The sequence below is a fragment of the Carcharodon carcharias genome, chromosome 11 (genome assembly GCF_017639515.1).
Source record: "Carcharodon carcharias isolate sCarCar2 chromosome 11, sCarCar2.pri, whole genome shotgun sequence".
NCBI lineage: Eukaryota > Metazoa > Chordata > Chondrichthyes > Lamniformes > Lamnidae > Carcharodon > Carcharodon carcharias.
Window position 1 is genome coordinate 76,200,378 of NC_054477.1, and position 144,179 is coordinate 76,344,556.

At 43.3% G+C, this 144,179-nt stretch overlaps 1 protein-coding gene across 3 annotated transcripts; it reads left to right on the plus strand.

Moving 5' to 3' along the window:
* Positions 1-13,328: 13,328 nt before the first annotated feature.
* Positions 13,329-58,811, plus strand: lonrf2 (LON peptidase N-terminal domain and ring finger 2). 3 transcript variants are annotated; one of them, XM_041199056.1, is made up of 12 exons: positions 13,329-14,211; positions 26,715-26,833; positions 26,964-27,086; positions 27,443-27,604; positions 28,179-28,386; positions 28,997-29,096; positions 33,918-34,032; positions 34,845-34,966; positions 39,723-39,881; positions 48,953-49,115; positions 51,853-52,002; positions 55,201-58,811. In XM_041199056.1, exons 1-12 carry the CDS (start codon positions 13,503-13,505, stop codon positions 55,372-55,374), a joined length of 2,304 nt encoding a protein of 767 aa, XP_041054990.1. In that variant the 5' UTR covers positions 13,329-13,502; the 3' UTR covers positions 55,375-58,811. The 3 variants fall into 3 exon arrangements, with proteins under 3 accessions (XP_041054990.1, XP_041054992.1, XP_041054991.1); XM_041199058.1 differs by lacking the exon at positions 39,723-39,881; XM_041199057.1 differs by lacking the exon at positions 26,964-27,086.
* Positions 58,812-144,179: the final 85,368 nt, after the last annotated feature.

A 144,179-nucleotide genomic window follows, 5' to 3' on the forward strand; every position in this document is an offset into this window, starting at 1 on the left:
GATTTTTCACATCTCATTTGTGATTTTGAAGCTGTTTTTAATTGAGTCTGGATCTCAGCATAATTATTTTAATTAAATAAAATACATCATCATTCCAACCTCACATATTATCTTATTTCTTTTCTGTGGCAATTCTACAAGTACAGTATTAGGAATCATCAAGTTAAACAAATTATTGCTTCACATCTGGGACATCTTAGAACCATAGAAAGGTTACACACAGGAAGAGGCCATTCAGCCCATTGTGTCTGCACCAGCCGAAAATAAAAAATAAAAAATTAGCTGCCCATTCTAATCCCACCTTCTAGCACCTGGTCCATAGCCTTGCCGGTTATAGCTCTTTAGGTACAGATCCAAGTACCTTTCAAATGAGTTGCGGCTTCCACGACCAAACAAGACAGTGAATTCCAAATGCCCATCACTCTCCGGGTAAAGAGATTTTTCCTCATGTCCCATCTAATCCTTCTATCCTTCTACCAATCATCTTAAATCTGTGCCCCCGAGTAATTGACCTCTCCATTAGGGGAAACAGGGCATCCCTGTCTACTCTGTCGAGGCCCCTCAGCTTGTACACCTCAATCAGGTCACCCCTCAGCCTCCTCAGTGTTAAGGAAAACAACCCCAGCTTATCCAATCTTCACTCATAGTTGCAATTTTCGAGCCCAGGCAACATTCTTGTGAATCTTCTCTGCACTCTCTCCAGAGCTATTATGTCCTTTCTGTAATGTGCTGACCAGAACTATACACAAAATTCCAGCTGTTGCTTATCCAGCATTTTATACAGTTCCATCATTACATCCCTGTCTTTGTATTCTATACCTCGTCAATAAAAGAAAGCATTTCATATGCTTTCTTTACCACCTTATCCACCTGCCTTGCCATCTTCAGGGGTCTGCGAACATGCTTCCTCTACCTCTCCCAATATCCTCCCATTTATTGTGTGTTCCCTAGATTTCTTTGCTCTCCCCCCAAATGCATTACCTCACACTTCTCTGGACTGAATTTCATCTGCTGCTTTTCTGTTCACTCAACCAAACCATTGATATCAACCTGGAGACAACAGCTATCCTTTTCTCTATCAATTACATGGCCAATATCTGTGTCATCTGCAGATTTCCTAAAAATGCCACCCATATTTAAGTCTAAATCATTAATCTATGCAATGAGCTGCAAGGGACCCAACACTGAGCCCTGTAGAACACCACTGGAAACTGTTTTCCATTTGCAAAAACATCCATCAACCATTACCCTTTGTTTCCTGTCGCTAAGCCAATTTTGGATTCAACCTGCCACCTTTCCCTGTATCCCACGGGATCTCACTTTTCTGACGAGTCTGCCAAGTGGGACCTTGTCAAATGCCTTACTAAAATCCATGTAGACAACATCCACTGCACTACCCTCATCAATCCCCCTTGTTACTTCCTCAAAAAATTTGACTAAATTAGTAAGACACAATCTTCCCCTAACAAAACCATGCTGATTATCCCTGATGAATCCATTCCTTTCTAAGTGACAGTTTATCCTCAAAATTGATTCTAATAATTTGCCCACTACCGAAGTCAGACTGACTGGCCTATAATTATTTGGCCTATCCCTCTCATCCTTTTTAAATAATGGTACACTATTTGCAGACCTCCAATCATCTGGTACTTCACCTGTATCTAGTGAGGATTGGAAAATGCTCCTCAGAGCATCCACTATTATGTCCCTGGTTTCCTTTAACAACCTGGGATGCAATCCATCTGGCCCTGGTGATTTATCCACCTTCAAGATGTCAGTCCCTTCAGTACATCCCCTCTCACTATGATTATTGTATCTAATATTTCACACTCCTCCTCTTTAACTAGAATGTCTGCATCATGTCTCTCCTTAGTGAAGACAGAGACCAAGTACTCAAGGTGAAACCTGCCCACATTTTCAGTATCAGTGCACAATTTACTATGTACATCTCTGGTAGGACCTACCCTTTCCTTAGTTATTCTCCTGCTCTTAATGTATTGGTAAATGTCGTTGGGTTTTCTTTGATTTTCCCTGCCAATATTTTTTCTCTCTTTGCTTTCCTAATTACATTTTTTACTTCATCCCTGTACTTGCTATGCTCCTCTAGGCTTTCGACAGTATTCATTTCTTGTGACAGTCATAAGCTTTCTTTTTCTGCTTTATCTTACCTTGAATGCTTCTACATAACCAGGGGGCTTTAGATTTGACAGCACCGCTCTTTTTCTTTGTGGAGACATGTCTAAACTGTACCCATAGAATCTTGGTTTTGAATGCCTCCCACTGGCCTGTCACTGATTTCCTTTCAAGTAGCTGTAACTTTTGCCAACTCTCAGCCTCTCAGGTTCGTAAAATTTGTCTTTCCCCAATTTCGAAACTTTACTCCTTTTCTATCTTTCTCCTTTTCCATAATTATGTTAAATCTAACTGCATTACGGTCACTATCTCCAAAATGGTCACCTACTGCTACTTTATCCACTTGCCCAGCTTTATTTCCTAAGACTAAATCTAGAATCACACTCCCTCTTATTGGGCTTGTTACATACACGCTAAAAAAGTTCTCTTGAATGCAGTTCAAGAATCTTGTGCCCTCTGTGCCTATTACACTGTGTGTATTCCAGCTGATATTAGGGTAATTAAAGTCCCCAACTATTATTGCCCTATTGTCTTTGCATCCATAAATGCGCCTATATATTTGCTCTTCTATCTCCCTCTCCCTATTTGGGCATCTATAGTACATTCCTAGTAGTGTGGCTGCCCCCACTTTTTATTTCTGAGCTCAACCCATGTAGCCTCATTTGTTGATTTAGTATATGATCCCTCCTCACTGCTGTAATTGATTCTTTTACCGATAATTCTACACTCCGACCTTTTTTAGCCCCCTTTCTATCCTGCTTGAAAACCCTATATCGAGGGATGTTGAGCTACCATTTTTGCCCCTCTTTAAGCCAAGTTTCTGTTATAGCAATGATATTTTGTTGCCATGTGCCTATCAGTGCCCTTAGCTCATTGACTTTGTTTGCTATACTCCTTGCATTTAAATAAATACCTTTTTAACATTGCCAAGCTCCTGTACTGTAACCCTCTTAACATTTGCACTTTGTCTTTCAGAGTCACTTGCTAATTTTCTGTCTCCCGCTCCCTGCACTGAATTTATCCTGTCTGAATCTGTCCTCAGATTCCCATCCCCCTGCCAATCTAGTTTAAAAAAAGAAATCTTCACATGAACCCGGCAAGGGTCAAATGGCTTCCTTCTGATTTGTATCATACTTTGATAAGAGGCTTCATTCTAATAACTTATTTGTTATATATTACTTATATCGGTACAAACGCTAAGTAAATACAACTTTAACTGAGATTTCTCAGAAGCAAACAGCTCTAAATTTTTATGCCTCAAGTTTTTGAGCAATGAGAAATGGAAGAATTTAAGATTTGGTTGGTTCTTGTTCTGTACTGTCAGGTTCCAACCCATCTTCCAAATGATCATAATGATCAATTTTGACAACCTCCAGTGCCAGTGAAAATCCTTCTTTTCTTGCAAAACATTGTAAAATTGAAACATGGGTTGAAAAGCTAAAATTACAAATTCCACTGTTCATCACTCTATGGCTTTTCTCAGCTTCAAATATTTACCTAATTTTCCTTGAAAAGGAGGCTGTCTGCCTCAACATTTCCTATGGAAGAACTTTCTGTGTTCCTCTGTGTTGATAAGTTTCTCCTAGCAATTTTAAATGGATAATCCTTCATTGCTGATTCCCCAACCAGAGGAAATAGAGGTAGTAGTGTCTGTCCAAATTTATTTAAATGAGGCCCTGCTGTTAAGATTGGCAAGGTCTCCACATCCTCAGCCTTCAGCGTTCTTCAACCACCAGCATGCTCCTTCCCACCACGTATGCTCCATTCTTGTTATACGTCTCAGGTCTAACCTACTGACTGTCTAGCAATTTAAACTTTTATAGAACCCTAATCAGACCATTGACTAGGCTCTTGCAAAAGGCAGGAAGGGGTCCTGGTTAACATTCAATAGTCACAGCAAGATCACATCTTAAGCCATGACTCAACTTAACTGTACATCAGCAGAGGTCCGTACTGCCAGCTGCCCATTCAAGGTAAGAGGCGCTGACTGCCTAGAGTAAGTATTTAAGATTAATTCCTTACAGAACTCCTCATGGGCTAGGAGCAGCAGAAGTGCCTCCTCCCAGGCTTCATAAGGAATCTTTCAGCCTCCTCAGCTCTTATTACAGCCGTGATCTTTTGACTTCCCTTCATCATGCAATCATAGCCCTGATCATTTGGTTGCCGCTTACCCAGTCCTGTTCATGGCTCTGATCTTTTGGTTCCCTGTTTCCCATTGCATCCTGAAACTATCCCTAACTACTGATTGCCCAGGCTATAGCCTCCTTCCACTAGATTCTGCTATCATGCAGCAGCCAGGCAGTCATTCTGGTTGACTGTCAGGCAGCGTCTGCCCAAAATTATTCAAATGAGGTCCTGCTGTTAAAATTGGCAACCCAGAAGGAAAAAACAGTAAAACATGGAAACAAGAATACTGCTCTGAGCTGGTCTTGTATAACTTAAAATGGAACACCAGTAAAAGCTGGAAACTAAGAGTACTGGTCCAAACTGTTTTTCCCTTGTGGGAAGGCCTACATACCTCCGGACTTGCAAAGTTATTTTCCCAAGGTCAGGCTTCTATGTACCCTCTCTGCCTCTCCATTAGGATCAGATCCTAAAGGTCCATTAACTTAGATTGAAACTGGGTGGGATAAGTAGCATCTGTGGAGAGAAAAAGAGTTAAATTTCAGGTCGATGATCTCTGGTGAAAGGTCATTGACCTGAAACGTTAACTCTGTCATTCTCTACAGATACTGCCTGACCTACTGAGTATTTCCAGCATTTTCTGTTTTTATTTCAGATTTCCAGCATCTGCAGCATGAGATCTTTGTGGATAGCATGTACAGTGAGGTGGTCACACTGCAGGTAAAGAATGCTCAGGCAGAAAGGGAATTGATGACCGCCAGACAGAGTAAAAGCACTAGGCAGATAGTGCAGGACTCCCCTGGTTCCACCTCCCTCTCCAACAGATTTTCCGTTTTGGATACTGCTGGGGGAGATGGTTTCTCAGGAGAATGCAGCAAGAGCCAAGTCCGTGGTACCACAAGTGGCTCAACTGCACAGGGGAGGAAAGAAAGACTGGGAGGCCATAGTGAAAGGGAATTCTAACATAAGAGGAATGGATAGACATTTCGGCAGCCGCCGACATGAGACCAGGCTGGTATGTTGCCTCCCTGGTGCCAGGGTCAGAGATGTCACTGAGCGGCTGCAGGACATTTGAAGGGGGAGGGTGACTAGTCAGAGGTCATGGTCCATAATGGTACCAATGACATAGGTAAGAAGAGCTCCTGAAAGCAGAATATAGGGAGGTTGAGGTCCTGAAAGCAGAATATAGGGAGCTAGGGAATAAATTAAAAAGCAGGACCTCAAAGATAGTAATCTCAGGATTACTCCCAGTGCCTCATGCTAGCGAGATCAGGAATAGGAGAATAGACCATATGAATGTTTAGGTGGAAAGATGGTGTAGGAGGGAGCGATTTAGGTTCCTGAGGCATTGGGACCGATTCTGGGGAAGGTGGGGCCTGTACAAGCTGGATGGATTGCACCCCAGCAGGACCGGGACCAATATCCTAGCAGGGTGATTTGCTAGTACTGTGGGGGAGGGTTTAAACTAGGTTGGCAGGGGTATAGGAACCTCAGCAGGGAGACACGAGTGGGAAACAAAGATAGGAATGAAAGACTGAAAAGTAGAAAGCAAAAGTGGAAGGTAGAGGAAATAAGGGCTGGCAGCAAATAGGGTCATAGTATAAAAAGATGTGTAAAAATGTTTAAAGGACAAGTTTAAAGGCATTGTATCTGAATGCACAAAGCATTTGCAGTAAGGTAGATGAATCAACAGCCCAAATAAATATGAATGGGTGTGATATGATTGCCATTACGGAGACATGGCTACAGGATGACCAAGGCTGGGAACTGAATATCCAAGGGTACTCAATATTTAGGACAGACAGACAAAAAGGAAAAGGAGGTGGTGAGGCGTTGTTAGTTAAGGATGAAATCAGTGTGATAGTGAGAGGGAATATTGGCTCAATCAGTCCGGATGGAGCTAAGAAGCAACAAGGGGCTGAAAACATTAGTGGGAGTTGCTTATAAGCCTCCAAACAGTAGTGATAAGGTAGGGGATGGATTTAAACAGGAAACTAGACTAGTGGGGTACCAAGGGGATCAGTGTTTGGGCCTCAGCTATTCACAATAAATGTCAATGATTTGGGTGAGGGAACAAAATGTAATATTTCCAAGTTTGCTGATGACATGAAATTTGTTGGGAATGTGAACAATGAGGAGGGTCTAGAACAAGGGGTCACAGTCTCAGGATACAGGGTAGACCATTTAGGACTGAGATGAGGAGAAACTTCTTCACTCAGAGGGTGGTGAACCTATGGAATTCTCTACCACAGAAGACTGTAGAGACCAAGTTACTGAATATATTTAAGAAGGAAATAGATAGATTTCTGGACTTTAAAGGCATCAAGGGGACTGGGGAGAGCACGGGAGTACAGCAATGAGAGAGAGGATCAGCCATAATCATATTGAATGTCAGAGCAGGTTTCAGGGGCCAAGTGGCCTACTCTTACTCCTATTTTCCATGTTTGCTTTTGAAACTGTCACTGTATCTGTTATGGGCATGTAATCCTTGCTGCCTGTTTTTTCACCCTGCACTCTATTCAGGTGATACGTTACATCCAGTGATATAGATGAAAATCTACCTCACTTGTTTCCCCATTTAATTCATCAAAGACCTCTGTGGTTTTAAAACCCTATGTTAAATCTTCTTTTAGCATTCTCTTCTCATAGCTATGGTTTCCTGTCCCTGGCATCATACTGGTGAACGTGTGCAATACCTTCTCTCTAGCTTTAATGCTCTTTCTATCATGGTTTACCTACAATTGCTTTACAATTACCACAATTGCAATATACATTTATATAGCACCTTTAATGTGGAAAAGATCATGGAGGCAGAAGGAAAATAAAAAGGGCACAAGGAACCAGATATTAGGAGGGGTTGCTAAATGCTCGATCGAAGAAGTGGATTTTGAAGAGGGTCATAAAACATTCATTTTCACAGTAGGATAGCACTGGTGTTTATATTATTATATTAAGGAAGAAACGTTAGTGTCACATTAAAATGTTGTTATACTTTATTCAGCATGTACCCTTTCATATGAGGACCTCATGATGTTTCTCCTTCAGAGATATATGATGTTTAATATCATGAGTTTATGGGACACTGGCTGTTTATTCACAGATTGAGATGTGGGCCTCTGTGTGTTGACTGAGGAAGAACATTGTGAGGTCTTAGATGTAACAATATGTGTCATCCATGGAAAGCAGGTAAAACTGTTGATTTTATTTCACTTAATGGTGACCAGCTGGTTGGAATAGGGTCATTATGAAGTGGTCCCTTACCTCCCATGCATTAACATGCATGGTTCATAGATCAGCAGCAGCCTGCTGATTGGAACCCCTTTCATGTCACTCTCTAGTTCCCCATCCTCCATGTCAGATGAGGCTTCTGCTTCCTCTTCTTCCTCTGTGCTGATGTTGTCACCTTTCTGCCTGGCAATGTTATGCAGTGCACAGCACACAATGACAATCTGTGACATCTTTATTGGGTCATACTGGAGAGCACCCCCAGAACGATCGAGACAGTGGTAGCAAATCTTCAGCAGACTGATGGTTTGCTCTATGATGTTCCTTGTTGTGCTGTGACTGTCATTGAACCTCTCTTCTGCCTCACTGCGAGGATTTCCGATGGCCATCATCAGCCATGTGCGAAGAGGGTAGCCCTTGTCACCTAGAATCCATCCCTTGATTTGTGGCCCTGGCACAAACAAGTACAGCATCTGCGAGTGTCGAAACACATAGGCATTTTGGCTGCTGATGGAATAGCGAGCTCGCAAGTGCATGATTCATTTCTTGTGGTCACAAGTTAAATGAATAGAATCTGTTTCCATTAATAAATGCAGCTGGCTGCTCAGTTGGTGCCTTAGATTGTTGGATTTTAGTGTACGGTCATAAATCAAACTAAGGAAGCTAAGATTGTACTCATTTAAGAAATTGAAGAGTTTCAGAAATTTAATGATTTGTAAGATGTATATGTGTGGATTAGGTAGAAGTTAGCATTTTAAAAGATCAGAACTCTAGAATAATATATTCTTTAAAACTACAGCATTTCACAATACATATGTGAAAAATCAATGTGGGGCGCAGTAGAGGAAGATGGGGATAGGGGAGTTGAAGAAAGAGGTTGACTGAAAGTTTGGTTAGAGGGAGGGGCCTTGAGAAGGCTTTTATTGCTGGAGATTGTAAGTTTTAAAGGGGAATTTCAAATTAACTGTAAATTAGTTAAATTTAGTTGTGCGTACCTAATTATTAAGTTCCAAATCAATACCCTAAAATGCTTAAGCTCAGGTAAGACTCAACCGTAAGGAAAGACAGGACTCTGGAATAACAAATAATATCAAAGTTTATTTTAAAAAGTTAAAAAAGGTATACTTATCAAAATACACAACAGTCTTTTATGCCTCGATTGGATTATCAATCCAGGTAGAAGTATTAATCAAACTCAGGTTCCCTCATTGACAGCAATTTCCCCAGTATGACTATAGTCCCCCTCTCTCGTGACTGACAGTAAAGATGTTTCTCAAAACGCCCGTTTTTAACCCTTGAATTAACCTTAGCTCATCTTGAATCAAGTCTGTTGTTGCTAGTCAATTGTTGTTACTGTTAATTTCATTGGGTTTAGCCATTTGCACAAATTGCTCTGCTGAGCAGAACAATGCGACTGTTCATAATGTTTCCCTTATCTGAATTTATATAAATTCCTATTCATTACCACGCACCTGTTCCAGGTTTCTAAGGACAAAATGGAGATTCGTGCTCAGTGGTATGTATGATTGCTTCCTTTCCCACACACAAAGCTGAAAGCAGTACTTTAGAAAACAGGTAATGACTTAAGTTCCAAATATTATTATCCAGCCTTAATAACTACCTGATTAATTACTTATTCTTCAATTATATCATTGAAGCCACTACTTATTCAGTCATCTGCTCCTAACAGGCTACTAATTGTACAGTAATTCTTGATTAGCATGTGGGTGTGGTTCTGCAGGTTGCGTAGTTAGAGATTACAAAATGGCTTCTTTGGCCCAAAGTTAGTACAAAATGGTGTCTTGACCTTGTTAGCTTACTACAGTAAATGTAATGTGAAAACTTCTTATGAATGGTCAAGTTAAACTAAAATCTACCACCTAGGCCTTATTACATCTCCCTGGATTGAAGGTGAAATATATTGCCAATATTATTGATCCCGCACTACTTATTTGATCCTTTAAAACATTTTTTTTATTCATTCACAGGATGTGGGCTTCGCTGGCTGGGTCAGCATTTATTGCCTATCCTTAGTTGCCATTGAGAAGGTGGTGGTGCGCTGCCTTCTTGAACCGCTGCAGTCCTTGTGATGTAGGTACACCCACAGTGCTGTTAGGAAGGGAGTTCCAGGATTTTGACCCAGGATGGCGAGTTACTTGGAGGGGAACCTCCAGGTGATGGCATTCCCATCAATCTGCTGCCCTTGTCCTTCTAGGTGGTAGTGGTCATGGGTTTGGAAGGTGCTATCTAAGGAGCCTTGGTGAATCTTGCAGTGCATCTTGTAGATGGTAGACACTGCTGCTACTGTGCATCGGTGGTGGAGGGAGTGAATGTTTGTGGATGTAGTGCTAATCAAGCGGGCTGCTTTGTCCTGGACGGTGTCCAGCTTCTTTAGTGTTGTGGGAGCTGCACTCATCTAGGCAAGTGGGAAGTATTCCATCACACTCCTGACTTGTGCCTTGTAGATGGTGGACAGGCTTTGGAGAATCAGGAGGTGAGTTACTTGTCGCAGGATTCCAAGCCTCTGACCTGCTCTTGCAGCCACAGTACTTATATGGCTAGTCCAGTTCAGTTTCTGGTCAATGGTAACCCCCATAATGTTGATAGTGGGGGATTCAGTGATGGTAATGCCATTGAACATCAAGGGGCAATGGTTGGATACTCTCTTGTTGGAGCTGGTCATTGCAGACACTTGAGTGGTGCGAATGCTACTTGCCACTTGTCAACCCAAGCCTGGATATTGTCCAGGTCTTGCTGCATTTGGACATGGACTGCCTCAGTATCTGAGGAGTCGCGAATGGTGCTGAACATTGTGCAATCATCAGCGAACATCCCCACTTCTGACCTTAAGATGGAAGGAAGGTCATTGATGAAGCAGCTGAAGATGGTTGAGCCGAGGACACTACTCTGAGGATCTCCTGCAGTGATGTCCTGGAGCTGAGATGACTGACCTCCAACAACCACAATCATCTTCATTTGTGATAGGTATGACTCCAGCCAGCAAAGAGTTTTCCCTCTGATTCCCATTGACTCCAGTTTTGCTAGGGCTCCTTGATGTCATGCTCAGTCAAATGCTACCTTCATGTCAAGGGCAGTCACTCTCACCTCACCTCGGGAGTTCAGCTCTATTGTGCATGTTTGAACCAAGGCTGTAATGAGGTCAGGAGCTGAGTGGCACTGGCAGAACGCAAACTGGGCATCAGTAAGCAGGTTATTGCTGAGTAAGTTCTGCTTGATAGCACTGTTGATGACCCTTTCCATTATTTACTGATGATGCAGAGTAGACTGATGCCGCGGTAATTGGCCGGGTTGGATTTGTCCTTTTTGTGTACAGGACATACGTGGGCAATTTTCCACATAGCCAGGTAGATGCCAGTGTTGTAGCTGTACTGGAACAGTTTAGCTAGGGGTGCAGCAAGTTCTGGAGCACAAGTCTTCAGTACTACTGCCGGAATATTGTTAGGGCCCATAGCCTTTGCAGTATCCAGTGCCTTCAGCTGTTTCTTGATATCACGTGAAGTGAATCAAATTGGCTGAAGACTGGCATCTGTGATGCTGGGGACCTCTGGAGGAGGCTGAGATGGATCATCCACTCGGCACTTCTGGCTGAAGATTGTTGCGAATGCTTCAGCCTGATCTTTTGCACTGCTGTGCTGGGCTCCTCCATCATTGAGGATGGGGATTTTTGTGGAGTCTCCTCCTCCAGTGAGTTGTTTAATTATCCCCACCAATGGTGGTGGCCGCATCCCTGATCACATTCTCCAGGAAAACCTTCAGCACCCCGTGAGTTTCCTCATAGATCAAACCCGAGATCCGCTTGACACCGCCACAGTGAGCCAGGTGGCGGATAGCTGGTTTGGTGATGTCCTGGATATTATCATGAAGCACTTTGCGGTGCCGCTTTGCTCCGCCATTACCCAGTCCTTTGCCTCCTTTCCCTCTGCCAGACATGATGATTCTTCACTCCAATCACTGCTATCCCATTTAGCATAGTGACACAACACGATGGAGGGTATCCTCAATGTGAAGACAGGACTTCGTCTCCACAATGACTTTGCAGTAGTCCATCCTACTGATAATGTCATGGTCAGATGCATTTGCGGCATGCAGATTGGTGAGGATGAGGTCAAGTATGTTTTTCCCCCTTGTTGGTTCCCTCACAACCTGTCACAGACCCAGTCTAGCAGCTACGTCATTTAGGACTTGGCCTGCTCGGTCAGTAGTGGTGCTACCGAGCCACTCTTGGTGATGGACATTGAAGTCCCCCATACAGAATACATTCTGCGCCCTTGCCACCCTCAGTGCTTCCTCCAAATGATGTTCAACATGGAGGAGCACTGATTCAGTGATCATTGATTTTGAGGCAACTTTTGAGTCAGCTCAAGTCAGATGTGCATTTTGCAGCCTTCTAGTGAAGACCCTCAAGTAACAAATGATGAAAAAGATGATGATTATGGCTATCAATTTCACCAATACAAAAATAGTTGAAATAGTTTTTCAGTAAGTTTTTCAGCTTACATCAACAATAGTCTGCCACCAGTGGCTTTTCTCATTTCCTAGTTCCTTTATCCTTTTTTCATGTTCCACATTATCTTGTTGCATCTTAACTGCATGTTTTTTTGAAAGCCTCTATTCTTTTAATTATAGTCCTTAAAATCAGGGACAATGGGGTGTGTAGTGGCCTAGCTGGATTATGGCCTTAAATGCTTGTTTCTGCATTCCAAAATTGATTCTGGTTTCAGTAAAATTGTGAGGGGGTACTGGAAATACGAATTCATCCCCGATTTAAGGCACTCGAGTGAGTTTAAAACAAATAGCAGTGCAAGTGGACAAGGCTATTGAGGGATTTATAAGCCAGAAAAAGGAAATCTAAATTAAATGCGAAATATAACCAACTAAATGAGATTTTAGAAGAAACTTTAAGAAGGCTGCCAACTGATATTATTTATTTATTTTATAACCTAATTTAGTGAATGCTAAGTACCTAGTTTTCAAAAAATATACATTATTATGGGTGAAGAAGTCCAGTGATGCTGGATTCAATTGTCAATACCCTAACAAACAACACATTCCTTTGTCTGTTCACAATAGGCAGAGTACTGATTGTACTCAATCAGCCTATCCTTGAAAAACTCAGAACATAATGTCTAACATTAGATGTGATTCCATGAATGGACAGCACTTGCTGAGTGTGCTAAGAATTACACTAACAACCAAGTCAAGATTATCTATGGGCTACATAGAATTAATGTTTCCGTTAACGGCCTGAAACTAACTCTCTTCCTCTCTCGGCAGATGTTGCCTGACTTGCCGTGAATTTACGGCATTTTTTGTTTTTCATTTCAGATTTCCAACATCGGCAGTATTTTGCTTTTCGATTAGTATTATAAATGTAGAATTATAGTATCATTTCCTTTTGTTGGAAGTTTATTTTATGGTTATTTTATTTATTGTGCCCATTTAAAAGAAAAGGGGGAGTGGGCACACGTACATCTGTTTCACTGTTACTAACACTGGGGCAACCCAGTGCAGCCTTTTACCAAGTTGTTCGGAAAGGCGGCTGTTGGTTGACCTGTTCCGCGTTTCCAGCTTTTTGTGTTTTCATTTCAGATTTCCAGCCCTATTCCATTTCCTGGGAAGGAATACCAGTTATTTAGTCGTTTTGTCTATAATTTGGAGAGAAAAAATGCCGTATAAAGCTGACCCTTTATCTCATGAATAAATCCGATCGAAACTAAATGTTCTAATTTTAAAGCCGCAGGGCTATCAGCTCCGTGTATTTACACAACAGCTGCTCGGCCTCACACGGTTATATAATGTCCTGGAGGCGGGCGGGCGGGAGGCCCAATGACTGGGTGAGGGGGCGGAGACCGGAGTCAGAAGCCCAGGCGGCGGAGGAAGGGAGCGGGCGGCTGTTATCGCCTGGCAGTGGCGACTCGGGGCGCCGGCTTTCGGCTCTGTCCTCTCTCTCCCCCCCCCCTCCCCCCAACTTGTCGGCTGGGTCTCGGAGGTTCTGGGTGATGGAGGCTCCGGCCGCTCGTACCGAAATGCTGGAGCTGGCGGATGAGGCTTTCCGGGCGATGAACTACGAGCTGGCGGCCGATATTTACGAGTGCCAGCTGCTGGAGCTGGGCCCCCAGCGGCCTCTCTACCTGAGCAAGGCCGACGCTCTGGCCCGTTGTGGCCGCTTCACTGAGGCCTTCGAGGCCTACCAGAGCGCCGCGGATCTGGATCGACTCAGGCCCGAGAACCTGCAGCATCTGCTGGACTGCATCGCCGCCAATATCCGCGTCAAAGAGGCGCTGTCGAGGCCGCAGCCTCCCTGCCGGCTCCGGGCCGGGGCCCCAGCTGAGAGCCCCGGGGACCACGCCGGGACTGGCTCTGGGGAGGAGGCGCCCTCGGACCCGCTGAGGTGCCAAGTCTGCCTGGAGCTGCTCTTCGAGCCCGTGTCGCTGCCGTGCGGACACACTTTCTGCCGGAGATGCGTGGAGGAGGAGACGGTGACCGAGTGCCAACTCTGCCAGCTGCCGGTGTCCGTGCGCCCTAGGGCCAGGAGCGGGGCCTCCCCCGAGTCCAGTTTCAGGCTCAATGTGGTTCTGTGCAACTTGCTGGAAAAGTGGTTCCCGTCCGAGTGCCGCTCCCGGCGGCTGCAGCTGGAGGCGGCTGGGCTGGTCAGGAGCGGGGATTACTCTGCTGCTCTGGGGCTCTGTGAGCAGGCTCTGTCTCTGGGTAAGGCACGGGGAAGGATGACTGTCTTTTCCTCTGCTGAGGGCAGATTACATAAAAATGTTTTGTAGGGCTTGTTCCGGATCTGGAGTATGGCAGCTAAAACCCGAGTGACCTACTTGTTTCATTTACGTAACTGGCTGAAATAGCAACAGCAGCAACTTGTATTTAGATCGTGTATTTAAGGTAGTGACCACGCCCACAGGAGCGTTAGAAAGCAAACTTTGACACCAAAACACATAAGGAGCTATTCGGGCAGATGGCCAGAGCTTGGTCAGGGAGCATCTTAAGAGGGGAAAGGGAGATTGACGGAGGGAATTCCAGAGCTGGGGGCCTTGGTACAGACACCTTGATTGAATTCGGGAAAGCTCAAGGTCAGAATGAGACCAGAAAAGATATCTCAGAAGGAGATGAAACTCGTGTATAAATATAGGAGCTGAAATTAAATATGTAGCTTAAATCATTTTTTTAGTGAAATGTTTCTTCTTGAACTTTTGCATGAATAAATAGTAACTGGGTTTTTTAAATTTTTGTGGACCCTCTTTGGTGAGATCTGAAGATGAACCAACTGAACCCAAGTAGTTAATCTACAGTGAAATATAATTCTGTACTGAGCATCATTTAATTTGTGCCCCTGTTATTGGAAATTTTTAGTTAACACAAAGATTGAAGTAATATAAGGTAATGCATTCTCAAATGATTTTTTTTTACTGGATTTGACTGAATTTGGTAGGAGCATTTTTAAAAAATAGGCACAATTATGACATCTCTAGCTAGTAAAAGAGTTGGTGTCTTCTAGATGTACCTGGTATTTGAATACCAACCATGGTGAATTTTATTTTCTTACAAGGATATAAATGGGATTAATGGCAATATTTTGTTTTGCTTTTGGAAGCAGTGCACTTGCAGAATAATCTTATTCTGATGACACTTGTAACAGGTGCATTATTTCTGTAATTACTAAGATGTTTTGAACAAAATAAATTATCGGAACCAGAAGTAAGTCATTTAGCTCCTTGGGCCTGTTGTGCCAGTCAGTTAGTTTATGGCTGATGTGTATCTTAACTCCATTTATCTTCCATAACTTTGAATATCCTTGCCTATCAATTTCAGCTTTGAAATGTTCAATTTACCTATCTTGGCCCAGCTTTTGGGGTTGGGAAATTTCTCTGCTCTTCACTTTGTGTCCAAGGTGGATGACCTCCACTTGGCCAAAGTAAACTCTGTCTGCCACAGTTTTGCAGCAGACTTTATCAATATTCCTTTGAAACTTTGTGCTCTAACCTATATTGTTTACTCTAGTACTCTGTTGTCGGCAAACTTAGATAAATGGATCACTAGTCGTTCTTCCAAGGAATATCAAAAAGCTGAAGTCCTCGTAAAGATTGGGGAGGAAAGAATGGATAAAATTAGCCAATTTGCATGCATACCCATTATACACTGACTCCTATTTCCCAACCAATACCTTGTCCAAGCCAATAGGTTGCTCTTAATTTCATGCTCATTTTTGTTTAATCTCTTAAGTGAAGTCTTGTTGGAATGCCTTCTGGAAGTCCATATTAAATAATGTCTATAGACAATATCTACAATGTTAAATTGTGACTTGTGCAATGATTAGAAAATGTTATGGGCAAAGAAATAGACAAGTTGCAAAAAATGTTTTGGATTGGGGAGAGCGGATTTTAGTAAAATAAGGCAGGATCTGGCCAAGGTAGACTCAGAACAGCTATTTGTGAGGAAATCTACAGAAGAGCAGTGGGGGGCGTTCAAAAAGGAAATGGGGAGGGTACAGGCTCAACATGTTCCCTCTAGGGTGCTTAGAAGGAGTAACAAGCCCAAAGAACCATGGATGACCAGAGATCTTCAGGATACGATGAGAAGGAAAAGAGAGGCTTTTAGCAGGTACAAGGGGAACAAATCAGCGGCATTAGTGGAGTACAGACAGTGCAGGGTGGAGCTTAAAAAAGCAGTTAGAGAATAGAGGGGGTATGAGAAAGCTCTGGCTGGTAAAAGTAGGGAAAATCCCAAGATATTCTATAAGAAGATAACCAGGGAAAGAGTAGAGCCCATTCGGGACCAAAGGGGCAATCTATAGGTGGAGCCAGATGACACTGGTAGAGTGTTGAATGAATACTTCACATCCGTGTTCACCCAAGAGAATGAGGATGTAGGTATGGAACGCGAGGAGAGGGACTGTGAGGTTCTTGAGCAAATTGATATAGGGAGTGACAAGGTATTGGATGTGTTGGCAGGCTTAAAAGTGGACAGACCCAGGCCCAGGCCCAGATCCAGGCCCAGACTGCTGAGGGAGGCAAGTGAGGAGATCGCAGGGGCTGTGGCCCAAATTTTTAATCCCCCTCTGGCCAAGGGGGAGGTGCCAGAGGATTGGAGAACAACTAATGTTCCGCTATTTAAGAAGTGTTCTAGAGAAGCCAGGGAACTGTAGACCAGTGAGTCTCACTTCGGTCGTAGGGAAACTATTGTAGAAAATTCTGAAGGAGAGAATCTTATCTCCACTTGGAGAGGCAAGGTTTGATCAGGGATAGTCAGCATGGCTTTGTCAGAGGGAGTTCATGCCTAACAAATTTGATTGAATTTTTTGAGGAGGTGACCAGGTGTGTAGAAGAGGGTAGTGCAATTGATGTAGTTTAAATGGATTTCAGCAAAGCCTTTGACAAGGTCCCACATGGGAGATTTATAAAAAAGGCAAATGCACATGGGATACAGGGTATTTTGATAAGGTGGATTCAAAATTGGCTTAACTGTAGGAGACAGAGGGTGACGACAGAAGGCTGCTTTAGTGACTGGAAACCAGTGTCCAGTGGCGTACCACAGAGATCTGTGCTGGGTCCCCTATTATTTGTCATTTATATAAACGACATAGATGATAATGTGGGGGGTAGGATTAGTAAGTTTGCAGATGACACAAAGATTGGCTGGATGGTCAGTAGTGAGGCTGAGTGTATTGGGCTACAGGAAGATATAGACGGGATGGTCAAATGGGCAGATAAGTGGCAGATGGAATTTAACCCTTTAAAGTGTGAGGTGATACAATTTGAAAGGAGTAATTTGACAAGGAAGTATTCAATGAATGGCATGATACTAGGAAGTTCTGAGGAACAAAGAGACCTTGGCGTGTGTGTCCATAGATCTCTGAAGGCAGAGGGGCTTATTAGTGGGGTGGTGAAAAAGGCATATGGGGCACTTGCCTTTATCAACTGAGGCATAGATTACGAAAGGAGGGAGGTCATATTGGAGTTGTATAGAATCTTGGTGAGGCCACAGCTGGAGTACTGTGTGCAGTTCTGGTCGCCACATTATAGAAAGGATGTGATTGCATTGGAGGGGTTGCACAGGAGATTCACCAGGATGTTTCCTGGGATGAAACATTTAAGTTACAAAGAGAGGTTGAATAGACTTGGGTTGTTTTTGTTGGAGCAGAAAAGACTGAGGGGCGACCTGATTGAGGTGTACAAGATTGTGAGGGGCATGGACAGGGTGGATAGGGAGCAGCTGTTCCCCTTAGTTGAAGGGTCAGTCACGAGTGGGCATAAGCTCAAGGTGAGGGGCAGGAGGTTTCGTGGGGATGTGAGGAAAAACATTTTTACCCAGAGGGTGATGACAGTCTGTAATGCGCTGCATGGGAGGGTGGTGGAGGCGGGTTGCCTCACATTCTTTAAAAAGTACCTGGGCAAGCACTTAGCATGTCATAACATTCAAGGCTGTGGGCCAAGTGCTGGTAAATGGGATTAGGTAGGTAGGTCAGGTGTTTCTCATGTGTCGGTGCAGACTCGATGGGCCGTAGGACTTCTTTTGCACTGTGATTCTGTATATGCTTATCCTGGAGGGTTTTTTTAAAAATAGAATTTAAAACTATGTAGTGGGAATAAGAATTCATCAGTGAAGGTATTTAAATGTATGTTATCTTAGCTTGAGTAGGAATTTCACTTATTAACCAAAGCCAGATTTTATTTGCAAGTGACCAATGCTAGAGCAAGAACTATACCCTTCCATGGTGCTGGTGACCCCTCAGTTCCCTAAGTTTTTAGATAACTTCTAATGTACTTTTCAGCCTTTTCTCAGCCTTTTTTCATGTGAATAAACATCACGACGTTCCCAAGGATGGCACTTCCTGTTTCTGAAAGTTTCCATTAGGACTCGAAGGAAAACTGCTATGTTGCACCAGACACCTTTTTTGACATAGGAAAAGAGATTGTTAAGTCATAGTTTAAAAAGAGCAAAGAGTTCTCAGTACTCAGCTTGGTATGTTCTGTTGCAAAGATACAAAAATCTGGTTTTCATTAGAGCAGGAGGGGCTAGCCTGCAAAGGGAAATGTAAAATAAAAGCAAATGTTACTGATAAATTCTGCTAAACTTAACAAATATGAAAGGCTATACCTGGGATTTACCGCCCTGTTTGTGGTTGGCGTCATAGCGGGTGTGAGCGGAAGATATTGGGCGATTGCAAAAAAAAAAACGGTTTCACGTTTCGTTAAAGCAGTTTGCGATCATCCACTCCATCTATCCATCATTGATGGGCCATGTCTCCTGCCCTTCATATCAGGAAGCTAATTTCAATACATTAGAATCTCATTATGAGCCCTGCTTGCCAGAATCATCCGCTCCCCCATGCTAGACCACGAGCTCACAAGTATTTCAACTGTACATAAATGACGTGCACCTGGTGACCTGCACTTCGCTTAGGACTTTGAGGTTTGTTTGCCTATCTTGATTCGGGCAGCACTCATGGTCATCGGCGCCAGGCTTCACAGGCAGCGCCATACCGCTTTTAGGAGGTGGGGTGCTCATGGGCAAGTCTCTAGCCACCAGACCAGTGGTAAGATGGGGGTGGCTTTGCAATGGCTGCAGCGCTAGGTCTTGTTCTTGGAATGGGGAGAAGTGACCAAGGGCAAGGGAAGGGACCGCAGGGTGAGGGCTATACTGGGGGAAAGGAAGGGGGTATTTCAGGATGTGTGGGACAAGTGCAAGTGGCCTCAAGATGGTGAGGGCTAAAGAAGCAGTCTCTAGAGGAGGTGAGCGTGTGTGTGAGAGTGAATGGTGATGTTCCATGAGATGCCAGTGTATGTGTGGTGGGCTTGAGTGTGTGAGTTTAGAGTAATGAGATGGTTGACTAATCCTGGCAGCACTGATGTGATCATTCACCCTCTTTCTGCACTGGGTAGCCAATCTCTTCACGTAGCATTAGCACTGACCACCACAGCCTCCCAAGCTGGAGTGGTACAATTGCTGGACCTCCTGCCAGAATGGGCGTAGAGCACATCATGGTGGACCTCCAAAGTATTCCAGTGACTGGTCACTGAGCTCTTCTTGGCTTTCAAGGTCATGTCTTCACTGGGCTGAAAGCATTGAGAACCCTGTGTGGCTGCAATTTAGATATGGCACCCGGAGTGAGGTAATACCATGGCGGGTGATTCAGAGGCTGTCTGCCAAAGATAAGGAGTTTGCAGTGGCTGCATAATTAATCAGATGAGTAGTGGATGATATCTGTCATGCAGCTGGAGGGTAAAATGTATTTTTTTCACACCTGCCACCACACTAGGTGTTATTCGGGGAAAATTCTGGTTTATGTTAGTGAAGACTGAATGGTCGTCTTCAAGTTAGAATATTAACTTTTGCATAACACCTAATCTTTTTCTTTCCCTTGTGACATTTAGGCTGGTGTGACATGGTATTCAAGTCTGTGTCCAATTACTGACCTTCCAATCGAATGCATTTTCCCTTGTGGGCTTAGCGCATGTGTTTTCTGTTAAGTTTGAGTTTGTTTTTGTGAATTCTATATACTAAATAGAAGCTACATGATCAGTGGAGCAAAGATTATTTCACAAGGAAGTGAAGGATTGAGTGCATTTTAAGAAGTGGATTAGTGAGAAAAGCTTTCTTCCATAGACTTGACTGTGATTAAGTTTAGAAGTTTTAACTCAGCTGAACACGGTCAACCATGTTCTGTTAAAATGTTTGGAAGAGATGAAAATTAGTCAGTTGAATGGGAATTTGTTTGAGTGTGTTTCATTATATAGTGAACGTTTAAAAGTTCCTTCAGCCAAACTCTTTATCCCTATATCTCTCACAGATGTGAGACTGCTACAAGTAAGTCAAAAACTGTCGCGTTGAATGGTTAAAATGCAATTGAACAAAATGTGTTATTTGCCTAAACAAAAACAGAATTACCTGGAAAAACTCAGCAGGTCTGGCAGCATCGGCGGAGAAGAAAAGAGTTGACGTTTCGAGTCCTCATGACCCTTCGACAGAACTTGAGTTCGAGTCCAGGAAAGAGCTGAAATATAAGCTGGTTTAAGGTGTGTGTGTGGGGGGCGGAGAGATAGAGAGACAGAGAGGTGGAGGGGGTTGGTGTGGTTGTAGCGACAAACAAGCAGTGATAGAAGCAGATCATCAAAAGATGTCAACAACAATAGTACAATAGAACACATAGGTGATTGTTGACATCTTTTGATGATCTGCTTCTATCACTGCTTGTTTGTCGCTACAACCACACCAACCCCCTCCACCTCTCTGTCTCTCTATCTCTCCGCCCCCCACACACACACCTTAAACCAGCTTATATTTCAGCTCTTTCCTGGACTCGAACTCAAGTTCTGTCGAAGGGTCATGAGGACTCGAAACGTCAACTCTTTTCTTCTCCGCCGATGCTGCCAGACCTGCTGAGTTTTTCCAGGTAATTCTGTTTTTGTTTTGGATTTCCAGCATCCGCAGTTTTTTTGTTTTTATCTGTGTTATTTGCCTCCCTTGCTTATAAGGTGTTTGGTTTATTATATCCATCTGAGCAGACTGATGCAGTCTTTGTTTAATATTTATCAAAAGATAGCACCACCTACAGTACCGCACTTACACAGTATTGCACTGAATTGCCAGCCTGGATTGTGTGCCCTGGGGTCTGTAGTGGAGCTTGAATCCATGACCATCTGACTAAGCCAAGGCTATTAATCCTGCAGAAGATTTTTCAAATACATTGACCGTTTATATTTTAAGCTCCATAGCGTCTCCATATTGTGTCAATATCTGTGCAAAGTTCAGAGTGATTAGCCTGAAATTTTTAGCTATGATAAAGGTGTAGTTACTTGTGTAATAGCATAGCTAAAATGAGCGACCCATCATTGCAAAGACTGAAACGTAACACGTCCATAGCTCTGCAGATAATTGCCTATTGATGAACTGCCTGGGCTGTCGGGCTTATTTAGATTAATAGGGCCTACCATTTATTTATTTTAAGGAATTTCAACCTTCGTAGGCTGCTGCTACTGCTTGAATTCTCTGTCTGAAGACAGGTCGGACCCACAGCGCTGCAGCATCCGCCACTAGTAGGGCAAGGAGGCAGGTTCGGATCTCCCCCACCCAGAATTGCTGTCGAACTCCGGGCTGTTGGCATCTGTCTGATCCACACTGCTGTCCGACCAACTGAGCCATCCGGTCCCACCAAAGTGTCAGAGTTGCTGTGGCAGCATATACTTTTACATGTGTGCTGTGGATAGAGCAATGGATGGTGAAGGCAGGGGCTCCAATTTCTTTCCATCACATGACTGACTGGGGAAATCTCCTGTTCTTACTGCCTGCCATTGGCATAAGTTGGAAGGATTTACAAGTTGATACTTGACCTGTTTGGCTGTTATGAAATCACCTTCCTTGGTTATCAAGTCCTGGACTGCAAGGCAGGGATGCCATCCACTGCACCACAAGACATTTTGTAGGCTAAAACTGCTTTTAGGTTAAACAAGTGAGATGCAGAAGCTGCAGGTTCCCAGTGTGTGGGCCTCATATATTGATGGCAAACCAGAATAGCTTTGCTGGATTGGCTATGGATGACTACTGAAGACCTTTTTTAATTGAGGTAAAAACTTGCCACCTTTGAAGTCAGCCATGAGAATTTGGCAACTTTACACAGATTATTGTTGTCTGTGTAAAGTTGAGAACAGGTAACTCCCATTTTAGCACAGTAATAGTCGAACAGGATTTTGTGATTTGGATGTTGGGGGGGGGGGGCAGATTTGTCTCCCACTCAATTCTAAGGGATTTGGTCATTTTAATTTCTAATGAAAAAAATCCCCAAACAGTATCCTAGCAAAATACAGTGAATGCTGGAAATCTGAAATAAAAACAGTGCAGGAAATACTCAGCAGGTCTGGCATCATTTGTTGGGGAATCAATTAAATGTTTCAGCTCAATACCTTTCATCAGTACTCTAAAGCTATGAACCTAATGTATTCCATGATCAAGTTTAAGCCAACCCCACTGTCAAAAGTTCAGGCTCACCCTAGAGTGCAAAGTTAACTCCAGCTTTTATTTCTGTTTCTGACTGGTTACCTGAGGTACTCTCCTCTGCTCCTTCCACTCCTGCCCACCACTTCTGCATATTGACCTACATTGCCACCTGGTCCACCAGTGTTCATCCTGTGACTTATCCTTCCCTGTCTGCAATCACCTGCAGCCCTACAATCCTCCCAAAAACTTTTTTTTTCAACCCTGACCACTTAGGCATCCCATCCACTTTTGGCGCCTTGCCATCCAGGCCATGCTCCGGAATTGCCTCCTTTAAAACCTATCTCAGTGCATTTAACATGGGAAAATGTCCCATGTTCATGTGAATTGCTGTTGTTAAACATTGACTCTCGAGTATAACATAGAAAATAATGGAAATGCTCAGCTGGTCTGGCAGTATCTGCGGAGAGAGAAACAGACTTAACATTTCAGATCTGTTCCTTAGACCTGAAGCGCCAGGCAGTGGAAGAGCTGCCCAGTGTAGGCTATTAGCTACAAGAAGGAAATTTTAATTGTAATTAAAAAATGGAGTGGCCATTGTCACTAAATGCAACCAATTTAAAAATTGATATGTTGCACATTCTCTAAATTTAATAATAGGGCTTTTTGGCATGTAAATATCAAGTGATAGGTGCTGTCCTGCAGATTGTATTTTAATGAATGTTTATAAAGTTCTGTAATTTTTCCTTTTTTGATTTGTCTTGGTCTGGCTGCAGAGCAGTTTGAGAGTATCCTGTGCTTGTTCTGAACATAGTGACATTAGTCGTCTCAATTTCTCTGCTCCTCTCACCCATTCTAATCTCTCTCTCTCTGAACTTACTGCACTCCATTCTCTCAGGTCCAACCCTGACGTCATCAAACCCGCTGACAAGGGTGGTCCTGTTTTAGTCTGGCGCACTGACCTCTACCTCGCAGAGGCTGAGCGTCAACTCGCAGACACTTCCTCCTACCTCTCCCTGGACCATGACCCCACCACTGAACATCAGGCCATTGTTTCCAGGACTGTCACTGACCTCATCTCCTCTGGGGATCTTCCTCCCACAGCTTCCAACCTGATAGTCACCCAACCTCGGACGGCCCGCTTCTACCTCCTACCCAAAATCCTGGTAGACCGATTGTCTCAGCTTGCTCCTGCCCCACGGAACTCATTTCTCATTATTTTGACTCCCTTCTCTCTCCCCTTGTCCAGTCCCTTCCCACCTACATCCGTGATTCCTCTGACACCTTACGTCACATCAACAATTTCCAGTTCCCTGGCCCCAACCGCTTCCTCTTCACCATGGACGTCCAATCCCTCTACACCTCCATCCCCCACCAGGATGGTCTGAGGGCCCTTAGCTTCTTCCTTGAACAGAGGCCCGAACAATCCCCATCCACCACTACTCTCCTCCGTCTGGCTGAACGTGACCTCACACTGAACAATTTCTCCTTCAACTCCTCTCACTTCCTCCAAATAAAAGGTGTGGCTATGGGTACCCGCATGGGCCCCAGCTATGCCTGTCTCTTTATGGGGTATGTGGAACATTCCTTGTTCCAGTCCTACTCCGGCCCCCTCCCACAACTCTTTCTCCAGTACATTGATGATTACTTCGGTGCTGCTTCATGCTCTCGTCGAGACTTGGAAAAATTAATTAATTTTGCTTCCAATCTCCACCCCTCCATCATTTTCATGTGGTCCATCTCTGACACTTCCCTTCCCTTCCTTGACCTCTCTGTCTCAATTTCTGGTGATAGACTGTCCACCAATATCCATTACAAGCCTACTGACTCCAGCTCCTCACACCCCGCTCTCTGTAAGGACTCCATCCCATTCTTTCAGTTCCTTCGCCTCCATCGCATCTGTTCCGATGATGCTACCTTCAAAAACAGTTCCTCTGACGTGTCCTCCTTCTTCCTTAACCGAGGTTTTCCACCCATGGTCGTTGACAGGGCCCTCAACCATATCCGGCCCATCTCCCGTGCATCCGCCCTTACGCCTTCTCCTCCCTCCCAGAAATATGATAGGGTCCCCCTTGTCCTCACTTATCACCCCACCAGCCTCCACATTCAAAGGATCATCCTCCGCCATTTCTGCCAACTCCAGCATGATGCCACCACCAAACACATCTTCCCTTCACCCCCGCCTGTCGGCATTCCGTAGAGATCGTTCCCTCCGGGACACCCTGGTCCACTCCTCCATCACCCCCTACTCCTCAACCCCCACCTATGGCAGCTCCCCATGCCCACGCAAAAGATGTAACACCTGCCCCTTCACTTCCTCTCTCCTCACTGTCCAAGGGCCCAAACACTCCTTTCAAGTGAAGCAGCATTTCACTTGCATTTCCCCCAACTTAGTCTACTGTATTCGTTGTTCCCAATGCGGTCTCCTCTACATTGGAGAGACCAAATGTAAACTGGGCGACCGCTTTGCAGAACACCTGCGGTCTGTCCGCAAGAATGACCCAAACCTCCCTGTCACTTGCCATTTTAACACTCCACCCTGCTCTCTTGCCCACATGTCTGTCCTTGGCTTGCTGCATTGTTCCAGTGAAGCCCAACGCAAACTGGAGGAACAGCACCTCCTCTTCCGACTAGGCACTTTACAGCCTTCCAGACTGAATATTGAATTCAACAACTTTAGGTCTTGAGCTCCCTCCTCCATCCCCACCCCCTTTCTGTTTCTTCCCCCTTCCTTTTGTGTTTTTTTTCCAATAATTTATATAGATTTTTCTTTTCCCACCTATTTTCATTATTTTTTAATCTTTTATGCTCCCTCCACCCCCACTAGAGCTATACCTGGAGTGCCCTACCATCCATTCTTAATTAGCACATTCGTTTAGGTAATATCACCAACTTCAACACCTCTGTGTTCTTTTGTTCTTTTGTCTGACATCTTTTGATGATCTGCTCCTATCCTAACAACCTCCACTTCTCCCCCCCACCCCACCTTAAACCAGCTTATATTTCCCTCTCCTTGTAAAGAAAGATCAGTTCTGTTGAAGGGTCATGAGGACTCGAAATGTCAACTCTTTTCTTCTCTGCCGATGCTGCCAGACCTGCTGAGTTTGTCCAGGTAATTCTGTTTTTGTTTATAGTTAATTTAATCCTGTTCTGTTGAAGAGTCATGTGGACTCGAAACGTTAACTGCTCCTCTCCACAGATGCTGCCAGACCTGCTGAGTTTTTCTAGGTATTTTTGTTTTTGTTTTGGATTTCCAGCATCTGCAGTTTTTTGCTTTTAATTTAATCCTGATTGTGTTTAATCAGCTTTCCAGGAAATATGCTTTATTTCAGTTTAACTGGATGATAACCTACTTGTAAGTATTTGTGCAACAGACCATTTTAAACACGTATTTATAAAGAGCTGACCAACATTTTGCACAAAAAGCACCAAAAGTCGTATTTTTTAAAAAAATGTAGCACTGTTGTTTAGATGCCCAAATTGATGACATTTAGTTGTAATACGTCAGATGTTCTACACATTTGGAAGTGCATGGTTATGATTCCGTGCATTAGAATCCTGTGCTTGAAATTTGGGAACTTTGTGAGTTGACAATGCTATAGTTTTACAACTTTAAATAACATGGTGGGTTTCTGTTTTCTGATTACTTCTGAAGATAATTTTACTTTATTAAACCTTAATCTGCATGCAGTTTTTAATCCTGAGCGCCAGCTTTTGCAATTTGGTAGCACAGGCTACGGCACTTTCTCCCCAGCAGACAGTTCTGCTTAACACGTATATTTACTGAAATTCACACCTCCAATTGTTACAGTCATGAATATATTTAGTAATTTTTTTTTTGTTCTCAGCATTTACTTGCCAGGCTTTTGAGGGATGGTGGGGCAGAGTTGGTTTCATTAGTTTTCTGCAATTAGTCATATCTTGAATTGTAGTAATACAAGAACCTGGTAGTTTGGACTGTCCTGGCTAGAAGAAGATGCATATTTCCTCCATTCCAAGTAGAATGTATAGGGCTTTTTAATAATGTGGAAAATAACTAACTAGTTGTTGCTATTTATGGAAAAAGTAGAGCTTATTCAAAAACTGGTGGTTGGACTTGAGGGAGACTCTACAGTTGTCTGCATTAATACAAATCAAAATCTTTTGAATATACACAAACCTGTTGCCAGCTGTCTGATGTACAAGTCAAATTCTTAAATGCTACTGAAAAAATGATATAGTCAACCATATTTAATTTGATATTAAAACATTTTATCCTTAATATATTTCTTCAGTACCCCATGACTACATGATGAGGTGTTACCGTGCCGAGCTATATATAACTACAGGAAAATACAAGGAAGCACTTTGTGATGGAGATGTAGCATGTACACTTAAACCACTAAAGACAAAGGTAACACATTACATCATAGAAGTTTCTTTTTTTTGGTTTGGCTTAGAAATTTCTGTATCTTTTAAATGACACAATTGACCCTGCTCTCACTGATCGTTCAGTTATTTGTTTGTACCTGCTTTCCTGATAGGGGCATTTTTGGAAAGCTCAAGCTCTTGTTAAAATGGGTAGAACTGAAGAAGCTTTAAAGGAGTATTTATACTGCATAGCTTTAAGACCAGACTGGAATTCCATAAAACTAGAAGCACAAAAGGTAATTTATGTTAATTCCTTTATTCTCCTGACTATTTGAGCTGTTCAACCAAATAAATTCCTAGTGAGGCACAGGTGTGCTGACTTGCACCTGTGCTGCTCACTGGTCAACTGACATTAAACACAAATCGCAACAAAAGTAGAATGAGACTGAAAGTGATCTCTCTTTTTCACTTGGAAAGGAAATAAGTTTGCCATATGGCCCATCTAACTACTTGGCTAAGTATTGCTCATTCACTCATATATGAGAGTTGGTCAGTGTGATTGGCAGCCCAAATGTTTTCAAAATGTTTGACTTTTTATTGTGTACCCTTATGGGATGATCGAATAAGATATTGACTTTCATTTCTGTCATAGATCTTATGTGATATGTTTTCACCTGTTTTGGAGAATATGCCGGATTCTCTACCAACCAGCATGCGATCGCAATCATCTTGCATAAGACCTAAACCTACTTTTCTTAGCACTTTTAGTTCTGCACCAGTTGCCAGAGACTGTACAGTTGCTGGACCTTCTGAGGTATATGTTCTAACTTTTGAAAGTGTCTACAAACATTAAATATATTTTAGTGCAAACAGGAAACTGGTTAAGTTCAGACTCAACAAATAGCATGTTGTATTCTATTTTCTTCATTAATGCCTAGAGAACTTCATTGTGATTATCTGTTTTATCCTGGACCAAATCCAAGTTTAGATTGGATGGGTTAAGTCTAGTTAGTCCCACTTGACAATTTGAAATAGTTAACTGTAATAAATGATAGGTAATGTAAGGTATTGCTCTTTAGAAAGGGTTGACCCAAATGGAACATGTGGTTTGCTGTACAAGTGGCAAGCTGATTAAAATCAACCTGATTTTAGCCTCTAGATGCTTGTAGACGGAGTGGAGATGAAACTAATGTATCTGCAGGAAATTTTGGTTTGAGTACAGTAATTTGGTGCCTTATACATCAATGACTTAGATTTGTAGGAAGGAATCTTAAACTGTAATGTCAACTAAACTTTTATCTATGTTCTTAAAAACATGTAAATGTATATCCACATGAATTTGGCTTTCAAATTGTGATGTACCTTGCATTTTTTTTTCTCCCGGCTAGGTATTTTCCAAAATGAACAAAATTTCAACACAAGAGCCAAATGCATCAAGTCAAATATTGAAAAAATCCAAGGCTACACCAGGTGAAACCTCTGTGCCAGCTGAAGCAGTTCCACCTAGTTTCACTAACGGCAGCCAAAAGAGAAAGCTATCGCATGAGACAGATATCTGTCAGAGCTTCAAAACACCCAGCAAAATGGCTAAAAAAGGTTTGATTTTTTTTTTGGAGTGTTTCCCTGACTTAGTCATTTTTATACTTGGACTCTCATTTTTGCGCCGCAGATAAAACAGTGGTGGGTGGAAATTTGCAAGTGTATTCAGTGGATTTGTGGAGTGTTTACAATGTAGATAGAAAACTGCCATGTGGTCAAATAGTTCAAATGAGGTGTTGCAAATTTATATGGGCCTTTTTCATTAAAATTGAGTGTGTTGGAATTTACAATGGCAAAAATTGACTGAGATAAACGTGGCACATTCAAATGATTCAGACATAAGGTGCATACAGACGATGGGCCAAATGGCCACCCCCTGTGCTCCAATTCTATGATTGCTGTAACTCCTGTTGTCGACCAGAAGGCATCAGGATCGGTTGCACATGTGCCATCAGCTGCACTGCAGGCCATGTGCATGTGCACAGCATCCCTGATGCCTTCCTGGTCAGCAGTAGGAGTTAGTGTTCTAAAATATTTATTGATCATTTCATCTTTCAATTTCCCAATATGAAATGAATATGTGCTAAAAGTGAGACCATTAGAAGGGAGCTACAAATTTCATTTGGTGTATTTACAGTAGCTTTAAAAAGATTACCTTTTTTTTTAGATGAATTTGTACCCTTGCCATTTGACAATTTCAAAGCGTCGAGAGAGATTCCCAGTGAACTTGTGGATCCATCCGATTTTGAATGCTCACTTTGTATGAGGTATTTCAGTTTTAAGTTTTTTTTACAAATATTAGTACAATAAATTGCTTAGAAATTAGCCTTGTACACTGCATAAAATGTTGAATTCATAATTTGATTTTAAATCAATGGGACCTTTTTGTATAGACTATCTTCGTGACATAGTACTAGGATATATTCTATAACAAATAGCAGAAGGCCATTAAGTGTTTTTTAGACTTTAAGAGCTAGGAGTAGAGCATATTTTAAAATTAGCAATGGAAAATTAATTTTTAGAACCCATGTGTTTAAAGGCTGCTTTTAATAGTAGCATAGAATGTTAAAGTTAAATGAGAGTAACATTTCAGTTGAGTGAGGAGAGATGATCTTCAAATGCAAATTAGTTCCTGAGAAATGAAATATCCAGTAAAAGCCACCTGCTGGAGATTTAGTATATTCAGACAGGAGACAATCTGCTATAGTGCATTCAGCTGATTGAGCCTTCGGTTGGCTGTCAAACAAAGCAAGGAGCAGCAGCATCTTGGGCTGAATGTTGAACCGAATACCATGAATACATTTAAAAAAAAACCGGTGTTGTGATTTTGAAATAACAGTATGAAAATGTTGCGGGTCTGTCAGTATATGTAAAGATTACAAAAAAAAGGCAGGTTAATATTTCACGTAGGTTAAGGTTTATTGTTAGAACTGTCAGTTCTGATGGAATCAATCTATATCAAATACAACCTGTGCTTTTCCATTTATAAACTTTTACATGGGCAAATTAAACCAAAATTTATGTGGATTTTCCCATTGGTGAGTGATGTTGAGATTGCATATGAATCTCATTAGCATTTTAAAAATTCATTTATGGGATGTGGGTGTCACTGGCTAGGCCAGCATTTATTGCCCATCCCTAATTGCCCTCGAGAAGGTGGCGGTGAGCTGCTGCCTTGAACCGCTGCAGTCCCTGTGGTGTAGGTACACCCACAGTGATGTTAGGGAGGGAGTAAAACGAGAAATCAGAATAAACATTCAAAGTTTGGAAAGCACACATCTGATGCCATAATCTCTTAGTCCCTTTTTAGAAAGGAAAATTAAATTTGAAGCAATCAAATTACTATTTGTATACACTGGTGTTTAAGAAAATGCAATCAGAAATTTTTTGGCACACCTTATAGTGGACATGGTTAATGTTTTCTAAATACATCACTAGAGAGGAAATAATGCAATGTATCATTTGATTCAGACTTCTTGGTTTGTTCTGAGGAAGCTACTAATTTGGATGTGTACTGGTTCTCCAACTATATATTATTGCAACCAACTTCTCAAATCCTTAATAAATGAACCAATTGTTTGTGTGTTTGGTGCATTGATGCTTATCTTAAAAGTAAGCACAAGAGAAGAAAAATACATTTTGTAATTTTTAATCTGAGTTCTGATGCAGATGATACATTTTCAGATAATGTATTTTGGGCTTCAGTGAGGAGAAAAAACTGTAAAAGGCTAGAAATATGACCTTGTGCCAAAAAAAATTGGGTGTAAATTTGCAGACCATTCAGAGCTGCCATAAACTTAGATTTGTGTTAGCTTCCCTTTTGCATGGGGTTGAGCTACCAAAATGAATGGTAGAGGTTTCACTGAATTAATGTAAAATATCAAGAAATAAAATGTATAAGTGGGTGTGTTACTTATTCCCAAATTTCCTTAATTTGTTACCCTGAAAATCTGCATTGCACGGTACACATGTTGGTTTGGGATACCAGGTCATTGCTGTTGTGTATTTGTAGCCTTTTTTTAATACCACTTAAAAGTTCAGTATCAAATGGAACTTGTTTACTTATGTATTGAGGAGGGAACAAAGCCATTGTCCAAAACAAAAACAGAAACAGAAATACCTGGAAAAACTCAGCAGGTCTGGCAGCATCGGCGGGGAAGAGTGCAGTTGTCGTTTTGAATCCTTGTGACCCTTCAGCAGAAGGCCATTGTCCATATGTGCTTGCTGTCATCTTCAGCTGATTTAGTCAGAGGAAGTTAAATAATTACTAATCTCTGCTGCTATGGAAGAAATGTGCAACAAATTTGTCAAATGTATCTGACTCAAAGTTGTGTATATGGGGAAGTTATAAAGTTATCAGCTGTAGAATTTGACTCATTTGGATTTCAGCAAAAAAAAATCTGCTGTTTCCTGAAGGTGAGTTTCTGCATTCCAAAATAATTCAATTTGAATCTGATCAGGGGAGGTCACTCCCGATTTCTTGTCCTGTGACCCCAAGAGCCTTTTTATAACCAGCAGCAAGAGTATTTGAATCATGACTTCCCACTCTGTTTTAGCTTCCAAAGTGTCAAAGCAATGGAGTTCTGCTTCCACATCTTTACTATTCATTAACTGAGATTTTTGAGAGGGACCATCCATAGGCACCAGTGTTTGACTAATTTCCATGTGGAAGTCTAGTCACCAGCTACTGCTCCACCTCCTTTTCCTAGCAAGTCCTTGAATGTGCTGTCACCTCTCAAATTGATGTCCATCTTTCTCCAAATTCATGTTAGAATCTCTCCAACCAGGTTTCCACCTCCTCCATCGTGCTAAAATGACTACGATAAAGGTAAACAATCCCTGGTCCTTCTCTATTTGTCTGCATCCTTTGACCCAGTTGACCAGAAAAATCTCCTCCTCCTCCATTATCTGACCCAGAGGGACTGCACTTGCCTGGTTCTATTCTCATTCAGTTGCAGCTGGAAAATCACCTGAAGTGACTTCTGTTTCTGCTGCTGTGCTGTTAACTCTGGTGCTCCCAAGGATCTATCCTCAAACCTCCTCCAATTTTTCATTAACGTGTCTCTTGATAACGTTATTTGAAAATGCATCTGTTTCCACATGTATGCTGCTGATATGCAGTTCTACCTTGCCTCCAGTTCTTTTCTTCTCTCCACTGTCTCTAAGCTGTCAAACTGCTTATCTGACATCCAGTATAAGCAGAAATTTCCTCCCAACTAAATATTGGGAAGATGGAACCCATTGTCTTTGGTCCCTGTCACAAAATCCATTTCCTTCGCCAGAAACTTCATCTCTTACCCTGGCACGTGTCAAGAGTCTGAACCAGATTGTTCCAACTATGTCATATTTGATTTCCATGAATATCCTTTCACACATCTGCACCATCACCAATACTGTCTATTTCTATCTCTCTCAAATCACCTGAATTTGCTCTTGCCTCAACTGATCTGCTGAAACCTTTGTCTATGTCGCTGTTGCCTCTAGACTTGATACTTTGAGTGTACTCCCAGCAGACTATTCGACCCTTTGCAAACTTGAGGTCATTTCAAATTCTGCCTGTGTCCTAATTCACACCAAGTCCTGCTTTGCCTCTTTCCTTCATGGAGGTATTGAGAGATGGAGGTGTAGTAGAGCTAGGTATCATTTATGTGTATATGGAAACTGATGCTGTGTTTTCAAATAATGTTGTTGAGGGGCAACATGACATGCTGACATACATTGGTTCTCAATTAAGCAACACCTTGGTTTTAAAGTTCTTCTTCTTTTCAAATCCATTCATGGCCTTGCCCCTCCTTATCTCAGTAATCTCCTCCAGCAATGTGAACCCCTGAGATCTGTGTGCTTTGCCAATTCTGGCCTCTGAGCATTCCTGATTTTCATTGCTCCACCATTGGTTAATTAGTTAATTCCAAAAGCCTCTATCAATAATTCTTCTGATTCCTCGTGATAATTGCACAAGTCACAGGAGCTACAAAAACCACTAGTTACCCAAAATAATTTGCTTTTAGCTTACTGTGATCACCCTTTTTTTTTCCCCCGAGAAGGATGTCTGTTTTCTTGAACAACTACAAAGAATCAGGATATTGAAACTTGCCTAGATTGTTAATAACTTGTCTGAGCTCTGGGTAACTAAAACTGGACAGTGTTCCAAATGAGATCTTCACTCTATTATAAAAACAAAAACAAAAAACTGGATGCCGGAAATCCAAAACAAAACAAAAACAGCATTAACTGGAAAAACTCAGCAGGTCTGGCAGCATCGGCGAAGAAGAAAAGAGTTGACGTTTCGAGTCCTCATGACCCTTCAACAGAACCGTTCTGTTGAAGAGTCATGAAGACTTGAAACGTCAACTCTTTTCTTCTCCGCCGATGCTGCCAGACCTGCTGAGTTTTTCCAGGTAATTCTGTCTTCACTCTATTGTTGTGCTAATTTTGTAATGAAGGACCTGAGCAATATAGTTCAGGATGCCAAGTCTTTAGTCCCTTTGCTACTTGCAACTTGCACTCACTCCATATTTCATGTCCTTAAATGCTTAGCTGTCTGTATTAATGACCATTTGCCAATTTTGGCTCCACATGCCTAATCTCTCAAACCCCCATTTGTATCTGTTGCCCTCAAAGGTCCTGATTCTGCTACACAATTACATTGCCAGTGACATAAAATTGCTGCTGCCAATGTAGTCTTCCAGATCATTATTAACAGAATGAAATAAAATGCTGGACTCTGGCACAGCCCACTTATGACTCAGTACCATTGGGAAGCTACCTCATTGTTTGCAGCTAATTCATTGTCAGCTTTTCATTTCATAATCTTGAACCCTGAAAGAGAAAAGACGAAGTTGTCCCATTTTAAGAATTGACAATTTTTCACCAAAAATGTATATGTAGACAGCAATGCATACTTGGTCTTAATGATTAAGCTTCCCTTCCATCATGAATGGCAATAGTAGTATAAGATCACTTGTCTAAATAAATTAGATAATGATGCAGCTTCATTTTCTGTAATTCTGTAAATTTATTTCTAACTTGAGAAACATTTTACACCTCCATAAAATTGCAGTTTTTAAAAGCATTTTTGTCTTCCACAGGTTGTTCTATGAACCTGTCACCACTTCTTGTGGGCACACCTTCTGTTTAAAGTGTCTAGAACGCAGTCTAGATCATAATTCTAGCTGCCCGCTCTGTAAAGAAAATGTTGCAGAGGTTAGTGCTGTACATACAGGCTCTTTAATGTATTTTTAATTAAAAACAAAGTTGCATTGTACTGGCTGTAGTTCCATTTGCTTTCATAAAATGAGTGAAATAATAATCCAATTGTCTGCTATTTTTACCGCTGTATAAATTCCAGAATCTCGAGGAAAATATGGCATTGCTCACTGACAAGTTAATTATTGCAAAGACTTTTGAAACAAGTTATCTGGCTCACTTTAGATTTCCAAAAGAATTGTCCTTGGTCAACGTATTGGGTTTCGGAAGAAAAATAATGAATAATCTGTTGGCTTCACTTAATGTAACCCTTTACAATTTGTTTGTAAATGCTGACAGCTTCAGATACTATGATATCAATAATATGCATTCCGATCAAGGTAGATGTGCATTTCTTCCACATCTTCTCTACAATTTCTCAAAGCTAGGAACCTCCACAGAATGAGTAACATTGGAGTCCAGGGGGATAAGTATAAATGGCAAGTATTTGGTGATGGGGAATAGAAGAAATTGTTTTTGAGACTATATAGGCTTCAGCTCTTAAAATGCCAATCCTTGCAATAATTAGCTTGTCTGTCAACTTGCTAGTTTTCTTTATCTTCAGTTTTTGTATACAAGCACTTAGAGATATTGTTTTAGTATTTAATAAATCAGTCAAACAAGAATGTTCCAATAATTGCATGAAAAAGCATTTAAGATGTTGAATGTTTTCAAAAATGCTTTTAGGACCAGGTTATGTGCATTACGTGTCTATCTGTCCAATTAGACTTACTGTTGTACTATAACATTTTACTTTCCATCTGTTGCAGTATTTGGTAACAAGAGCTTTCAGTAAGACATTCTTGACAGAAGAACTGATTATTCAATACCTGCCTGAAGAATTAAATGACAGAAGAAGGCTTCATGAAGAAGAAATGAAGGAACTGTCCAAGTATGTGAAACTCAATATCTGTTTTGAAAGATTAGGTTCACGAATTAAATTGTATTATTCTTGACTTCAAATGGTGAGTGTAAAAAAATATTAATGGCCTGGGTTTTTCTAAAATCTTGTGCAATAGTAATGGCACATGCCATTATAGCACAGATCATAGAAGCATAGAGTAAAGCACATTTGAGTCTTGCCAGTTCTTCTGTAGACCAATCCAGTTAGTTCCACTATCCTCTCTCCAAATGGTTTCCCAATATCCCCACCATTTTTTTTTCTCCAAATACTTATTCGATTCCCTTTTTAAGCCACCTGTTGAACCTGTACCAACCACCACAGGTGTTCTGAATCCTAAACATTGTGTGAAGAAGTTTTTCCCCAAGTTGCCTCTGATTCTTTTTGCCAAACACCTTTTAAATCTGTGGCTGCTTGTTATACATTCTTCATGCATTGCAATCAGTTTCTCTGTTTTATCTAAATCCTTCATGATTTTAAGTACTATACCAAATGTCCTCTTTGGCCTTTTCTGTTCTAAGGTGAAAAACCCCAGCTAGAATCATTCCAGTAAATGTTTTCTGTTCCCTCTTCGAAGCTCTCGCGTCCTTCCTAAATTGTGGTGCCCAGATATGGACAGATTACTCCAGCTGGGCTTGAACTAGAGTATACTTTTTGAATTTTGTGCTTTCTGCCTTATGTGATCCTGCCTTATAACAGGATCTTATATGCTTTCTAAACTGCTCTTTTAAACTTTTTTTTTTGAAAAATATACTTTATTCATAAAGTACCTGAAAGAACATTACAAAACATTTCTAAATTGTCATCACACACACCGCAATCAGATTCAACTTTTACACATGGATCACGAGGTGCTTCAATACAATCAATGAATATTACAAAACATTTCAATATGGTCATTACAGATAGGGCAGTGGTTTTGGAATTATCAACATACATCTTGTTCACTCAGAGGTGCTTCAATACAATTATAATACATTTAGCATTCAATGCATACATTTATTGTGAGTCGTACAGCCTGAGGGGCCTATACCATTCCCAGCCCTTCGGTGTGCCACGGCAGAAAGGTCTTAGACAGCGACCTTTCCCCATTAGGCCTTTGTGGCGGCTGCCCCGAGCTTTACTGCGTCCCTCAGCATGTAGACCTGGACCTTGGAATGTGCCAGTCTGCAACACTTTTAAATGTGCCCTGCCAGCTTTTAAGTGGTGTTTGTGGACAAATCCTTTAGCATGCATTGTCTCTCATTCTCTTCCTATGGAAATATATCACTTCACACTTGTTTTGACTTTTATCTACCATTCCATCAGCATATCTGTTTTTTCTTGACATCTATTTCTATCTTCCTCGCTGTTTACTACACTTCCCAAGTTTTATGTCACCTAGAGATCTTGGACTTGGTGTTACAGGGCACAATTTCAAATCATTAATGTATGCCAAAAACAGTAGTAGTGCTAGTATTGAACCATGGAACTCCACTATCTGCCTTCCTCCAGTTTGGGAAAGCAGCCGTTTGCAACAATTTTCCGTACCTTAGCCAAGTTTGTATCCATGCTGCTACTGCCCCATTTATCCTATGGGCTTCAATTTTGCTAACATGTCTAATGTATAATGCTTTATCAAAAGCTCATTTTTGAAAGCCCAAATACGTAACATAAACTTTGCCATGGTCGTCCATTCTCTCTTTTACCTCAAAAACTCGGTTAAGTTAGTCAAGCACTATTTGCCCTCAGCAAATCTGTGCTGGATATCCTCCATTAGACTATGCTTGTTCAAGTAGCTGATTTCAAGTTTTCTCCTGGATTATTTCTTAAAACCTTCACCAGCACTGATATTTTAAATGATTGATTGGTGTTTGCCAGCTTTATCCTTCCTGCCTTTTTGCGTAAGGTCATAACATTTGCAATCCCCCAGTCCTTTGGCACCATTTCTGTTTCTGATGAGGAATTGAAGGAATTCTGACCAGTACCTCAGTGATTTCTCTATCCCTACATCTCTCAACAACCTTGGATGCCCCCCGTTCAGACCCAACTGCCTTATCCTCTTTAAGTACTGCCAGCCTTCCTAGAACTACTTTATTTTTATCTCATCCCATTATTCCACCCACCTAACATAAAAGCTCTTTTCCTTGGCCCTGTATCCCAAGAGGGAGACAGTGACATAGTGATAATGTCGCTGGACTGGAGATCCAACTAATGCTCCAGGAGCATGGGTTCAAATCCCAACATGGCAGCTGGTGGAATTTGAAATCAGTTAATAAAAATTTGGAATATAAAGCCAGCCTCCACAATGGTGACCATGAAGCTATCATTGATTGTTTTAAAAACCCATCTGGTTCACTAATGTTCTTTAGGGAAGGAAATCTGCTGTCCTTACCTGGTCTGGCCTACATATGACTCCAGATTTACAGAAACGTAGTTGACTTTTAAGTGCCCTCTGAAATGGCCTAGCAAGCCATTCTGTTTAAGAGCAATTATGGATGGGCAACAAATGTTGGCCTTGCCAATGATGCCCACATCCCATGAAAGAATAAAAACAAAATTTTGTCCCCATTAACTGGTGGTCTGTAAGATGCATGAAGTTGCATTTTAGCTTTTTTTGTATTGTTTCTCAACTCCATCCAAATAGATCCTTTTTTGGTTCCCTTAAGGGTTGTCTCCTTTCTAGCAAGCCCAACCTAGAGCACTTGCATGTTCTATGACCTCACTTAATCATTATTATTCCTAACTTTCAGTTGTATTGTCTAGTCATCTGTGCACCTTGTTGCTACTTTTTAATACTACACAATGGTGTCCAACCCTCTGCCAAATTAGCTTAAACCCTCCTCTTGCCCTCCAGCATTAATTAACCTGCTTGCAAGGATATTGATCCCAGATTTGTTCAGATGAAGTTGTTCATGGTGATTCAGTCCCTCCTGCCACAGAATTGGTCCCAGTGTCCTAGGAATCTGAAGCCCTCCCTTCTGCACCATGTCTGTAGCCATGCTTTAACCTGCCACATCCTACTTTACCTCACCACCGCCCCTCTTGACTCTTCCATTGTCACCAAATTATCAGACTGTTGCTCTGATATCCAGTACTGTTTGGGAAAGTTTCCTCCAATTAAATGTTGGGACGACTGGAGCCTTAGGATTAAAAATTTGTTCACCTGGTGCTGCTTCAAGCAATATTAGGTAGACTCTGTCGACTTCCCCAGGGCAGACAGCTATCTATGAGGCCTGTGTAAATTTCACCATTAATATTACTTGTGTCTGCCTTCACCCCCACCCCCACCCCCACCAGGAATTGAAGTAGCCTACTTAACATCATTTTGAAATGGTGCTATTTGAATACAGGTTTTTAGTCCACCATATTCAGTCCTTGCTACAAACTTCATTCTTTAGCTACCAATTCCGTTCTTCTCCCTAGCAGCCGTCCAAGACGGAACCAGAGTGTTGTAACCATGGTGTCATATTTGACCGTAAGTTGAGCTTCTGACCACACTCGTTCATTTCATGCCCAGCTCCAAGCCAGTGTGTTGGGCTTCTTGCCCATTTTAAAGTTTGAGAATATTCTGCTTGCCAAAAGTGGCCCACTAGGCATTCTCTGATCTATGCCATTGTTAAGGCCACCCATTTCCATTTCCGTGGCATTGCCTAACTCTGCTTCGTTAGCTCACCTGCTGTTTAAACCTTTTTCATACCCTCTGGACCTAACGTTCGATGCACTCCTGGCCAGACCCCACATTCTAACTACTGCAAACTTGAGGTCATCCAAAGCTCTGTTGCCTGTGTCCTTAGTTGCACCATGTCCCATTTACTCATCGCCTCTATGTGCTGGACTAGTAAAGTGATATGTGAGGAAGTTTACAAAGGAAAGTGCAACATTAGATAGGTTCTAGAGACTGCTAAACCAAGTCAAGCCAAGCATGCAGGATCTAGTTGAGGACCAAACTTAAAGGTAAGTGTGTTTAAAAACTGCATTTTTTAAAATAAATAATTTTTAAGACAATGAGTAAATTTCAGGGAACATCAAAATAAGAGGGATTACTTGGAGAGCAGTAGTTGTCTCTGAAATATTTGGAAAAGATGTCGAAGTGGAGACAATTTTGGAGATCTCAGCAGATATGAAAACTATTAAAATAATAAAAGGATTGGACAGACTAGACAGAAATGTAATGTTTTCAGCAGTTGAGGATTCAAAAAGGCAGAGCATTAAATCCAAGAGATTTGGTGTAGAGTGGGAGGTACTGGTTTACATAGAATTGAGGCTGTGAAATTTACTTCCTAGAATACTGGTCGAGGCAAAAGGTTAGATTAGATGGACGAGACAGAAATGTTGAAGGGATTGAGGGAACAAAGCAGGTGAAAGTGATGAGAATTATGTACTCACAGTCTCCAACACTGACTGCTTGGACCTGTTTCGGTATTGTAACTTCTATGTTCATAAGTTAATGAATTTTCTTTTTAAAACTCGGACACCATCTAGTGGCCATTGTGTAGATTGCTTTCTATCATGCATCTATCATTTTAATGTTTTTAAAATTTGTTTTAAAGATATGCTCCAACGCTGATACTTCAACCAAGTTTGATGCTTTGATTTTAGAAAAGTACCAGAATCAGTTCTCTAATTTAGTGTCACCCACTCACTCCCCTATGGAAAGTTTTAATGTTTTGCATTGTAGCTTCTATTAATTTTGCCTTTTCTAACACTTTCTACAATCAATTACCCAGCAAGCGAATGTGTCAAATGTTTTTGTTTCCTATTGTAGCCTAACTGAAGATGTTCCAATTTTTGTCTGCACCATGAGCTTCCCAACTATTCCATGCCCTCTTCATGTTTTTGAACCGCGTTATCGGCTAATGATTCGCAGGTGTATAGAAACGGGCACCAAGCAATTTGGAATGTGTATTGGAAATGAGCTTAAAGGGTAAGAGTTAGTGTGTGTGCATATGCATACACCTTGTAATGACTCCTAGAGAGAGCTTGAATACACACAACCGTTGGCCTTGATAGTTTGAAGGGTGTTTGATCAAGCCCTATTTCAGAGATGCAACAGCATTGATCTAGTTTGACAGTTAAGTCCTGCATTGTCACAGGTGAAATATTTTCAAGTGAAACATTGAACAAAGTGCCTGTTTGCTGCTCAGATGGATATGACAAAATTTAATGGCTCTGTTCAAATAAATGCATGAGGGTTCTCCCAACATCCTGACCATTTAACATTTAACCAATGCAGTTTATCTGGTTATTTATCTCATTGCTGCTCTGGGATCTTACTGTGTACAAACTGATGGTTGCATTTGCTTACGTTATGATAGTGACAACCCTTCAGAAATACTCAAATAATTTTGAAATGTCCTGATAATGTGAAAAGCCCTATGTACATGACTTTATTCGTCTACTTCTCATCTGTTTTGAGATGAAGGCATATTTTGCCAGTGATTATGCCAAATATATCAGTGAATTATGATATTGTTGAAGGATTTTTTTTTTGGTTTATGATGTGGTGTTAACAATCCCCACAGGGAAACTGTAAACCAAAATAACCAAATTTACCAAACGACATCCAAATGAAGAAATTATCATGAAGATTTCACTCTCTTTGTAACTTTAATACGAATCAGAGCCAATGTAAAATAAACTTGAGGTAATATGGGAAAATTGATACTTCAAGTAAAAAGGTTAATTTTACTTTAAATAGTACAGCAAAAATGCATCTTCTACAACCACAAGGATCCATATCACTCCTGCAGACATATAGCACCACAATCAGTTCCAAAGTTCTCTAACTTGTTCTCTGTGTAAGATCTCTCGCTTTTCCACGCAATTCTGCCTTTGAGTCGTGTCCCCCGGCAGCCATATTCCATCAGAGATCACCAGGGATAACCACCACTTGAACTGCACAGTTCTGCAGAACCTGCTTAACTAGGTTCAGACAGTCTTGATGGCTTAGATTCCCCAGTGACTTCTTTATTCTTTAACAAACCCCTTTTAACGGGTCTGGTCAATTCTGGCAAAACTGATGCAGTAGCAGTAAAATTATCCAATTTACAATCTCTGCTGTAATCCTGTCTTCAGCTTTTTGTCCCTTTTAACTGTTTTACATACACAGCACCTTGTAAATGTGCATCTCTTCCTTGCCCTGTTGCAATGTCTGTCTCTGGCCACATGGCGTCTATGTCTTAACTTTCTTCTGGTTGGTACTGCTTCTAGGTCAAGAGTCACTGGGCCATATGGACCAGAATTTCTTGAGCAAATTGCAGTTGATCGCTTTACCATTGATGCAAACTCTTCTTCAAGCATTCTTAAACCATTACAGATTCCATAGACATTTTAAAATTACAAATTTTCCTTACAGTGCTGCTTCCAGATCAAAGGCCATCAGTGTTGCATAGCAGGATTATTGAAAAAATTGCACCTTGATTGTCAATACACTACATGGACTGCTTCTATCACTGCTTGTTTGTCCCTACAACCACACCACCCCCCCACCTCTCTCTCTCTCTCTCTCTCTATCTCTCCGCCCCCCACACACACACCTTAAACCAGCTTATATTTCAACTCTTTCTTGGACTCGAACTCAAGTTCTGTCGAAGGGTCATGAGGACTCGAAACGTCAACTCTTTTCTTCTCCGCCGATGCTGCCAGACCTGCTGAGTTTTTCCAGGTAATTCTGTTTTTGTTTTGGATTTCCAGCATCCGCAGTTTTTTTGTTTTTATCTCTGTGTTTAATTGACTGCCACTGCTCTTCAAGAAATGCCTACCTCCTTGAAGAAGTTCTGTTCCTCTCTGCGACAAGATTTCCGTATCTCTCTGTTGCCTTGCTCACCTTCCTTGCTTTCCATTTCCCTCCTGGTGTTTGACGAGGTGTTTACTAAAACCTGCTTTCACAGCCATATCTCCTTTCTCAGTGACTGTCTCCGTCTCCGACTTACCCCACGTGGATCTCAACTGAAATTCCACCTCTCATGTTTCGAACCCACCCAGGATTACAGGTATCTCCGGGACATAAAACGTTTCTCGGACTGCTGTTCCCGTCACGTTCTGAAATCCACACTCAGTGCCATGCGCCGCCATATGAACACACTCGACCTCTCCCTCCAGCAGCACCGCCGTGCCCTTTTTCAAAGCTGCGCGTGCCCCCAGTTTCATTTTATCCTTCGGCTCATCCGACGCCTCAACAAGAAACTTTTTCTCTTTCTCTCAAGTGCTAAGGAACGCAAGCTCCAACAACTCATCGACACCAACACCCATCTAGGACCCTCCACCCCTGCCTGTCCCTCCGTCCCCACCCTTTCTTCCAATCCCAACCCCAGCTGTGTATTCACTATACCCCCTGAGCTTCCCCTCTCCGATGCTGAACGTTCAGTGCTCAGCAAAGGACTTAGTTTCATATCCTTACGCCCTCACCTCAATGAATTTCGGGCTCGGCATGATACTGAACTCTTCTTCTGCCGTCGTCTCCGGGCTCACTTCTTTGGGCAGGAGTCCTCTCCCAGTTCAATGGATCCTTTTACCCATCTCCAATATTCTCCCTCCACCTGGACCCCTCCCTCTGGATTCTTACCTTCTCTCGATCTTTTCATTGAGAACTGTCGGCGCGACATTAGTCGTCTCAATTTCTCTGCTCCTCTCACCCATTCTAACCTGGCTCTCTCTGAACTTACTGCACTCCATTCTCTCAGGTCCAACCCTGACATTGTCATCAAACCCGCTGACAAGGGTGGTGCTGTTGTTGTCTGGCGCACTGACCTCTACCTCGCGGAGGCTGAGCGTCAACTCGCAGACACTTCCTCCTACCTCTCCCTGGACCATGACCCCACCACTGAACATCAAGCCATTGTTTCCAGGACTGTCACTGACCTCATCTCCTCTGGGGATCTCCCTCCCACAGCTTCCAACCTGATAGTCGCCCAACCTCGGACGGCCCGCTTCTATCTCCTACCCAAAATCCACAAACAGAACTGCCCCGGTAGACCGATCGTCTCAGCTTGCTCCTGCCCCACAGAACTTATTTCTCGTTATCTTGACTCCCTTCTCTCTCCCCTTGTCCAGTCCTTCCCAACTACATCCATGATTCCTCTGACACCTTACGTCACATCAACAATTTCCAGTTCCCTGGCCCCAACCGCTTCCTCTTCACCACGGACGTCCAATCCCTCTACACCTCCATCCCCCACCAGGATGGTCTGAGGGCCCTTAGCTTCTTCCTCGAACTGAGGCCCGAACAATCCCCATCCACCACTACTCTCCTCCGTCTGGCTGAACTTGTTCTCACGCTGAACAATTTCTCCTTCAACTCCTCTCACTTCCTCCAAATAAAAGGTGTGGCTATGGGTACCCGCATGGGCCCCAGCTATGCCTGTCTCTTTATGGGGTATGTGGAACATTCCTTGTTGCAGTCCTACTCCAGCCCCCTTCCACAACTCTTTCTCCGGTACATCGATGATTACTTTGGTGCCGCTTCATGCTCTCGTCGGGACTTGGAAAAATTTATTAATTTTGCTTCCAATCTCCACCCCTCCATCATTTTCACGTGGTCCATCTCTGACACTTCCCTTCCCTTCCTTGACCTCTCTGTCTCAATCTCTGGTGATAGACTGTCCACCAATATCCATTACAAACCCACCGACTCCCACAGCTATCTCGACTACAGCTCCTCACACCCCGCTTCCTGTAAGGACTCCATCCCATTCTCTCAGTTCCTTCGCCTCCGTCGCATCTGTTCTGATGATGCTACCTTCAAAAACAGTTCCTCTGACATGTCCTCCTTCTTCCTTAACCGAGGTTTTCCACCCACGGTCGTTGACAGGGCCCTCAACCGTGTCTAGCCCATCTCCCGCGCATCCGCCCTCACGCCTTCTCCTCCCTCCCAGAAACATGATAGGGTCCCCCTTGTCCTCACTTATCACCCCACCAGCCTCCGCATTCAAAGGATCATCCTCCGCCATTTCCGCCAACTCCAGCATGATGCCACCACCAAACACATCTTCCCTTCACCCCCCTTATCGGCATTCCGTAGGGATCGCTCCCTCCGGGACACCCTGGTCCACTCCTCCATCACCCCCTACTCCTCAACCCCCTCCTATGGCACCACCCCATGCCCACGCAAAAGATGAAACACCTGCCCGTTCACTTCCTCTCTCCTCACCGTCCAAGGACCCAAACACTCCTTTCAAGTGAAGCAGCATTTCACTTGCATTTCCTCCAACTTAGTCCACTGCATTCGTTGCTCCCAATGTGGTCTCCTCTACATTGGAGAGACCAAACGTAAACTGGGCGACCGCTTTGCAGAACACCTGCGGTCTGTCCGCAAGAATGACCCAAACCTCCCTGTCGCTTGCCATTTTAACACTCCACCCTGCTCTCTTGCCCACATGTCTGTCCTTGGCTTGCTGCATTGTTCCAGTGAAGCCCAACGCAAACTGGAGGAACAACACCTCATCTTCCGACTAGGCACTTTACAGCCTTCCGGACTGAATATTGAATTCAACAACTTTAGGTCGTGAGCTCCCTCCCCCATCCCCACCCCCTTTCTATTTCCCCCTTCCTTTTTGTTCCAATAAATTATAAAGATTTTCCTTTTCCCACCTACTTCCATTATTTAAAAAAAAACACCCCCACTAGAGCTATACCTTGAGTGCCCTACCATCCATTCTTAATTAGCACATTTGTTTAAATAATATCACCAACTGTAACTTTAACACCTATGTGTTCTATTGTACTATTGTTGTTGACATCTTTTGATGATCTGCTTCTATCACTGCTTGTTTGTCCCTACAACCACATCCCCCGCCCCCCCCCACCTCTCTCTCTCTCTCTATCTCTCCGCCCCCCACACACACACCTTAAACCAGCTTATATTTCAACTCTTTCTTGGACTCGAACTCAAGTTCTGTCGAAGGGTCATGAGGACTCGAAACGTCAACTCTTTTCTTCTCCGCCGATGCTGCCAGACCTGCTGAGTTTTTCCAGGTAATTCTGTTTTTGTTATGGACTATAAGATGATTGCTGGGCATCCATTGCAAGGCCATCAATTTTTATGCACTAGGAATATGTACCAGTTTCTTTCTTTCCACACCACATGCAACCCTCCTTAACTGCCTCCTCCACCGCGTCTTACCTGCCCCACCAGCTACAGTTGTGATGCTTCTTGAACAGGTGAATAAGGGGCAATGTCAGTAAGGGAGACTGTGCCTGAGTGAGATGGCGTCAGAATGAGTACTTGGGAATTTGAATCAAAGTGGGTATTCAGTGCATAAGGAGAAAGAGGTGCATTAGGTAAGGTTTATAGCAAGAAGTAGAGCTTGCTAAGTTGGGAGTTCAGTGAAGGATGGGAGGAGGTGCTCCTTTCTTCTCCTGAGATATCCTTCCCTGAAGCTATCTTGCTCTGTTTTTCCATTTTGGATACTGGTGACCAAGATGGTTCCTCAGAGGAATGTAGCAAGAGCCAAGCTCATGGCACCACTATTGGCTCAGTTGCATGGAGGGTGGAGGAGGAAGAGTGGAAGTGCTATAGTGGTAGGGGATTCCATAGTTGGGGCAGCAGACAGGCACTTGTGCCTGTCTCCATGATGGGGAGCAGCAGTATTGATTAAAGATGGCATGACAGTACTAGAGAGAGAATGTTCCAGTGGGGTCAAGGACAAAATCTGGGTAGAGGTAAGGAATGAAAAAGGAGCAATAACATTGGTGTTGTATATAGAGCACCAACTTGCGGAAGGGATGTAGAGAAACAAATTTAGAGAAATTAGAGAGGTGCTAGAATTATAGGGTAACTATAAGGGGGGACTTCAATTATCCAAATATAGACTGGGATAGGAATAGTGCAAAGGGACAAGAGGGTTGAGAGTTCCTGGAATGTGTTCGATAATTTTATGTAGCAGTATGTTTCCGGTCCAATGAGAGGACCGGCACTGTTGGACCTGGTTCTGGGGAATGAGTTGGCCCAAGTGGATCAAATATCATTAGGAGACCCTCTATGGCACAGCAACCATGATAACATAAGGTTTAGGTTGGCTATGGGAAAGGACAAGTAACAATCCAAAACGGGGGTAATTAATTGGGGGGGGGAGGAAGCCAGCTTTGATCAGATGAGAATGCATCTGAGTCGAGTGAGTTGGAATCAAATGTTGACAGAAAAGATGGTGGCTGAACAACAGACCACCTTCAAAGAGAAAGTATTGCAGGCAATGTCACGGAAATTCCCTAGAAGGCAAAAGGTATGACAAGTAAATTCAGAGCACCCTGGGTAACAAGAGAGATAGAGGTGAAGATGAAAAGGAAGACGTGCGCATGTGCCAGATGTCAGGTCAAAAATACAATGGAGAATCAGGCTAAATATGGAAGGACCAGGGGGGAAGTGAAAAAACTAATAGGAAAAGCAAGGAGAGAGCATGAAAAGAGACTGGCAGCTAACATAAAAGGGAATCCCAAGGTCGTCTTTAAGCATTTTAATAATAAAAGGATGGTAAAGAAAGGGTAGGGCTGATTAGGGATCAAGGGGGTTTGCATGTGAGGCAGGAGAAATAGTGGGGGTAATAAATGAGTATTTTGCATCTGTCTTTACAAAGGTAGATGATGCTACCCAGACCGAGGCAAGAGAGAAGGTAACTGATATACTAGAAGAATTTACAATCGAGAAGGAGGTGGTGTTAGGCTATCTTTACTTAAAATTGCTAAGGTACCAGGACCAGATGAGATGCATCCAAGGGTACTGAGGGAAGTGAGTGGAAATTGCAGAGGCAATAATGGTAATCTTCCAGTCTTCCTAAGACACAGGTGGTGCCAGAGGACTGGAGAATTGTGAATGTTACACCCTTTTTCAAAAAGGGGTGCAAGGATAAAGCTGGCAACTACAGACCAGTCAGTCTGACATCAGTGGTAGGGAAACTTCTGGGAACTATAGTCACTTAGACAAGTGCAAGATAATTAAGGAAAGCCAACATGCGTTCATTAAGGGGAAAAATCATGTTTAACAAACTTGCTGAAGCTTTCTAAGGAGGCAACAGAAGGTTGTTAAAGGGCAACACTGTTGATATGGTGTATGTGGATTTTCAAAAGGCACTTGATACAGTGCCACACGAGACTTGTGAGCAAAATTCTAGCTCATGGAATAAAAGGGAAAGCAGCACTTGGATAAGAAATTCGCCAAGTGGCAGGAAACAGTAGTGATAAATGGTTGTTTTTCAGATTGGAGGAAGGTCTGTAGTGGAGCTCCCCAGGGGTCGGTGTTGGGACCCTATATTAGTGACCTAGACTGTAGTGTTCAGGGCTTGATTGCAAAATTTGCAGATGATACAAAGTTTGGAAGCATTGTCACTTGTGATGGGGATAGTCTTGAACTTGAAACAAACATAGACATGTTGGTGGATTGGACAGACAAGTGGCAGATGAAGTTCAATGCAGAGAAGTGTGAAGTGATTCATTTTGGCAGGAAGAATATGGAGAGACAGTAAAAATAAAGGGAGAAACTCTAAAGGAATTGCAGGAACAGAGGGACCTGGTGTATGTGTACACAAAGTCATTGAAGATAGAGCATGTTGAGAGAGCGGTTAATAAAGCATATAGTACCGAGGCTTTATTAATAGGGGCATTGAGTACAAGAGTTAGGTGGTTATGTTGAACATGTATAAGACACTGGTTAGACCTCATTTGGAGTACTGTGTCCAGCTCAGGGCACCATACTTAAGGAAAGGTGTGAAGATATTGGAGAGAGTACAAAGGAGATTCACAAGATGAAGAATTATAGCTATGTGGATAGATTAGAGAGGTTGGGACTGATTTCCTTTGGAGAAAAGAAGGCTGTGATGAGACTGGATAGAGCTATTCAAGATCCTGAGGGATATGGACAAGATAAATAGAAACTGTTCCCACTCTAGAGCATCAAGGACTAGAGGGCACAGATTTCAAATAATTGGCAAAGGGAGTAAAAGTGATGTGAAAAGTTTTTTCAGCCAGAGGGTGGTTGGAGTCCGGAACAAACTTCCTGAGAGTGATAGAGGCAGATTTGATCAAGGTATTCAAAATGGAATTGGATTGCTATCTGAAAAGGGAGAATGTGCAAGGTCATGGGAAAAGGCAGGGGAATGGAACTAGGTAGAATGCTCTTTCAGCGAGCTGGTGCAGACTTTGTGGGTCAAATGGCAGCCTCCTGCAATGTAGAGATTCCAAGGATGGTGTGATAGATGCTTCTCCATTTGGACTGAGATAACCAGTGAGCAAAGCAAACTGTATTATTGCCCTTTGTTTAAGGAATGGATAGAGGCTGAGATTAGAATTGTGCAGAGGAGGATATAATTCAGAAAATACCAGAAACTGTTGCTGCCCTATAATCAATTTTAAGAGCACAAAGTTTTTTGTGGGTTGGATGATTCAAAACATATATCTCATCTTACAAAACATTCCAGCATCTATAAGAACTACATATTCCTGTAAACAAAGTATTATAACCTATCCAAACTATTATGGAAGTGATGCCCATGATATGAAGAGTGCTGGATGCCTGGTCAGAGGACCTAACAGCAGATTTTAGACACAGAAATAATACTGATCTAGTCTTGTATCTGTTCTTTCAAGTGCGGAATGTAACTTCACATGCATGCAAATAATTATGGACCTAAAAAGGTATATCTGTTGTACGTTAGCTAATGCTGTAGCACAAGTGTACACTACAGAGTTCATTGTATCCTTGTTTGTAATGACAACCACATCTTTTACTGGTATGGTGACTCGGTTCATGGCTCTCTACTCCATCTGTAATGACCTTTATTGCAATTATGTACATTTTGCTATCCCCTTCCCTCCCCCTATTTAATTGTTAACCTTTGCAAAGGGCTTCAGGGCAGCAGGAGTAGAAGTTTGTTTTTTTTTCCCCTGTATTTCTTTCATGATACTTCACATGCAACACCTAAATTTAGATGTTAGTTTATTGTCTGCAACATTTTAGGTTAAATTTTGAATCCTAAGTTTGTGTAATCCTTTTTTTTTTTTGCTCAGGTTTGCTGATTATGGCTGCATGCTTGAAATCAGGGATGTAAAGTTTTTTCCTGATGGTCGTTCTGTAGTTGATACAATTGGCAAGTGTCGATTTAAAGTTTTACGCCATGGCCAGAGAGATGGTTATAATACTGCCAACATTGAATATCTTGAAGACAAGAAGGTAAATATTTTAAAGATTTATGTAAAATTTCTCCCTTCTTGAGCCTTCAATTCAGAAACTAGTTCAGTGATACTGGGTCTTAAATAACCTAAACTGCTTGAAATCAGTTGTGGAAAACAGTGTTGTTTCTAACATTTGCAATAAATGTGATAGGGTAGAAATAGTAATTTGTACAGGGTAGAAATAGTAATTTGTACTGGTTATGTTCCAGTTTCTGCTAAATTCATTTGCATAATATGAACATAAAATCTTCCAGGAACGAGTGCAATTGAGCAACACAGTAGAATTTTTTCTTGCCATTTTAAAAAGCATTACTTGATGTAGGTGTGGTAATCTGATGCAGTTTTATTAATACTGCTGAAACTGTTTTTTTCAGAAAAAATGGGAATTTTTAAGAAGAAACATAGGAACAGGAGTAGACCATGTAGCCCCTTGAGCCAAACATTTATCAATTTGTCTTTAAAATACTCAACAATGGAGGAAACAAAAGTTAATATGCAGGTGCAGCAAGCAATTAGAAGAAAAATGGCATGTTGATTTGCTGCACCTACCTAACTTTTCATTATCTTCCTAGAAGCACACCCAAGACTCTCTCAGCATCGACATTTACAAGTTTCACATTTTCAACAAAAATTTTGCTTTTCTATTTTTAGTGAAGTGAATAGTCTTGCACTTCCCACATGATATTCCTTCTGTAACCTTGTTGCCATTCATTTGACCTGTCTATATCTTTGTGTAGATGTCTTTGTGATCTCCTCACAGCTTACTTCCCATTTAACTTGTATCGTCAGCAAACTTTTCTACTGGCATGATGACCACGAGGGCCAGTGTTTTCTCTAAAAAAAAGAACTACTTGTCTCTATCTCCTCTTGCTCCTCTCTGCCCCCACCCTTTCACTTTTCACTTCAAGTTTACTCTTAGCCCCTCCTCCCAATTCCTCTCTTTTTCCAGCCCCTGCCACCAAGATTCTTCACTGTGTGAAGCAAGGGGCTTTTTTGGAAAACCTATACACCAATACTACTATGCCTTTCTGTCACCTGTTCCATTCTCAAAGCCCATTTCTATGGCAGAATGAGTCACATGGGTCTTGTATCCAGGTAGAATAGTGATTAATTAACTTCTAAGCCCCCAACTCTGTTATATCTTAGAATTAAATAGACAGTTTAAAAGTATAACCATTTACAAAATCTGAGATTCCTAACACCTCCCTATGACTTGGAGACTCTATCCACTGTCAGCACAGCTGCTCTGTCCATTATTTACTGGTGTGAGGTCACCATCACATTTTAGTACTTGGATATGTATTTGTAGTGTAGTTACCCTGAGGGGTATGGACCAAAAGCTGGAAAGGGAATTAGGTTGGATAGCTCTTTTTAGGCCAATAAAAACACATTTGGCAGAATGGCCTCCTATGCTGAAAATTTCCTGTTTTCTATGTAACTTAGTGTCCTCAGTCTGTGTTGTTGTGGCATTTTTGTTGCAATATTACTCTTCCTGTAAAATTCAGTGTGGTGCTAAATTGCCAATAGATTTATGCAGGGTCTTTATCACCTGTGGGAAAAGAGATTCTGATGGCCTGAAGTGAAAGGTTGCAAGGTGATGACTAACAGTAGTGTGTAGAATATCCCAATTAAAAGTTATTTAGTCTGCTTTTATGAGGCAAAATTGGCCGAATAGTGTCTCACACTGCACACGTGTCCTCAAGAATATGTTGTGTCTTTTGGCTACCTGGTGCATCTCCTGACTTGAGTCCCATACAGAGGGTTGGTGACCTGAGACTTGGGGGAAGCAGCGAGTGGGAGAGGTGGTGAGCGGGAGGGTTCAGGAGGGAAGTGATGAGTGGAACTCTGCAGGGATAACATCAGTCAAACCCAAAATTGCACCTCAAAAACGAATATTTGTGCTCATGGTCCCTCGGAAACCACTCTCTGGTTTGCAGCGAGTCAGATAAAACTTCTGAGGTCCTCGAATGGTGGCTGCTGTTTACCATCTCTCGCTTCCAGAGTATGCACTCTTCCTGCTCTGTGATTGGCTCAGAGCTCAATCAATCAGCTGATGCCACATAGCCAGGCTGGTCACATCAAGTGCGATCAGGTACCAATGGAAATGTGACCATGCTTGCCAGCTTCATGAAGCGTCAATTGGTGGAGCATCAGAATATTCTCATGCCATGTGATCGGCATTAATAATCAAAATCCATGGCACTTGATGGATTGGTGCATGGCCGGGCAGGAGTGCAGCTTAAAAGGAACTTGGGTCACAAGACTCCCTCTTATTCCTCCATTTTACCCTAAATTAAAAAGACCGTGCCAAGTCATAACAATCTTACAGACTTCATTAGTTTAATGTTACAAATATGAAATTAGTGAAATCCCTTTTTTTTTTTGGAGGAATGGGTGTGTGGTTAAATGAGTCTGATGCAGGTTTCTCAATAAAGGAGTAGTGTCCCATAGATCACCTGGAGTATGCTTTAAATTTTTATGAAAATACCTCAACACATGACTGGTGACATCAAGTTTTCTTTTGCTTGGTGAAGTGCATTTTATTGTTTCTTGGGATTGACTAGGAAGATTAAATTGCACAATATTAGAACAGTTTCTCTAAATTAGAGAGTTAATATAAGTTCCAATATAGATACAAGTTGAATGTTTTGAAGCTGATGTGCAAGAAATGCTAATGTTGCTAAAAGTTATTCCTACCTTTTTCTAAAATTGGTTCATTATCTTGGTTCCAACAGGTGGAAGGAGAAGAGTATCATGAACTTGTCTGTCTTTCTGACTCAGTATATGACCAGGCTTTCACTTGGTTCAGTTCCCTCAAGGACAATATGAGAACTCAAATTCTGAATCATTTCGGACCAATGCCGGGAAAGGAGCAAATACCTCAGGTAAATGTGATTTACACAATACACGTACCCATGTGGGGGCCCACAATCATTTAGTAATACATCTGTATTGCACTGTCATTATGTTGACAGGGCTGCTGAAGATGGTGAATCCTATACTAACTCCTGCATTGATATCCAGGGCTGTGATGATTGGCCGCCAAAAACCACAGCCATCTTCCTTTGTGATAGCTTTGATGTCAGCCAGTGGAGAATTTTCCCCCGAATCCCAATAAATTCAATTTTGCAAGGGCTCCTTGACTGCAAAAGCAGCATTTAACCAAGTATGGTATCAGGGGTAATCACACCTACTTCACCACTAGAATTCAGCACTTTGTCTATGTTTGGACAAAAGCATTAATGAGACCTGGAGCCAAGCAGAACCCCCAGCTGACCAGGTTATTACAAAGTAAGTGCCGCTTAATAGTACTGTCCAGGACACCTTCCATTACTCTTGATAGAGACTAGACAGATGGGATGATAATTGAATGAATTTGATTTGTCCTGGTTTTTGTGGACAGGGCAGTTTTCCATTTTAGTAGATAACAATGTTGTAGTTGTACTGCAAAAGCTTGGCTACAGGCATGGCTAGTTCTGGACAGAAGCCTTGAGCATTGAAACTAGAATTTTTTTGAAGCCTATATGCTGTATTCACTGTTCTCAGCACTTAAGACATTATGTGCAATGTTGGAATTGGCTGAACGCTGACTTCCTTGATGGTTGGGACCTTGGGAGGAGGCAGAAGAGGATCATCCACTTGGAACTTCTGGTAGAAGGTGGTTGCAAACACCTGCTGGGCTCTACCATCAATGAGTATGGAAATGTTCATGGAGCTGCCTCCTCCCATTAGCTTAATTGCCTATTGCCATTCATAACTGGATGTGATAGGAATGGAAAACTTTGGTTTCACCTAACTCTGTCTGTAGCAGCTGATTCCACTGAATGTAGATCTGTGTTGCAGCTTCACTATGATAGCACTTCAATTTTAAATACACCTTGTGCATGTTCTTCTACACTGCTCATTGAACCAGGGTTGGTCCACTGGCTTAATGACAATGGTAGAGTGAGGGGTATGCTGGAGCACGAGGTTATAAATTGTGCTGGAATACAATTCTGCTGATGTCCTATAATGCCTAAAAGATGTGCTGTTTTGAGCTGCAAGATCTGTTCTAACACTATGCCTTTTAGCATAGTGATTGTGCCACACAGCACAATGAAAGGTGTCTTTTGCATGAAGCTGTAGCTTCATCTTCACAAGGACTGTGTGGTGGCCACTCCTTCCAATACTTTCATCTGTGACAGGTTGGTGAGGATGAGGCTGCAAAGGTTTTTTGCTTGTGATTGTTCGTTCTTCATCTGCCATAGGCCCAGCTTGGTCACTGTGTCATTTAGGGGTTGGTCAGGGGTGATGCTACTGAACCACTCTTGGTGATGAACACTGAAGTTCCGCGCTGCCCAGGGTACATTCTTTGTTCTTGCTACCCTCAGTGCTTCATCCAAGTGGTATTGATTCGTCAAATGAGGGAGGGCAGTCGGTGGTAATCAGGTTTCCTTGCGAATGTTTGGCCTGTGCCATGAGACTTTGTGAATTCTAAAGTCAATTTTGAGATACCCATGCCAACTCCAGAGTGCTGCCACATCTGGTGAGTAACCTTTAGTTGGTGCAGGGCGAACTCATAGATGGCGATGGAGTATGGATGTTGGCTGAATGCTTTGATTCAGTGTGACTGTAAGACTGTTGTTTGACTAATTTGTGGAACAGCTCTCCCAATTTTGGCACAAGTCTCCAGGTGAAGCAATTTGCAGGATTGACTTGACAGGGTGTGCCTTTGTCATGTCCACAGCTTAGGTTGATACAGGGTGCTCTGTCCAGTTCTATGCTTGTAGTTTATCGTAGCAGTTTGATACAACCAAGTGGCTTGCTAGGCCATTTCAGAGGGCAGTTAAGAGTCAACCACATTTGCGGGTTTGGAGTCATGTATAGACCAGATCAGGTAAGGAGGGCATGTTTCCTTCCCTAAAGGAAATTAGGAAACCAGATGGGATTTAATGACAATCTGTTAGTTTCATGGACACTGTTAATAATACTAGCTTTGAACTAAATTTAAAATCCCAGCTGCCATAGTGGAACTTGAATTCTTGTTTCTGGATTACTAGTCCAGTAACAACTCGCTATACTACCATATCCTTTCAGTATGGATTCATTCTAATCCCTCATCTGATCCAGCATATTGCTTTTGTTTTGAGGGTCCATGATACCTGTATGAGGCACAAAACAGGAAGACTCCAAAAGGTTAGACTGAAAAGCCCTGAGACATGCAAAATCTAAAGGAGGAAGTATAAATTAAATTTCAAAACATACACAGAAAGCAAAATAAAGATTGGGAAAGACATGGTGATGAGGTACAGAATTTTAAAAAATCTCTGACACCCAACTTTTGAAGGAGTGAGACTTAACACTTCCAAGATTGAATTCAAAGGGTCAGAGAGGTTGTTTGTAAGTAATTATCATTTGTCAGCTGTTAAATATTCACTTACGACTGAATGCACTAGCCCTAATTTTTTCTGCATCTTTAGTGGAGGACTAATGTGCAATACAGTAACTTCACATGATTGCATTGATTTCAATGCAGAGTCTATCAGCAAAGCACTGTCACAGTGCTCTCTTGGAGGAGCAGGATAACTCATGACAGAAACTTCCCAACTTCTATGCTTAAGTGTGGGTGCCAGAAATTCCTGTCTGATTTACTCCATAATAATGAAAATTCTTACTATGAAACCTGGGCCTATGTTGCTGAATATCTTATCTTGGCCACTATGAGGTAGGACGACGAAAGCAACAAAGAAACCTTGTCAAACACCCTCTAGCAATAAACTGATTTTGGTTGGAGGTCTTGGAACACCTTGGTGGGAGAAGGATCTCGCTTTAAGAGAAATTGAACTTGGCTGAAGTTTTTGTCAGTGATCCTACTATGAAGTTTTTGCAGGTCCAGAAGAAAATATAAATATCAAATTTACGACCAGTTTTGCAAATTGTGTTTTCCAACTATTTGTACCTCTTAAATATCTATAGCAGGACATATTTGGAGATCTAAGGTAAAGAAGTAATTGGCGTGGAACATCTTTCTATTCTTTTTGGCATTAGGTTTGAAACTGATAACACAAAAACACTCTTTTTAACTGTGACCCTTTTTATTGCAGTCAAGTCAAAATGGTCCTGCCTGGTGCTGGTGGCTGTTAGCTGTTTTACCTTTAGAAAGTCGTGCTCAGCTGGCTGTTCTCTCAATGACCTCACTCAAAGATCGCCTTATTGCCATTCGCCGTGTATTGGTATTTGTGACCCGACAGCGGCTTCGATCACTGATTTTGACTTGATGGGATTTAAAGCTGCATTCCAAATGTGTTTTCAGAAGCTAATTTTGGTATCAGTATTATCTTTTTGATCTAACCTATATATGGAAAACTTAAAGCCCAATCAGAACCAAAGTAATATAATGTTCAGAATTGTGTAATTAAACTGAGGTGAGTCATTCCTTTCCATGTATGAAAGAAATCTACAGTCAAGAAAATGCACTCAAAGAGACTAAAAGAACTAAGTCCTTTCACCTTAGTTGTAGTTGAAGGCAAGTGATGTTGATTGGAAAATAGTTTCTCTAAATGCTGTAAAGTCCTGTATAATATGCCATTAGGTAAAGTCAATCACTCCTAGTAAATGCAAGTTCACAGAACAGAATTTTCAATTGCAAGAAGCCAAGTGTGGCTGACCTTGGACGTAAAAATTCACATTGCAGTAAGGGCTGCGTATATGGAAATATACTTTGCATCGGTTATTGTAATTAAGTGGATGGCACACAGTTCATTTGTACTGTTTTGTAGGAAGATTTGAAGACTTATGATTTGTCCTGTCCCGCATGTCTTAATCAGCATATGTAGTATGATGCACTCTGGATTGAACTTCTGTCATTCTCTTCATATCCAATGCTGTTGATACACTGCACAAATGTTGCCAAGCCCACCCCCTCCAGACATTCCTAATGCCATTTTGAAATTGTAAGGAAATTGCCAATATTAATGTTTGGGTTTAACTGCATCACAGCAAGTTGTTGTAGTGGGAAAATGTGCTGCCTCTAATTTGGGAGAGTTTGATATTACATTGCTGGTGTCACAAGTTAAAGTTTATTGCTCAATTATTGACAATTGGCCTGAGTTTTGCAGTCAGTAGTGAATCAAGGACACTTACTAGTGATCTCTGTGGCAAGAATTTTACAAATTACACGCAAAGGAGGTATTGTTATTAATGGGGATTCCCAGGTTGGAGCTGCAGTCATCAAGCTATCCAAGCTGCCAGTCACATTAAATAATTGTCACGGGATATGCAAAGTCCTAATAATCAAACCACTTTTTAGAATTCCTCAGTGAAATTAAGATTAGGACGTTGTCATGGGGGTAAGGGAAAAACTGAAATATCATGAACAACAAAAAAGAATTAGGTTTTAAATAATTTAATCAAAAATTAATAATAACCAGGGCATTTAATGCACACTTTTGTTCAGTAGTTACTGTGCAGATTGGTTGTTTAGCAGAAATTATCTCACAGGTTGCCATTTAAAAACTTAGTTACACCTTACTCAACAAAGTATAACATTTTATGGGGTTTCTAACAGCAATATGAGAGCGGAGAAGGGAAAGTTCTCATCAGATCAATTGATTTTGCTGATTGGCTCTGAGGGCAGTGGGGAGGGGGAGGGTGCTGAAGTGAACCATCTGTTTTTTCAAGCATGTTCCACCAAATAATGTCAGGAATTGATTGAAGTCTTCCTACAATTTTGGTTCTATGATTTTGGTACTAAACTTGGTGGTAGCTTTTCTCACCAGACCAGCAGAAGGGATTGATTCTTGCAACATTTTATGCAGGTGTAAATGATCTTAAGTTATTTTGTTTTATATTCAGCTGGGCCTGCAATTATTCACTTCCATTTGTGTAAGAAGTTAGGTGCATGAATGCAGATTGGATTCCACACGTTTGTTTTCTGTCCCAACATATTTCCTTTAACAAATCACTAATTGCTTGTGCACTGTCAAGTACAACTTTACTTATTTATAAAGATACCATTTGGGGAATTTTGGTAGAACACCCATATCCTCCCACCATATTGCGTGACTTCTCAAGACTGAACCCCTTTTGGACATTTTTTGCATTTGTAACTTGTATTGCCGATAGGCTGTTTGGTAAACCACATCTGAAAAATTTCTTAAGATTTAACACTGGCTTCAACAGATATTTACATGCATTTGTGAATTTTATTTCCATTGCATATAAAAAAAACTGCAAACTTTGGTCTACTCAATTGGTGGGAATGGCCATCTCACCTGAAATTAAATTTTAAATTTCAAAGAACAAGGACCTATTTTCTGTCACTAATTATGCCTGTGAAGCTATTTAATTTTATTAATAATTGTAGCTTCAACATGCTATGCCATCACCTGAATGTGGATGCCTGGTAGTAAACCCCCAGTGATCGTACCCCTCACCATTCTGTTTAAGGCCATTTTCCAGCTTTTTCCTATCTTTTCAACTCCTTGAAGTTAAACTGTTAAGAATCATTGTGTTTAACTGTAGCAAGAAAGAAATTGCTTTAACTGGTATAGGAAGATGCATATTTTTCTTTTTCGTTCCATTCCCTCCCAACCCTCAAGTTGTATTTTCATTGGCACCACCTGCTGATTTTTAATGTTTGTTTTTCCTGTTCATTACCTGTTTGATATTTTGGAAATGCTTAAATTGGTAGGTTTTTTTAATGCCCTAAAACACTGCCAATCATCAGTTTAGAGATGTTTAATTTTGATTTCCACCAATTTTTTCAAAATCCTATGAATTTAAAACCTGTTCTTAAGGATGTTGAACACTTGGCTTGTGAAATAACAACTGTGATTGAAAAATCCAGTGTTACTGTGAATTGTTATCAAGGTTTGCAATGCTAAACTTTGCTATCTTACTGTTTTATTTCACATGAAGATGCTTCACTAATTTGTTGTATGTTGCTGAATTTATACGATTTCATAGACATTTCACAGTGTTGCTTTGAAGCAGCAAGCTTTGTATTTGTTTCTGAAGTTAAAAAACCAAAATGAGCAATGATATATATTTGCTACAAGAACATGGCTCAAAAACCATTGTCCAAATAATGTCAGCTTTGATTTAGTTTGTACTCATCTTTAGTATTAGTTCTGGTGTATGTTGTGAATTAAATGGAGTATTTACAGATGCAGAATTTGTTTTGCACTGTTGCTGAACACTTGATGAATTTTCAGCTCTGGCTATGTTATACAATTGCTGCCGACAGCACTTTTTTTTAAAGGCAGGTAATATATGCAAAATTTCATTCTTGGTTTTGCACACTGTAAATTCTTTCGTATGCCATGTTGCAGTGGTCAAAAGGAATCTGGCATTCAGTATTTTAGCAACCAAAATACATAAATGCAAGCCCCAGACCAGTTTACATTCAGCTTATATTTGCACGTGGTATGCTCCAACACTGAACTTGAACTGGAAACTGTTTTTACCTTCAAGGATCTGTGTCATGCATTTCTCATTTAAAATGTGTTGTATATGACTAGAGGCCTTTTAATCTAAAGTCTGAATCTCTTTATTTACTTTTTGAAATCTTTGCACTGTGTGGCTACCATAAAATGTTTTCCTATGTTTGATTCAATGCCTTTTCTGTTTCAGAAATGGATAAAACAATATGCTGCAATCTTCTATGTAAATATGTATTATATAAAAGTACAAAATATATTTATTTGGATTAAAACTACTTCTGAACTGATTATTTTGTCACTGCATATATTAGCTTCCACGTCATTCACGTTTTCCATGTGCTACAGGAGAAAGTATGTTTTCTAACTTGAAAATGATGTCTGAATTGGAAGACAGGTTCATGATGAGAAAAGATCTTCTCCAGTACAGGAAAAAATTGTTTCCTATCCAGCCTACCCTTACACAACCTTCATGTCGTGTGCGAGGATACAAGATTCATATACCATTGGTGCTAATGATGGTGAGATATGACACCTTGAAACAATAAACCACTTATAACATCCTCACACCATCAGGAATCATTCGAGTGTTGAACACATAACCAAGATTTACAATTCATGTAATCGTGCCAGGCATTGCTTCCCCACCCCCGCCTTATCTCAGCCTTGAATATACTTAACAATCTAGCCAATACAGCCCTCTGTGCTAAAGAATTGCACAGATTCACTACCCTCTGAGAGAAGAAATTTCTCCTCATCTCTGTTTAAATAACCTTTACTCTGAGATTATGCCCTCTGGTCCTAGATTCTCCCAAAAGGGGAAACAACCTCTGTGTCCACCCTGTCAAGCCCCTTTTGAATCTTATGTTTCAATAAGGTCACCTCTCATTCTTCTAAATGCCAATGAGCACAGGTCCAACCTACTCAACCTCACTTCATAAGAAAATCCCTCCATATTTGGGATCAACCTAATGAACCTTTTCAATCTAAAACTTCTCCGGACTGCCTCCAATGCCAGTACACCTCCCCTTAAATAAGGGGACCAAAACTGTTCATAGTATTCTAGGTGTGGTCTAACTAGTGCTTTGTATAGTTTTAGCAAGACTTCCCTATTATACTCCCCCTTTGAAATAAAGGCCAACATTCCATTTGCTTTCCCTATTACCTGCTGAACTTGTACGTTAGCTTTTTGGGATTCATGCACAAGGACTCCCAAACCCCTCTGTGCTGCAGCTTTCTGCAGTCTTTCTCCATTTAAATAATATTCAGCTCCTCTTCTTCCTGCCAAAGTGCATAACCTCATATTTTCCCACGTTATATTCCATCTGACAAGTTTTTGCCCACTCACTTAACCTGTGTATATCCCTCTGTAGACTTTGTATCATCCTTACCACTTGCCTTCCCACCTATTTTTGTCTCATCCGCAAACTTGGTGATAGTACGTTCACTTCCCTCATCTAAGTCATTAATATATATTATAAATAATTGTGGCCCCAGGACTGATCCCTGTGGTACTCCACTAGTAACAGGTTGCCATCCTGAAAATTTCCCCCTTGTCCCAACTCTGTCTTCTATGAGTGAGCCAATCCTCTATCCATGCTAATATATTACCCCCAACACCATGGGCTCTTATCTTATTAAGTAGCCTTATGTGCGGTACCTTATCGAACACCTTTTGGAAACTCTATATTACATCTACTGGTTCCCCTTTATCTATCCTGCTTGTTACCACCTCAGAATTCTAATAAATTTGCCAGGTGTGATTTCCCCTTCATGAAGCCATGCTGGCTCTAGTTGATTATATTACGCATTTGTAAATGCTCTGCTATTACATCATTTATTATGGAGTCTAACATTTTCCCAATGATGGATGTTAAGCTGACTGGCCTATAATTAACTGTTTTTTGTCCCTTTTTGAATAAGGGCATTGGATTGGCAGTTTTCTGATCTGGGACTTTTCCAGAATCTAAGGATTCTTGGAAGATTACTACCAGTGCATCCACACTGTAGCTACTTCCTTTAATATCCTAGGATGCAACCCATCAGGTCCGGGGACTTATCGGCCTTTAGCCCCATTAATTTCCCTAGTACTTGTTCTCTAGTAATAGTTGTATTTATTTCCTCACCATTCCCTGCCCCCAGCCATGTTTTGCCCCTTGATTATTTAGTATTTTTTGTAATGCTGTTAATGTCTTCTACTGTGAAGACTGATGTAAAGTATTTATTCAACTCCTCTGCCATTTCCTGGTTCCCCATTATTTCCCCAGCCTCATTTTCTAAGGGGCCTATGTTCACTTTGGCCTCTCTCTCCCTTTTTATATATTTAAAGAAGCTCTTACTGTCTGTATTTATATTACTTGCTAGTTTACCCTCAAAATTTATTTTCTACCTCTATTATTTTTTGGTCATCTTTCATTGGGTTTTAAAACTTTCCCAATCCTCTGGCTTACCACTAATCTTTGCCACTTTGTATGTTTTTTCTTTCAGTTTGATACTATCCTTAACTTGCTTGGTTAACCATGGTTGTTTTATCCTTTTCCTAGAATTCTTCTTCCTCACTGGGATATATCCTTGTTGTGAATCATGAACTATTTTCCTAAACTATTTTCATCAACTGTCTTTTCTGCTAAACTACTTTTCCCAGTCCACTCCAGCCAGCTCTGCCTTCATTCCTTTGTAATTACCCTTTAGTTGTCTTCGACCCAAGTTTCTCACTCTCAAACTGAATGCTAAATTCTACCATGTTATGGTCACTGTTTCCGAGGGGAACTTTTACTCTGAGATCATTTATTAGACCTGCCTCATTACACATTACCAGATCCAAAAAAGCCTGATCCCTGGTTGGATCCACGACATATTGTTCTACGAAACTGTCCTGAATACACCCTATGAATTCTTGTTTGTGGCTACTTCTGCCAATTTGATTTTCCCAATCTACATGAAGATTAAAGTCACCCATGATTAACGTACTGCCTTTTTTACTTGCACTCATTATCTCCTGATTTATTCTCTGCCCTACAGTGTAGCTACTGTCAGGGAGCCTTTTGACTACTCCCACCAGTGTCATCTTCCCCATGTTATTTCTTACCTTCACCTCCAATTACATCTTGCGATCCAAGATCATTTCTTGTTATCGTACTTATTCCATCTCGTACTAACAAAGTTACCCAACCGCCCTTTCCTTCCTGCCTGTCCTTTTGAAAAGTCACGTACCCCTTAATATTTAGCTCCCAGCTTTGATCTACTTGTAACCATGTCTCTGTAATGGCTATAAGACCATACCCATTAATCTCTATTTGTGCCCTTAATTCATTTATGTTGTTCCGAATACTATGTGCATTTAAGTAAAGAGCCATTAATTTTGCCTTTTTACCATTTTTTCCCCTTTTTGACCCTATTTGCTACTGACTTTTTACGTTTGTGCACTCTATCCCTTCCTGTCACACTGAGTATCATTACCGAAATATCTGTCCTGCAATGCTGCCATATCCTTTTGCTTTGTAGGCACATGGATCCCCTCTCACCCTCCCCCGCCCCTATACAACCCTAGTTATTCGGTTCACCAGGACACTGGTCCCAGCATGGTTCAAGTGAAGCCCATCCCCCCCCCCAGAACAGCTCCCTTCCAGCCCAGTACTGGTGTCAGTGCCCCATGAACTGAAACCCATTCCTCCCACACCAACCTCAAGAGCCATACTTTTAACTCCTTGAATTTATTTACCCTATGCCAGTTTGCCCATGGCGCAGGTAGTAATCCAGAGATTATTACCTTGGCGGTTCTGTTTTTTAATTTAGTTTCTAAGTGTTCAAATTCCTTCAGCAGAACCTCCTTTCTAGTCCTATCGATGCCTTTGGTACCAATGTGGACGATGACAACTGGATCCCTCCCCTCCCACTCCAAGTTCCTCTCCAGCCTTGAGGAGATGTCCTTCACCCTGGCACTAGGCAGGCAACACAGTCTTTGGGACTCATGGTCATGGCTGCAGACAACAGTATCTATCCTCCCAATTATACTGTCCCCTACCACCACTATGCTCCCATTTCCTCCCCTGACTTGAATGGCTCCCTGTACCACAGTGCCATGGCCAGTTCGCTCATCCTCCCTGCAGTCCCTGCTCTCGTCCACACAGCTTGCAAGAACCTTAACTGTTGGACAGTTGCAGGGGCCGAGGTTCCTTGAATGCTAACCTCTGGGCCCCCATACCTGCTTCACCTGCAGTCACACCCTCCCACCTCTGATCATAGGCCAAACTTGAATTACCTAATCTGAGGGGCGTGACAGCATCCTAGAGCAAAGTATTCAGGTAATTTTCCTCCTCCCTGATGTGGCGCAATGTCAGCAGCTCAGACTCCAGCTCCTTAACTCGGATCCGAAGTTCCTCAAGCTGCAAACACTTACTATAGATGTGTTCACTCTGGATCACCTTGGCATCCAGCAGTCCCACATGCTGCAGCAGCAGCACATCACTTGTCCTGCCATTGCTACCATATTTTATGTAATTAATTTATTACTCTAGTATCCCTATTCTTTACACTTGAAGAATCCCCTGCTCTTTACACTTTATTGTAATTATTTTTTACACCAGTATCAATCCTATACTTAGCAAGCTATTTTTAAGAAAGAGAAAAAAAGACTAGAGACCTAAACACAAACTAAACACCTTATTTTTACTTTGAAGCATAGAAATACTCACCAATCAGCTGCTCTCCATGCTCTTTTCCCCTTCGCACTGTTTAATGGTCTCTTGCCTCTCTCTCTCCATACTCATTAATGGCCTCTTGCCTCTCTCTCCGCGCTCTTTAATAGCCTCTTCTCTCTCCACGCTCTATAATGGCCTCTTTCCTCTCCACGCTCTTTAATGGCCTCTCGCCTCTCTCTCTGTGCTCTATAATGGCTTCTCGCTTCTCTCTCTGTGCTCTTTAAACAACCCTAAATTTCAGGTGCTCAGACTACTGTTCATGAAGTGTTATCTTATCTTCTAGTCAGTTACTTGATTTTTTTCAGGGTTTCTGTCAATCTCCCATCAAAATTACGGTGGGAGATCAGGAGAGCCTTTGGAGAAGTCCGAGTGAATCCATCATTCAAGATTCAATTAAAAAATTATATATTGAAGGATAGCATAAATTACTTTTAGAAACAAGTTAGGTTTGAAATTTTTTTTTGAAGTGACTGGATAAATACAGGTTGTATACAGATTTTCAGAAGATGCTCAGTATCTTAGGTATCTAAAATAGTGTTCTAAATATTTGGGCATATTGTAGAAGAGGAAATGTAGCAGCAGGAAAAGAAAGTTGCCTGATGGATAGGAAACAAAAAGGTTAGAAAAAGTAATGTTGCTCAGATTTGAAATGAGCTGTAAGAAATGTTTGGTAGGTGTCAGTTTTCTCAGTGTATATAAATTCCCTACAACTTAACTGCCCATTTTAAACGCAGACATTGCTTATATTGTTCAGAATGCAATAATGGTTGTCTATTTGCGTTAACATCAGTTTCACTGTTGCCCGATATCATGTCTTAAGTTCTCCTTATTTCAGTTAGAAACAGCTTTGCCTACACATCTGTGATATTGCACGAGTGAAGTATACATGATAAACTACATGTTTTTAAATATATATTTATATTTAACAAAGATAACACTTCATGAACAGTAATCCGAGCACCTGAAATTTAGGGTTGTTTAAACTTATTGTGGGTGGTTGCATCAACATCATGGCTGAGGGGTGATGACACCTTCCTCTTAATGAAACCTCTCTGTCTGGCTACATCTTCCACCACTCATCCCATCAAAACTGTTGTGGAGGTGTGGTGCTTGAGCTTGCTGATTTGAGTTTTGGAAGGTGTAAGTCAATGGGTGTAGAAAGAAAGTTAAGTTCAGAAGTTTGGTTTAAAATATAAGCATTGGTGTTCATTGCACTTTTAATATCTTTAACGTAACTAATTATTTAACATAGTGTAGTTATTATTCATGTTCTTTGATTTTTGTGTAGTAAAATTCTTTTGACTTAAACTGTGAGCCTTGCAGCTTCACTTTTGAGTAAATACCTGGGTTTTTGGATTCTAAAAAAAACGTTACTGGTCTCTACTGAGATCATACCAACAGATAAGGCCATCCCTGATTACTCCCTTATATCACTCACCACCCATATGCCCCTTCAACATCCCAAACCGACCTCCTGTATCTGTCCCTGGAAAAAAACTATCACCCAATTCACTTGCAAATGCACTTTCAACATTTTTGCAGCTAATGATTTACTCAACCATGCCTATCTTCACCTTTGATGTCCTAGTCCCCAATAAAACTTTTAGGGCCAGATATCCAAGGAGTTGGGAAGATTCCATGGACCTTTAAAAATTGCAGGTGGTCCCAGATGTGGAAGTCCAGCCTCCATATCTGACAGATCCCATTTTTGTCAGGAAGAAGGGGTGGGATGTGATTCACACACATGGGAAACTAGAACTCAGCAGAGCCTTTGAACTTAGTGCTGAGTTCAAACAGACCCCAGATTGTCTATTCCATGGGCCTTAACCCACATTGTGGGAGTCTCAAATTGATGGAGTAGACATAAATGCTCTTGAAGGGTGGATAAGGTCTGTTTTAAAGTGTCATGATCTGAAGCTTTTTAAATCCTCTGCTATTTACACTTGCAGATAAAAACAAGCTTAAGCTGTCATTGAGAATTAAGAAACACCATCTGCTGACTACTTTGATTGACAGGCTATCAGGTGTACATTAGGTGCCACAGTTTCAACAGAGTTCTTTGTTGACACTTTCCAGAAGCTGTAATGTCATTATGAATACTTGGTTGAGTTTCAAAATCTACAATTATCTCTGCAGAGGGTTCTGAATTTGGTGGACAGTTTAAAGAGGCTATTAAAGGATTAACTCCCTTTGATGTAGCTATGAATAGAAGTGTGTTTGTGTTTTTATAATAGGTTAACCACGTGAGATTTAAAAGCATTGAATGTGTTTCATGAATGGGAGATTTTTCACTATCAACTGTGTATGAGTGGTATCTGTATTAGGTTGTTAGTTTATTTTTTTCATCTCCACATGGTTCCTGAGATCTCCCCATAGTGGATACTGGATGAGTTGCTATAGACATGACATTGGTTATGAAGGGACATGGGGGTGAGTGGGGGTCATGAGGTGGCATGAGGCCATATGGTGTATCAGGCAGAGGCATGTGTTGGCAAGGAGATGGTATGAGGGGACATGGGGCATTGTTGGGTGTTGAGGAGGTTTGATGGCTGGAGGGTCTAACAGCTTCTAAAACAACTCAAAGTCCCAGAGAACCAACGCAGGTCTTCTAACCAGCCACCTCAGCACTCACCCATCTCCATGGCTACCTACAATCTGCTTCTGGGATCAGCGAGCCTGAGTCTATCCCACCCCTGCCTTCCCAGAGCAAAAACTGCATCTAAAGGGGCCCTTTAAACCTAGGCAAGTCTGCTATTCACCTCAGTAGCAAAAATCCAGCCCAAACTCTCTCTCTCACCTGGCCGCACCACTTGGTATGGTCTTCATCGCTACTCTCTTAAGTTCAAGGGACGCCAACTTGAAAGGATATGGTGGATAACTTTTATCTATCTCCCGCCAGATCTGGCTGGACCACTTAAAACACTATCGGGTCCTAATCTCATCTGCTACACCTGCTCACTATTCCCAGATCTTCCAGGAATGCAAAGATAACCCCAATCCTTTTTTCTTTATTTCAAACTATCTTCTTAAACCCCTGTCCCCTTCCCCCTCACCTTCAACAGCAAATGTGAAGATCTCATGGGCTTCTTTCTTACTAAAATGGAGACAATCCATCAACTGCCTCTGCCACATCACTTTCTTCCACTAGCCCACCTGGTCAAACTTCCTTTACCACCCACCCCCCATACCCGACCCTAGCCCTGAACTTGCATCTTTCTCTCTTATCTCTCTGAGCTCACCATTACCATGGGACCCGCCTCTTGTTTCCCTCAATCCTACTCCTGGCAAACTGTTGGTCAGCTAACATCCCCCCCGGCCCTTATATTAGCTGATATTGTAAATGATTCTCTCTATTCAGGTGTTGCCCTTTTTTCCTTTAAATTTGCCATCATCACTGTTGCTCAGAAAACCATGCCTTGAACCCTCTGTCCTTGCGAACTACCATCCCATCTCTAACCTTCCTTTCCTCTCCAAAATCCTTGAATTTACTGTCACCTCCCAAATCCATTCCCATCTTTCCTGAAACTGGGTATTTGAACCTCTCCACTCAGGCTTCTGCTCCTGCTACTATGCCAAAATGGCTCTTATCAAAGTTACAAATGACAACGTATACGACTGTGACAAAGGTAAATTTTCTCTCCTGGTCTTTCTCATCCTGTCTGCAGCCTTAGCATGATTGACCACACCATCCTCCTCCATCACCTCCACTGTTGTCAAGCTGGATTGGACTGCACTCACGTGGTTCCATTCTTATATATTTAATCATAGCCAGAATATCACTTACAATGGGTTCTTTTCCTGCCCCCATCCTATTACTTATGTTGCCCCTAAGGATCCACCCTTGGCCCCTTCTATATACATACTGCCCCTTGGCAACTTCATCCAAAGGCACAGCAATAATTTTCATAGGTACATTGACAACTCCCAGTTACACTTCACCACCACCCCTCTTGACTCCTCCACTGCTGCAAGATTATCAGATGGCTTATCAGACATCCAGTACTGGATGAATAGAAATTTCCCTCAATTAAATATTGGGAAGACTAAAGCCATTGTTTTCAGTCCCTGCTCCAAACTCTGTTCCCTAGCTACAGTCTGAAATTAAAGCTGAGATGAGATGAGATGAGCTTCCAACCTCATATTCGTGCCATCACTAAGACCACCTATCTCCAGCTCCATAACATTGCTCAACTTTGTCCCTCGTTCAGATCATCTGCTGTTGAAACCCTTATCCATACTTTATTACCTCCAGACTTGACTATTTCAATGTATGCTCAGCTGATCTCCAACTTCCTGTCCTGTGTAAAATTGAGGTCATCCAAAACTCTGCTGCCTGTGTCTTACCTTGCAGCAAGTCCCATTCTCCTATCATCCCTGTGCTGGCTGACCGACATTGGTTCCCAGTCAAGCAAGGTCTTGATTTTGAAATTCTCATTCTTGTTTTCAAATCCCTCTGTGGTCTTGCCCCTATCTCTGCAATCTCCTCCAGCTCCACAACCCTCTGAGATATCTGTGTCCCTCTAATTCTGGCCCCTTGTGCATTCCCAATTATAATTGTTTTGCCATTTATGGCCATGCCTTCAGTTGCCTAGGCTTCAATCTCTAGCAGTCCCTCCCTATGTCACACTACCTCACTTTCCTCCTTTAAAACACTCCCTTTACCTACCTCTTTGACCATTTTTTGGTTGCCTAATGTGGCTGGGTGTCATGTTTTGTTCTATAATGTTCCTGTGAAATGCCTTGGCCCATTTCATTACATTAAAGGCACGATATAAATATAAGTTGTTAAATAGTTGTTCTGTTCTCTGCTTCTCCTGTTTCCTGATGACTGCAGCCAGGTTGAGGTTGATGTTCATGGTGTTTGGTCAGGTCTGTGGTCTATCAGAGAAAAGGTTCATTCAGGGAGCTGCAGATGATGATGAGTGATGATTAACATTCTTGTAGTGCCACCATGTTACTTATACCTGCCATTGTGTATAGTGGGCAAATCACATTTGCATAAATGTAAATCGTGGGACTACATGTTTTGAACTTTAAGTATAGGGAATAAAACCTTAAAAGATACTGATGACCTAAAAGGGATCTTGGGCAAACAGTAAGCAGGAATATCTTCAAGGATGACATAAATGGGTTGGAAATATGACAAAAGGAAAACACATGGAAGATGCAATTCATTATAGATAGGTAAGGTTATAGTTTTTGGAAAGAAAAGAAAGAAAGATATTCACATTCAATGGAAGTGATGTTCATGAACATAGTGCATGCACTTTCAAGGAATTTATGTATTTGAACCCCTAGATGTCCCTGTTCATCTACACACTTCAGGGGTATGGTACCGTGGCAGTATGCACAGGGTTGGCAGTCCAGAGAATGTGAATAAAACCCTATCAAGGCAGTTTGAAAATATGAATTCAATTCACAATTCAGGAAAAATAAACTCAGTAAAAGTGAACATGGAGCTGTTAGGTTGTTGTAAACAACCAGCTGGTTCACCAATATTCTTTAGAGAAGGAACCTGTTCTCCTTCCTTACCGGGTTTGACTTGCATTAAACTTCAATCACACACCAGCATGATTGACTCTAAATTGCCCGTGAAGCGGTGTAACAAGCTAATCAATTTTATCAGATCATATGTTCAGGAATAAGGCATGTCATCATCATCTTGGGGCATTTATGGGTGAGTAATAAATGTTGGCCTTGCCAGTGATGCCCATACCCAAAGAATGTGTGAAGATAAAATGTAGGTAAGTCAAAACAAAGGCTTATTGCACTCTGGATTTATAAATAAGGGAAAGAGTAAAGTAATGCTAAATTAGTATAAACATTGATCAGATCACAGGATACTGTGTGCAGTCTTCTGTGTCCCATTATAGAAAATATATTAAATCCACACAGGTGTCATACTGTATAGGTTCACTAGGGTTCCTGGAATTCAAAGCTATAATTATTAGCAATGTTCCTACTAAGCTGCTAAAGTGAGAGACTGGGCAGCAGGGTGGAAGGCACCTTGCAGGCTTTGTTCCATACTAATTAATATGCATGTGTGACTGAGCAAAAAAATTTAAAGGGACTGCACACTGAAAAACTGGCCATGCACAACAAATACATTTTAAAGGAAGCATTGGTAATAAAGAGTAACTTGAGATACTGGGAATATATCCAACAGTGCAGAGAAGGCTATGACCATATTTAAAATAAATTTGTAAAATTATAAAGAATGTTTAGTGAATAGGGATTGCACCCATGCATTTTGCACCCAGGAAAATGGGCCATATATAGTAGATGCTGAAATATTGTTAGGTTAATGCCTGTAGTGCCACTGATATTAATTGAGCTACCTCTCAGTAACTAATTCAAACACCTGCTCCTGATGGAATCTACTTGAAAATGAAGTAAAAGTATGGAAATATCAGCAAAAATAGAAAAAACAGAACAAAAGGATTTTAATGTTAACCATAATTACTTGTAGATGTTTCATTTTTTAAAGGATGCATTGTTTAAAGCACTGAAGTTTGATCTGTGCTTTGAAGGATGATTTGTTGATCAGAGGTTGCCAGGGGAGAATTTGTGATGGATTTACTATAACAAGAATAAAGCAAGTGAAGAGCAGCGAGGAACATAGAATACATTAAAAAAGGGAAGGTATTAGTCCAACAAGACCTTCATTTTTAACAATTACTAGGCTGGTTATGTTTAAGCTGCCAACCAATCCACAGAAGAGATTACAGTTCTGTTATATTTTTATGACAGAACATATAAATTATTTTATATTCATTGTAAATTAATTTTATTTCCAAGCATGACTAAAATAATCTGAACTGAAAATAATTTTTTAATAATTTATGCTGATTTGCCTGTTAACATATAGCATATAAGAGTTTCTTCCCTGCTACTGCTGAGTGAGTAATCGGATTCCAATATGCAATGTGCTTTACAAGAACCATGAACACTAATAATGTCTCCTGGGTACAGCTGTAGCTGTAATGAAAGAATAGATCTGCTGTTTTTACATAGTTCTCTTCAATCAACTCAATGTTCAGTGAAGTATGAAAAAAAGGTTTGTTCTGAATTATGCTGACAGCCTCATTTACAGAAATAAAAGAATCACATACATGTAAACAATGCTGTACCAGGAATTTAAACTTCAAGTGGATTCACCTCCAGTTTTGTTTAAGTATTTTGTTAGATTTTTTATATGCAATGTAGGTGGGTGTTGGGGTAGGGGGAAACAGAATAAAGACATAGAGCGAAATTTTCCATGCTTGTTGGCAGTGGGCGAGTTTGGTGGGCATGAGTGGGCAATATGGCGGGAAGGCCAAAAATCAGTTTCACGACGTCGTGAAAGCGGTTTGTAATCATCCACTCTGCCCATCAATGGCGGGCCTCGTTTCCTGCTGCCAGACATCGGGAACTTCATTTTAATACATCTGCATATCATTATAAGCCCAGCTCATCGGAATCATCCCCCCATACTGGACCATCTGAGTACGGCGGTGTGCATTCATGCTCATGTGTTTCACAACACCTGGTGAGCTGCACTTCGAAGAGACATCGAAGGTGAGGGCACAGTAACTTTGGGCAGTGCGCGTGAGGATCACTTGTACTTCAAGGTTGAGGCGCCGCATATTTAGGCGGGTGCACAGACAAGTCGCTTTTTCCCGGCTGGCTGACAGTGCGGTGCTGGGGCAAGGGCTGCCCTGTGCTTGAGGTAAGTTGCGGGGTGGGCAAAGGGCTGCCCTGCAGTTGAGGCAAGTTGGGGAGGGGGGGTGGGGGGGGCAGCAAGGGCTGCACTGCGGTTGTGGTGACTTGGGACTTGGGGGGAGGGCTGCACTGCAGTTGTGGTGACTTGGTGGGGGAAGGGCTGCACTACAGTTGGGGTAAGTTGGGGGATGGACAAGAGTTACACTGCTGTTGAGGTGACTGGGGGAGTGATGCAAGGGCTGTCCTGCAGTTAAGGAGAGCAGGGGAGGGGGATGCAAGTGCTTCACTGTAGTTGAGGCAGGTTGCAGGGGGCAAGGGCTGCACTGTGGTTGAAGCGAGTTGGGGGGGTGCGCAAGGGCTGCTCTGCAGTAGTGCACAAGCATGTACAGAGATGTGGGGAGGGAAGCGGCCATGATTTAGGGAAACCTTGCATAAAGTGACCATTCCTCCGCAGCTAGATAGTTCAGATGCAGCCACATTGACATGCATGGAGTTGGGCCTCGAGCATACCTGCTTACTCAAGCAATACAGAGGCCTGAAAGTGCCACTAAATGCTCCAGAGCTTTTCACTATTTGGACACAGACTGAAAACTAATAATTGTTTCAATGGACTGAAAAACAATTGGACAACTGGACACATTGTGCAATCTCCTTCCTAAAGCTGGCCATGGAGCAGTCACTGGTGGAGATGCTCACAGCCCCTTGCAATGTCATCATTCTGGTTTGGACCAGTCTCCCCCATGGTTCAAGCTAACAGTGCAGCCTTGCAGTGTGGGTTAGGAGAATGTCTGCATCTGAGCTGAGAATACAGCTCAGTCCAGTGGGCAAAGCTGCTGCCAATTGGTCAGGTGGAGTGGAACAGAGTTGTATGGGGTCTCGGGCTGCCAGGCAGCGCACTAAACTCTGGCCATCCAAGTGGTGGCCAGTACTCTCTGGGGTGTGTTAAGAGGCCTTCAGACTTAACCAAGAGAGATCTTAGTACACCCATGCTAACCATGCGTCTCTCTCTTTCGTCCTGCAGGAGGGATATATCAGGAGCATGGAGCCTGGTGAACTAGCTGTATACCTGATGGTGTACAGAGAGTGGAGACGAGTAAGAGAGCTACAGAGGCCCCTGGCTGGGCAAAGGGAGGAACAGAACCCTCAGAAAGAAGGGGCAGCTGGGGCTCTTGCATGAGCCGCTGAAGAGCCAGCGTCGTTGGTCAGCACTAATCTAGACCCAGGGTCTATAGGCTCTGCTTTTCATTCCTGCAGATGACCTAGAACTAGCGAGCTGGTCAGTCACATCTGCCAACTGCTGCTGGATTGGCACTACGGGGACATGGAGGGCATCCACTGTGGCCGTGAAAGTTACCATGGCACTCAATTTTTACACCAGAGGCTCCTTTCAGGGCTCCACAGGTGACCTCTGTGGGATCTCACAAGCCTCCACCCACAAATGCATCCATGAGGTCATTGATGCCATCTTCACGATGGCACACAACTTTGAGAATTTCACTTGGGACCAAGAAAGCAAGACCGCTGGGATGTGCCCAGATCTCAGGATTCCCATAGGTGCAGGGTGCCATCACTGCACTCACATGGCGCTCAGATCTCCAACGCAACATGCGGTCAACTATGTCAACCGCAAGGGCTTCCACTTGCAGAATGTTCATCTGGTGTGCGACCACCACAAACACATCCTGCAACTCTGCGCACAATTCCCAGGAAGTGTCCATGACTCCTACATTCTCAGTCAGCCTCAGATCTCTGTTGTCTTCCAGGGTCCACAGAAACTGCAGGGATGGCTTATCAGGCACAAGGGTGCCCGCAGAAGACGTGGCTGATGACACCCATGCGGTGGCCTCAGACTGCAGCAGAGCGAGGGTATAATGAGGCTGATGCTGCAACTCACACTTTGGTGGAGCAGACCATCGGGATGCTGAAAATGAGGTTCCGGTGCCTGGACAGGCCTGGTGGAGCCCTGCATTATAGTCCAATGAGGGTGTCATGCATCGTTGTTGCCTGCTGTGCCCTTTACAACCCAGCTCTACAATGTGCTGAGGAGCTGGCTGAGGAGGAGATGGAGGAGCTGGACTTCTCCCTGATAAGGAGGATGTCAATGAGGATGAGGGTGAGGAGGTCCTCGAAGGCGCTGATGACGGCAATGCGGCCATCGCACTGGCCAGACAAGGCAGGCGCGCTTGGGAGGCCCTCATAGCTGCTAGATTCATGGAGGATGATAATGAAATGCAGTGAGGACAGTCCTGACATCCTCACCTTGCATCTGTGAATGTTTGACTCCAGTCTGGCTGATGGCAGCGTACATACCCTCTATGATAAGGCTCCTCTCATGGAGACGCAGTGGAGGCCCTAATAATTGCTCAATTGCAGGTGGATGATGATGACATGCAGTGAGAGCACACCATAGGTCTTTATGTTGCCTCTGAGAATGTCTGGCTCCTGTCTGGCCGAGGGCAACTCGCTTGAGCCCTGTTATCAGGGTCATATCATAGAGATGCAGTCGTGAAACTTTAAATGCACCTGATTCTTTGTCAGCCTTCAACACCTGACCCCTTAAGGAGCACGCTGTCATTGGACACAGATGCTGCAGAGATGGGGCCAGTGCCACCTCAAAGATGCTGAGGGCACACAGAGAGAATGATGGAACTCTGTGACGCCTGCCCACGACATTCTGGCAGTAATGACGAGCACCATCAAAGTGCAGGCAGCAGTAATGTGTCCAGTCAGTGTGAAATTGGACCATCAATTTGTTCTGAAGATTACACAAAGCACAGGGAAGAAGTCCTGGACTGAGACACCTGCCTTTATCTTGTTCAGGAACCGAGGTTTCATATCTGAGTGACATGAACACTGCTCATCATAGGAAGGAGCAATAAACAAGGAGACATTCTTGGGATTAACACCCGTGCCTGGGCTGTGCAACTACATCTTTTTTAACCTTCCTAACCCTGTGGCTACATCTTGGTGCTCCCCCAACATCCACAGTGGAGGTGGAGGCAGCCTGCAGACTGTTACATATTGTCTGTGATGACCATGACAGGCATCCTTTAGAGGGCCGAGACCTGGAAGGCCCCGGCCTGTTTTTGGGGCCCTGCTGTGTGGCAGTGGCACCCTCCTTGGCTTGTGAAGCTGGAGCTGCTGGGGTCACAGGAAGAGGGGATTCAGATGGGCCAGTCATTCCCAGAGTCACCTGTGTTAATCGTCCTGGGGCATGTACCTGCTGATATTCCTCCCTATGGGTTCCCGAGGGCCCCTGGTTGACTCCTTGAGGAGAAGGGGTAGCTGCAGTGAGATCGAGCTGCCCTGCACCGCTCTCGAGTTAACACTGCTGGAGGCCAACTATGGCATCAGCGATGGAGTTGAGCCCACACAGCAGTGCAGGATGTCCTGGACCAAGGTCTCCATGGCGGCTGTCACCTTACCAGTGTTGACCTTGGTGTGTTGGCTTGCTGGCGCTATCACCTCAGCCTGAAGGTGGACAGACTCCTCCATCGTGCCCTACAATTTGAAGAGTGCAGTGGACATCCCTTCCTAATGTTCCCGAGCTTGCCTTTGCAGCTCCAGCAGCTGTGACATGACCGAGTCCAGAGGCTCGTCATCTGACTCAGACTCAGCAATATTCTGGCCTCTAGCAGTCCTCCGAGTGCTGGAACCCTAGGAAGTCTCTGCCTCCGCCTGCTGTGGATCAGGCTATTATATAACTAGGTCCCACTGATGTGTGTGTTTCTGTACTGGTGGTGGGTGTGAGCGAGCGCTGTGATGGGTCTTCAATGAGAGTGCCTTCAGATTCTTCTGATGAATCTTCGGGGCTTGACTTGCGGCCCTTGATGGCCTAGGCTGTTTCCCAGATGTGCCTGCGAAAACAAGGAGAGATAATTAGTGAATGGCAATGGCCTGTGAAACAAGACACATCACTCACAGCATGGTTGTCTGATGGAAGTTGCACTGTTGGATCTTCACTTGGTAGAGCACTGCTGAACTCCCCATTGGCACAGGACCGGTCCAGATCTTCGCCAGCCAGCTGGATCACTCTATTTTCAAAGTCTGTGAGGACCTTGATTTCAGGCATTCCTCCACCAGTCTGTGACCTCTCCCTGTTGTTGTGTGCCAGCTTGTCCTACATGAATAGAGATGGAGAGAGCGTAAGCAGGACGCCTGCCAGGACAGATGATAAGTATAAAAGCAAAATACTGCAGATGCACCAGATGATAAGTTTGCCTGGCATGTGTGGGTGGTGAGTGGTCCCATGGACGGGGTGAGGACCATGAAGGTATGAGTGTGTACACTCATGGAATAAAAGGGACAGTAGCAACATGGATACAAAATTGGCTGAAAAATAGGAAGCATAGAGTAATGGCCAATGGATATTTTTCAGGCTGGAGGAAGGTTTGTAGTGGAGTTCCCCAGGGGTCGGTATTGGACCCTTGCTTTTCCTGACATATATTAATGATCTAGACCTTGGTGCGCAGGGGACAATTTCAAAGTTTGCAAATGATATGAAGCTTGGGAGTGTTGTGAACTGCAAGGAGGATGGTATGGTACTTAAGGGGGCATAGACAAAGTTGGTGGAGTAGGCAGATAAGTGACAGATGAAGTTCAACGAGAAGAAGTGTGAGGTGATGCATTTTGGTAGGAAGAACATGGACAGACAATAAAAAATATGGGGTGAAATTTTGAAGGGGATGCAGGAGCAGAAAGACTTGGATGTATAAGTGCATAGATCATTGAAGGTGGCAGGACAGGTGGAGAGAGCAGTTAATAAAGCATATAGTATCCTGGGCTTTATTAATAGGGTCATAGAGTGCAAGACCAGGAAGGTTATGCTGAATTTATATAAGACGCTCATTAGACCTCAGCTGGAATATTGTGTATAGTTCTGGGCACCATACAATAGGAAGGATGTGAACACATTGGAGAGAGTGCAGAAGAGGTTTACAAGAATGGTTCCAGGGGTGAGAAACTGCAGCTATGAGGATAGATTGGAAAGGTTGGGATTGTTTCCTTGGAGAGAAGAAGGCTGAGAGGAGATTTGATAGAGATGTTCAAAATCATGAGGGGGCTGGGCAGAGTTGATAGAGAGAAGCTGTTCCCACGTAATAGGACCAAGAATGAGAGGGCACAGACTTAAAGTGATTTGCAAAAGAAACAAGTGTGATGTGAGAAAAAACTTTTTCACACAATGAGTGGTTTGGGTCTGGAATGCACTGCCTAGAAGTATGACAGAGGTAGGCTCAACTGAGGCATTCAAGAGGACATTAGATGATTATTTGAATAGAAACAATGTGCAAGGGTACGGGAAAAGGCAGGGCAATGGCACTAGGTCATAATGCTCATTTAAAGAGCCGGTACAGACATGATGGGCTGAATGGCCTCCTTCTGTGCCATTAATTTTCTGTGATTCTGTGTGAGAGAGGGAATGGTGATGTCCCTTGAACTGGTAGTGAGTGGATCCCTGTGGATGTGTGATGGGTTTGTGAATGTCTGAGTTGTGAGTGATAAGAAGAGCGACTTAACCTGGCGGAACGAAGGAGATCATTCATCCTCATTCAGCACTGGGTATCTGTCCTCTTTTTCAGGGCATTGGCACTGACCACCACTGCCACCGCCTCCCATGCTGGATTAGTGAAGTTGCTCCCCAGCTTGCGGCTAGAGTGGGGGTAGGGGACATCACGGCAGGCCTCCATGGCATCCAAAACGCACTTGAAGGTGCGTCACTAAATCGAGGGGCTGCAGTCTTCTTGCATTTGGTGCAGTGTCTTCTTCTCAGCAGTCCTGGACTGGAAGCACTGAGAGGTGTGCACGTGGCTGCACTTTAAATATGGCACCTGGCGTGAGTAAGTGGCGAGGTGATGGGCCGGAGTGGAGGCCCCCCCGCCATCAAAACAGCCTGTTTCCCGGAAATGCATGATTAGTGAGGCGGGATTGGGATGATACGGCGTGAAAAGCCGCCATTGCAGCAGGCAAGTAAAACGTTCTTTTTCCCGCTGGCTACCACGCTTAGTGCAAACCTGGAATGCTTCCGTCCATAATTACTGTAAAATTGCATATGCTTAATAAGTTAAATATGGACCCATGTGACACTCGACCTCACAACAAGGTGTACATCAAAACGATGCATTCAACCAGCATTTTTCCTTCTTCACTCATGGTTTCAATGCAGAATTCTGCTGCTGGTTTACAATCTGAAGCAGTTTCCTTGGATAAAGAAGAAGGAAAGGAGAATTGAAATCAACAGCAATGAAGTTGACAGGGAGGATGAGAATGAAATGGTTGGTTGAAATGCTGGAGAACAGAAAGAAATATATTTGTGAATGTCAAGAAGATTATGGCAAGGTTTTTAGTGGATAGAAATTCTGTAATATTGACCTTCACATTATAGGAAGTCATGGATATTTTCAGGTTTTTTGGATGCAATTTGCAGATTGCATTTTATACATGAGTTGATATATACACTGAATTATTTTCTAAGAGTTACAGTGATATAAATCCACTCATTGGAAAACTATACTACTCATATCCTATTGTGTAGCAAGTCAGCCCTCATCCCTGGTCTCATGAACCAACATTGGCTTTCAGCCCACCAATACCTCAAATTCAAAATTCTGAGCTTTATATTTAAATCCCTCCATGACCTCACCCCTCTCCATTTATGCAACTTCCACCAGGCCTATGAACCCTGCTAAATCCTGAACTCTCCACTCACTCATTCCTGCTTTTTTACACCCTATCTTCCCTTCACATCATACAGTTGGGCTGACCTCATCAAATACAGCAATGCCACTGAATTTGACTAATGTACAGGCGCTCCAGGCATATGTCTCATGAGGTGCAGGGCATGCATGTGTTGCATTGTTAGATGCCATGAATGGCTACTTCCCAGTCTTGTGTTATATCTAATAAACACTTATGTTTTGTGGTAATGCAATGGCTGTCTTTACTTCAGACTCTAGAATATTTCCTCTAATTATAACAAACAATAAAATAGATATCATGGGCTGCAATTGCTACAGGCCACTTACTCTCATCAGGAGGCTCTCTAGCATCCAGTTTAAAATTTAATACCACACCCCCCCTTTAGAACTCCAATATAACCAGAACTGGTTAACAATAATGCATTAAGTAAAGACATTCAATGACAATGTTATACAATAAAGTGATAAAAACAGTAACCATAGCACTCTCCTGATAAAATGTAGGAAAGATGAAATATAAATGAAAACCATTACACTTAGAATTATCTACAAGATAAAATAATTTGGAGGTTTTCTTGAATTTTGGTGATATCTTCAAACAGGTTAGACAGTTGGGGAGATGGAATGAATAATAAAATGAGTGCAAGGCGAAATCTCTGGTTCGGTTTCAACACTGTCATGTTTCATAGTTTTCAACAGAGGTCATGCCTGAATCAGAATCATGCACTTCATGGGAATTTGTTGGTTTGTAATATACAGGAATAGGTAAAACATCTGAAATTATATGAGTAGCTGCAACAGCGACTTCTTTGGTATCAATTATCAGTTTCTGATCTATTTCATTAACTGATGAAATATCTAGTGGTGTGAGTTGTTCAGGATGCTTCTCAATCTTTGGTCTAGTTACCATGTCTTTTGTATTTCAAGATCGACAGGAATTTTTACTCTGTGGCTGCTTTCCAAAATCTCTATAGGGTGGCCCGAAGTCTAGGCAGCATTTATGTGAGGGGTCCAAAGGTCTTGTTATTTGTTTGGGCTGGTTAATATTGTCATTGCTGATTGTTGGCCACCCATCAGGTTTTTAGCTACAAGTGCTATGGTTTGGAACTGGTGGAGAAGATCCCAGTCATATCATTTCTTGCGGTCTGATTAAGTGATTTCCAGTGTTCTTTATGGAATCTGCACAGCAGACCGTCATCAGAGTTTCAAATCCTTTATTATTATTTTAAACATCTCAATTAGATCCTCTTTCAGCTTTCAAAACTCAAAGAAATATAACGCAGCTATGCAACCATCCTCATAATTTAACTCTTTTAGCCCCAGTATTATGTTGGTGAATTTGTGTTAAGCGCCCTTCTAGGACCAATGTATCCTTCTTTGAGGCTCAATGCCCAGAAGTGAACACAATACTCCAAATGGGATCTGACCAAGGCTCAGTACAATTGCAATTGCAATCCATAAATAATTACAGTATATCATTCATGACAGAGCCTAGATTTCTAAGAAAAAATTAGCAAACACAAATGTGAACAAAATGGTACAATTTTAAAGGGGGTGCAGGAACAGAGAAGACCTGAGACTGTCATGCACAAGCCTTTAAAGGTGACATGGAAAGTTGAGGAGGGAATTTAAAAAACATGTGGTGGAATTTAAAAAACATGTGTTAGAATTTAACAGGTAGCAGATCTTCCCACCCTGCCACCTGAAGAGTTGGCAGGGAATGCATCCCTGCTAATCACACCTTTCCTGCAGCCATTTAACATTCCTGGGACTATTAATTGGTTAGAGGTGAAACTTCCGCCCCTCACTCAGCAGGAAGTCCCGCCTCAGAGAGCTGCCAGCCATTCTGTTTGGCTAGAAGCTCTGTAGTCTCAGCAGCTCCACCAGTGGCCAGTGCTGGGACTATAAACAATTCCATCAGCTGAAGTGCCAGAGCCCACAGGACAAATTAAGCCTGGAGCCCCATGGCTGGGAAGGGAGATCCAAAGGGCTGAGGGCTGTTGATGGCATGGCCAGGTGGGGAGGGAGCACCTGGTGGGGGAACAACCTTAAAGGGTGCCCAATCTAGAAACTGGGCCAATGAGGGAGGTACACCCCTCACTTATCCTGGCCAAGGCCTGAGAAGGGTGACCTGCTGGGCTTCGCCCATCTCTGAATTCCACCTGCCGGCATCAAAATGGTGGGAAGTGGCCATTAAACAGCTATTAATTGACCACTTAAGGGACTCAATTGGGGCGAGAGCAGGTCTCGGCCCTCGGCCTTGCCCGGTCTCCGTAAAATTGTGGATAGGTCATGGGTTGTTGGGAGGTTGGTGGGAAAGCTACCTTGCTAATTTTGCTGCCCCCGCCCCCCCCAACTATCTGCAAACCTGCCACCAAGGGCCCATAAAATTCTAACCATGGAATCTTGGTTATATGGACGGGGCACTGAATACAAAAACCAGGAATTTATCCTGAAACTTTATAAAAGACTGGTTTGAGCCCAGCTGGTGCAGTGTCCAATTCTGGCCACCCCAATTTAGAAAAGATGTCAAGGCATTAGAGTGGGTGCAGAGGAGATTTATAAGGATTTTAAAAGGGATGGAGGATTTCATTTATATGGAGACGTTGGAGAAACTGATTGTTGATCATAGGGCAGAGAAGGTTAAAAGGAGATGTGAAAAAGGTGTTCGAAATCATGATGGATTTAGATTGACTAAGTAAGGAGAAACTGTTTCCAGTGGCAGAAGGACTGGTAACCAAGGGACACTCATTTAAGGTAATTGGAAAATGAATCCAAAGTGACATGAAGAGGTGTTTTAACGTGACGATTTGTTGTGATCGAGACTACAATGCCTGAAAGGATGTTGGAAGCAAAAAAGAAAGAAAAGAGAAAAGCTTACATTTATATTGTATCTATCATGACCGTAGGCTGTTTCAAAGTGCTTTACAACCATTGATGTATAGTTACCGTTGTAATGTAGAAAACATGGCAGCCAATTTGCACACAGCAAGTTCCACACTCAGTAATATGATAATGACCAGATAATCTGTTTTTGTGATGTTGATTGAGGGATAAATATTGGCCAAGATAATGGGGATAACTCCTACGTTCTTCTTTCAAATAGTGCAGTGGATCTTTTCATGTTCACCCAAGAGCACAGACAGGGCCTCTGCTTAATGTCTCACAAAAAAGACTCCACCAGTATAGGGATCAGGAGGGAGTAGCAAAGAGAGTGAGGGAAGTAACAAAGAGAGCGGGGCAAGTGTCAAATGTAGTGGTGAGGGGAAATAACAACAGGAACAGGAGGGACCGGGAGGAAGAGGAGAAGGGAATGAGGTAAATTGTGAAGAGAGCTGGGGGGAAGCCGGGCCGGGGAACAGGGGAGCTGGCAAAGAGAGCAGGGGAAGCGGCAGAGAATGGGGAAGCAACGAAAGGAGGTAGACAACGAGGGCGGGAGGGAGCAGCAAAGAGAATGGGGGAGAAAGGGGAGCAGGAGGGTGAGCTCACTTCTTGAACAGTGGTTCATGTGTTGTAGGAACACCTATAGTGCTTTGAGGAAGGGAGGTCCAGGATTTTGATTCGGCAACAGTGAAGTGATAGTGACAGTGGTATAGTTCCAAATCAGGATGGTGTGTGACTTGGAGGGGAACTTGCAGGTGGTGGTGTTCCCATGCATCTGCTGCCCTTGTTCTTCTAGGTGGTAGAGGTCACGAGTTTTGAAGGTGCTGGCAAAGGAGCCTTAATGAGTTGCTGCAATGCATCTTGTAGATGGTACACACTGCTGCCATTGTGTGTCGGTGGTGGAGAGAGTGAATGTTGAAGGTGGTGGATGGGGTGCCAATTAAGTGGGCTGCTTTGTCCTGGATGGCATCGAGCTTCTTGAGTGTTGTTGGAGCTGCACTCATCCAGGCAACTGGGGAGTATTCCATCACACTCCTGACTTGTGCCTTGTAGATGTTGGACAGGCTTTGGGGAGTCAGGGAGTGAGTTACTCTCCTCAGAATTGCTAGCCTCTGAGCTGCTCTTGTAGCCACAATATTTATACGGCTAGTCCATTTCAGTTTCTGGTCAATGGTAAGCCCCAGGATGTTGATTGTGGAGGGTTCAGTGATGGTAATGCCATTGCATGTCATGGGGAGATGGTTAGATTCTCTCTTGTTGGAGATAGTCATTGCCTGGCACTTGTGTGGCACAAACATTACTTGTCACTTATCAGCCCAAGCCTGAATGTTGGCCAGGTCTTGCTGAATATGGGCATGGATTGCTTCAGCATCTGAGGATTTGCCAGTGGTGCTGTGCATTGTGCAATCATCAGGGAACACGCTTGCAGCCAAGGCCAAAGGCATATGATAAAATGCAAATGACAGCCTTATCTGCAAAGTTAGAGCCCGTGTAATAAAAGGAATATTGGCAGCATGGATACAACATTGACAGAATGACAGGAAAAAAAGTAGTGGTTGACGGTTGTTTTTTGGAATGGAGGAAGGTATATAGCGAAGTTCCCCAGAGTTCTGTGTTAGGACCCCTGCTTTCCTTGATATATTTCAATTACCTAGACTTTGGTGTACAGGGCATAATTTCAAAATTTCTGGAGGACACAAAACTTGGAAATATCTTGAACTGTGAGGAGAATAATGATAAACTTCATAAGGGCATAGACAGGTTGGTGGAATAGGCAGATGAAATTTAATGCAGAGAAGTGTGAAGTGATACATTTCGGTAGAAAAAAACAAGGAGAGGAAATATAAGATAAAAGATACAATTCTAAAGGGAGTGCAGAAGCAGAGGGACCTGAAGCTATATGTGCTGAAATCATTGAAGGTGGCAAAGCAGTTTGAGAGCATGATTAATAAAGCATATTGGATCCTAGGCTTTATCAATAGGGGCATGGAGGAAGTTATGACAAAACTGTATAAAACCTTACTTCAGCTTGAGCTTAAGTATTGTGTCTAGTTCTGAGCACCACATTTTTGGAAAGATCTGAAGGCATTAGAGAAGGTGTTGAATGGATTCACGTGAATAGCTCCAGGAATAATCAACTTCAGTTATGTGAATCAACTGGAGAAGCTGGGGCTGTTTCCCTTGGAGAGAAGATTAAGAGGAGATTTGATGGAGGTGTTCAAAATGGTGAGGGGTCAGAGCAGATAGAGAGAAACTGTTCCCGTTGGCTGAAGTACCGAGAGCCAAATGACACCAATTTAAGACGATTAGCAAAAAAAAGGCAATGATGATATGAGGGATAACTTTTTAGGCAGACAGTGGTTAGGATCGGGAATGCACTTTCTGAGATTGTGGAGGAGGCAGATTCAATCCTCAGTTTCAAAAGGGACTTGGATAATTATCTGAAGAAAAATATTTGCAGAGCTATGGGGAAAAGGTAAATGCAACTAGGTGAGTTGCATATACAGAGAGCTGGACACGATGGGCTGAATGGTCTCCTCTGTGTTCTAACCATTTCACGATTCTATGATTCTACCTTTAAAGTTCACTTCAAGTGTAGGTATTGAGTTTACTCTGATGATCTTTTCTGTGGCATTAATTGGCTCTTCAATATTTAAAACCCACTCATTTAAGGCCCCTGGTTACTTAGATTCAGGTCTAGAGGTAGGAAATCATCCTAAAGGATCTGAAGATAGCAAATTAATTCAGTTTGTTTAACATTTTATATTGTAGATTTGAATTTACAAGCAGGAACCATATGATCTGAGGGAGCAATTATGAAACTTTGTCTTGATGTTACATAATATTCATATTTGATAGCTCCAGTTCATGGTACCCCAGCTGATGGTAGTATGATCAGTCAGTTAGTTATGTAGTAATGTTCCTGCTGTCTGCTGCTGTGCCGAGGAGGACTGTTTTAGATGCCTTTTTTTCTCTCGCCCTCCATAAACAAACCAAAATCAAACTTTGGCCCTGTCTACTGTACTTGCTTCTCATGATGTCCTCTCCCCATTGTTTGGTAGACCAAATGCAGACTGGGTGACAGCTTTGCAGAACACCTCAGTTCAGTCTAAAAGCATGACCCTGAGCTTCCTGCTGCCTGACATTTCAATTCTCCATCTTGCTCCCACTCTGACCTTTCTGTGCTCGGCCTGCTACAGTGTTCCAAGAAAACACCATGAACAGCATCTTACCTTTCTACTCAGTATTTGACAGTCTTCTGGACTCAACAGTGAATTCAACAATTTTAGATTGCAACTTGAGCTCCCATTTTGTTTCATGTTGTTTGCTGGTTCAGTTTTTTCTCTTGTTTCTTTTTTGATTCCTCTACTTTGCATTTTGATAGTTATTTATTTAGCATGTGCGTATTCACAGAGCCAAACGATAGCCTTGTCAGTGGCTGGATGGGATTCTTTAAGTCCGCCTTCAGGTTTAGTCAGCAAACACTCCTCGACAATGTGAGTCATTGTTTGGACTGCACTACAGCTCCAGCCTGGATGGTCTTGGTGACCCTACTGATTTTGGTTGACTACACGGAGGCCTTGGCCAATGGAAATGGACAGTTGCCTTGGGAGATCAAAGCCAGTTGGATGAGCAGCAGGATGTACATTGAGAAGGTGGTTTCTGGTGGATATTTTCTCCTGCCAATCCTTCCGCCATAGATCCTCAGCTGTTATTCTTCGGTGTGATGGGTTTAACCATATGGGGATGGTGTGGGGGAAGGCGTAGTGCTGGTGGGTTGAGGAGGTCCTTGAATAAGGGCAGGCTTGGATTGGAGTAGACCTTCTCCAGCAGCTTGCCTGTTGCAATTATTGTTGCAGTTACTACCCTACCATTCACACCTCATCTAGACACATCTTCCTTTACCTGTCCCATTACCACTCACTTTTCCTTTTGTACCTGAAACCTTTTGTCATTTAATCTGTCCTGTCCTCCACACTTTCAGAGAACTTCTATTTTATACCCCTCTCCCCTTTCACCTGTTCAAAACCTTATGCATCTCTAATGTTCTTCAATTTGATGATAAATCACAGACCTGAAACACTGCCACTGTTTTCCTCTCCACAGATGCTGCCTGGCCTGCTATATATTTCCAGCATTTTCCATTTTTATTTCAGATTTCCAGTATCTGCAGTATTTTGCTTTTGTATTGGCCCAGGGTTTGCAGTCAGCAGCGAAGGAAGGGTGCTTGATGCCGACCTTGGAGTCTCGCTGAGAAATCTAATGATTTCCCTGGTGAGAATTTTACCTCTGTTGCCCAGCAGTAACACTGTTACTGATTGAAGTTAGATTCTGACAATCCTGAGTGTGGAGCTGCGTTGATGTCATAAAACTGTCCAAGCAGCCAATCACATTAAAGGATTTTAACAAACTCACAAACAAGAAACAAAAATCTGCAAAAGAAAATCACTTTTAAAAATTAAATATTTGGGCTGACACATCAGATGAAGTTTGAAGCTAAAATATTCTGAAAAAAATTTAAAAATAATGATTAAAATGTTTAGTTTAAAAAATCTATGAATTATTCATTCAAAGCTCCATGAACATCAAGTTAATTTTTCAGGGCCAGCCAAAGATATCACACTGAGAAAAGTGTCCAACCTTTACAGAGAAATAGGGATAAAAGAGTTGTAAATTTTTGTCTTAATCACCCAGGTGGTCATCTGTTAAAGCAAATTGTCCACCTGTTATACAATCTGCCCAAATTTCATTCTGTTCATATCAATGGAATGAAAACCAGATGGGTCCTACTATGGCTGGCGATCAACTCTGCCAGACTGCCACCCAAATGATGAAAAAGAAAATGTAGTCCAGCGAGAGAATAACACAGAAGGAAATAGAGAATTAGAAAGAACAAGTAAAGGAGAGGCTAATTAGTTATTTTTATTCAGGCAATAATAATCATGATTTCTGGCTTTTTCGAAAAAGTAGACATAATCATTGATATAACCCTCAAAATTCTGGTAGAAATCCCAGAATTGGACTTATTTAATCACTATAATTCAGTGGCACTTGTACATTGCTTAGCATGGCATAATGTTTCTGTTATTAAAAAAAAATTCTCCAACTCACCATGGGCAGACCCACAGGAGATGTGCTTGCACCGTAAAATTTGCTGATGATACCGAATTATTTGTACAGTTGCCAAGCACAACATGGAAAATCGGCAATTAAACAGATGGGGTATGGCAGATGGCTTTTAATGCACATCAAAGTAAAGCACATTGGAACATTTTGAAATGGTGCACAAGGTAAAGGATTTAATTATGAAAATTAAAAATTCACTGAAAATTTTCAGTTATTACTAAAACCACTGGCATGCACCTCAAGCCCACCTGAACATAAGTCAAAACAAATTATTTTGCCTTTCATGCTCAGAACCTTTCGTGCTAAACTAATATTATGCTCCCGAAACTTAATGAATTCTCGTTGATTTCATGGTCCTCTTCAATTACAAAGGATGAACACATACACACACGAAAGTTAATTGGTAAAATTATGATTGAAACATTGGGGTAGATCTTCCAAACATTGTTGCCTCGTTTTCAGGCACAAAATGGGCATTATTTAAAATTGGGCTGAAATCACTCTTGCCATATCTCTTCCCATTTTATGAACACATTGAGGATTTTCATGGGTGCAGAACAGAGGTCTGGATTTTCAATTGATGGTGGGATGAGCACGAGTGCAGGTGTGCAATGGAAGCCGCGTTCCTGGAGGGCATCACTGAATCTTGATACCTCAGAACGTGATGCAATTCTCCATAGGAGGGTGGGAGGCAGAGAGCCAGGGACCCAAACGCCTCCAATTAACTAGTCATTGAGCTCATTAACAGGTCTCAGAAGAGCAGTTTGACATTTTCAATCAGCAGGCATGGGGAAAATGCAATGTCTCTACATGTCAGGGTGAACCTAGCGTGTACACAGTGTAGAACCAGAATGGATGCACTAGTCAGCATACTTAAGAAGCAGAGAATAATGCTTAGCTGCTCAACCAATGGCACAGAACTGCCATTGCTGGAGTGGAGAGGTTTGCATTTTTGAGCAGTGAGTGGTAGGACTCCTGATAAGGATGTGAGGCTGCTGGTATCTCTTGGGCAGCAGGTGTTGATAGTGGAAGCTCCAGTGAGCGAAAGAGTTCTCGCTGATAGATTTGAAAAAGGAGCCGGCTACTCTGACATTGGGCAGAGGAGTGAGGAGGAGCTTCAGTAGGTGCATCCTCCCAGCCAGGATGAGGTCAGAGGAGCAGAGTGAAGGGTTGAGTGGAGAAGGCAGTGTTATCCCAGACATCAGGCAAACCACCTAAGAGTCAGCTACTCTCAAATAACAGACCGTCAGTGCTGTAGGAGGCTGCACTTATCCAGACTGTTGGTCTCGGACACTGCTTTGATCCTCAATGGCCTGAGGCCTTGTGGCCCTCTCCGCCCATCCAGTCCCCTACCTGCAACCATCAAGGTCAGCGTGGTGCTGAATCTTTATGCTTCTGGATCATCCCAGGGTTCAGCTGGGGGTCCGGGGGTCTTCGATTGCACCCACATAACCATCAAGGCAGTGACCGATCAACCAGTCAGATTCGACAGAAGAAGCTTCCATTAATTGAATATCCAGCTGGTTTGTGATCAAAGGAAGCACTAGCTGCAGGCCTACACTCATTCCCAGGGCAGCTGTCATGATTCATCCATCCTACGAAAGTCGCAGGTGCTGCATCTCTTCAGGCCAATATCCAAACTCTATGGGCAGCGTTTTACGAATCGGCGAGCAGGAGCGGGGCCCGCTCACCAATGTGTAAAATGATGCGTGGTGATGTCGCGCCCGATTTAAATTTTCAGGAAGGCGCGAGTGCAGCAAAATCAGCTGCGCGCCTGCTGACCTGTCAATAGCCAATTGAGGCCATTGACAGGGTCAATTAAGCAATTAAAGGACCTGCTCATCCAACCTTAAGATTGGCGGGCAGGCCAGGAGCCCCGGCGGGAATTAGAAAAAACATGAAACCACATCCATGGGCGGGATGAAGTTTCATGTAGGCTGTAAGAATTTTTAATAAAGATTGTGCAAAAATTATGGACATGTCCCAACTCATGTGACATTGTCATATGAGGGGACATGTAAGGGAAATTTTATTTTTATATTTTTGTTATTTTTACATTTACAGACAATCTCCCTGTGGCAGCACTTAGCCTCAGGGAGATTAGTGCGCTCTTTCGTGCGCATGTGCGAAAAAGCGCACTCTCGATTTTGGGATTCCTCCCCCGCCTGCACAGGAAGTGCACAGTACTTCTGTGCGGATGTCATGTTGGGCCGGCCTTAATTGGCCTGCCCACGTAAAATGGCGCCGTGCCTCCGATTGGGGGCGCCGATTGGAAGCTTGCCTGTACGTGCCCACCCATCAACTTCCCCCTCCCGATGAGGGAAAATTCAACCCTATGAGTGGCTGTTGGGGGCTGATGGATAAGGGTTATACCCTGAAGAGGAAACTCCTGACACCCATCTGTCATTAGGACATGGATACAGTGAGGCGCTACAGCCAGAGCCATCTACTAACAAGGACCTGCATCCTGAAGGTCTGCTCTCATTGCATTGAACATTCTAGCGGCACCCTCCAGCCAAGGTGTCTTGTATTAAGGTTATTTGCTGCGCGCTGCACAACATGACAATGAAAGGAGGACTTGAGCTTAATGAAGAGGAGGACCTGGAACCCCACTCTTCCTCAGAGGAGGGTGGGAAGGAGGAAGAAGAAAAGGAAGGACCAAGGTGGCACTGAAGAGGAGCCCGGTGCCCATGCATCGGAATAAAACTGCCGAGGCGGCCCTGGCCCTCATGGCAATTGGCAGGCTGGCCTCGCCGCAAGAACCACATTCATTCAGCAATGTTTCATGTGAGTGCCTCTCAGCCCTATGACAAATCACTCTGACTCACTTCCATCAGAGAGAGAAATTACCAAATAAACACACACATCTGAAGAATCCCATTGCCAACCAAAAACATTGAGACCACTGCCGATATTCTCCCACATCACAGACTATGAACCGCACCAGGTACACCCCCCAAATCACCTCAAGGCACCACTCCACCCCTTAACCTGCATTTCGGTTTTGACATTAAGCATTGTTGAAACAAAAGTCTGATTGAGATCAAAAGAAATTATTATTAAAGGAGAAATAAATAGCCAAATAAATTGAGAAAACTTCACTCAGATGAGCAAAAATGTGCAACTAATGTCATGGCATATTGTGTTTATGCCCTTTTCTATATAGTGCTCCCCCTCTGACTGAGGATGAGATGGAGCCAGCCAGTTTCATTGTCTTCAGCTGAAATGCCTACAGCTTGTGTTTTGTTGTGGAGGTGCTCGTGGGGGCTCCTCCACAGGTTGTTGCACCTGTGCCCATACAGGAACAGCCTCTATCACAGGGCAGAGGAGGTGAGGAATGACACTGGTGCTCTCTGAGGAGTGTCCCCCTTATCAGCCTCTTTGACTGCCTCAGGCCTTTCATGGCGCACTAGCATGCTCGATGAGGCCACTGGTTGGGATGCAGTTGGCATCCACTCCAAGCATCTCTCTGCCATCAATGACACTGAAAGTCCCATGCCACAGAGAGCCTGACTCTTTATGTGCATGTCAGCACACTGTTCCTGTACCCATCCAAAGTGCTGCTGCATGCGGCTATCTATGAGGATGGCCGCTCTCTTAATGGAGGAGCTCATGCGCTCAAATTCCTGAGCTATAAGGGAAAACACGCACTGCATGAACATCTCCATTATCTGCCCATGACTCTGCCAAGTCTCAGGACCTTTTGACAACTGGAACCTCATCTGCCTTTGATGTTCCAGAAAAACCTTCCTTGTCTGTATCACCCGAGACTGAGCATCTTCACCCAGTGAAGCATGGTTGTGTCTGTCCTCCATTCTCTGAAGGGGACTGCTCACAATCGACTTTGCCTCTCTCTCCTCCTCCTACTCAATTGTGATCTGCTACTTACCCTTAGCTCCTCATTCTAACCTTGTTTTTGGCCCAACAGAGGTGAGTGTGCCTGCACTGTTGGAAGGTAAGGACAAATGATGTAACGGTGCAGGCTCAGTGAGATCTCCCCTTGTCAAGGAGGCTGGCAATGACTGTGCAGAGACATTCATTTCCCCCGACGCTGTAGGCCGTGTGTGAAACAAGAAGGTGGCGGTGAGAGCTTGGAAAACTCAACAGGTGCATCTACTCAATCAATCCAATTGACAACAGCAAAGAGCCATAGCACATATTGGGCAGGAGTTTCCTTTATGCCTTTCCAGCTCATGAATTTTGAATCCACCTTATCAAACCAGCTTGCTGACCCATTGAAACTAAGGACCAAGGCCCAATATCCAGAGGGCCAGGACCTCACCATTTGGTGCAGGGGTTATTACCTGCACTCTCTCATTGTTTGATAGGACAAATTGCACTCTCTCATTGTTTGATAGGACAAGCTGCACTCTCTCGCTGTTTGATAAGACAAGCTGCAATCTCTCATTGTTTGGTAGGACAAACTGCACTCTCTCATTTATTGATAGGACAAACTGCACTCTCTCATTTATTGATAGGACAAATTGCACTCTCTCATTGTTTGATAGGACAAGCTGCACTCTCTCATTGTTTGATAGGACAAGCTGCACTCTCTCATTGTTTGATAGGACAAGCTGCACTCTCTCATTGTTTGATAGGACAAGCTGCACTCTCTCATTGTTTGATAGGACAAGCTGCACTCTCTCATTGTTTGATAGGACAAGCTGCACTCTCTCATTAATATAATATAAAAACAAAAAAACTGCGGATGCTGGAAGTCCAAAACAAAAACAGAATTACCTGGAAAAACTCAGCAGGTCTGGCAGCATCGGCGGAGAAGAAAAGAGTTGACGTTTCGAGTCAGTTCTGTCGAAGGGTCATGAGGACTCGAAACGTCAACTCTTTTCTTCTCCGCCGATGCTGCCAGACCTGCTGAGTTTTTCCAGGTAATTCTGTTTTTGTTTTGCACTCTCTCATTGTTTGATAGGACAAGCTGCACTCTCTCATTGTTTGATAGGACAAGCTGCACTCTCTCATTGTTTGATAGGACAAGCTGCACTCTCTCATTGTTTGATAGGACAAGCTGCACTCTCTCATTGTTTGATAGGACAAGCTGCACTCTCTCATTGTTTGATAGGACAAGCTGCACTCTCTCACTGTTTGATAAGACAAGCTGCAATCTCTCATTGTTTGGTAGGACAAACTGTACTCTCTCATTTATTGATAGGACAAACTGCACTCTCTCATTGTTTGATAGGAGTGCCTTCCACTTGGGTGGTTGTAGAGTTTCTACTTGTTTCTGGCTCTTTGTCTCCAACCAGATCTATATAGCAGGTCCAAGATTTCACTGGTTTCCTTCCCAATGATATCAATGCTCTGCAGTTCCTTCTTATATTTCCATGGACCACCTCAATTCCACATGATCTTGTTTGTGGAGCTCTTTCTATGACTATGCCTTCTTTCTGTTGATTTCATATCCACCTAATCTCCCCAAGTCTGATGCTCTGTGCATGAAGTTGAAATTACAAGCTTGTCTGTCTCTTTATTGCTCCTCAGGTTCCTAACTTTCTCACAATCATCTGAGGTAATGTTAGATTGTAGAGTTTGTTGTAGAGCTCAAAGTTATGTTCACAACCATCTTCCCATCTATAGTTCTGATGGTGGGAACCCATTTTTTAGTGGCGAGGTTCTGTAGTTAAGAAGGGCTAAGTTAATATCTTTGTTCTTTTTCATCAATTCCTTGATTGTTTGAACTCCACTTTCTGCTTCTCCGTTTGACTGAGGATATCTAGGCAAACCAGTCACATTCATGAAACCATATTCCTGTAAAAAGTTGTAGAACATCTTGTTAGCAAACTGGGAACTGTTGTCTGACACCACAACATTTGGGATGCCATGTGTCGCAAGATTCTTCTTAGTACTGTAATGACTGTGTCCAACATGGTACTAAGCAGTCTACTCAGTTCAAACCATTTGGAATAGAAAACAATTACAATGGTGAAAACTTTGTCTTTGCACCCAGATAAATCCATTCCAGGCACAGCTATGGCCTTGAAGGAAAAGTAAAGGGTGCCAGCATGTCATTCTGCTGTTGGCTATTCACTGCACATGTAAGGCAATTGGTGATTAAGTCTTCAATGGAGTGACCGATGTCTGGCCTCTCAACTGACTGCTGGGCTCTTGCTTGACATTTTTTTATTCCCAAGTGACCTTATTGTATTTTTTGGAGAATGTTGAGTCAACGTGTTTTAGGGTCGAAGAGTTGTCTCGAATTTTCCTTGAATGTACTCAGTCACTGAATCGCATCTCATGAGTGTCAGTCTAAAACATTGAATTCTAGGTGGTATTTTTGCAATTTCCTTTAGGTTAAGAAGAGTAACCAAAGGTTTGTTGTCGGTTTCAATTTTAAACCTTAATCCCATAACATAATCGGAGAATCAGAGGACTTCTTGCAGGCCCATGTGGCTGCTAATACTTCTTTCTCAATGGTTCTCTTCTCTGTGTCCATGAGAAATCTTGAGGTGTAATAAACTGTTCTTCTTTTTCCATCTTTTTGAACAGCACTGCACCTAAGCCTATAGATGATGCATCTGCTGCTCCAACTGTTGGTAACTCTGGATCGTAGAGCGCTAGAATTTCTGGTGAAATTAGGAGATTTTGATCTTGTCAAAATCATTTTGCTGGTCCATGTTCCAGAATCACTGTTGATCTTGTCTCAATAAGTGCCATAATGTCTTGTTTATTTCCACCAACATTGGTTGGAACTTGACTACTTGATTGACCATCCCAAGGAATCTTCGTAATTCTGTGATGGTCCTAGGCTGTAGGAATTCTCTAATTACCTTGGTTTTCTGCGGATCAGCAGTTATTCATGAAGCTTGCACAATGTGCACATAGGCTTTGTAAATTTACATTTGTCATTTCATGTCAAACCTGGTTCTTGTAGAATTTGGAGGACTGCTCTTATTCGATGGTCATTTTTCATTTTTATTCTTTCATGGGACGTGGGTGTCACTGGCTAGTCCAGCATTTTAATTCCCCATCCCTCATTGCCCCTGAGAAGGTGGTACTGGGGCCACCTTCTGTAACCACGGCAGTCCATGTTTTGTAGGTATACTCACAGTGTTGTTAGGGAGTGAGTTCCAGGATTTTGACCCAGTGACAGTGAAGTACTGGCGATATAGCTTCAAGTTAGGATGCCGTGTGGGTTGGAGGGGAACTTGCAGGTTGCCATGTTCCCATGCATCTGCTGCCCTTGTCCTTCCAGGTGGTGGAGGTCACAGGTTTGGAAGGTGCTGTTGAAGGGGCCTTGGTGAGTTGCTGATTGCCTCTTGTAGATGGTACACACTGTTGCCACTGAGCATCGGTGGTGGAGGGAGTGAATGGTGAAGGTGGTAGATGGGGTAGCAGTCAAGTGGGTTGCTTTGTCATTGAGCTTCTTGAGTCTTGTTGAAGTTGCACTCATCCAGGGTGGTGGAGCGTATTCCATCTCACTCCCAGCTTGTGCCTTGTATATGATGGACAGACTTTGGGAGCCAGGAGGTGAGTTAATCTCCACCGAATTACCAGCCTCTTACCTGCTTTTGTAGCCACAGTATTTATTTGGCTAGTCCAGTTCATTTTCTGGTCAATGGTAAGCCCCAGGATGTTGATAGTAGGGGATTCAGCAATGGTAATGCCATTGAATGTCAAGGGGAGATGATTGGATTCTCTCTTGTTGGAGATGGTCCTTGCCTGGCACTTCTGTGGTGTGAATGTTACTTGCCACTTAACTGCCCAAGTGTGAATGTTGTCTAGGTCTTGCTGCATATGGGCACAGACTGCTTCACAAAATTAGATATCATGTCATGTTCTTCCTTGGATGAATCACGTATGAGAATGTTGTCCATATGATATATTACTCCTTCTATGCCTTCCAGGGTCGGAGACATCTTTCTATGGAATATCTCAGGTGCAGAAACAGTTCCAAATGGTGACCCATTCAAACAATAATGACCAAGTGGGATGATAAAAGTAGTTAACAAACTGGGTTCTTTGTCCAGAACTGTCAAAAGCCATTGTTAGCATCCAATTTTGTGAAGAGGGCGCTTTTTGCTAATTTGGCAAGGCTTTCACCCACTGATACCCTCCGGAGGATCTTGTGCTCTACTAACTTGTTTAATTGAGTCAAGTCAATGCAGATTTTTAATGAACCATTGGGCTTTGGTATTGTGACAATTCCGGGCACCACTCCATCGGTATGGTTACTGGAGAGATGACCCATTGTTATAATTTGTTCAATCTTACTCTTGACTTTGTGGAAGAGTGGGTGAAGAACTTGACTCACTGAGAAGAGACAGGCAGGCTTAGAGTCTTCCTTAGGGTTACATGATATTCTGTCTTTAGCTTTCCTAAACCTGAAAATAGGGATGGGAATTAATTTTAGCATACACTACTAGACTGCTCATCAGCAATTTCATCAACCTTGTAAATCAGCCACAACTGCAAGCATGCTTTTCTGGTCAATGATGATGTTTCCTGGTTATGAATAGCGGACATGGATTCAATAATTTCTTTATCCTTGTATCTTAATCTCACCAACTGTTGACCAATTACTTTCAGTGTAGTCCCTCCTGGACGTTGAAAGTGGTTGGACGATGGCTGTAATGTGATATTTTTAAGTCACTTTACTTCATCAAATGATACTGAAACACCTGCACCAGTACCTAGCTTGAATTTTGTGAGGTGACCATCAACTTCTAATTTAATGCTCCAATGCTCCTTTAATGTTCCTAGGAAGGTTAATTGTTTCTCTGTGGCTCTTCCACTTCTTGAATTTGATTTGGCCATGTTATTTTCTCTCTCTTCCTGTGAGTTACTTGTCCTTTAGATAGGCAGATATTTTTAAAGTGTCCTAACTCTCTGCAGTTTTGACACTCTGCTCCTCCTGCTGGCCATTCTTCCCACTTGTGCAAGTTTTTCCCAGCATACTGAGAGTGTTTCAAGATGGAGGTTGGCTTGCTTTTCATGATTTCATAGGCTTTTGCTCCACTGCATTTTCTCTTTTTTGGCTGATATATTGAATGTCTTCACTCATTTTTTCCCCACACACAGCTGCTCTGTTTCCCAAGCTCGGTCTGTCGTGCTATTTGCACTGTTTTTGTGAGAGTTATATCTCCCTTCATTTGCAAAAGATCTGAGAGGGTTTCATCTAAGACTCCAACTACTATATGATCACATGTTAATTCATCTCTGAGGATCCCATAGTCGCAATTCTTCATGAGAATGTACAAATCATTTATGAATGAATCCATGCATTCACCCAGTTTTTGTTTCCTCTTCATTAAATTTTGCTTGCTCAGTGATCAAATTTTTTTGAATACTGGAGCACACATCGAATGAAGGCTTCATCATATGAGTTTAAAGCCTCATTGACTCCCTGTCTTGCTATTATGTCATCTGCAAAAGCCCCTACTGCATGGAGTAAAGTACTGACCCGATATATGAGTTCCTTCTTATGAAACCTGAAGCTGTTCTGTATCTCAGAAATTTCTGCCTCCAACTGTCCCAGAATTGAGCCTGTTGTGAGCCTTCAGCACTTCTGAATGAATCTAGGAGTGGCAATGTAGATTCCATGCTTAGCTGACGCTCTGGATCTTTTGCTGCTTCAGTAATTTGACCTGTAGATTATGGTCTGTACTCACTGCTGTCTGGACTGCAGGCCTGTATGTCTGCTTGCATCTGCAGCACCCAAGATGCTCCAATCTCAGGTGAGTCTTCAACCTTTTTTCTTCTTGCCCTTTTTCCGAGTGTTTGTAGATCTTTCAAGTCTGCAATCTTCTTTTGGAAATTTTCTGAGGCATTTTCCTCTGTTCACTGCCACCATGTTTCATGTTGCACTTAGGGTCTCAATGGGGTTTATTTAGGGTTTGCCTGTTCTCTAAGAATGCTACCATAGACTGTTATTCTTGTTTATGTACAGATCTATATACAGCTCAGTACTCTACACGAGGTTGTACTTCTGTTTCCCACCAGATCTCAGTTACTTAATCATGCAAAATTACATCATAGTTACACCAGCAGTTACATCAGCATCAGGTGCTCCTTTACTCTACAATAGCAATTCATAATGTAATCGATAAACTAAAAAATATCTAGAATAAAAGTGGCAGCAAAGCCATATCATAGCTCAGGGCACAAACTTACAGGAACATGGACATGTTAGACATGAGATGACTGCTCTTGCTGGACAACTATGAAAATTGCAACCATAAAACTGACATGTGCTAGTGCTGTATATTAAAATGTCACCTAACATTTGATACACACCCTGTGGTAAAACAATAGGCAGGTAACTGTCTTTCACTGTCTTCCAATGTCATTCTGATTCTACTACTGTGAGATGTACAAGAATGGTCTAGGCATGAATCTTTTTCTGACTTTCTGACCTACTTCTCAACTTTGATAACCAAGCCTATCTCTATATTTTTCAGGATTCTGCAAAGCTTTTCAGCAACTGGCATTTGCCTGTATGTAAGTGTTTTTTTTCTGCTTGAGAATTCCTAGAATGGCATATTTAGTTTAGGAACTCAGTGCAGGCAATCAAAAGTGTCAAGTTTTATTCTTTCACTTGGAGTTACAGTACATTAAGGTGTCGACACACTCCCACTTAATGATTTGATTTATTAGAGTGATAATTATTGTTGATAGTAGTTCTTTATGTGTTTAGTATATTGCTAGTTAATCAGTCACTTGAAAGAAGTATATTTTCTGGTGAATGTCTGTTTTTCAGCAATTTCATATTGTCCTAACCAATATATTTGGTTCTACATTTTAACAATACTTTCACATTTAGAACATGTTTTGCAATTTTTGGTGGTATCTCATAATGGTGGCTTTTCTTAATAGACTAGAGGAATATAATCTGACAAGCCATGCAATTGTGGCCCTCTGATAAATAGGAGAAACAGTTCAAAAGAGGTAGCAATGACAAAAATGTTTATTCAAAATAGTATATGCATGATTATAATATTGTACTATAGCATAAAAATGGATATGAAATATTGCCCTGGTGATCTTACCTTCCCATTCTGTTTTCATATGTGTGAAATCACTAATTGCCGAAGCATGAATGAGTTATAAGAAGATTTTCCCTTTGCATAAAACAAGTTGAGTGTTCCTACTGGAGTACTGCAGTTAATGCTCGACTCAGATTGTACCAGAATGTAAAACATCTCTTGGAAAATTAGAATTTTTTTTTAGCACATAATCATCAGGAACTATAAAATTAATTTAAAATAAGTTCTTATATATAGAATATAAATCTTCTTGCCAGACATGTTCCTTCATATCCTACACCTACGCTAACCCGATAGTATAGAAATATAATAGTTTAAGATACTAATCAAATCCTTCAAGTGTTTAGCTTTTGAGATCATTGATCATCTCCGCTTCAACTGAGTTCCAAGTCATTACCACTCACCCCATAATAAAGTTCTTCCTCACATTCCCCCCTGTATTGTTTGCCCAAAACCTTAAATCTCTGTCACTAGTCCTTGTACCATCAGCTAATGGGAACAGAGTTTCTCTGTCCACCTTATCTAAATCTGTTATAATCTTGTTCACCTCTACCAATTCTCCCCTCGACATCCTTTCCTCAAGGAGAACAACTCCAGTTTCTCCAACCTAACCTTGTATTTAAAACCCCTTATTTCTAGAACCATTCTGGTAAACCTCTTTTGCACCTTCTCAAGGAACCCCAGGTTCCTCTGATCCTCCATACACTTTAACACTGTGCCATTAGGATAAATGCCTTTCCCAATCCCTTTTGCCAAAATGTATCACCTCACACCTCTCTGTTTTAAATTTCACCTGCCACTTGCCTGCCCAACCTGCTGGCCTACCTCTATACTGTTGCAGTTGTCACATCTCAGTCTGAAGGAATAACACTCAAAGTCACATATTGAACCGTAAGAACAACATAATTTAATCTGCCATGCTGCCTAACTCGCTAACATGTTCTATCTGACCTTCAACCCCCACCAGGTCAGGTGACCCCATTGGTAGTCCAGACTACACCTTAGCCAAGTGGTTATGGTACTGGGTTTGTAACCCCAAGATCAAGAGTTCAAATCTCACAATGGCAAACTATGAAACAATGTAACCTCATCTGAAACAGATGGAAACAGGTTTGTACTCGAAAGAGTTACAGTATCTTTTCTGAGTACCATATTGTTCTAAAGCTCAAGTCTACACACTCAATCAGCTATCATCATGGCATTTTGTTATTCATTCAAGGGATGTGGGCTTTGCTGGCTAGGCCATGCCCTTGAGAAGATGGTGGCAAGCTGCCTTCTTGAACCATTGTAGTCCATGTGGTGTAGGTTCCCCCCAAGTGCTGTTAGGGAGGGAGTTCCGGGATTTTGACCCAGCGACAGTGAAGGAACGGCAATATATTTCCAAATCAGGATGGTAAGTGGCTGAGAGGGGAACTTCCAGGTGATGGTGTTCCTGTGTTTCTGCTGCCCTTGTCCTTCTAGATGGTAGAGGTCGCAGGTTTGGGAGGTGCTAAGGAGTTGTGGTGAGTTTCTGCAGTGTACCTTGTAGATGGTACACACTGCTGCGACTGTGCATCTGTGGTGGAGGGAGTGAATGTTTGTGGATGTGAATGTTTGTGCCAATCAAGAGGGCTGCTTTGTCCTGGATGGTGTCAAGCTTCTTGAGTGTTGTTGGAGCTGCATTCATCCAGGCAAGTGGAAAGTGTTCCATCACACTCCTGACTTGTGCCTTGTAGATGGTGTCAGGCTTTGGGGGATGGATATCAGCAAAGCCTCTGACAAGTCCCACATTGGGAGACTTATAAAGAAGGCAAATGCACATGGGATACAGGGTATTTTGATAAGGTGGATTCAAAATTGGCTTAGTTGTAGGAGACAGAAGATGATGAGAGAAGGATGTTTTAGTGACTGGAAGCCAGTGTCCAGTGGTGTACCTCAGAGATCTGTGCTGGGTCCCCTATTATTTGTCATTTATATAAATGACATAGATGACTATGTGGGGGGTAGGATTAGTAAGTTTGTGGATGACACAAAGCCAGGCAATGAACAGTGAGGTTGAGTGTCACAGGCTACAGGAAGATATAGACAGGATGGTCAAATGGGCAGATAAGTGGCAGATCGAATTTAACCCTGAAAAGTGTGAGGTGATACAATTTGAAAGGAACAATTTGACAAGGAAGTATTCAATGAATGGCATGACACTAGGAAGTTCTGAGGAACAAAGGGACCTTGGCGTGTGTGTCCATAGATCTCTGAAGGCGGGGGGGCATGTTAGTGTGCTGGTGAAAAAGGCATATGGGATACTTGCCTTTATCAGTCGAGGCATAGATTACAAAAGTAGGGAGGTCATGTTGGAGTTGTATAGATCCTTGGTGAGGCCACAGCTGGAGTACTGTGTGCAGTTCTGGTCGCCACATTATAGGAAGGATGTGATTGCACTGGAGAGGGTGCAGAGGAGATTCACCAAGATGTTGCCTGGGATGAAACATTTAAGTTATGAAGAGAGGTTGGATAGACTTGGGTTGTTTTCATTGGAGCAGAGAAGACTGAGGGGCGACCTGATTGAGGTGTACAAAATTATGAGGGACAAGGACAAGGTGGATAGGGAGCAGCTGTACCCCTTATTTGAAGGGTCAGTCACAAGGGGACATAAGTTCAAGGTGAGGGGCAGGAGGTTTAGCGGGGATGTGAGCAAAAATTCTTTTACCCAGAGGGTGGTGACGGTCTGGAATGCATTGCCTGGGAGGGTGGTGAAGCCGGGTTGCCTCATATCTTTTAAAAAGTATCTGGATGAGCACTTAGCATGTCATAACATTCAAGGCTATGAGCCAAGTGCTGGTAAATGGGATTAGGTAGGTAGGTCAGGTGTTCCTCATGTGTCGGTACAGACTAGATGGGCCGAAGGGCCTCTTCTGCACTCTGTGATTCTGTGAATCAAGGGGTGGGTTACTCACCACACAATTTTGAACCTCTGACCTGCTGTTTGTAGCCACAGTATTTATTTGGCTAGTGCAGTTCAGTTTCTGGTCAATGATAATGTTGATTGCGGGGGATTCATTGATGGTAATGCCATTGAACGTCAAAGGGTGATGGTTAGATTCTCTCTTGTTGGATATGGTCATTGCCTGGCACTTGTGTGGCACGAATGTTACTTGCCCCTTGTCAGCCCAAGTCTGAACGTTGTCCAGGTCTTGCTGCATTTGGACATGGACTGCTTCAGTATATGAGGAGTTGTGAATGGTGCTGAACATTGTGCAATCATCAGCGAATGTCCCCACTTCTTACTTTATGATGTAAGAAAGGTCATTGATGAAGCAGCTGAAGATGGTTGGGCCTAGGACACTACCCTGAGGAACTCCTGCAGTGATGTCCTGGAACTGAGATGACTGACCTCCAGAAACTACAACCATCTTCCATTGTGCTAGGTATGACTCCAACCAATAGAGAGTTTTCCCCCTGATTCCCATTGGCTCCAGTTTTGCTAAGGCTCCTTGATGCCACACTTGGTCAAATGTGGCCCTGATATCAAGGGCAGTCACTCTCACCTCGCTTCTGGAGTTCAGCTCTTTAGTCCATGTTTGAACCAAAGCTGTAAGAGGTCAGAAGCTGAGTGGCCCTGGTGGAACCCAAACTGAGCGTCAGTGAGTAGGCAAGTGCCACTTGATAGCACTGTTGGTGACCCTTCCCGTATTAGACCAAAAACCTGTCCATTATTTATCTGTTTGGTGTATGTAGCTAAGACTCCATCCCTTACTGGAATAAATTTTGCAAACAAACTTAACAAATCTCTATTTCCCTAACCCACATTATGAATGTTAGGTAAATTCAGTGTATCACTGAAGTCAGGATGCACGCCAGATGTCACCGCATGTCATTTTATGCCTTGGTGAGCGGGCCCCACCCCCACTTGCTGAGCTGAAGATTCTGGCCCTGGTGTCTCAAAGCCCATCTTTCAAGTCTGGCACATGGTTTGGATCTGTGAGAATAAATTATCTCTAATGGTTTGTAATTTGTCACTAATTCAAACTCAATGCTGAATAAGTATGCATGGATTCTTTCACATGCCCACACCAATCCAATGACCTCTTTTTCCACCTGAGGATATTTCCTCTCCATACCTGTCGGATCTGCTTGCATAGGTAATGATTCTTGGGCCTTCTTCAGGCATTTGCAACAGTACTGCTCCTAACCCTACTGGATTAGCATCTGCTATGATCATAGCATTCCAGGATTCCAGCACTTGTTAAGCTGTCTTTCAAAGCTTTGAAGGCAGCTTCCTGTTCTTCATCAAATCTGAACCATTCATTCTTTCTGATCAACTTTCTCAATGGATCAGCCAGAGTAGTGATGTTTGGGATATACCTCGCACAATAGTTCACAAGTCGCAGAAAACTTTTCACTTTGCTGGCATTTTGTGGTTCACACTCCTCTGCAGTTGCTTCTACCTTTACTTGATCACCCAGGTCACCTGTTGGACTTCAAGGTTGAGGCGTGTTGTTGGGGGGAGCAAGGGCTGCCCTGTGGTTGAGGCATGTTGGGGATGGGAATTAAGGCCTGACTGCGGTTGAAGGTCGCACAAGCACGTGTGGGTAGGGAGGAGGGAAGCGACCATGCATTCGGGGAACCTTGTACAAAGTGAGCAATCCTCTGCAGCTGAGACAGTTCAGACACAGCCACATTAACATGTGTGGAGTTGGGCCTCTAGCTTCTCTGCCCATTCAAGCAACGCAGAGGCATGAAAGTGCCACCAAGTGCTCCAGAGATTTTCACCCCTTGGGCACAGACTGCAAACTAATGAGCGTTTTAGTGGACTGCAGAACAGTTGGACAACTGGGCGCAATGTACAAGCTCCTTGCTAAAACTGGCCATGGAGCAGTCACTGGTGGAGGTGCTCACAGCCCCTTGCAATATCATCATCCTGATTTAGACCACTCTACCCCATGGTTCAAGCTAATAATGCAGCCTTGCAGCCCTGCGCCTGAGCTGAGAACACAGCATGAAGTCCAGTGGGCAAATCTGCTGCCATTCGGTCAGGTGGAGCGAGGAGGATATCATTGCGGTTTTGGGCAACCATGATGCGCACTAAACTCTGGCCATCCAATTGGTGGCCAGCACTCTCTGGGATGTGTCAAGGAGCTTTCAGACTTAACAAAGAGGTGTTCTTAGTAAACCCATGCTAATCCACATGTCTCTTTCTTTCATCCTGCAGGGGGAGTACATCAGGATCATGGAGCCTGGCGAACTAGCTGTATGCCTCGTTGCTTACAGAGAGCAGAGACAATGGAGAAGAGAGCAACGGAAGCGCCTGGCAATGCAGAGGGAGGAGCAGCACCCTCAGGACGAAGGGGTGGCTGGGGCTCCCCCACATGCTGCTGAACAGCCGCAGCCAGCCATCGTTGGTCGTTGCCTAGCTAGACCCAGGGACTATAGACGTTGCCTTTCATTCCTGCAGATAACCAGTGTCACCAAAGACTGCGCATGCCCAGGGATCTGGTCAGTCACATCTGCCAGCTACTGCAGGATTTGGTGCCAAGGGGACATGTAGGGCATCCACTGCCTGTGGCTGTGAAAGTGACGATGGCACTCAATCTTTACGCCAGTGGCTCCTATCAGGGCTCCACAGGTGACCTCTGTGGGATCTCACAAGCCTCCACCCACAAATGCTTCCATGAGTTCACGGATGCCATCCTTGCGAGGGCACACAACTTTGTGCAATTCACCCAGGACCAAGAGAGCAAGGGTGCAGGAGTGATTGGATTTGCCCAGATCTTGGGTTTCTCACAGGTACAGGACGTGATCGACTGCACTCACGTGGTGCTCAGGTCTCCATCGCAACACGCAGTCAACTATGTCAACCACAAGAGCTTTCATTCGCTGAATGTGCAGCTAGTATGCGACCATCACAAACACATTCTGCAGGTCTGCGCACGGTTTCCACGGAATGTCCGTGACTCCTACATTCTTAGTCAGTCTCAGATCCCTGATGTCTTCCAGGCTCCACAGAGGCTGCAGGTTGGCTCCTAGGGGACAAAGGCCACCCACAGAGGTCATGGCTGATGACACCTGTGTGGCGGCCTCAGACTGCAGCAGAGTGACGCTATAATAAGGCTCATGCTGCAGCTCTCAACTTGGTGGAGCAGACCATCGGGATGCTGAAGCTGAGGTTCTGGTGCCTGGACCAGTCTGGTGGAGCCCTGCAATACAGCCCACAGAGGGTGTTACACATCATCATTGCCTGCTGCATCCTTTACAACCTGGTGTTGCAACAGGGAGAGGATTTGGCTGAGGAGGAGATGCAAGAACTGGAGGTCTCCATCGATGAGGAGGATGTCAACTGTGATGAGGGTGAGGAGGTCCTTGAAGGCGACAATGATGAGGATGTGGCTCTCGCACTGGCCAATGAGGCAGGTGCACTCAAGAGGCCCTCATAGATGCTAGATTTGTGGAGGATGATAACGGCATGCAGTGAGGAGTCACCGTGGATCCTCACATTGCACCTATGAACATTTGACCCCAGTCTGGCTTATAGCAGTGCACATACCCTCTGTGAGAATCCTCCTGTCATGGAGATGCAATGGAGGCCCTAATAGTCACTCAGTTGCAGGAGAATGATGACAACATGCAGTGAGGACACCCCATAGATCTTCACATAGCCTCTGAGAATATCTGACTCCTGTCTGTCCGAGGGCAGCTCGCTTGTGCTCTGTGATCAGGATCAGATCATAAGAAACTTTAAAAGCACCTGACCCTTTGTTCGCCTTCAGCACTTTCAGGAGCACAGCATCACTGATAACAGATGCTGAAGAGATGGAGGCCAGCCCCACCTTAAAGGTGCTGAGAGAATGATGGAACACTGTAGACCCTGCCACGATATTCTGGCAGCAATGACAAGCACCATTGAGGTGCAGGTATCAGTAACGTGTCTGGGGAGTGTGAGGCCGGACCATCACTTTGGTCTGAAGAATGTACAAAGCACAGAGAAGAGGCCCTGGACTGAGATACCTACCTTTATCTTGTGCAGAAACATTTCACATCTGAGTGACACAAACACTGCACATCAGAGCAAGGAGCCACAGGCAGGGAGACATTTACCTCCTCCCTCCTCATCATCCAAGGGCCCAAACACTCCCTTCACATGAAGCAGCACTTCAATTGCACCTCCTTCAATTTGGTCTACTGCATTCACTGCTCCCAATACGATCTCCTCTACACTGGGGAGACCAAACACAGACTGGGTGACTGCATTGCGGAACACCTTTGGTCTGTCCGCAAGCATGACCCAGATCTTCCTGTTGCTTGCCACTTCAGCATATCACCCTGCTCTCATACCCACATGTCCATCCTTGGCCTGCTGCAATGTTCCAGTGAAGTTCAACGCAAACTGGAGGAACGGCACCTCATCTTCCATTAGGCACTTTACAGCCTTCCGGACTTAACATTGAGTTCAACAACTTCAGATCATGAACTCTCCTCTCCTCTATCCTCACCCCTTTTTTTAACCCCTTTTTTCAAACCTCATTTTTATTTTTTATCCATTTATTTCTATTTCTATTCATTTATTCATTGTTTTATTCCCCTTTTTATCCCCCCTTTATCCCGTTTTCTATCCTTTTTCCCCCCACCCCACCCCCAAAAGGGCCATCTGTTAGTTGTTCCATTTTGTTCTTTCACAGCGTGCTTACCCTTGTTCTGCTATTATCACATTCTGTTTTATTACCTTTATGCCACTATAAGCACTTTTTGTAGCCCTTACTGCTACCATTAACACTCCCTTTGTCCTTTTGTTTATGACAGCTTTGTCAATTTCTCCTTTGCCCCCGCTTATAGCTGGCCTTCTATCCAGCTTCACCTGCTCCACCCCTCCTTAAACAGTATAAATTTCATCACATTTCTACTTCTCTTTAGCTCTGAAGAAGGGTCTTATGGACTTGAAACATTAACTCTGTTTCTTTCCCCACAGATGTTGCTAGACCTGTGGAGTTTTTTCATGCATTTTCTATTTTTGTTTCAGGTTTCCAGCATCAGCTTTTATCTTAAACATTCTTGGGAGTTTATTTTCAATAGTGAACGTGATGTACAAGTGATTAACACCCATGCCCAGGCTGTGCAATTACATCTTCTTAACTTTCCTAACCTTGCTGCTACGTCTTGTTGTTTCCCGGACATCCACAGTGGAGGTGGAGCCAGCCTGCTGACTGCTATGCCCTGCCTGTGATGACCTTGTTGGGAGCCCTCTGGAAGGCCGAGACCTGGAAGGCCCCGATCAGCTTTTGGGTTTCTGCTGTGTGGCAGTGGCACCCTTCTCAGCCTGTGGAACAGGAGCTGCTGAGGTCACTGGAAGTGGGGATTCGGATGCGCCAGACACTCCCTGAGTCACCTGGATGGATGGCCCCGGGGGGATACACCTGCCGATCCTCCTCCCTATGGGTGCCTGAGGGCCCCAGGCTGACTCCTTAAGGAGAAGGGCTAGTTGGGGTGAGATTGGACTGTCCTGCGCCCCTCTTGAGTACAAACTGTTGGAAGCCAACTATAACATCGGCGATGAAGTTTAGCCCAAGCAGCAGTGCAGTAGCAATACCCTGGATCAAGGTCTCCTTGGGGCCGCCATCCTAACAGTGTTGACCTTGGTCCGTTGACATGCCGGTGCCATCACCTCAGTCTGAAGGAGGGCAGGCTCTTCCATCAAGTTTTGCAATCTGAGGAGTGCAGTGGACATCCCTTCCTGATGTCCCTGAGCTTGCCTTTGCAGCTACAGCAACTGTCACAACCAAGTTCAGAAGCGTGTTATCTGACTTGGACTCAGCAATGTTCTGGCCTCCAGCAGTCCTCCAAATGCTGGGGACCTGGGAAGTCCCTGCTGCTGCCTGCTGTGGATCAGAAAGCACAATGTGCTCACCAGATTGTGATCCCGAGGCTATTCTAAAGCCAGGTCCCACCGAGGTGTGTGTCTCTGCATTTGTGGAGGGTGTGGGTGACGCTGTGATGGGTCTTCAGGGAGGGTTTCAGCGGATTCCTCTTCTGAACTTCCCTTGGGCCTTAATTGGAGGCCTGAGTCATGGACCCCCTTTGCTGTTTCCCAGATGTGCCTACAAAAACAAGGACAGATAATTAGTGCATGGCAGTAGCTTGTAAATCAGGGAACATCACTCACGGCATGGTTGTCTTATAGATGTTGCACTGCTGGGTCGTCAGTTGGTAGAGCACCGCCAACCTCACTGTCAGCACAGAACGGCCCAGATCCTCACCGGCCAGCTGGATGGTTTTGTTTTCAAAATCTATGAGGACCTTGAATTCAGGCATTCTTCTACCAGTCTGCCACCTCTCCATCTTGCTGTGTGCCATCTTGTCCTGCATGAATAAAGATGGAGAGAGTGTTAGCAGAATGCCTGCCAGACCAGATGATAAGTATGCCTGACATTTGTGGGTGGTGAGTGGTCCCATGGATGGGATGAGGACAATGAAGGTGTGTGTAAGACTGAATGGTGATGTCCCTAGAACTGGCAGTGAGTGAGGGCCCTGTGGATATGTGATGGGTTTGTGAGTGAGTGAGTTGAGAGTGATGAGAAGAGTGACTTATCCTGGCAGAACAGAGGAGAATCATTCATGTGGCACTGGGTGGCTGTCCGCTTTTGAAGAGTGTTGGCGCAAACCACTGCTGCCACTGTTTCCCAAGCTGGATTGGTGATGTTGCTGCCCATCCTGCGGCCAGGTCAGGGTAGAGGACGCCACGGCGAGCCTCCACTGCGTTCAAAAGGTGCTTGAAGGACGCATCATTGAACCTGTACGTTGAAGTGTTCTTTCTTATGGGGGCCATGTCTTCCGTGCAGTCCTGGGCTAGAAGCATTGAGATGTGTGTCCGTGGCTGCACTTTAAATATGGTGCCTGGTGTGATGAAGTAGTGAGGTGATGGCATGGTGGCTGAATGATTGCCTAGCCGCTATGGAAATGGCGTGTTTTCCGAGAATACATGATTAATGAGACGCATTTAGGATGATACAATGTGCGAAGTTGCTATTGCGGCCAGCAGGTAAAATATCTTTTTACCCTCCAGTTACTGCACTTAGTGCAAACCTGGGAAGGCTCCGCCCTTTTCCACAATGGGAATTGGGTGGCATTCTTGCACTACTGCTTCATTCACCTGTCAACACAGAGTCTGATGTCACCATTTGGTTTCAGCATAATCTCAACAGAGCTCCCCCGCGGCGCTGGTCCTTCATCAGGCTCTAAGGTGTTTTGATTAATCAGTTGCTTAATCTTTGCTTCAACATTTCCTCTCAGACCCGAAGGTGTTCTGCCTACAGGCTTAGCTACAGGCTTCATGTTCTTGGCATTGGTTAATCTCTCTTGATGGTTGTGTAAGTTCCCAATTCCTTGAAAGACTGGTCCAAACTCCTCTCGAAGCTTCGCAAAGGATTTCACAGAATTCACTGTCAATCCAATGTGTAGAGGCGCCCCCCCCCCCCTCCAAACCAGGGCTTGGGCAGTTTCTCTACTCAGAAGAGGCTCACCATCCTCCTCAATCACTACAAATTCCACCTTGATATTCCGATCCCCAGCCCTCACATCCACAATGAAGCACCAACCATTTGAAGTGGGCTTTTAGATGTACAAGAATAGAATTTTTGACATATTTCCAGATGTGTACTTGGTTTTCTTTGTCTTTAGTTCCTCTCATAGTACACTGTTGATGGAATTACTGTCACTGCTTGAATCTACAACAATGTTCACTTCAACACCATCAACAAATACTGGAACTTTCTAGTTGTTGCTCCCATTGACAGAAAAGATGTATTCATGATTGCTATTTGTGTCCTGTTATGATCCCAGCTGATGTTAACACTGGACAAGTCAGATCCTAGAGAGAAACTGGGGCCAGGATCTTACTGTGGCACGTACCCCCTTCAGTGGATGTGACAAGCTATTTATATCTCCATTCAGTTCGGCAGGACTGCAATATCCCACCAGACGGGGAGGGGCCGTAAAATCCTGGCCCTTGCTTGATAGTTCCTAAATTTTTTTTTAAAAACCATGGAGAAAAGTTACAAAACAAATTCACAGCAGTGTGCTGATGGACTTTTAACACAAACAATAAAATATTTATTAAAACAAGAAAAATGAACTATCTTACCCCAGACAAATGTTGGAAAGATCTCAATGCAAACACAAGAAAATGATTCAAATATTTATTATTCCCTTGCCCCAGCAATATCTCTACTGCCACATATAAATTCAGAAAGATAAAACAATTTACAATATCTATCTTATACTCCAATATCCAGGGTAAGTATGAGGTACATGTGAATTAACAGTTGAACTGTGGTCAGAAACAGCACACTCCAAAGTAAATGAAAGGTGTGACCAAAACAGATTCCATGGATTTCTCAACAACCCACTCAGCCATTTGTCAAATTGTGAGCCAACCATTCTCACTGAATCTTTGCCTTTCTCACGAGGGATTCCAATCTCTACATTTGAAGAACTCACATTGGAATTCTGTCCAAATGCTGTTCCCACTTGGATGGCTTCAACATGGATCCACCTCAGGGTTTCAATCTCACCTCACGAGATTCATTTCCACTGGATCTCCAAGTACACTCAAGCTTCATCTTCCAAGCACACTTTCAGATCTTCAGCCATGGCAAGCAGATCATCACTGCTCCAAAAAGCCTGCAGTAAGGAGTCACCAACCTTTGGCTATCTCCTTGAATCTTCAGGGCTTCTCTCAAGCCTGCTTCACTTCAATTCTGCTCCTCACAGCTCTCTCTTTAATTCGAAGCCTTTTGCTCTTCTCCTTTCTTTAGATTTGACTTCTAGGGCCTCTTTCAGATCCGTGGCTTTGTCCCTGCCTGGGACCTCCTTCTGGGATCTCTCCCTATCCCCCTCCATGTGTCCTGCTCCCTGGGCACCTTCTCTGGAACGGTGCTCTGGTTCGGGTCACCTGACCTGCAATTTTGCACTGTTTCACGCATGAAAAGAGATGAACTGCACATGGGCAGCAATTTCCTGGCCAGCGCATGTACAGAAGACCCGAGTTCCCGATCTCAGTTCAGAGTAAGGTAAGTATTTTAGTTTTGCCACAGTCCTCAAACTCTGCATCTTCAACTCATGTCACAGTCATGCTACTTTCATCTTTCTTTCCTTTACATGGTTTGTCAGGCTTCCCTCTCTGTTCACTTCTTGGCAAATGGTCTTTGCCCTGACATTTTCTGTATATCTTTCCCTTGGCAGGACAGCAGGCATCTTTTCCATAGTGCCCAAGTTTCCACATCTGAAACACTCTCTCAGACTTTTGCTGTTTACATTTACACCTGGATTCCGTGTGCCACTCAGTTAACCTCAACTTTTGTCGTGCCAATGGCAAAGGTGGGACCAAGTTTAATGCTGTGAAGTTGTCCATCCACTGCTTCCAATGCAGCTCCTATTTTCAAAGTGTCATCCAACGTTAAGTCACATCCCCTTTCCATTAGCTTATGCCTCAACTTATCTGACTTGCAATATTGGACCATCTGTCCATACCCAGCACCCCCCCTCAAATCGGACGACCCCAAAAATAGACTGCGACCCTCAGAATACGCTTCGAACTCCTCCAGCCACACTTTCCTTTTCATGCCCACAGTACTGGCATCACCCGCTGGATCAAAAGGTTCAATTCCCTGGGCTACAGCCATACCAGCTCCAGTAAATGCCATTACACAATCCTAAATATCTCATTGACAATGTCATATCTCAGGCTGAAAGAACAACACTCAAACTCATTGATTTAAATGCAAGAACAATATCATTTAATCTGTCATGCTGGCTAACTCCCTAACACGTACTATCTGATCTTCAATCCCTCGGGCCAGGTGACCTCATATGTAGTACAGTGTACCTTACAGTATCTCATCCAAGTACCATGTAGTATCTAATACTCAGGTCCACACACACAACCAGCTATTATCACAACAGCAGTCGATTGGTATTATCCTCACTGTTTGCCACACCTCCAACGTTAGTATCATTGGCAAATTTTGAACTTTTACTCTGTATTCCAATTTTCAAGTCATTTATATTTATTAAAAAAGCAATGGCTCTAGCACTGACCCTAGGGACACCACTGTCTACCCATTCTCCAGCCTGGAACACAATCATTTACCACAATTCACAGTTTTCTACCCTTAAGCCAATCTTTTATTCAAGCTGAGACTGACCCTCCTATTCCATGAATCTAGATTTTTTAGCCAGCCTTTTATGTGGTACTTTGTCAAACGTTTTCTTGAAAGCCATATAGACAACATTCACTGCGTTTCCTTCCTCAACCTTCTCTCTGTTGCTTAATCAAAAAATTAAATTGTTAGTCAAACATGATCTGCCTTTTACAAATCCAGATCTCCTTAATTATCTCAAACCTTTCCAAGTGTCTGTTAATTTTTTCCCTGATTATTGTTTCAAAATCCTTACCCACCACTGATGTTAAACTGACTGGCCTGTAGTTACTTGGCATGTCCTTGCACACTTTCTGGAACAAGGGTGTCACATCTGTCACTTTCCAATCTTCTAGCATCTCCCCGATATTTAGGGAAGATTGTAGATTATAGCATTATTATTCCAATTGATATTTGTGTAAGTAAAGCCCCCCATATCACCACTCCATAGTTCTTGCACATCTGTGTGATTTCTCTGCAGATTTGCTCCTCCATCTCTTCTCATACAGACACTCCACTATCACGATCATGCTCTTTTTGCTTCTCAAATCTATCCAAATGGACTCTGTCCTTGCCCCCTTCAGCCATATTCTCTCTTTCCAAATCTACAATGTCTTCCCTAATCAGTACTTCTATCCTAGCTTTCTTTTTCTTTTCCTTTGGTATTCATGAATACCAAACACCCAGTCTTCAACATTTTTAGGCCACTTTTCCTTTATTGCCATTACATCAAATTCCCACACGGCTATTTGTCCTTGTAGCTCACCAACCTTATTCACCACACTTTGTGCACTCATATACATGCAATTCTAAACGTATCCTTATATTCCTCATAATCCTTCTTAGTCTGCTCCTTTCTAATATGGCATTACTTGCTTCTCTAGTACCAACCAATACTCACTTCTTTTATGCACCTTATTCCTCTTTTCTACTTCCATATGCTGGTGCCCACCCCTCTGCCAATCCTGAGGACTGTACATTGTATATACTGGGTGAGTGGCGATGGAGGATACATGGAGGGCACAGAGGTGGCATGGATGTGGCATTAGTGATCTGCAGGAGCATGGGGTTCCAAGCAGGGAGGGGGCATGGGTGACATGAGGGGGCATGGGGTGGCATGGGGAGAAGAGGGAGATAAGGGGTGAGGTTTAGGGGGCTTTTAAATGATGTTGGAGGCTGAACTGTCTTGTTGGAGAACCACATCCATACTCCTCACACACTCCATCGCAGCTCACAAAGTGCACTGTGAACCCGAGCCCTGTGTGAAAAAACAGAAGTCCTGAGCAAAATCACACAAGTGCATTTTGGAAGGTACAAAATTGGACAGGTCAGGTTTTCCTGACCCCACAGGAAATTCCAGCCGCTGGTGTCACAACTGCTGTTTTAGAAGTGGGAGTGTACAGCAAAAAAAGGTTTTGCGTCTCATGCAGTTGCAGGCACTGGCCACCCAGTGTCTCTGCAGGTACTGACATCTGGGGGCGAGTGCCAAAATTGGGAGAGCTGTCTCACAGACTAGTCAAGCAACAGCCTGATATAGTCCTTACAGATAATGTCCCAGGCTCCATTACCAACCTTGGGTATGTCCAGTCTCACCAGCAGGACAGATCCAGCAGAGGTGGCAGCATCATGGTATACAGTCGGGAGAGAGTTGCCCTGGGAATCCTCAACATTGACTCCAGACCCCCCAAAGTCTCATGGCATCAGGTCAAACACAGGCAAGGAAACCTCCCGCTGATTACCACATACCGCACCCTCCCCCACCTCAGCTGATCAATCAGTGCTCCTCCATGTTGAACACCACTTGGAGGAAGCATTGAGGGTGGCAAGAGCGCAGAATGTACTCTGGCGGGGGACTTCAATATCCATCAGCAAGAGTGGCTTGGAAGCACCACTACTGACTGAGCTGGCCGAGTCTTAAAGAACATAGCTGCTAGACTGTGTTTGTGGCAAGTGGTGAGGGAACATGCAAGAGTGAAAAACATGCTTGACCTCATCCTCACCAACCTGCCTGCCGCAGATGCATCTGTCCATGACAGAATCGGTAGAAGTGACCACCACACAGTCCTAGTGGAAACAAATTCCTGTCTTCACATTGAGGGTACCCTCCATAGTGTTGCATGGCGCTACCACCGTGCTAAATGGGTTAGATTTCGAACAGATCTAGCAACTCAAGACTGGGCAACCATGAAGCACTGTTGGTCATCAGCAGCAGCAGAATTGTACCCAAACACAATCTGTAACGTCATGGCCCGTCATATCCCCCATTCTACCATTACCACCAAGGCAGGGGATCAACCTTGGTTCAATGAAGAGCGCAGCAGGGCATGTCAGGAGCAGTACCAGGCATACCTAAAAAAATCAGGTGTCAACTTGGTGAAGCTACAGCATAGGACTACTTGCATGCCAAACAGCATGAGCAGCAAGTGATCGATATGGCTAAGAGATCCCATAACAAATGGATTGGATCTAAGATCTGTCACATCCAGTCGTGAATGGTGGTGGACAATTAAACAACACACTGGAGGAGGAGGCTCCACAAATATCCCCATCCTCAATGATGGAGGAACCCAGCACATCAGTGCAAAAGATAAAGCTGAAGCCTTTGCTACAATCTTCAGCCAGAAGTGCAAAGTGGATAATCCAACTCGGCCTCCTCCGGGCAACCCCAGCATCACAGATGCCAGTCTTCAGCCAATTTGATTCACTCCATGTGATATCAAGAAATGGCTGAAGGCACTGGATACTGCAAAGACTATGGGCCCTGACAACATTCCAGCAATAGTATTGAAGACTTGTGCTCCAGAACTTGCTGTGCCCCTAGCCAAGCTGTTCCTGTACAGCTACAAGACTATCTTCTACCTGGCTATGTGGAAAATTGCCCAGATATGTCCTATACACAAAAAGCAGGACAAATCCAACCAGCCAATTACATCCCCATTAGCCTACTCTCCATTATCAGTAAAGAAATCAAAAGGGTAATCAACAGTACTATCAAGTGGTACTTGCTTAGCAATAACCTGCTCACTGACACTCAGTTTGGAGTTCACCAGGGCCTTGACACCAAGGCAGCATTTGACCAAGTGTGACATCAAGGAGCCCTAGCACAAAGGAAGATGGTTGTGGTTGTTGGAGGTCAATCACCTCAGTTCCAGGACATCACTGCAGGAGTTCCTCAGGATAGTATCCTAGGCCCAAACATTTTCAGCTACTTCATTAATGACTTTCCTTCCCTCATAAGGTCAGAAGTGGGGATGTTCGCTGATGGTTGCACAATGTTCAGCAACATTCTCGACTTCTCAGATACTGAAGCAGTCCATGTCCAAATGAGCAAGACCTGGACAATATCCAGGCTTGGGCTAACAAGTGGCAAGTACCTTTTGTGCCACACAAGTGCCAGGCAAAGACCCATCTGCAACAGGAGAGATTCTAACCATCACCCCTTGACATTCAATGGCATTACCATCACTGAGTACCCCACTATCAACATCCTGGGGTTACCATTGACCAGAAACTTAACTAGACTAGCCATATAAATACTGTGGCTATAAGAGCAGGTCAGAGGTTAGGAATCCTGTGGTGAGTAACTTCTGACTCCTCAAAGCCTGTCCACCATCTATAAGGCACAAGACAGGAGTTTGATGGAATACTCTCCACTTTCCTGGATGAGTGCAGCTCCAACAACACTCAAGAAGTTGGACACTATCCGAGACAAAGCAGCCCACTTGATTGGCACTCCATCCACAAACACTCACTCCCTCCACCAATGACGTACAGTAGCAGCAGTGTGTACCATCTACAAGATGCACTGCAGGAACTCACCAAGCCTGCTTAGATTGCACCTTCCAAACCCATGACCACTGCCATATAGAAGGAAAAGGGTAGCAGATAGATGGGAACACCACCACCTGGAAGTTCCCCTCCAACCACATAGCCTCCTGGCTTGGAAATATATCACTATTCCTTCACAGTCGCTGGGTCAAAATCCTTGAACTCCCTACACCACATGGACTTCAGCGATTCAAAAAGGCAGCTCACCACCGCCTTCTCAAGGGCAACTAGGGATGGGCAATAAATGTTGGCCTAGTCAGCAACACCCACATCTCATGAATGAATTAAAAATAATTGCTTCTTAATGCTAAAATGCTGCATTGGTTTAATTTGTAAGTTGCTGGTGATTTAACATTTCAATTCTATTATTATTGATTGATATTCTTATTTTTCCCTATGATAGGCATTCTTTCCATGTTCTCAGATTGCCTGCTATCGTCCAAAATTTCTTTTGAGCCATCTTGGGCCATTCACGGACTGCTCTCTACCCTAATATTTTTCATCATCACCAACATCTCCTTTACTTGCCACCACCCCCCAACCCCCCACCTGCCCCATCCAACACACAGACGAACTGCAGCACCCCATAACTGACTCCCACCCTTGATACATGGGCCAATTCAGCAGCCAATACCTGCCTCCTGTATACAGAGATCAATCATATTTTTTAAATCTGTCCTTTTGGTGCATGAGTCAATAAGGTGTTCCATGCTTGCCAGCTGGATACATGGGCCAATGCCATGTCCTGTGCCTGCCCCCTTGTTTCATGGGCCAATGTCGTGTCCTATTCCTCTTGATACATGAAGACATGTACCCTACCTGCCCACTACTCATTCATGGGTTAATGATGCTGTATTGATGCAGGCCTGGTCTTAAGCCATTTGTTGCTGCCACTTTCTTTTTCAGGACTACAGAACAGGGAGAGTTAGACAAAAAGAAAGAAAGGTTATGGGGGAAGACAGTTTGGGGTTGCAGTGAGAGAGATACAGGGCTGAATTTTACAGGTTGTGTTGTAAAACTGATGATAATATCTTGCGAGCAGCCTTAGCACACTGGAGGGTCGGACATCCACCTCTCAGTTGAAGGAAGTCATGCCCTCAAGAGCTGCTGGCCAATCTGATTGGGCAGCAGCTCTTGCCGTGCCATCAATGCCAGAAGAGAGTAGTGGACACAGCTAGGACTGCAAGGAGGCCCCAGGAAGTCTTGTCATGGATGCCAGAGACAGTCAATTTGGGCTTTTTTTGGGTGGAGAGGGGTCCATTCCCTTAGGGAGGGCAGGAAAGTGGGTTGGTGCAGTGGGCTTTGGAGGCCAGGCAGGGAGGCACAAAGAAAGGGTACATTCTAAGGGGGAAGGATGTGCACAGGGCACCCCCTCAAAGAACGTACCCCACTTTTTTCCCGCCTTTTCACCTGTTTGTGTGAGAAACCGGCCTTCTCACTCTCACCCACCTTCAACTGCCCAGCCTATTATGGCAGTGGTTGTGGACTGAAGGCCTTAACTGACCAATAAATAGCCACTTGAGGGCCTCACTAGATCTAAGCGTGGGCAGGTTTGTGGGTGCCTTAGCCACTCCCCTGTACTATGGAAACCAGGTCGGAGTTGGGTGGAAAGGTGGTGGGCTAGCCACTCAATATGTTTTATGTGTCCCCTGTGAAAACACACTCAGCGGGGTGGCTGTAAAACCCAGATATTTGGATAACAGAGAGACAGAGATTAAATGGACAATGATGGAGGCTGGAAAACCCGAAAACTGACAGTGGGGAATAAATAGCAAGAGAGATTGAGGAGATGGAGCAAGAAAGGAATTAGTGGGATTATAGAGAGGAATTGTCATCACAGAGTTAGTGGTGGGGAAGGTAGTGGGCAGAGACACAAGGGGAACTTCCATGCCAAATCTCCCCTGTAAGTGCACTGGTTGCCAATTTGGAAGCAGGCAATGTGCCCACCTAAAACAGGCATTAGGTGCTCTGCACATACAAATGCCAATGAAATTCAGCTCCTGTTGGGGACCAAGAAAACTTGACAAGGTGAGTGACAGGGGTGTTGGGAGTGTGGTGGGGGAAGATGCAATTGTGTTTCAGGAAGGGCAAAGGAGACTATAGAAGCAGACAGGCAAATATAAGAACAAAGCAGTTCCAAGACTATGGTTCAGTAACCCTAATGGGTGCAACCATTAGGACTAAAGCTGTTTGTAACTTCAAAGCTATCTCGTCTTTTCACTCCAGCATCTTAAATTATTTTTGTGTCATTTTTTCAAGACTGATTCCTAGATTGAGACTGAATTGTTCACCCTTCTGAGAGTAACTTAAACTGTTTCTGAAATGTTCATTCATGTGCAGCGCTCCTTTACTTTGTGAAACTTGCTGGTAAAAATATGTTCATGGAAGATTATCTTGATTTATGCCAGTGGCAGGAGAAATGATCTCTTCACTGTAAATGTCTTACGTGAGTTCACATCTAAAATATCCACTTAGATTAAATTACTCATATAAGGTAGTGTAAAGAGGGTTAATTACACAGAGTGAACGATACCTGCCTGCAGAACTTGTCAGTATCATTGAAAATGCATTCACATATAATTGAATTACCTCTCTCATAATCCTTCATGCTATCAATGACAAAGGCGCTTTAATAATCCGGTCAATTCAATTACATGTCAGTTATTCCCATTGATAATATTATTGACAATGTTGGGCCCTGATGACAGTCTCAGTATTAATTGTTTCTTTCCCCCTGTTTTTAAACAACAGGAATAAACATCAAGGATTGACTTTAAAAGAAAACACACTATCAGCAGACACCCTTGCTTGCCAGAGTTGAAGATCAGGAAATAGTGGGTGCACTTTCCATCAGTTATGGAGTGGGTCAGTCCTGGAAGCGTGCATTGCTAAATTATCCATAAAATGTATATTAAAAGAAACATAATCTTCTTTAACCAATTGATCTTTATAAGCGGTATTCTCCTCAACACTCTTGTAAGGTACCTAAAAAACTGCCTAGTGAAAATGTATGTGAGAGACCAGCATTACAATACAGTGCCACATGTTGTACATATTTGTGCTACATAATAATGGAGAAAAAGATGATAAAACTTCACTGCAGCTTGTTAGCTCAACGGGCTGAATAGCCCATTAATTTATCCAGGACAGGTTTTACATGTGAAAGAACATTGCAATAACAAAAATGATGCATTTTATGAAAAAAAAAATTGCCTTTGGGGATACATCCTACAACAGATTGCACATAGCTCAGCCAGCAACGTCCACATCCCGGGAAAGAATAAAAACAAGAACCACTCTGCATTCCATGCTAAAGCCCACCATCTGTCCTGAATCCCTTAATAACAACTACCAAATACTAATCTACAGCATCATCATTTTCCTTCTCTCCTCAATCTGTTCATGTGCTAACATCATCCTAGAATGTTTCAACTCACAGCAGGACAACAGATTAGAATGTTAAAATACAAATTGTGAGTACATATATGTACACTCAATATTTTAAAAAGTCTGCTGTGGTTTATTTAGGTACTCACACTATATATTTTAATTTAGTTGTGATTTATTAAAAATGGCAAAAAGTGCTTCAGTTGGCCCATGATGCAGGGAAGGGGTAGGTTAAGCCTAATAAGCATTCTCCCCATTACTGGCACATGAAAAACGTAGCCAGAGATTTTGACCTGAACTACATTCTGTTGAGGAGTGGAAAATTTGGTGAGGCAACAGCTTTTTAAGATTGTGGTTATGGCATGAAGTTGACTAATTGTTTGCAATGGCTCATTGGATGCTTTTAGACACCACTGCTCCCTTTATTGCTGAAATGCTAGAGACCCCATCAAGCTTGACTCACACCTAAATTGTCAACTATTGCACAATCTTGAAGGTACCATTTCAAACATTGCACAGGTTTTGCAGTAGTAACATAGTAAAACTGTTAATTTTCTCTGTCATTAATCCTCAGAAATTGACAGTAACTTCCGGAGTGCGCACATACACAATTAAATGTGGAAATCCCAAAGTTGCTGTCAGGGATTCCATGTTCTCCAGACGGTGTGCATTTGAGGTCCCCTGGAATTCAAACAATTAGAAACCTTTGAACTGATAAGGACTTCCACTCTTATGCTCTTAGTCTCAATATAAAAATCCTTGAAAAAGTTGTACCTTGTTGAATGAGGTGTAACTGCATTTTTAATGATGCAAAATGTTCACAAGTACTGCTAAACAGCCTCAGTAGCCCTGAAAGAGTATGCTTATATTTGTTGAATGTCAGAATTCTCCAAAATGTCAAGAAATTCTGCATATTTTACAAATAGTTTTTTCTTAAGCTTCTGCATGATATTTAGCTGTTAATCCCATGTGCATGTCCCAATCATTTATTTTGCTATCTATAAAATTAAAAAATTAAGAGTGAAGGGATTCAGCGGTTTTTTTACTTCCTAGTTTGCTTTCTGTGAGAATACTTCAATGTCATTGACTGCTTACCCTGCTTGATAACATCACTTCTGCTGGACACCTAGAGATCGCTTTAACTTGGTGTCAGATTCAAACCGTCATCAGGAAAGGGGAAATCTGTGCCACTGAGATTGCTAGAGATCTTTGTGGGCAGCTTCTTTCAAGGACAGCAGTAAACACCATTGGTTTGCCACTGACTGCAAACTCCAACCCATTTAAATGTTCTTGCTGTTGGGGGTAGCACTGAGATGCTCAGGTGCTCCGTTGTTGCTCAGAGTTTTCTCAGTGGCATCAGCAGCCATAGAGGCAAAAGTTAATGCCATAACCTAATTTTCTTCTCCTTTCAAAATTACCACATAAGACATAGTGGCTGCTTTCTGGATATGGCCATTGATGTGCGCAATGATGTTTCTGTACTTTGGTATGAGCTGAACGTTACTTTGGTGTATATCTTTGCTTTTTTTGTAAGCTGTGGAGTTGATATGAGTAGGCCTGATTCCCAAATGAGTGTCACTTACAAAGTTTTGCATATGAGGGAACCATGCCACCTTGGTGAGAGCTATATGTCCTGTCCAACTGATGCCTTCTTTCCATGAGGAAAATAATGATGGTGCAGCTTCTCACATACACGTATGACGTCTGTGCTCTGTAGACAGCCTGATACAGAAAATTTTTTCCATCTTGCGAGGATTCTGTGATTTGAGCACCTCATTTATCTTTACAGGAAGAGTTAACTTTGTTCCTGATATTGCATGCAGGTTAAACTGTAACAGATCCTACAACTGTAAACAGTTAATGGTCCATTTATCAGGGCAGCCCAGGTCATTGCATTTGATGCAGGCTCAAGACAAATGACTGAGCGGGCCATTAACTATTTATCAGATGTCTGGGTTTTAACATGGTGCTATCTTATCGCTGACTAAAATCAGTTGACTATTATTCAGATATTGAACATAATTCTTGGTGAAGATTGCAGCTCTTCTTTTCGTTCCCTTCTCCTCACCCTCACAGTTTTCTGGATCTCTTTAGTATAACTAATTATGGGTGTGACTTGCGTTTTTCTTTTGGCCAATCAACAGTAAAATTAGCTGAATGCAGGATTTCTGATGAGATTATTGTTAGTTTTGGGTAGTGGAAATCCGACTTGTGGCACTTCTGGTGATAATGCACAGGACTTGGAATTTCTGTGCCTTCTGAAGGGCAGAACCTAACCTAAAAGTCTGCAGATTTGGAGTGGGACGTGTTTGAAATAATTATTCCTTTTAACTGAAGCCAATTCATGTTCATTGTGTGGTCTCATTTTTGCCCTGAGTGGGCTGCAAAATGTGTATGCTGCATACCTGAGGCCATGCAAAGTCATTCATTTTACATAAAAGAGCAAGTAACATAAGTGCATAATAAAATTTGAACATAGATGGTGTGCAATCTGCTCAAGTTATGTTTTATGGATGCCAGCAGACCTCTCCACTTAATCTGTATATTATGTTTCTAACTCATCCTATTACGACACAAGCATTTTCTGAATTACAGCAGCAAATAACAAACCATGGGCAGGATATTGAGGTTGGCAAGTGGGGGGCAGGGCCCGCTCGCCGATGCCTAAAATGGCGCAGGATGACATCAGGTGGAATTCCCAATGTCACCTGTGTCATTTCGATTTTCAGGTCGGCGGGGATGCAGTTGAATCAGCTGTGCGCCCGCCGACCTGTCAACGGCCAATTGAGTCCATTGCCAAAATACTTAAGATTATTAATGGACCTGCCTGTCCGACCTTAAGGTTGGCGGGCAGGCCAGGAGCCCTGGTGGGCTTCAGAAAAAACATGAAACCTAATCCACGGGCGGGTTGAGGTTTCATGTAGGTTTTAAAAAATTTAATAAAAGTTTAATTAAAAGTGATGGACATGCCCCAACTCATGTGACTGTGTCACATGAGGGGACATGTCAGAGAAATTTTTTTTTCTATATTTAACATTTCTGAATTTGGCGCCGATCTCCCTGAGGCAGCTCCTAGCCTCAGGGAAATGAGTGTGCTCTTTCACGCGCATGCGTGAAAGAACACACTCCTGGCTTAGGGAATCCCCCCCCGCCTGCACAGGGAGCTCCTGGCGGATGTCACGCTGGGGGGCCTTAATTGGCCCGCCCACGTAAAATGGCGGCAGCACCCCCCCCCCCCCCCCACTCCAATCAGGGGCACCAATTGGAGGTGTGCCCGCTCCTGAACTTCCCCTCTGGCGGGGGAAAATTCTGCCCCATATTAATATTGCACATCATCATCCAAAGCATTTCACAACCAAATATTTTTGATGTGGAGTCACTGGTGTTCTGTAGGAAAATGTGGCAGTCAATTTGCGCACAGCAAAAAGGTACAAACAGCACTGAGATACATGACTACATGATCTGTTCTGGAGGTGTTAGCTGAAGGGTAAATTTTTCCCAGGGCACCTGGATAACTCCTTTCTCATCTTTAAACAGTGGGATTTTCTACATGAGAAGGTGTTAGTTTAGCATTTAATCTGAAAGATAATCCTCGAACAGAACAGCACTTAAGTGCCAGCCAGGACTATGTTCTCCGGTCTCTAGAGTGGGGCTTGATCTCATAACCTTCTGACACAGGGGCAAGAATCCGCCCACTGAGTCAAGTGTGGTATGAAGCATGGAATAGTTGTATCAAAAATACTTTTAACAAATTAAGGGAAGGCAGAATTCCAAAATTAATATCAGTTTGATCTGTTAAAATAAATATGCTGCTGACCAAGGTCATGAATTTCATGAGCATTTTGCAAGCCCAATTCCAAGGAGGAGCTATTTATTTCCATTGTTACTTGTGTAGCTATGCAGCGCTGCTTGCATGACCATGATGTTTCATAACAGGCACTATGTACAAAGCAAATAGTATGAGAGTTGGTAGGAGTTCAGCTCTGGGTCAATATGCCTTTTTAGATAATCAGCGCTATTCTGTATTTAGCAATACAAAGTAGGTCACGGCTGTTGCCAAACCCAACAATTTCATTCTGACAGCGTAAAATCATTGAACAGAATGTGAAGACAAAATCTACATGACAGCTTTGTCAGTGAAAATTGATTTTTAAAAATTTGCACAAGGATTTATAAAATAAAGCTATAAGGCAGACTAGATCTTTTGTAAAGGCTTCAGTGGAGAGTCTTCCTTGTTTTTTTGTCCTATTAGTAGAAGTTCCAATATTTTTTGATAACTAGATTAACTTTGAAACAGTGACAGATATAATTTATTAATGCAGTGGAATATCTCACAGCACACATTACTGATTTGTTGTAACAGTGCATAGTTTCTTAAAAATGTGAGTTAAACATAATAGCTTGTGTCTAATTTATCAAAATAAATAAGTTGTTTTCCTGAATTTAGCCACTGATAACACAAATATGAAGATTTTCAAATATTTCTCAAACATACCTCCCCCAAAGTTCATTGTTTTTACTTATTCTTTCACAGATGTGAGCATCACTGGCTAGACCAGCATTTATTGTCCATTCCGAACTGCCCTTGAGAAGCTGGTGGTGAGACACCTTCTTGAACCACTGCAGTCCATGTGGTATAGGGATTTTGAGGTATGAAGCCTTTTTACTTAAAATATCTAAGTTCTGAATTTTTAATTTCTAACAATGGGTTCCTCAGTTGTGCCTGACCTAAGAAGGTACAAATAACTAGTATTTATGTATGAAGTAGAATTTATTAAGCAAGATTTTATACACACCACAACAAACAGTGAAGACAACATGGAAGTTTCTTATCCCTCAAAGCCCTAGGATTCCTTGTGTGCTGTCAGCACAGGCGCTGATTTCTTCTGCCTCTGAAATGACATTATGTTGAACTGTCTCTCTGAAGAATCATACCACAGAAGTCATGGTAAAATAATGTCAATGAAGATTTTAATTTTCCAACTTTAATCCCTACTTCTGACTGTTCCTCATCCTTCATTTGGAAATAATCAAAATTACTCTCTTTCATTGGCTTAGGGTGAGGGTCATCTGGTGTCACCTCATCTCTGTAACTAGAGTCATGTAGACTGAAGACAAATGTCCATCCCTTATTCCCTGGGTCCCCCCCAAAGTTAAATTCCATTGTGAATAAATGACACATTTTTGTATGGAGTAGTTAGATACAGAGTAGTTACAAACAATGTTACATCCTCTATCAATAACATAACCTATTGTAAACAATTCACATCACCATATTTAACTCATTCTAAACCCATACAAAAGGCTCTATGAACAAGGTTAATCACACATCATACCATAATGTCAGGAAAAGAAGGTTTTCCTCTAATGCAGATGTTCTGCCCTTCAAATATGGTTAAACATGACTCTGTTTAAAGATAAGGCGCCATACTAAGAGGGCAAACTTTTTTTCATTCCTTTAAAGCTTACAAAGAAGCCCAAAATTGCCCAGTGTAATTAAAACAAATACAATTTCTTGAACCCAGACTTTACAGTACTTTTAAAGTAATTAAGTTATCAATACCAGTTCTTGCAAATAGCTGCCTTAACTGTAAATTGTCCCACTAGCAGAAATTCAAACTGAGCTGTTTAAAAAATGGTCAAGATAAAATCCATAAATGTTATTTCAGAACAACATAAAACCCTAAAAGTTAGTAGCATTATTGAAATCTTACAAATTCCAGCATCCCGGAAAAAAGTTATAGGTGCAAGGCAATGACCATCTCCAACAAGAGAGAATCTAACTATCTCCCTTTGACATTTAATGAAATTACCATTTCTGAATCCCCCACTATCAACATTCGGGAGGCATTACCATTGACCAGAAACCGAACTGGACCAGCTGTATAAATACTGTGGCTACAAGAGCAGGTCAGACGCTGGGAAACCTGTGGCAAGTGACTCACCTCCAGACTCCCCAAAGACTGTCTATCATCTAGGAGGCATAGGCCATTGTGTGTTATGCTTAATACAGGCATGTCATATTATGTGCAATACTTTTAAATATTCGAGCAAACAAGATGTTAAGATGGCTACCATGTGACTTTTCACATTTTGACTACAGATAACATCAACCCTCTGGAAAATACCTAATTAAATATGGACAAAGGGGAGGGTAGATCACAGCCATTTGTGGAATTTACACATCTCATTGTTTAAGGATGGGCCAATGCCTAAAGACTGTGGAGTTTCCAGTCTGCCTATATCTGTGTTTCATACTGGACAAACGAGAAGATCGAAAATCAATGGCCACTATCAACTTCCCATTGTATCACGATGGCCTCCCCTATTCAAACAAGACTGGCTGGGCCTTAGATATGTTAACCCAGTGATCATGTGAACCAAGCTGGTTTTAGGAACTGCATCCTTATTATCCCAGCAGATCCAACAGAACCATCAGTCATCAGCCAGTCTGAGAACGAGACTTGGGAACTAGCTGCAAGTCATCAAGCAGTCAAAGTATTTAACCTGTTCCAATTACAAAGTTCATCTGAACACCAACTTCCTAGATACTCGGCCTCAAGAAACCTCGCAACTGCTGTGGACCCTTCGCTCTACAAGATCCTCACTTCAACTTTAAATCATTGAACCCAGCCAAGAAACCACAGGCCTGCCATGTGGGAGACCAGAAATCCTAAATCAGAGACTGAATTAACTGTGATATGTAAAAGTATACCATCTTTATCTGTATCCAATCTTTGTGTGTGTATATTTGTGAGACCGAATGTATAATATTGCGTTAACTCATGGTAAGTTTGTGAGAATAAGTAACCTTCTGTATTTTTGAACTCATGAAATCTCGCTGAGTAATTATTTAATTGGAATACACACTTTAAGGGTAAGAAAAGACACACCTCTTTCCATTCCCCTAAAACTTACAGGGTGGGGATGGGGTGTTCATATCCTCTGCACCAGAACCAATGTTTCCAGCCTCTAAAGCACAGTGAGCGCCCAAATACACCCCTAGTGACCTGGGTGCTTGCCATTAACAAATAAAGGAAGGGAGCTACCCTGACACTGCAGTGAAGGGCCTAGGTAACCAGCTCAGCAATTTTGCTGGGATGCCACTTTCCCACCAAATGGACACTTAGGGCCAGTATTTTTCTTACTGGTTTCCTATTAGCAAGGTAACTAATGAATTTGTGACATATCTGAGGTTATGATAATTTTTAAAAAAAATCATTCATGGGATGTGGGTATCACTGGCTAGGCCAGCATTTATTTCCCATCCCTAACTGCCCTTGAGAGGTGATGACGAGCTGCTTTCTTGAACCGTTGCTGTCCATGTGGTGTAGGTACACTCACAATGCTGTTAGGGAGGGAGTTCCAGGATACTGATACATTATTAATACAGTGAGGAACTGTTATGTAAGATTGATCATCAAATCATAGGGTGGGTTCAGCCCTAAATAGGTCAGAAGAGGAATTATAGCAATGAAGGATGACTTGAGATACTGAGGCTACTTTCATGAGATCAGAAGTTTTTAAAATTATCAAAGGCGCTCGTAGATTGAATAAGAAAAGGCTATTTTCTCTATCTGAGGAATTGGTGGCAAGGGACCATCAATTTAAATTTAAAGTAGTTTTTGAGAGTGAGGAGACAGATTAGAAAAATGTCTTCACACAGAAGGTTGTTGGCATGGATGTGTTGCCAAAGGGAGTGATTGATGCAGACTTCATAGCATTTATGAGGGAAAGCTGGATAGATATTTGGAGCTGAGGAAGATACAAGTCTACAGGGAGAGAACAGGGTAGTGGAATTAATTTTGAATTGCAGGAGCAAAGAGTTGGCTCAGGATTATACATTCCTTCTGTGCTGTAAACTTCTAAGGTATTATGTTTATGGAGTCCCACAAACCAAGCTGCAGAGGATTAGACGGAGGGTTTACAGCCCATGATTGTGTTATACTCTTGATGTCAATTTGCCACCATGGGGTGATGCCACGTTGAGGCCCAGGATTTCCCCAGAGTAAAGAAGATAAAATTTGTACTGTTATTACTCTATCCTAGTAACTGTTTTCATTGCAGCATTATCAGAAAGCTGCGAGCAAATCACCCAGCAGCTTTCTAGGTTTGGAATGGTGCTTAGCTCAAAAGAACACTAAAAAGAAAAGGTGAGGAAATAGATACATCACTGTATTTAGTTCAAGCAGCTAAGCTGTCAACCTCTTGGACAACTTAATGTGTTATTACAACACAAAGATTTGTGTTATTTTAAAGAAATAGCAGCATTTAATTGTTGCAGAGTGTCTTGCATTTGACATTCTTTGAAGAATCTTGTTATAAAACCATCAGCTCAATAACAAACTCTGTTGCTTGTGCTGGCTGCTAAAAGTACATGACAGGGACAGTAACTTATTGCTGTGCTTACATCAGTATTGGAAAAGCAGAAATTTCCTCCAACTAAATGCTGGGAAGACTGAAGCCATTGTCTTCAGCTGTTGTCACAAACTCTGTTCCTAAGATTACGATTCAATTGCCTGGCCTGGTCACTGCATAAGGTTTGTTATGGTCTCTTATTGTTTGCTGTCACCATATATATTGAGAGTCTTGATGTAGACCTCAAGAGATCTGTCTCTAAGCTATCTATGCTAAGCAAGATATTGAGACTGCTGAGGGTTCTGGTTGAACACAATTACATGAAGTTTATTACTAGCAACAACTATATACAGTTCTGCACAGGCCTTGATCTAGCCTGGGTCCTAACAGTTACATAGGCTGATTACTTGACTATACGCCTGATTACCTGACTATATGCTCATAAGGTATACATAAAGTTTTGCTGATGCAGAGTCATAGACAGTAGTGAACATCTGCAGTAGAGATTACAGGCAATAATGAACCGCTAACATGGAAGCTGTACTATTTATCCTCGAGCCTTACACATGGTGATGTCATAGTGATCTCACTATGCAGCTTCCTAAAGGTACATATCATTGTCTGCATAGGCATGCATGCTCACAACAATGTTCAGTCACACCTCTTGCAACTTTGGTGGCCTCTTTGACCCTGAGTGGAGATTCTGAAACCATATCCATTCCATCTCTAAATTCGTCTACTTCCGCTTTCGGAACATTGAGATAGACCTGCAGGAGGATAAATGAGCAAACCTGTGTGCAAGAGCAGAGCAAGACCAGTGGGTGGATAACAGATGGGTTCAGAGCTGACTGACTGCATTCTAGGTAAATGAGACACAACAGAAAAGCAGGTAAGTGATTGGGTAGTGAGTATTTCTCCTTTCCCCTCTCTGAACTAGGGTATTCATTCAAACTAAGAGCAGGGAAATTAAAAACTTCAATTGCATAAGTATAACAGAAAGTGAATGAATAAGAGTATTCGCATAGAGCAGGTCCAGAGACTAGGATAAAGGATATCTTAGAGGGTGCAGAACATTTTGCCAGGGGAAAGGAGTGAGCCAGAAGTTATGGTACACGTTGGTACCAACGACATAGAGAGGGCAGGTACTAAGGTTCTAAGGTCAGATTTTCAGGAGCAAAGGAGGAAGTCAAAAAATGGGACTCAAATGTAGTGATCTCTGGATTACTCTCAGTGCCATGCACTTAAGAGTAAATAGAAATATGATGATAGGGAGAATCAGTGTGTGATTTGAGGCATGGTGCAGGAGAGAGGGCTTCAGATTCTTAGCCCGTTGGGCTCAATTCTGTGGTAGGAGGCACTTATTCAAAAGGGATGGCTTGCAATTCAACTGGACCAGGATCAATGTTCGTTTGAGGAGGTTCACTAGTGTAGTTGGGGAGGGTTTAAACTAAATTGGCAAGGGTATGGGCACCAACATATAGAAGTAGAAAAGAGGAATAAGGTGCATAAAGTGAGAGTATTGGACAGTGCAAGAGATTGGAGTAGTAGCATATTAGATAAGAGTGGACTAAGAAGGACTATGAGGAGTACAAAGACAGGTTTAAATGCATGTATCCAAATATACACAGGGTGGTGAATAAAGCAGGTAAGCTATGAACACAAATAGCTGCGTGGGAATATGGAGTAGCACTAAGAACAGAAATGTAGCTTAAAAATTGTGAAGGCTGGAGCTTAATATTTAAAGATATAAAGTGTTCAGAAAAAAAATAGGGAAGGAAAAAGGGATGTGGCGTGGCAGTACTGATTCAGGAAGACATTGTAGTGTTGGAAAGAAAAGATGTTTTTTGGGGGGGCAAGGACAGAATCCGTTTGGTTAAATTTGAGAAGCAAAATGGATGTGACCATGCCATGGCGGGTGTTCTATGGTCCTGCAAATAGTGACAGAAAAATAGAGGAACAAACATTTAGGAAAATCAGAGATATGCAAGAACGATAGAGCCATGATATTGGGGAACTTTGATTACCTAAAAATCAATTGCGATATTGTTAGAGTAAAGGGTAAAGAGGGAGAAGTAGTTCTGAAATGTGTTCAGCAGAGCTTCCTTGAACAGAATGTTCTCCGTCCAGTCAGGAAGGAGGTTTTGCTGGATCTGTTACTGGGGAATGAGGTGGGCCAAATGTCTATGGGGGAACACTTGGATAACGGTGATCATCATATCATAAAGCTAGGCTGTTAATGCAGAAGAGCAAGGAACAATCAATAGTAAAATGCCTGAATTGGAAGTAGGCTAATTTCAATGGGTTAAGAAGGGATCTACCAGGGTAAAATGGAACCAAAGGCTGACAGGAAAAAACTGTAATGGAACAATGAATGATTTTAAGGGGGAGATGCTTCGGATATAGGCTAGGCTAGGTTGAGGGGGAATTGAAGAGGAAAATAAGACTGGCAAAGAGAAAATGTGTGAATAGAATGGCAGTTAACATAAAAGGGAACTCAAATATCTTCTACCAGCATGTAAATAATAATAAGATAGTAAGGCATATGGGTCCTTTTAGGGACAAAGAGGTGATATTTACTTAAGAGGCTCAGGGCAAGGTTAGAATACTTAAATTAGTTCTTTGTTTCAGTGTTTACCAAGAAAGAGGTTGACAAAGTATTGGTAGAAGCAGAAGAGGTAGAGATAACAATTGGGGTGAGAATTGAGAGTCAGGAGCTACTGTAAAGCCTGACTATGCTTAAAGTGGTTAAGTCGCTTAGTCCAGATGTCTTGCATCCCAGGTTGCGAAAGGAAGTGGGGCTGGAGATGGTGGGAGGACCTGCCATTATCTTCTAATCTTCCCTAGATATGGGAGAGGTGTCAAAGGATTGGAGAGTGTCAAATGTGACATCCTTATTTAAGAAAGGGTGTAAGGATAGTCCTAGCAAGTACAGGCTGATCAGTTTAACATCAGTGGTGGGTAAGGTTTTAGAAACAATAATCAAGGAAAAAGTCAATAGGCACTTGGAGAGGTTTGAATTAATTAAGGAGAGCCAGCATGGATTTATAAAAGCCAGATCATGCTTAGCTAATCTAATTGAATTTTTTGATGAAGTAACAGAGAAGATTGATGAAGGGAATGCAATGTATGTTGTCTGTATGGATTTTAAGGAAGCAATTGACAAGGTACCCCAGAAACAGTTGGTTAACAAAATTGAGGCCCATGAATAGGAGTGTCAGCTTGGGTAAAAAATTAGCTCATAAATATGGCCAGGATTTTCCGTGCCTGCTGGGGTCTCACACTTCTCCGTATTAAATTCCATTTACCACTTGTCTGCGTATTCTGCTAGCCAGTCTATGGGCAGAATTTTTCAGTCGGCGTGCGGGGGTGGGCCCAAAATGTTGACATGTAAAATGACACGTGATGATGTTGGGCGTGCATCCTGAGGTCAGCGTGCAGTCCCACGATATTTCATTTGGCGGGCGCGCATGAAATGTATACGGTCTATTAAGGCCATTAACAAAGCAATTATTGTAATTGTTAGCGCTGCCCGTCCAACCTTAAGGTTGGTGGGCAGGCAAAAAGCCCAAGCGGTCTTCACGTTTTTTAGGAAACCTCATCTAAGAGCGGGTTGAGGTTTCCTCAAGCATTTATTAAATAAATAAATAAAACAACTTTCAGAAATATAAAAACATGTCCCAACTCATGTGACACAGTCACATGAGGGACATGTTTAAATAAGCTTTTAAACATTTTGTTTAATAATTTTAATATCGATTCAATCTCCCTGAGGCAGCTCCATGCCTTAGGGAGATTGAAGCGCTCTTTCATGCACATGTGTGAAAGAACGCTGGCCCCGACTCTCCCTCCTCCCCCCACCCACACAGGTAGCGCTGAGCATTACCACTTGCATCTTACGCTGGGCAGGCCCTAATTGGCCCACCCGCGTAAAATGGCAGATCAGAGCCGATCATGGGTAGCGATCAGTCCTGTGCCTATCCCTGCCCGCTCCTGCTGAGCCCACCCGCCATATACAAAATTCTGTCCTATATCCTGTTACAGGCAATTTGTATCTTCGTCACTGTTTAACACTTCTCATGTTTGGTACTATTGGGCAAATTTGGAAAGTTTATTCTGTATTTCCATATCCAAGTCATTTATATATTTCGAGAAGCAATAGGCCTCGTACCGACCCTAGCACCACAGTCTACCACCCTCCAGTCTGAAAAATAACCTTTTACCATGACTCGCTGGGCGGAATCATCCCAGGCTTGCACTAAGTGCGATAGCGGGCGGGTAAAACGATCCCCGCCATTGGACATTGGGAACCTCATTGTAATGCATCAGCCGGACTCATCCCCCCACTGGATCTTCAATCAAGTCGGCAGGAAAACGCACTGACGTGTTTCACAGCAGCACATATAAAGCATGCACCTGGCGAATTGCACTTCAAGGTTTGTTTGTCTACCTTGCTTTGGTCAGCACTCGCAGTCATCAGCACCAGGCTTCACAGACAGCATCACATCACTTTTAGTGGGGCTCACGGGCAAGTCTCTATCTACCAGATCAGCCAGATGTGGGTGGTTTTTTGACAGCTGCAGGGCAAGGCCTTGCTTGGGGAAGGGGGTGAAGTGGCCTCAGGCAAGGGAAGCGGCTGCAGGGTGAAGGCTGTACTGGAGAAGGAGAGTAACTCAGGGTGTGTGTAGAGGCACATGTTGATGAGTCCAAGTGGCCTCAAGATAGTGAGGGCTGAGGAGGCAGTCTCCACAGAAGATGAGGCCAGATGGAGATGTGATGGAATGTGTGTGAGAATGGGTGGTGATGTCCCTTGAGCGAGCAGTGAGTGAGATGCCAGTGAATGTGTAATGGGCTTGAGTTTGTGAGTTTAGAGTGAGGAGATGGTTGCCATACTCTGCCTGCATGGAGGAGTTCATTCATCTTCTATCTGCATTAGATGGCCAATCTCTTCTATGCAGCATTGGCACTGACCACTGCTGCCATTGCCTACTAAGTCAGAGTGGTAATGTAGCTGCCCCTCCTGTGGCCAGAGCGGGGGTAGAGGACATCACAGCGGGCCTCCACATCATCCATAAGGTGCCCGAGGGCTGCAATCTTCTTGCTTTTCTTTGCTGCAGTCCTGGGCTGGAAGCACTGAGGCTTCCAGCCTAAAGCTGTACTCTTAACGTGATGTCTGGCGTGATGAAGTGGCGAGGTGATGGCATGGTGGATGAATGAGAGCCCAGCCACCATGGAAACGGCATGTTTCCCTGGAATGATAAGTAATGTGATGGGTTTGGGATGATGCGACGTGAACACAGGCCATTGTGACTGGCAGGTAAAACGTCATTTTACCGCCCACTACCACACTTACTGCGAATCTGGGACAATTCCATCCAGCAAGTCATGGTAAATTGTTATTTTTCAGACTGGAGGGTGGTAAACTGTGGTACTCTTTAGGAGTTGGTAGTAGGCCCATTGCTTCTCGATATATATAAATGACTTGGGTATGGAAATACAGAATAAACTTTCCAAATTTACACAATAATACCAAATGCATTAGGAGTGCGGAGTGGTAAACAGTGACGAAGATACAAATTGCCTGTAACAGTACATAGATAGTCTAGCAGAATGGGCAGACAAGTGGCAAATGGAATTTAATATGGAGAAGTGTGAGGTGATGCATTTTGGCAAAAGGAGAAGCAATATAGATGTAATAGGGCAGCTCTAGAGTGTCAGGGAAAAAAGGACATTTTGGGAGCAAATGTGTAGTTTTGAAGGTGGCAGGACACATTGAGAGAGTGGTTAGAAAAGCATGTGGGATCTTGGGCTTCATAAATAGAGGTTTTGAGAACAAGACAAGGGAAGTTTCTTCAATTTTATAAAGCTCTGGTTTATAAAGGCACAACTAGAAATTTGCAACCAGTTCTGGTCACCATGCTTTAAGAAGCATGAGAATCCTTAAGAGGTTGCTGAGAAGAAAGGTTCAGGTATGAGTGATTTTAGCTACAAGGTTAGGTTGGAGAAGCTGGGTCAGAATCACAGAATCACAAAGTTGTTACAGCGGAGCAGTATCATGTCTTCACCAGCTTTCCAAACGAACAATTGCCTCGGTGTCATTCTCTCACATTCTCCATGTAACCCTGCATATTCTTCCTTATCAGAAAATAATCCGACTCCTTCTTTGAATGCTCGATTGAACCTGCCTCCACCACATTCTTAAGCAGTGCATTCCAGACCTTAACCACTCACTGTGTGAAAAAGTTTTCCCTCATGTCGCTTTTGCTTCTTCTGCCAATTACCTTAAATCTGTCTGGACACCTCATGATTCTGAATACCTCTACCAAATCTCCTCTCAGCCTTCTTTTCTCCAAGGAACATAGTCCCAACTTTCATGAGCTATAACCCTTCTCATAAGGATGGTCCCACTGCTCCTCTTGCACTCACTCACTTTTAATGACCCCAGCGCTCCTCTCACACTATCTCACTGTTAATGGCCCCACTGCTCCTCTCACACTCTCTCACTGTTAATGATCCTGCTGCACCTCTCACACTCCTTTGCTGTTAATGACCCCATTGCTTCTCACACTCTCTCACTGTTAATGACCCCACTGCTCCTCTCACACTCTCTCACTTTTAATGACCCCACTGTTCCTTTGGACTGTCTCACTTTTAATAACCTCAATGCTCCTCTTGCACTCTCTCACAGTTAGTGACCCCACTGCTCCTCTCACACTCTCTCACTTTCAATAACCCCACTGTTCCTTTGGACTGTCTCACTTTTAATGACCTCACTGCTCCTCTTACACTCTCTCACTTTTAATAACCTCACTGCTCCTCTTGCAATCTCTCACAGTTAGTGACCCCTCCGATCCTCTCACAATCTCTCAATTTTAATGACCCCTTTGTTCCTCTTGGACTCTCACTTTTAATGACCTCACTGCGCATCTTGCACTTTCTTACTGTTCATCACTCCACTGCTCCTCTCACACTCGCTCACTGTTAATGACCCCACTGCTCCTCTCACACCCTCTGACTGTTAATGACTCCACTGATCCTCTCACACTCTCTCACTGTTAATGATCCTGCTGCAACTCTCACACTACTTCACTGTTAATGACCCCATTGCTTCTCACACTCCCTCACAGTTAATGACCCCACTGCTCCTCTCACACTATCTCACTGTTAATGACCCCACTGCTCCTCTTGCACTCTCACTGTTAATGACCCTACTGCTCCTCTCACACTCTCATTGTTAATGATCCTGTTGCTCCTCTCACAATCCCTCACAGTTAATGAACCCACTGCTCCTCTCGCACTCTCATTGTTAATGATCCTGTTGCTCCTTTCACACTCCCTCACAGTTAATGACACCACTGCTCCTCGCACACTCGCTCACTTTTAATGACCCCACTGCTCCTCTCATACTCTTTCACTGTTAATGACCCCAGTGCTCCTCTCACACTCTCTCACTGTTCGTGAATCCACTGCTCCTCTCATACTCTTTCACTGTTAATGAGTCCACTGCTCATCTCACACTCTCTCGCTGTTATTGACCGCACTGCTCCTCTCAAACTCTCTCACAGTTAATGATCCTGCTGCATCTCTCTCACACCTTCGTTGTTAAAGACCCCGTTGTGTCTGGCACTCTCTCACTGTTAATGGCCCTGCTGCTCTTCTCACACGCCTTCACTGTTAATGACCCCACTGCTCCTCTCACACTCTCTCACTGTTAATGATCCTGCTGCATCTCTCACACACCTTCGTTGTTAAAGACCCCGTTGCGTCTGGCACTCTCTCACTGTTAATGGCCCTGCTGCTCCTCTCACACGCCTTCACTTTTAATGACCCCACAGCTCCTCTCACACTCTCTCACTGATAATGACCCCACTGTTCCTCTTGGACTCTCTCACTTTTAATGACCTCCCTGATCCTCTCACACTCTCTCACTGTTAATGATCCTGCTGCAACTCTCACACTACTTCACTGTTAATGACCCCATTGCTTCTCGCACTCCCTCACAGTTAATGACCCCACTGCTCCTCTTACACTATCTCACTGTTAATGACCCCACTGCTCCTCTTGCACTCTCACTGTTAATGACCCCACTGCTCCTCTCGCACTCTCACTGTTAATGACCCTACTGCTCCTCTCACACTCTCATTGTTAATGATCCTGTTGCTCCTCTCACACTCCCTCACAGTTAATGACCCTACTGCTCCCCTCGCACTCTCATTGTTAATGATACTGTTGCTCCTCTCACAATCCCTCACAGTTAATGAACCCACTGCTCCTCTCGCACTCTCATTGTTAATGATCCTGTTGCTCCTTTCACACTCCCTCACAGTTAATGACACCACTGCTCCTCTCACACTCGCTCACTTTTAATGACCCCACTGCTCCTCTCATACTCTTTCACTGTTAATGACCCCAGTGCTCCTCTCACACTCTCTCACTGTTCGTGACTCCACTGCTCCTCTCATACTCTTTCACTGTTCATCACTCCACTGCTCCTCTAACACTCTCTTGCTGTTAATGACCCCACTGCTCCTCTCACACTCTCTCACTATTAATGATCCTGCTGCACCTCTCACACTCCTTTGCTGTTAATGACCCCACTGCTCCTCTCACACTCTCTCACTTTTAATGATCTCACTGCTCCTCTTGCAATCTCTCACTGTTAATGACTCCATTGGTCCTCTCACACTCTCTCAATTTTAATGACCCCTTTGTTCCTCTTGGACTCTCACTTTTAATGACCTCACTGCACCTCTTGCACTCTCTCACTGTTCATCACTCCACTGCTCCTCTCACACTCTCTCACTGTTAATGACCCCAGTGCTCCTTTCATACTCTCTCACTGTTAATGACCCCACTGCTCCTCTCACACTCTCTCACTGTTAATGATCCTGCTGCAACTCTCACACTCTCTCACTGTTAATGACTCCACTGCTCCTCTCACATTCTCTCACTTTTAATGACCCCACAGCTCCTCTCACACTCTCATTGTTAATGATCCTGTTGCTCCTCTCACACTCCCTCACAGTTAATGACCCCACTGCTCCTCTCGCACTCTCATTGTTAATGATCCTGTTTATCCTCTCACACTCCCTCACAGTTAATGACCCCACTGCTCCTCTCACACTCGCTCACTTTTAATGACCCCACTGCTCCTCTCATACTCTTTCACTGTTAATGACCCCAGTGCTCCTCTCACACTCTCTCGCTGTTATTGACCACACTGCTCCTCTCACACTCTCTCACAGTTAATGATCCTGCTGCATCTCTCACACTCCTTCGTTGTTAAAGACCCCGTTGCTTCTCGCACTCTCTCACTGTTAATGGCCCTGCTGCTCCTCTCACACGCCTTCACTGTTAATGACCCCACTGCTCCTCTCATACTCTCTCACTGTTAATGACCCCACTGCTCCTCTCACACTCTCTCACTGTTAATGATCCTGCTGCAACTCTCACACTACTTCACTGTTAATAACCCCATTGCTTCTCGCACTCCCTCACAGTTAATGACCCCACTGCTCCCCTTGCACTCTCACTGTTAATGATCCCACTGCTCCTCTCACACTCTCTCACTGTTAATGATCCCACTGCTCCTCTCACACTCTCTCACTGTTAATGACCCCACTGCTCCTCTCACATTCTCTCACTCTTAATGACCCCACAGCTCATCTCACACTCTCTCACTGATAATGACCCCACTGTTCCTCTTGGACTCTCTCACTTTTAATGACCTCACGGCTTCACTTGCATTCTCACACTGTTAATGACCCCACAGCTCCTCTCACACTCTCACTGTTAATGACCTCACTGCTCCTCTCACACTCTCACTGTTAATGACTCCACTGCTCCTCTCACACTCTCACTGTTAATGATACTGCTGCATCTCTCACACTCCTTCACTGTTAATGACCCCATTGTTTCTCGCACTCCCTCACAGTTAATGACCCCACTGCTCCTCCCACACTCGCTCACTTTTAATGACCTCACTGCTCCTCCCACATTCGCTCACTTTTAATGACCTCATTACTCCTCTTGCACTCTCTCACTTTTAATGACCTCACTGCGTCTCTTGCACCTTGTCACTTTTAATGACTTCACTGCTACTCTTGCACTCCCTCACAGTTAATGACCCCACTGCTCCTCTAACACTCTCTAACTTTTAATGACCTCAGTGCTCCTCTTACACCTGGTCACTTTTAATGACCTCACTGTTCCTCTTGGACTCTCTCACTTTTAATGACCTCACGGCTTCACTCGCATTCTCACACTGTTAATGACCCCACAGCTCCTCTCGCACTCTCACTGTTAATGACCCCACTGCTCCCCTCGCACTCTCACTGTTAATGATCCTGTTGCTCCTTCCACACTCCCTCACATTTAATGACCCCACTGCCCCTCTCGCACTCTCATTGTTAATGATCCTGTTGCTCCTTTCACACTCCTTCACAGTTAATGACCCCACTGCTCCTCTCACACAAGCTCACTTTTAATGACCCCACTGCTCCTCTCATACTCTTTCACTGTTAATGATCACACTGCTCCTCTCACACTCTCTCACTGTTAATGGCCCCACTGCTCCTCTCATGCGCTCTCATTGTTAATGAGCCCACTGCTCCTCTCACACTCTCTCACTTTTAATGACCCCTTTGTTCCTCTTGGACTCTCACTGTTAATGACCCCACTGCTCCTTTCATACTCTCTCACTGTTAGTGGCCCACTGCTCCTCTCACACTCTCTCACTGTTATTGACCCCATTGCTCCTCTCACACTCTCTCGCTGTTAATGACTCCACTGCTCCTCTCACACTCTCTCACTTTTAATGAACTCACTGTTCCTCTTACACTCTCTCGCTGTTAATGACCCCACTGCTCCTCTCACACTCTCTCACTTTTAATGACTCTCTGTTCCTCATGCAGTCTCTCACTGATAATGACCCCACTGTTCCTCTTGGACTCTCTCACTTTTAATGACCCCACTGCTCCTCTTGCACTCTCTCACCGTTGATGATCCCACTGCTGCCTCTCGCACTCTCTCGCTGTTAATGACCCCACTGCTCCTTTCACACTCCCTCACAGTTAATGAGCTCACTGCTCCTCTCACACTATCTCACTTTTAATGACCTCACTGCTAAGCTTGCACTATCTCACAGTTAATGACCCCACTGCTCCTCTCACACTCCTTTGCTGTTAATGACCCTGTTGCTTCTCACACTCTCTCACTATTAATGGCCCTAGCTCCTCTTGCACCCTCTCACAATTAATAACCTCAATGTTCCTCTCACACTTTCTCACTTTTAATGACCCCACTGTTCCTTTGGACTGTCTCACTTTTAATAACCGCAATGCTCCTCTTGCACTCTCTCACATTTAGTGACCCCACTGCTCCTCTCACTCTCTCTCAATTTTAATGACCTCTTTGTTCCTCTTGGGCTCTCACTTTTAATGACCTAACTGCTCCTCTTGCACTCTCTCACTGTTCATCACTCCACTGCTCCTCTAACACTCTCACACTTTGAATGACCCCACTGCTCCTCTCACACTCTCTGACTGTTAGTGACCCTGCTGCACCTCTCACACTCCTTTGCTGTTAATGATCCCATTGCTTGTCACACTCTCTCACTATTAATGACCCCACTGCTCCTCTTGCACCCTCTCACAGTTAATGACCCCACTGCTCCTCTCACACTCTCTCACTTTTAATGACCCCACTGCTCCTTTGGACTGTCTCACTTTTAATGACCTCATTGCTCCTCTTACACTCTCTCACTGTTAATGACTCCACTGCTCCTCTCACACTCTCTCAATTTTAATGACCCCTTTGTTCCTCTTGGACTCTCACTTTTAATGACCTCACTGCACCTCTTGCACTCTCTCACTGTTCATCACTCCACTGCTCCTCTCATACTCTCTTGCTGTTAATGACCCCACTACTCTTCTCACACTCTCTCACTGTTAATGATCCTGCTGCACCTCTCACACTCCTTTGCTGTTAATGACCCCATTGCTTCTCACACTCTCTCACTTTTAATGACCCCACTGCTCCTCTTGCACTCTCTCACAGTTAATGACCCCACTGCTCCTCTCACACTCTTTCACTTATAATGATCCCACTGTTCCTTTGGACTGTCTCACTTTTAACAACCTCAATGCTCCTCTTGCACTCTCTCACAGTTAGTGACCCCACTGCTCCTCTCATATCTCTCACTTTTAATGACCTCACTGCTCCTCTTGCAATCTCTCACTGTTAATGACTCCATTGGTCCTCTCACTCTCTCTCAATTTTAATGACCTCTTTGTTCCTCTTGGACTCTCACTTTTAATGACCTCACTGCACCTCTTGCACTCTCTCACTGTTCATCACTCCACTGCTCCTCTCATACTCTCTTGCTGTTAATGACCCCACTACTCTTCTCACACTCTCTCAATGTTAATGATCCTGCTGCACCTCTCACACTCCTTTGCTGTTAATGACCCCATTGCTTCTCACACTCTCTCACTATTAATGACCCCACTGCTCCTCTTGCACTCTCTCACAGTTAATGACCCCACTGCTCCTCTCACACTCTTTCACTTATAATGATCCCACTGTTCCTTTGGACTGCCTCACTTTTAACAACCTCAATGCTCCTCTTGCACTCTCTCACAGTTAGTGACCCCACTGCTCCTCTCATATCTCTCACTTTTAATGACCTCACTGCTCCTCTTGCAATCTCTCACTGTTAATGACTCCATTGGTCCTCTCACTCTCTCTCAATTTTAATGACCTCTTTGTTCCTCTTGGGCTCTCACTTTTAATGACCTCACTGCGCCTATTGCACTCTCTCACTGTTCATGACTCCAATGCTCCACTCACACTCTGTCACTGTTCATGACTCCACTGCTCCTCTCTCACTCTCTCACTTTTAATGATCCCACTGCGCCTCTCTCACTCTCTCTCTGTTAATAACCCCACTGCTCCTCTCACACTCTCTCACTTTTAATGGCCCCACTGCTCCTCTCACACTCTCTCATTTTTAATGGCCCCACTGCTCCTCTCACACTCTCTCACTGTTAATGGCCCCACTGCTCCTCTCACACTCTCTCACTGTTAATAACTCCACTGCTCCTCTTGCACTCTCTCACTGTTAATGACCTCACTGCTCCTCTTACGCCCTCTCGCTGTTAATAACCCCACTGTTCCTCTTGGACTCTCTCACTTCTAATGACCTCACGGCTTCACTTGCATTCTCACAATGTTAATGACCCACAGCTCCTCTCAGACTCCCTCACTTTTAATGACCCCACAGCTCCTCTCATACTCTTTCACTGTTTATGACCCCAGTGCTCCTCTCACACTCTCTCGCTGTTATTGATCCTGCTGCATCTCTCACACTCCTTCGTTGTTAAAGACCCCGTTGCTTCTCGCACTCTCTAACTGTTAATGGTCCTGCTGCTCCTCTCACACGCCTTCACTGTTAATGACTCCACTGCTCCTCTCACACTCTCTCACTGTTAATGACCCCACTGCTCCTCTCACATTCTCTCACTTTTAATGACCCCACAGCTCATCTCACACTCTCTCACTGATAATGACTCCACTGTTCCTCTTGGACTCCCTGACTGTTAATGATCTCACTGCTCCTCTTACGCTCTCTCGCTATTAATGACCCCACTGTTCCTCTTGGACTGTCTCACTTTTAATGACCTCACGGCTTCACTTGCATTCTCACACTGTTAATGACCCCACAGCTCCTCTCACACTCTCACTGTTAATGACCTCACTGCTCCTCTCACACTCTCACTGTTAATGACTCCACTGCTCCTCTCACACTCTCTCACTGTTAATGATACTGCTGCAACTCTCACACTCCTTCACTGTTAACGACCCCATTGTTTCTCACACTCCTTCACAGTTAATGACCTCACTGCTCCTCCAACACTCGCTCACTTTTTATGATCTCACTGCGCCTCTTGCACCCTGTCACTTTTAATGACTTCACTGCTACTCTTGCACTCCCTCACAGTTAATGACCACACTGCTCCTCTCACACTCTCTAACTTTTAATGACCTCAGTGCTCCTTTTACACCTGGTCACTTTTAATGACCTCACTGTTCCTCTTGGACTCTCTCACTTTTAATGACCTCACGGCTTCACTCGCATTCTCACACTGTTAATGACCCCACAGCTCCTCTTGCAGTCTCACTGTTGATGACCTCACTGCTCCTCTCGCACTCTCACTGTTAATGATCCCACTGCTCCTCTCGCACTCTCACTGTTAATGATCCTGTTACTCCTTTCACACTCCCTCACAGTTAATGACCCCACTGCTCCTCTCATACTCGCTCCCTTTTAATGACCTCACTGCTCCTCTTGGACTCTCTCACTTTTAATGACCTCACTGCACCTTTTGCACCCTATTACTTTTAATAACCTCACTGCTACTCTTGCACTCCCTCACAGTTAATGACCCCACTGTTCCTCTCACACTCTCTCACTTTCAATGACCTCACTGCACCTCTTGGATTCTCTCACTTTTAATGACCTCACGGCTTCACTCGCATTCTCACACTGTTAATGACCCCACAGCTCCTCTTGCACTCTCACTGTTAATGACCCCACTGCTCCTCTCACACTCTCTCAATTTTAATGACCCCTTTGTTCCTCTTGGACTCTCACTGTTAATGACCCCACTGCTCTTTCATACTCTCTCACTGGTAATGGCCCACTGCTCCTCTCACACTCTCTCACTGTTATTGACCCCATTGCTCCTCTCACACTCTCTCGCTGTTAATGACTCCACTGCTCCTCTCACACTCTCTCACTTTTAATGAACTCACTGTTCCTCTTACACTCTCTCGCTGTTAATGACCCCACTGCTCCTCTCACACTCTCTCACTTTTAATGAATCTCTGTTCCTCATGCAGTCTCTCACTGATAATGACCCCACTGTTCCTCTTGGACGCTCTCACTTTTAATGACCCCACTGCTCCTCTTGCACTCTCTCACCTTTGATGATCTCACTGCTGCCTCTCGCACTCTCTCGCTGTTAATGACCCCACTGCTCCTTTCACACTCCCTCACAGTTAATGAGCTCACTGCTCCTCTCACACTATCTCACTTTTAATGACCTCACTGCTAAGCTTGCACTATCTCACAGTTAATGACCCCACTGCTCCTCTCACACTCCTTTGCTGTTAATGACCCTGTTGCTTCTCACACTCTCTCACTATTAATGGCCCTAGCTCCTCTTGCACCCTCTCACAATTAATAACCTCAATGCTCCTCTCACTCTTTCTCACTTTTAATGACCCCATTGTTCCTTTGGACTGTCTCACTTTTAATAACCGCAATGCTCCTCTTGCACTCTCTCACATTTAGTGACCCCACTGCTCCTCTCACTCTCTCTCAATTTTAATGACCTCTTTGTTCCTCTTGGGCTCTCACTTTTAATGACCTCACTGCGCCTATTGCACTCTCTCACTGTTCATGACTCCAATGCTCCTCTCACACTGTTCATGACTCCACTGCTCCTCTCTCACTCTCTCACTTTTAATGATCCCACTGCGCCTCTCTCACTCTCTCTCTGTTAATAACCCCACTGCTCCTCTCACACTCTCTCACTTTTAATGGCCCCACTGCTCCTCTCACACTCTCTCTCTGTTAATAACCCCACTGCTCCTCTCACACTCCCTCACTTTTAATGGCCCTACTGCTCCTCTCACACTCTCTCACTTTTAATTACCCCATTGCTCCTCTCATACTCTTTCGCTGTTAATGACCTCAATGCTCCTCTTACATTCTGTCACTTTTAATGTCCTCATTGCTCCTCATACACTCTCTCACTGTTAATGACTCCACTGCTCCTCTTCCGCTCTCTCGCTGTTAATTACCCCACTGCTCCTCTCATACTCTCTCACTGTTAATGACCCCACTGCTCCTTTCACAATCTTTCGCTGTTAATGACCCCACTGCTCCTCTCACACTCTCTCAATTTTAATGACCCCACTGTTCCTCTTGGACGCTCTCACTTTTAATGACCCCACTGCTCCTCTTGCACTCTCTCACCATTGATGATCTCACTGCTGCCTCTCGCACTCTCTCGCTGTTAATGACCCCACTGCTCCTTTCACACTCCCTCACAGTTAATGAGCTCACTGCTCCTCTCACACTATCTCACTTTTAATGACCTCACTGCTAAGCTTGCACTATCTCACAGTTAATGACCCCACTGCTCCTCTCACACTCCTTTGCTGTTAATGACCCTGTTGCTTCTCACACTCTCTCACTATTAATGGCCCTAGCTCCTCTTGCACCCTCTCACAATTAATAACCTCAATGCTCCTCTCACTCTTTCTCACTTTTAATGACCCCATTGTTCCTTTGGACTGTCTCACTTTTAATAACCGCAATGCTCCTCTTGCACTCTCTCACATTTAGTGACCCCACTGCTCCTCTCACTCTCTCTCAATTTTAATGACCTCTTTGTTCCTCTTGGGCTCTCACTTTTAATGACCTCACTGCGCCTATTGCACTCTCTCACTGTTCATGACTCCAATGCTCCTCTCACACTGTTCATGACTCCACTGCTCCTCTCTCACTCTCTCACTTTTAATGATCCCACTGCGCCTCTCTCACTCTCTCTCTGTTAATAACCCCACTGCTCCTCTCACACTCTCTCACTTTTAATGGCCCCACTGCTCCTCTCACACTCTCTCTCTGTTAATAACCCCACTGCTCCTCTCACACTCCCTCACTTTTAATGGCCCTACTGCTCCTCTCACACTCTCTCACTTTTAATTACCCCACTGCTCCTCTCATACTCTTTCGCTGTTAATGACCTCAATGCTCCTCTTACATTCTGTCACTTTTAATGTCCTCATTGCTCCTCATACACTCTCTCACTGTTAATGACTCCACTGCTCCTCTTCCGCTCTCTCGCTGTTAATTACCCCACTGCTCCTCTCATACTCTCTCACTGTTAATGACCCCACTGCTCCTTTCACAATCTTTCGCTGTTAATGACCCCACTGCTCCTCTCACACTCTCTCAATTTTAATGACCCCACTGTTCCTCTTGGACTCTCACTTTTAATGACCTCACTGCACCTCTTGCACCCTGTCACTTTTAATGACCTCACTGCTACTCTGGCACTCCCTCACAGTTAATGACCCCACTGCTCCTCTCACACTCTCTAACTTTTAATGACCTCACTACTCCTCTTACACCCGGTCACTTTTAATGACCTCACTGCACCTCTTGCACCCTATCACTTTTAATAACCTCACTGCTACTCTTGCACTCCCTCACAGTTAATGACCCCACTGCTCCTCTCACACCCTCTCACTGTTAATGACCCCATTGTTTCTTGCACTCCCTCATAGTTAATGAACCCACTGCTCCTCTCACACTATCTCACTTTTAATGAACTCACTGCTCTGCTTGCACTATTAGACAGTTAATGACCCCACTGCTCCTCCCACAGTCGCTCACTTTTACTGACTCCACTGCTCCTCTCACACTCTCTCACTTTTAATGACCCCACTGCTCCTCTCATACTCTATCACTGTTAATGACCCCACTGCCCTTTTACATTCTCTCGCTGTTAATGACCCCCCTGTTCTTTTCACAATCTCTCTCTGTTAATGACCCCACTGCTCCTCTCACACTCGCTCCCTTTTAATGACCTCACTGCTCCTCTTGGACTCTCTCACTTTTAATGACCTCACTGCACCTTTTGCACCCTATCACTTTTAATAACCTCACTGCTACTCTTGCACTCCCTCATAGTTAATGACCCCACTGCTCCTCTCACACTCTCTCACTTTCAATGAACTCACTGCACCTCTTGGATTCTCTCACTTTTAATGACCTCACGGCTTCACTCGCATTCTCACACTGTTAATGACCCCACAGCTCCTCTTGCACTCTCACTGTTAATGACCCCACTGCTCCTCTTGCACTCTCACTGTTAATGACCCCACTGCTCCTCTCACACTCTCTCACTATTAATGGCCCACTGCTTCTCTTGCACTCCCTCACAGTTAATGACTTCACTGCGCCTCTCACACTCTCTCACTTTTAATGATCCCACTGCGCCTCTTGCACTCTCTCACTTTTAATGACCCCACTGCTCCTCTCACACTCCTTTGCTGTTAATGACTCCGTTGCTTCTCACACTCTCTCACTATTAATGGCCCTCTGCTCCTCTCACACCCTCTCACAGTTAATGACCCCACTGATCCTCTCACACTCTCTCAATTTTAATGACCCCACTGTTCCTCTTGGACACTCTCACTTTTAATGACCTCACTGCGCCTCTTGCACCCTGTCACTTTTAATGACCTCACTGCTACTCTTGCACTCCCTCACAGTTAATGACCCCACTGCTCCTCTCACACTCTCTCACTGTTAATGACCTCACTGTTCCTCTTGGACTCTCACTTTTAATGACCTCACAGCTTCACTCGCATTCTCACACTGTTAATGACCCCACAGCTCCTCTTGCACTCTCACTGTTAATGACCCCACTGCTCCTCTTGCACTCTCACTGTTAATGACCGCACTGCCCCTCTTGCACTCTCACTGTTAATGACCGCACAGCTCCTCTTGCACTCTCACTGTTAATGACCCAACTGCTCCTCTTGCACTCTCACTGTTAATGACCCCACTGCTCCTCTCGCACTCTCACTGTAAATGACCCCACTGCTCCCCTCACTCTCTCACTGTTAATGATCCTGCTGCTCCTCTCACACGCCTTCACTGTTAATGACCCCATTGCTTCTCACTCTTTCTCACTATTAATGGCCCACTGCTCCTCTTGCACTCTCTCA

Bases quoted from the DNA above. Each gene is read 5' to 3' on its own strand.
- lonrf2 (XM_041199056.1), top strand. From the start codon at position 13,503: ATGGAGGCTCCGGCCGCTCGTACCGAAATGCTGGAGCTGGCGGATGAG. The intron at 27,087-27,442 runs GTAATTTATGTT...TTTCTGTCATAG, and splicing joins TAAAACTAGAAGCACAAAAG to ATCTTATGTGATATGTTTTC. The intron at 34,033-34,844 runs GTTAGTGCTGTA...CATCTGTTGCAG, and splicing joins GTAAAGAAAATGTTGCAGAG to TATTTGGTAACAAGAGCTTT.